General features: G+C 52.1%; 6 protein-coding genes and 1 non-coding gene across 19 annotated transcripts; 3 read left to right on the top strand and 4 right to left on the bottom strand.

Moving 5' to 3' along the window:
- Positions 1 to 7,322: 7,322 nt before the first annotated feature.
- Positions 7,323 to 16,187, bottom strand: TAT (tyrosine aminotransferase). The gene is made up of 12 exons (XM_061594197.1): positions 16,051 to 16,187; positions 14,280 to 14,516; positions 14,068 to 14,172; positions 12,803 to 12,870; positions 12,288 to 12,446; positions 11,780 to 11,918; positions 11,596 to 11,648; positions 11,183 to 11,335; positions 10,308 to 10,436; positions 8,885 to 8,968; positions 8,662 to 8,760; positions 7,323 to 8,025 (listed from the first exon to the last, which is right to left on the bottom strand). Exons 2-12 carry the CDS (start codon positions 14,512 to 14,514, stop codon positions 7,882 to 7,884), a joined length of 1,368 nt encoding a protein of 455 aa, XP_061450181.1. The 5' UTR covers positions 14,515 to 14,516; positions 16,051 to 16,187; the 3' UTR covers positions 7,323 to 7,881.
- An 11,344-nt stretch (positions 16,188 to 27,531) lies between these two features.
- Positions 27,532 to 30,574, top strand: MARVELD3 (MARVEL domain containing 3). The gene is made up of 2 exons (XM_061594301.1): positions 27,532 to 27,921; positions 29,292 to 30,574. The coding sequence occupies exons 1-2, from the start codon at positions 27,717 to 27,719 to the stop codon at positions 29,903 to 29,905; spliced, it is 819 nt and encodes a 272-aa protein (XP_061450285.1). The 5' UTR covers positions 27,532 to 27,716; the 3' UTR covers positions 29,906 to 30,574.
- Positions 30,575 to 35,067: 4,493 nt separating this feature from the next.
- Positions 35,068 to 66,770, bottom strand: AP1G1 (adaptor related protein complex 1 subunit gamma 1). Of its 2 annotated transcripts, none has more exons than XM_061593920.1 (23): positions 66,423 to 66,770; positions 53,372 to 53,575; positions 51,279 to 51,403; positions 50,484 to 50,625; positions 50,019 to 50,115; positions 48,546 to 48,622; positions 45,888 to 45,983; positions 45,626 to 45,706; positions 45,409 to 45,507; positions 45,000 to 45,055; positions 44,431 to 44,544; positions 42,476 to 42,616; positions 41,736 to 41,790; positions 40,038 to 40,160; positions 39,823 to 39,912; positions 39,564 to 39,691; positions 39,033 to 39,137; positions 37,981 to 38,122; positions 37,550 to 37,676; positions 37,308 to 37,391; positions 37,024 to 37,184; positions 36,580 to 36,678; positions 35,068 to 36,185 (listed from the first exon to the last, which is right to left on the bottom strand). In XM_061593920.1, exons 2-23 carry the CDS (start codon positions 53,573 to 53,575, stop codon positions 36,084 to 36,086), a joined length of 2,448 nt encoding a protein of 815 aa, XP_061449904.1. In that variant the 5' UTR covers positions 66,423 to 66,770; the 3' UTR covers positions 35,068 to 36,083. The 2 variants fall into 2 exon arrangements, with proteins under 2 accessions (XP_061449904.1, XP_061449905.1); XM_061593921.1 differs by lacking the exon at positions 66,423 to 66,770 and adding an exon at positions 66,032 to 66,361.
- On the bottom strand, positions 42,786 to 42,871 carry LOC133369471 (small nucleolar RNA SNORD71). The gene has a single exon (XR_009758901.1). It is a non-coding gene; the product is annotated as a small nucleolar RNA SNORD71 (small nucleolar RNA).
- A 75-nt stretch (positions 66,771 to 66,845) lies between the features above and the next one.
- ATXN1L (ataxin 1 like) lies at positions 66,846 to 73,223 on the top strand. 5 transcript variants are annotated; one of them, XM_061593926.1, is made up of 2 exons: positions 66,846 to 67,064; positions 68,515 to 73,223. In XM_061593926.1, the coding sequence occupies exon 2, from the start codon at positions 68,579 to 68,581 to the stop codon at positions 70,544 to 70,546; it is 1,968 nt and encodes a 655-aa protein (XP_061449910.1). In that variant the 5' UTR covers positions 66,846 to 67,064; positions 68,515 to 68,578; the 3' UTR covers positions 70,547 to 73,223. The 5 variants fall into 5 exon arrangements, with proteins under 5 accessions (XP_061449910.1, XP_061449911.1, XP_061449908.1 ...); XM_061593927.1 differs by lacking the exon at positions 66,846 to 67,064 and adding an exon at positions 67,088 to 67,972; XM_061593924.1 differs by lacking the exon at positions 66,846 to 67,064 and adding an exon at positions 67,088 to 68,369.
- Positions 73,224 to 74,240: 1,017 nt separating this feature from the next.
- Positions 74,241 to 79,432, bottom strand: ZNF821 (zinc finger protein 821). Of its 8 annotated transcripts, XM_061593931.1 has the most exons (8): positions 78,020 to 79,375; positions 77,848 to 77,909; positions 76,893 to 77,016; positions 76,647 to 76,787; positions 76,365 to 76,513; positions 75,795 to 75,899; positions 75,286 to 75,458; positions 74,241 to 75,038 (listed from the first exon to the last, which is right to left on the bottom strand). In XM_061593931.1, exons 4-8 carry the CDS (start codon positions 76,741 to 76,743, stop codon positions 74,375 to 74,377), a joined length of 1,188 nt encoding a protein of 395 aa, XP_061449915.1. In that variant the 5' UTR covers positions 76,744 to 76,787; positions 76,893 to 77,016; positions 77,848 to 77,909; positions 78,020 to 79,375; the 3' UTR covers positions 74,241 to 74,374. The 8 variants fall into 8 exon arrangements, with proteins under 8 accessions (XP_061449915.1, XP_061449912.1, XP_061449917.1 ...); XM_061593928.1 differs by lacking the exons at positions 76,893 to 77,016; positions 78,020 to 79,375 and adding an exon at positions 79,409 to 79,432; XM_061593933.1 differs by lacking the exons at positions 76,893 to 77,016; positions 78,020 to 79,375 and adding an exon at positions 79,409 to 79,432 and having other exon boundaries at positions 74,241 to 74,894.
- On the top strand, positions 78,760 to 87,581 carry IST1 (IST1 factor associated with ESCRT-III). The gene is made up of 10 exons (XM_061593936.1): positions 78,760 to 78,981; positions 82,916 to 83,015; positions 83,373 to 83,553; positions 83,704 to 83,791; positions 84,059 to 84,142; positions 84,577 to 84,687; positions 84,816 to 85,001; positions 85,269 to 85,361; positions 85,976 to 86,024; positions 86,606 to 87,581. Exons 2-10 carry the CDS (start codon positions 82,928 to 82,930, stop codon positions 86,803 to 86,805), a joined length of 1,080 nt encoding a protein of 359 aa, XP_061449920.1. The 5' UTR covers positions 78,760 to 78,981; positions 82,916 to 82,927; the 3' UTR covers positions 86,806 to 87,581.
- The last annotated feature ends 14,694 nt before the right edge of the window (positions 87,582 to 102,275 follow it).

The following is a 102,275-nucleotide window of genomic DNA, read 5'->3' as shown; positions in this document are numbered from 1 at the left end:
TATGGTGACCCTCTGAATAGGGTTTTCATGGTAAGCGGTATTCAGAGGGGGTTTTACCATTGCCTCTCTCTGAGGCTGAGAGGTAGTGACTGGCCCAAGGTCACCCAGTGAGCTTCATGGCTGTGTGGGGATTCGAACCCTGCTCTCCCAGGTCATAGTCCAACACTCTACTACTATGCCACACTGGGGGTTAAGTCAACTTACTTGACCATGTCTGTCTGAGTGCCCATAATGGAGGCTGTCTCTTCCCTCACCAGACCAAAACAGAACTTCCTTCTTCAGGTGCACGTTACCATAGCAAAAACAGGGCTTGAGGAGTGTTTCCTAACAGAGGCACACTGTTTCTGATCTTGGAGGCAGTGCATAGCCATCATGCCTTGAAGCCATTAGTAGCCTTATTAGCCTTATTTGCATTGCCAGGCCTCCTGATCAGAAAAGTCACAATACCTGCACCAGCCTCCAATTCCCAGAATGCCTCACCGTTAAACTGCTATAAAACTCAGATCACTGTGCAGTGTGTATGTGCCCAGACTTTGTTGTTGTGACCTGAGTTTGTCTGGGAGGAAGAGATTGTGGCTCAGTGGTAGAACTCATATAGGGATGATCCAACACATTGAGAACAGCAAATCCCCACACACGTGCACACACACACCAGGTGAAGCTGCCCTACTGCCCAAGGCTGATCAAGTTATATTAGCGCCTGAGGCAGACAATCTCCTTGCCATAACAATAAAGTGAATAACAACACCCTAAATCAGCTGGCCCCCACTAGGATGCACACCTTAACATGGTGAGGAGGTTTGAGAGTGTCAAAGAAGCTGAGAGCAATGCCATCAGGAGTCTAGACCAAGAGGCTAGACTCCTAGCAGGGGCACCCAAGGCGGAATGGTCAAAGCTGAGACACCAGACTAAAATGCATCCAAACTCAGAGGAAGGCAGTGGTGAACCACCTCTGAATACCTCTTACCACGAAAACCCTGTGAACAGCGTATCCAAAATGCTACACGAGATAGTGCTGGAAGATGAGGTCAGATAGTACTCAGTGAGCTACTGAGGAAGAACAACAGACAAGTACTAGTAGCGCTGTGACTAATGACGCAGCTGGGTCAAAGCCAAAAGGAAGCCCAGAGGCCAATGTGCACAGATGCGAAAGGAGAGTCCGGAGTTGTATGACACACACAATTGGAACATGGAATGTGAGAAGCATGAACCAAGGAAAGTTAGAAATTGTCAAGAAAGAAATGGAATGGTAAGAGAGAAGGAAAGCAAAAGCAAAAGGAGATGGAAACACGGTTAGAACCCTAAATGCAACAATACAGCGACTAGTATGTAGAGACAAAGAAAACTATTACAATAGTTATTGTATAGAATAGAATACCATGGTCTGAATGATTCTGACTTTGGTGTTCAGTGATACCTCTTTGCATTTGAGGACCTTCTCTAGTTCTCTCATAGCTGCCCTCCCCAGTCCTAGACTTCTTCTAATTTCTTGACTGTTGTCTCCATTTTGATTAATGACTGTGCTGAGGTATTGATAGTCCTTGACAAGTTCAATGTCCTCATTGTCATGGGGGCCTTAGAGCCTGGAATTTCGTGCAGCTGAAGCTGGAGTCTCTCTGTCCTAGATGGACCACTGCCCTTTCCAGAATGGGAGCACCGTCAACAAAACGGGGTGGGAAAGCTCTCTATAGTACATTTGGGGGACAGCCTTCAAAGGGCAAATCTCAGCTTGGCCGGGCCCTTGTTTGCACAAAAGAGCATTTCTATAGAGTGTGGTGTGGGTGTGAATGCATGAAAGAGAGAGGAGAGAGAGCTCTCCTGCAGGACAAGAGCACCACGGACCAGGAGCTGCATGCCTCAAGGCAAGTCACACAAGCCTTCTCAGGAGGAGGAAGGAGTGGAACCACATCCCCCAGGCCTAGGCTGAGGATTTGTTCTTAGTGAGGGAGCGGTGGACAAAATGAGCTCATGGGCTCCTTTCAGTTCTGTTACTTAGAACCATAGAATCGTAAAGTTGGAAGGGGCCTATAAGGCCATCGAGTCCAACCCCCTGCTCAGTGCAGGAATCCAAATCAAAGCATACCCGACAGGGGGCTGCCCAGCTGCCCCTTGAATGCCTCCAGTATTGCAGAGCCCACCACCTTAGGTCACGGGTTCCATTGTCACAGTTAGGAAGTTTTTCCTGATGTTCAATCAAAATCTGGCTTGACAACTAACTTCCTCATCTAACTGTGACATTTGCAAAACAGATTATCAGGCATTACAGGCTTTGTGAGCACAAAGTACAGAGAGAAATTCAATATGAACTTCTTGGATCAAATGACAGATAAAGAGGGCAGCACAAAGTTGAGGACCCAAATACAAGCAAATTGGGGAGGCGGAAAATGAAGAAAATCTTTTAATGGCTGGGGGAGGTGTCAGTAAGGCCAAGCTTCTTTGAGAAAGTGCATGGCTGATGAAAAAGCTCTCACAGCCCCTTTTTCATGATCCTAAGCACTCCCCCCTTTTTAAAATATATATTTATTTAATCATTTGTTCATATACACAACACAAAAACAATAAGAAAAGCCTCTCCCCCACCTTCCTCCCCCCCCCCAAGCCCATGTCTTTCACACCATCCGTGAGGTTCCTCCGGAGAGATACACATTTTGCACAATCCAAATATCATCCAAACATAACAATTTAAAGGCGGCAGGGATTTATTATTATCCACATCTGTGAGGTCATCGACATTGGGGGAATTGTACGGAAGAACCTAGTCAAATGTGGAGTCAGCAGTGCTCTAAACAATTTGTAAAAAATTACCAGTATACCCAGCCAGACCCCAGAGCTTTATTGGATTTCAAATTTTTAATAACTTTGCCTACTTCCTCTCCCTGTATGTCTCCATTTAAATAGGCCTTGTCCACCTCCACGAGCTTTCAGACCTTAGCCCCACCCTGATATTTCCGGATTAACTCAGTATTCCCCTTCTGTTTATAAAAGTTTTCATAAAAGTTCACCAAAATATCTCCAATTTGTTCATTATCAGCGGCCGATTGAGCAGTTCCAATTTAATGTCCTGATTACATGCTGACTCCTCTTTCTTTTAACCATAACTGCTAAGAATTAAGAACTTTTTCCTTCGAATTCATAATAATTTTATTTAGCATAAGTCATGTTAGTGATTGTCCTATCTATGTCAATTAAATTTAGCTCTATCCTTTTTTGTTCCATTTCCTGCCTGATTCTTTGTGACCCAGCGTGCTTATATTCTCCTGTGAGTTTCTCCAGTTCCCATTCCATCATGCCTTTTTGTTGCTTCTTATTCCGCTTCCAGTGACCCATTCACCCATACAAATCCCCCCTTTTACTGCCTTCATTGCTTCCCACCTTGCCTCTTCCCCCATCCCCTCTCCTACATTTTATCTAAAACAATTCTCCAAAGCCACATTCGCTCATTGGGGCATGATCTGTCACTTTGATCATGCTGATCTCCATCCCTCTCACCGCAGAGAGAAGCAGGTCTGAGGCAATCAGGACATTCAAGCGTGAGTAGAAGGTGTGACTCAATTCCTTAGAATTGAGACCAAACTTCCCTCAGACCCTCCTTGTGCAACAGGGTAAGGAATCTCTTTGTATGTGCTGGTCTGGTGATACCATTCCCCCTCCCTGCTCATCCCTGCCACCTTCTGCTGTCCACCCCTAGTCACCTAGCCTTCAAATTGTTCACACCCAAGCCTTGCAGATTTAGATTTGTGTTGTCCCCATTACAGCCTCAGTGAATCTCCTCAATTTCCCCAGCATTTTATGGAAAAAGGGCAGCTGGCCAGCATTGGGGACACAGAATGTGCCAAAAGCCATCAATTTGTTTCCATCTACAAATCCCTCCACAAATACAGGTGTCCAGGCTCCACGCTCAGCATTCCTCTTCTTGATGCCCTCAGTGGTGCCCTGCATCTTATTGCATCCCAAGGTAAAGGCTGCTCCCAGCAAGCAGTCAGTTGGGAAGGGAATGTTTGCAAGGGCAGGCTCAGGCAGATGGCCTTGGGCTGAGCTGTGCCCTCTGGCCCAGATCAGCATATGGTTCTTGAACTCTTCCCAAGATCAGGGCAGTGCCCACCTGCTGTTTACCCAGGAAATCCGTCTTGCCATCACTCTGCAAGGCAGAAGGCAGAGGAGCAGCCTGGGGAGGTGACTCTGAGAGAGACAGACCGTAAGTGCAGAAAATCAGAAATGGAGAGGCACCAGGGGATTGGACTAAGCTGTTTGGCAGGAGAAGATCCGCCTCTGTGCCAGGCAGGTAGGATGGTCCTGTGTTTGGGCTGCCCTGGCAGTTAGGAGCCCATGGTTGGGCAGAGAGGCTCACTGGAAGAAAAAAGGATAATTGTCAAACAACATTTGGGGGCTTCCTTCTTTATGTGCCCCCCAGGTCTCAGTCCCCCACCTCCTACAGCCTGGCACTCAAGAGATTTGGAGGGTTCACAGCTTATCCTGACTTCAGCTGGAGCTGACAGAGGGAGGAAGTTGGAGGTGCCTTGTCTTTTCTGACACCAGCCTCAGTTTCTCAGCTAGAGAGCCTAAACTGCCTTCCCAATTTCAGTGTAGTTAGTTGGCAGGGCCAGGTGTGATCCATTGAGTTCTGGAGTGCCCTCCTTCTATGGCATAGGAGGCTGTCTAGGGTTGCAGAAGGCTGGGTTTCACCTCCTCTGAACTGCTTGCTTTGGCCAAGAGACACCTGCTCCTTGCCAAGTAGGGTGTCTGTGATGTTCCTATATTAATGTATATATGGTAAGTGTTGGTTGTTTAGAAGATACATGGTAAGTGGAGTGAAAGAGGGGGAGTGAATGGGCAGTAGAATGCTAGATGATTGGCTGAGTGTTTAAAATGGCTGAACGTATAAAAGGAAGAGTGAGAGTGGAATCTGGGGGGAGAAGAGAAAAAGTGGGTTGTTTGGTGGGTTTGAGAGAGTGGTTTGCCAGGAGAGAGTGGAGAAGGAGGGGGGTGGAGTTCGGATTAGTATTGAGTAAAACCATATGCTTATGTGCCTTAAGAAGAAATCTTGTTAATCTTGTTAGCTTTGTTATCTTTAATAAATACTTAATTTGGTTTACCAAAGGCCTGATCCTTGGCTGGGGTTTCACAGACCAGAAGGGAGGGTAAGGTAATGACCAAGGCTGAAGGGAACTGTAACAAATGGTGGCAGCGGTGAAGAGAATAACAATACCAGTATTCAGAGTCTCTGGGAATACTAGTATTAGGACGTGACTGGTGGTTGCCTAGCAGGGGGATCTGTTGAGATCTGTGCTAGAGCGGGGAGAGAAATCATAAGAGAGAGCAGTCCGGACTGGTGGAGTCCCTGGTGGTGCCTAGAGACAGGCAGTAACCACGTGCAGGTAGGAACCTGACAGGGAGAGCCAGGGAAGGGCGTCACAGTGTCCTCATCAGTCATTACACAAAGGCCATTTAAAACCCAACTGATGGATTGACTCAGTGACTATTCCAGAGTTCTTTGAGCTGGTGTATTGGCTCAATATTTACAGCTGTCTGTAAAATATGAACGTTTGTGAGACATTGTCTTCTTTTGACAGCAGGTTCTTGGGAGGAAGGACTGGAGCTCAGTGGTGGTAGAACATATGCTATCCATGAAGAAGCTGGCCAGGTTCATCCTCCAGCAGCATCTCCAGGGAGGGCTGGAAACAGCCCTAAAGTGCAAGCCTGTTGCTGTACTGATCTCTGAATTTTATTCTCACTTTACACTGCTGTAGTAAACCACTTTCGAAATGTTTTTGGAATGAAGACTGGGATACAAGAGCCAGCGTGGTATAGTGGTTAGAGTATTTATTTATTTATTGCATTTATATACTGCCCCATAGCCGAAGCCCTCTGGGCGGTTTACAGAGTGTTGGACTAGGACTTGGGCAATCAGGGTTCAAATCCTGACTCAGCTGTAAAGCTTACTGGGAGAACTTGGGCCAGTCAAAGTCTCTGAACCTGACCTAAGATGAAGTGGGGAGGGGAAGAACAGAGTACACCACCTTGTGCTCCTTGGAGGAGAGGTGGGATATAAATGTAATAATAAACAAATAAATCCAGCATATGCCATCCGCTAATTTTGACGGCTGGTAGAATTATATTCCAGTAAGAAATAGATTTGTATATTTGTGGAAATGACTGTGTAGAGGATTTAGATCATTATTTACTACATTGCCCTTTGGGTGCCTGTCCTAGAAAGAAACTTCCATCTTATTGTCGCAATGTAACCAGTGGCCAATTCAAGATGCCGAGATCCATCTGTTATCTGATGAATGCGAGTGTGCGTATCCAGTCAAGTTGTGCTGTTTGCAACCGTTGCGAAGAAAACCAGATTAAGACTTTTGAGACAAATGTCAGCACATTGCAAAGATGAGCCTTTAATTTGAGCAAGTTAAAATTAAGAGCAACTCTAAGAAGTTTTGAGGACAATTTTAATTCTGATTTCATCGTAAGTGGAGATTATATTTAGTTATGCACTATGTTGCATATTTTATTGTATTTGCCACAGCTACAAGCAGAAAATATTTATTGTAAATGTGAAAATATCCTAAACAGAGTACGTAATCAGAGTAGTAACGTTTTGAAGATGTTTTGTTTTAATGTGTTTTAATGTTTTTGGTGCTTCTGTTTGCCGCCCTGGGCTCCTGCCGGGAGGAAGGGCAGGATATAAATCAAATAATAATAATAGTAATTGGGGGAACTGGGAAACCTGGATAGTAAACAGAGTCCAAGAAAGACTTGGAATCCTCCTGGGAATGTTGTCCACTTTCATGGCAAAAGAGCCAAATTTGCTTTGGAAACAGGAATGTAGTAAGGGGGGAGGCAGAATTACTGGCAGGGTTGATCTGGCCTGCCTCCTGTGGCTGAGAACGTCTTTGGCTGCGCTGCCACAATAGGCCAGGTAAAGCAGGGAGAGGTATCCCCCCCCTTGACCCCCACAGCCCAAAGCCAGCCTTGAGAAGGCAACAGTGAGGTTAAATGCAGTTCTCGTGGGAGGACCCTTATGCTCCCCCCCCCGCCCGACTTCTTTGCTGGATCAAGAATGTGATGACAGCAGCAGGTCTGTAGGTGTTCCATCTGAGATGGATCTCCCTGGTACTACAAGGGCTCCCATCCTGCCTGCCTTGCCCTAGCAGGAATGGAAAGGTGAGAAGCTGGTCTCACACCTGCTGAAACTGCGCTCACTCGCAGTGGCAGCTGTCCGGCTCTCTCTGGGTCTTTCCCAGGCTACAGCTTTTCTTGGTGGTGGTGGTAGAAGGGAGTTTCACACACACACAAAAGAAAGCCAGTCCTCTGCAGAAGATCACTATTTTCCATGCATTTATTCATACAAAAGGTATAATAACTTATTAACTTCAAAGAGGCAGCAGAGGAAGGGGGCCAGGGAGGGGGGACCCCGGTGTTCCTTGTGGCCTGTGCAACAAGCCCAGGGCTCAGCGCTGCCTCTGCAGAAGGACAGGTGGGCCTCCAGGCCTTCGGCTCCAGTTAGGGAGGTGGGGCAGGGCCTTTCCCATGGGCATCCCAGAGGCTCCAGCGACAGCTCATCACGCCACTGCAGAGGCTGGCAGGAGCCCCCAATGCCCAGTGCCACCCGCTGAGGTTCTTTCGCCTGCCCCTGCCCTGGGCATTGGGAGGGGGGTTCCAGCAGGGAAGGAGTGTCTCTGTGTGCATCCTCCACACTGTGGGCTGAAGAGGGACCAATTCCAGACAAGCATCATGGCAGGGGGTGGGGGGAGTCTTTGGAGGCTGCGGCACACAGGAGGGGAGCAGAGGCAGTGGGCAGGGGCCAGCCAGGCCCTGTGAGCATGATGCACTGCAGACGGAGTGGAGGCAGGTAGGCGGGCGGGCGTGGGTGTGGGGCCCTCGCTACTTGTCACATTCCAGGTCCTGGGATCCTTCGCCACCTTCATAGTGCCTCTCACAGAACTGCTGGATGCGTCGACAGGCCTCCACCATCATCTCCTCAGGCACCGTGATCACCACACGGAAGAAGTTGGGGTACTCGAAGCACTGCCGGGAGAAACAGGAGAGCCCAGCTGAGCCGGGGGCAGCCCGGGCCATGGACCACAGCACTGGTCCTGAGGAGCCCTTCCCTCCCTCCCTCCCTCGGTAGCAGCAGCAGCAGCAGCTGCCCCACAGACCAGGAAAGAGGAAGTGCCAGAGACCCCTGAGCGGCCTTCGCCTGTGCCTTGGTGCCCCCGTGGCCCCCAGACTCTGACGCTAACACAGCAGAGGGCGCCTGGGGTGGGCGCCTGGGGTGGCTTGGGGGGAAGGGGGGCTGGTAGCCCTGCTTTGCATGCAGAAGGTCCTCCTGGGGAGGGGCTGCTCTCTGCCCCAGATCTTGAAGGGCTGTTGCCAGTTAGGGCAGACCAAAGGCAGCCAGTGTGGGGCCCTCCAGGGCTAACAGTGAAGAACAAAGATGCAGCCCAGCAGCCCCTGGAGGGCACCACCTTGGCTTCCTCCGGCATAAAGGAGCCTGTCTGGACTCCGCAATGAGGCATGTCATGGTGTTCTTACACTCAGAGGGGTGGGATGAGCCCTTCCTGGCCCAAACCGACATCTGACCTTTGCTGATTCTGCTCAAAAGGGGTCACCTTTCTTCATGCACCTGCATGCCAGAGCCCTCCTGCAATGAAAGATGCTTACCGTAGCCGGCAGACAGAAGACTGACTGCTCCGCGATGAGCCTCTCTGTGAACTCCACATCATTCTCGAACTCTGGGAAGTGCTCCATCTGAATGCCCACCTGCAGCAAGGAAGGGAAGCGCTGAGTAAAAGACGGCCTGGGTGGTGTCGGCCCCTCTGGCCAGCCTCAGGTGGCACCCTTGGAGCTCTGCAAGTGCCCTCTTGGGGCAGGAAGCGCCACTCACCATGAGGTACATGGCTCCTGAAGGACGGACTGGCTGCAGCCCACAGACAGCGGAGAGGGCAGCAAAGCAGAGGTCAGCGTTGGACTGCAAGGTTCAGGACACAGAAGAATCAGGTCACACTGCAGGACTCAGCATCTCAGGGCCCCTTGCCACAGGGAACACCTGACAGGGCTGTGGCTTCTGGTTGTGAGGCAAGGCTTCAAGGGCACATTGACACCAATGGATTTAAACTCGCCCATCCCAAGAATTAACGGGGCTACAAAAAAGCAAACATCTGCCTGCCAGCAGCATCTGCACTTGTGCTACGCTCTTTTCCCAATGCTCCTGGTCTGTGCATTTCTCCCTGGCTGCCATTTCTTTCTGTGTGCCATGAATTTTGGCTCCTCACCAAACTTTTGAAACTGTTTTTGGCTCTGGTGTGTTCTGGGGGAGAATATTTTAGATTCTAGATTTCCACTTCTAGATGCACACCGAACAGGGAAGCTTTCACAAGAACCCGGAAACATAAGAAACCGTCTTATGCTGGGTCAGATCAGTGGCCTGTCTAGCTCAGTATTGTCTGCACTGACCGGCAGCAGCTCTCCAGGGATTTGGGCAGCAGCCTGTCCCACCTTATCTGGAGATGCTGCTGCTGGAACGGGCCCTCCCGCATGCACAGCAGAGGCTCTGCCACGGAGCTGGGCCCTTCCTTCCAAAAATGGTTGATTCTGTCATGTATAACAAGAGCGCACCACAGAAAAGGTGCTCTTTCCTCAGTATCTTCAAAAAAGAACTTAAACAGAGACCTCATAAATATGCAAACTGACTTAAATATAACAGCTTCACTGATCAATTAATGCCAAGCCAGATTATAGTGAACCAATTGGTTGCAAGGGTCATCCTTAGCAAAAGGCACTGGGGGGTAGTCAGTGTTCAGCCACCCACCCCCCAGCCAGTGCTGCTCCTCAGGGTAAGAAGAGTCACATGGCCCCTTCCCATCACCCAAGAGGTTGGAAAATATGAGCAAGAGGAGCTCTGTGGGGCATAGGCTCTCCCTGTCCCTTTCTCTCCCTGCCCCTTTCTAGCCAGTCTTCAGTTCCAGCTCTGCTTTTATTCATGGATTTGTTCCTTTTCTTTTATTGAAGTACACATATTACAGCACCATAGAATCACAGAACAGTAGAGTTGGAAGGGGCCAAGAAGGCCATCTAGTCCAACCCCTGCTCAATGCAGGAATCCAGCTTAAAGCATCCCCGACAGACAGTTGTCTGTCCAGCTGCCTCTTGAAGGCCTCCAGTATTGGAGAGCCCACCACCTCCCTAGGTCATTGGTTCCATTGTCCTACCACTCTAACACTTAGGAGATTTTTCCCTGATGTTGAACCGAAATCTGTCTTCCTGTAACTTGAGCCCACTCCTGGTCCTTGAAAAGAAGGGGGATGTACCTTGAGGAAGCTGAGGGTGTTGTGGTAGAACTCAGGAGATGTCCCACGGAGGATGCGGCCGAGGGCTCCCTGGACCACTGTGCAGGGCCCCAGGATCCTCTGGCTGAGCCGCAGGAGACTGTCTCTGATCTGGAAGACAGACGGGCAGAGGAGAGCTCAGTGGGAGGGCCGGCACCTGGTCCCAGAGGTGATCCAACAAGGTGAACAGCCAGGGAAGTGTTGCCTATCACCTGCTGGCACAGAGGGTGCTCTGGAGGGGCTATCTTTTGAACAGCTTGGCGGAGGGGTGTTGCCCCAGGTGGCTAAAGATGTGCTGCTCTGATTGCAGCTTTGCATTGGTTATGATATTTTGTGCTGATAGTGTAGTTTGCTCTGAGCTGGACCTGTATGTTAGGCTGTAGTTGATCTATGTTTTCTTGCTATGAAGTAAAACCTTAATCATAATAAAAAAATCCAACAGAGCAAGACAGCCCAGCCCATTCGTCAGCCACAGCAAGAGTCCTCCCGTGGTTAACGTGGCCTTCATGGTTCAAACCAAAGGCACCGCTGGGAAGGTGGGAGAAAGCAGGGCCCACCTGCAGGTGCCTCCTTGGCCTTCTCAGGAGGCAGCTGCTGTCAGAGCACGTTTGGGGGGAACAACTTGAGGAGGCTTGCCCTTGCCAGGCTTCAGGGCGGGGCGGGGTGGGGGAGCTGCTTCCTTGACATCGTAGCCTGCACAAACAGGGCCCATTGGGGCATGAAGGGCCCGTGAAGCTGGTCAGGCCTCAGAGAGCGGCTGCAAAGGGGTGGGGGGGGGATGAGCTACTTTGCTCCACCAGGTCAGCTGCTGGACCAGAAGCAGAAGGGATGGGCAGCACCAGGGTCTGCTTACTTACCTCTTTCCCAAAGATGTCCCGGCGATCGTGTATGAGAATCCAGCCCATCCTCCAGCCGGGGACCAGCCACCGTTTGGCTAGGCCTCCACAGGACAGGATGGGCACATTGGTGCTCAGCTTTGCAAGGGACTCATATTTGCAGTCTTCAAACACCTGGGGGTACAGAAGGAGCCAGGAAAGGCTTTAAAGACAGGCAGGCAGACCCGGGGGGCTTGAGTGCTGCTGGGCTGTGTGGAGCAGGGAGTGCTCTGGGTCTGGATTGGCAGCTGGCTCTGATGAGGGGGGGGCGAGCCATCTCAGGCAGACATCCTCTCCAGCTGCCCCCCTCCCGCCATGTGTCAGGTGGGAGGGGGCTCCTCCTGGGAAGAAGGGTCCTGCTTGCCCATGCTCAGGGGAATGTCCGCCTCACTCACCATCTCCGCGTAGATCTCATCGGCCAAGATGGGGATGCACTGCCTGGAGGCCACTGGGCAGGAAGAAAGACAGGAGCCCCGTCAGCCACTCAGACCAGGAGGCAACTGCAGCTCTGGCGCCAAGCAGCCCAAGGCCTGCTGCAGAAGCACACACTGACCGGAGACCAGGAGGGGGGAGGCTCACCTGCCAAGATCTTCTGCAGGTGGCTTTTGCTGAAGACGGAGCCACAGGGGTTGGACGGGTTGTTCACAATCAGGCAAGCCGTCTTGTCGTCCACCAGTGACTCCATTTGCTTCAGGTCGATTTCCCATGACTTCTCTGGCTGTGGTGAGGAAGAGGGGAGGGTGAGCAATGCCTCCTCCAGCCTGGCACCAGGAGACAGCGACTATCTGCTCACTCACATCTTGGGGCCTCCTGGGCTCAGGACGGGCCAGAGGTGCTGGGGAGGCAATAGGGGGGTACTGCCAGCTGGCCAGAACACCAGCCTCCCCGATCTTCTTGGAGAGCCCTGCCTGGTCCACAGAGCTGGAGGAGAAGCACAGTTCTCCAGACCTTGAAACCGGGTCACCAGGCAGCCCTTCTTTCTAGCTGGGCTCTGTGGGAGAGACAGGTGGAGGGCCCTGCCAGGAGGAGGGCCTGCTGTGCCGTGCCCCACCGTGGTATGCTGTGCCCCCCTCTGCCCCCAGCTCACCAAGAGGTTGTAGAACTTGACATCGATGCCCAGGGACTGAGCCAAGGTTTTGTAGAGGGAGAAGCCAGGACGCGGCACCAGGATGTTCTGCCCAGGATTGGCAAGCACCGCCAAGGCCAGCTCAATGGCCTGACTGCAGCCGCTGGTCAGGATCACATCCTGCGAAGAAGGAGAGGGTGGGGCAGGTGGCCGTGAGCCTGGGGGGCAACAAAGGCTACTTACTCTGCTTAGGGTAGGCTGGCCAACAAGGCAGGAATGACTAGCCCAGAAGAACCACAAAGGCAGAGGGAGGGGCGGGTGGGGGGGAGGATGGGGGAAGGGTCTCTTCATCAGCTCCTTCTGGAAATGCCTTCCCAGGACCCTGGGGTGGGCTGGGAGAAGGAGTGTGTGTGTGTGTGGGGGTCCCATTAGATAGGATCAGGTGGCAATACTTGCAAGGGCACGCTTAGTGGCCACCCTGGGCTCCTACTGGGAGGAAGAGCAGGATGTCAATTTAATTTAATAATAATAGTTACCTGGGCTTCCAAGGGGGCTTCTGGGCAGTTGTAGTAGCCAGCCACCACCTCCCGGCAAGACAAGTAACCTGTGTTGGGGATTGCCAGAGGAGGTGCTCTGTTAGTCTTTTGCAGCAGCAGCAAGCAGCACTCTTGTGGCACCGCAGATTGCTTGGGGAGGGAGCACTTCTCCCTTGGGGGCACCTGCTTGGCCACTGAGAGAACAGGATGTTGGACTAGACGGGCCCCTTTGCCCTGATCCAGGAGGCTCTTCTGATGTTCTTAAGGACTAGGCCAGAGGCATAGCCGATACTAGCCCTGCTCAGAGTAGATCCACAGAAGTTTTATTTATTTGTTTATTTTTATTTAATAACATTTATATACTTCTTAAATGTAGACCTGTAAGCACTTCACAAAAAACATTATCAATGAATACTTAAAAACAAATAATTAAAAACAGATTTAAAACAATTAAAACAGCTACTAACTAAAAACATTAAAACAGATCAACGTCTATGTGAACATGACTAACTTAGTTCCATTAATGTCAATGGATCTACTCGGAGTAGGGCTCCAGTAGTTACAATCCAAGCCAATTTATTATGGCATAATAAGCTTTTGTGGACAGCAGTCCACTTCATCAGATGCAAGTACATGGAAATCTATGTCATGACAAACCAGTCAGTCTTCAGGGTGCCACAAGCCTCCCTGCTGTGCTGGAGAGACAGTGAAGTGAAGGCCTTGGCCCCTTGCCGGAGAGCCAGGGTGGCATAGTGGTTAAGGTGTTGGACTGCGACCTGGGAGACCAGGGTTTGAATCCCCACACAGCCATGAAGCTCACTGGGTGACCTTGGGCCAGTCACTACCTCTCAGCTTCAGAGAGAGGCAATGGTAAAAACCCCTCTGAATACCGCTTACCATGAAAACCCTATTCAGAGGGTCACCATAAGTCCCTTCGACTTGAAGGCAGTCCATTTCATTTTTATTTTTGGCCCCTTGCCAGACCACCGCTGAGCTCCATTCTGAGGTTGGGGAGGGTCCCATTCCCATCCCATCCCCACCCCTTTGGCTCTGCCTCGTGGCTTGTGGCTGACCTGGATCTTTCACTAAGATCCCCCCGGTGCTCCTCTCTGAGTAAGTGCCTTCCCCACATAGACTTACTTGGCTCTTGCCATGGGGGCACCCTGCAGAACTGCTGCAGGAAAGAGCCTTCCTCTGCAGCCAGGAGGCCACCCTTGCCCTGTGTGCCTTCTCCATCCACCCCTCCTGCTGGACCTGGAACTTACCCACTGAGGGGGCATAGCCGTTATATCGCCCAGAATCGAGGGCCTCCTTCATCGCTTCTGTGACCTCATCATCTGTGGGGAGGTTCCCAAAGACTGTGGGGTCCCCTATGGGGAAATGAGAGGCAGGCGTGTCCGTGGTCATGGAGTTGGGGTAGCCTCAAAGCATCAGCTGGAGCCCCACCCCACCCGCTCCCTGTGGCCCCCTGGCTCACCTATGGACAGAGAAATCAGGGGCTTCTGAGGGTTGGGCTCCACCTTCATGCTGTCCACAATAGCTCGAATGGGGTTGAAGGTCCTCTTAGACATGTCAGAGGCCCTCACCGCCCAGTGGGGCTTGCGGCCTTTTCCCCGGCCCACCGAAGGGGCCTTCCCATTGAGGCTGACATGGACATCAAGGATGGAGGGCAGGGACTTCTTGCCGTTCACCTGGATCAGGTAGGAATCCATCTCTGGAAGGGAGACACAAAGAGGCAGGTTGGCCAGAGTCCTCTGGCCACTGTGCTCTCAGCCCTAAGCAGCTAGTCCACTCTCCTTTGATAGCCGGCCCTGGCAGAGCTGGCTGGAGACATGGCCACGAGCACGCAATGTCCAGGAGCCACACCAGCCACGCCTCTCCTGCGCAGGCCCCACAGCAGGCAACAGATAAAGCAGGATAGAGAAGTGGGGGGGGGAGGGAGCTGCAGGTGGGCAGGGGCCAGCCTGGGTGGATGGAGAAATGTGTTTGCACTCTAAGCCCTCCTCCCCATGGGGGTGGGGGTAACGTGAATGAAGGCACGGCTGTGGGCATGGGGGGGAGGCTGCTTGAGTTCCCTTCCAGACATAATTGTGTCGCTGTGCCTGAGAGGCAGAGGCACCATTTTGGATCCCTCCTCAGCATAATGCTGACCTACCTTGAAGGGTTGCTGTTAGGATTATTGAGAGAACATAGGTGAAGCGCTGTGAGAACTCCAAAAGGGGAGTGCAAATAAATGTCAGTTTACGCTGAAGAATCTTGTAAAGTATTTTAGGCTATTTATCTTTAAACAGTGAGACCATGAAGTCGATTTAATGTACAGAAGCAGATTAAGAGCAAAAGGAAGTAATTTTTCAAAGCCCTTTTAAGAAGCCAAAATCTGAGTCTCAGTCCCAGACAGCCGGGGGACCTCTGGCAGTGGGGGGTGGGAGGGAGTGGGGAGGGCTAATCAGTATGGACTGCCCTGCTGGGAGTGCTGGGCAAAGACCAGCCACATTGGACACAGAGGAAAAGGCAGGGAAGGGGCCCCTGCATTCACCCCCAGTGAGCGGCGCCTTTGCCCCTTTCCTCCCCCTCCCCTGGCCAAAGGGCCATCTGGGCACAGCTGGAGAGAGTGGAGGGGGCCAAGCTGCTGGGAGGTGGCCAAGGAGCCAGCAGAGCTGCAAGAGGCAGCCAGGGGGGGCAGGCAGAAGGCGGGCACTGGAGAGGCAGAGGCTGCCAAGACGCTGCCATCGCCAGCTGCAAAAGGCCAAGGAACTTCTCCGCATTGGCTGAAAAGGCAGCCCCAGTCACAGGCGACGGGGCCCTTCTCTGCCTCCCCAGATAAGGCCAGCCTGAGTCCCCCACCAGAGCCACCTCACATCCAGGCTCCCCCAGACCCATGAGCTGGCTGGCCAGCCTGGGGCCACGGTGCCACACCCTGCAGCCCCCCACTCTCTCCAGGAGCCCAAACTCAGCTCCTTCTGCAAAGCCTCCCCCTGGCCCAGGATGCCGCTAGTCCTTTGCTGCACCAGGTGCTTCCAGTGGGCCTGGTCAGGTCACACACCCCTACTCTCCAGGGTGGTTACATCCTGGTGGGGGAAGGCGCATGCCAAGAAGGGGCCCCATGTCCTGCCTCCGTCACTTTACTCTGGCCATTCACGCCGCCCTTGTTCCCAGCAGAGGAGTCCATTGCTGGCCCTCCAACCCAGAACTCTGGGGACTGGCTCAGACCCCTGCGCTGACTGGTGTCACGCCATGGAGTGCCTTACCTGAGACACCCTCAGATGGGCAGATGCGGCTGCGTGTGCTGGCAAGGTTGGGCGAGTGGACCAGAGACCTGCAGTGATGATGCAGCTGGCAGGCCACTCTCCCTGCTCTGGAGCTGCTGGATGGGAAGAGGGGAGCCTGCCTGGGACCCTTTTATGTGGGGCAGGCGGGCAGGAGCAAGACACGGCCCCCTTGCAGATCTCCAGCCAAGAACTGGGTGTCAACATGGAGGCCTTTATCCATTGGCTGACAGGGAGGGCTGCCCTCCCTCCCAGGACGCCCCCCAACACAGCTATGGTCTGGCTCCAAACATCTGGAGCAAACACTGCCTGCACGTTAACCCTTTCGGAGCCTTGCAGCTCCCCAGTCCTGCTGCAGAAGGGGGGCAGTGAAATTGGGGTAGCCACCCCCACCCCAGCCTTGGCATGTCAGGTGCGTGTGCACACACACACACCCATGCAAGTTGCAACCGTAGTGACATCCCCTGCAGAAGATTTGCCCTGTGGCAGCTAGAGAACAAGGTGTTTGCATTCACTGCCTCAGCGGTCTGAGGCTCAGTCTGCAGTCTTGGTATGTGGTGGCGCCTGATGCAACCGGCTGGGCCCCTTCCATCTTCTGGAACTCCACGTTGCAAAGCGCTAATGAGTCCCAAATGTTCCCCCCTCACGCACACGCTGGAGAAGAGGAGGTGCCCCAGTTCACACAGTGGCAACAACAGCCTTGCCACCCTCCTCCAGCCACAGGCCAGCTTGCCCCACCCCACCGCTGGAGATCAAGGATGTCTGCCTGGCTGGCAGCCCAGTCCTCTCCAGGCAGAGTGGCAGCTCTTGCACCTGGGGCCCGGGAAAGGAGGAAGAGGCCGCCTGGCACACTGGCACAGAGAGCAAGGCCGGACTGTGCCCCTGAGCAAAAGGTGCCCATCTGTTGGCAGAGTGGGCCAAGATGGGGGCCCTGGCACTGGGGGCTGCTGCCCAGCCCCCTTTCTTACAGGCCTTTTTTCTCTCCAACTGGCACTGGGAGGGTCTCCGTGCCAAGGAGCCCCCCCAGCACCAGGTCTCTGCTTTGCCAAGATCAGCACTGAGGACAGAGGATAGGGTGATTGGCAGTGCCACACTGGCACCTCTCTCACGTGGTTGATTCCTGGGCCCCACCCGGGCCACTGCTGCTGGACTCTCCCTCCAGCTCAAAGCTCCAGGCTCTGTGACCTCGTTCCCCACCACCCGCCTCCAGCATTGGGGTGCCAGGACGCTCTCCCCAGCCCTGGAGGCTTCAGCAGAGGGAGGGTGGCCTTGAGACACTCCCCCCCCATGTGCTTGGCAAGGGGTCGTGTCTTCCTCCCACCCGGATGATGCAACCCCAGTGACTCTACCTGTCACCTGGTGTGGCTGCAGGAGCCATTTGCGCAGTGACAGCTGATCGCCTTGACTTACATAAGGCTGGGGGAGGGGCTGCAGAAGACACGCTCAGCCCTTGCACACTCATTCGTCATGCACACTCAGGCCTCGCAGGTGCTGCTTGTGTGAGCACAGCCAAGAAGAAAGTGTGTGTGTCCCCCACCCCCATGAGACAGGCTGGCCTGCAGTCTCTACCCTCTCTGGGGCAGAATCTCGGGTGGGGCAGGGCAGAGCACAGGGAATGATGGCTGCGGGGTCAGTTTAGGCCAGCAGAAGGAAGATGGACGCCCAGCCCAGTGAATGCATCAGTAGCTCTTCCAGCCCTCACTCCCCTCAGCCCAGATTCCCTCAATCCGCAGAAGCAGATTCTCCGCTTTCCCCCCACACAGCCTGCTCAGCGTCACCTTCTGGCTTCCCTAGCCTTAAGGACATTCCAAGAGCCCTGGTGCTGCATTCTAGTCCAAGTCCAGAGTATCCTGGTCCCACAGTGGCCAACCCGATGCCCATTATGGGATGCTCACAAGCAGGACCTGCGTACAAGAGTGGCACTCTCCCCTCCTGCAGCTTCCAGCAACTGGTTTTTGGAAGCATCCAACCTCTGGCAGTGGAGTCAGGTTGAGCATCCACGATGCTGTCTTGAAGCAAAGCACAGCCAACCCACCCATGAACTGTGCCTCCAGCTTAGCAGGAGGCACAGGTGATGCTGTTGCCAGGGCCAAATGTAGGCAGGTGAGGGGGGCTCAGGATGCCTCCCTGGGGCTGCAAGTCTAAGGGCCTCTTTGCAAGGTGTGCAGAACTGTGCCCCAGGCCTGCCTTGGGCAATCATTCCCTGGTCAGTTTTTAACAGCCACTGCAACATCCTCAGTTGTTGTTTCTTTAGCTGCCGGGGGGCAGGAGGGGGGCCACAGATTAGTCTGCAGCTTAGGGGTTGCCTGGAGCTTCTCAGCCCCACTGGGGCCCCAGGAAAACTGCCTTGCTCCCCTGAGGGCCTTGGAGGATGACCCTCTGCCACTGGAAACAGGCACATTCCTGGGGCGACCAATGCTGGGCTTTGCATCCACCGACCCCCTTCTCTGAATGGGAGGACAGGCTCAAGGCAGCTTCCTGCTTGCAGGCCTACCAGCAGCCCTTGGGTCCTTTGCTTAACAGGAGATGCCACTTCAGAGACGGGGGGGGGGGAGGCAATGCCTCCCCACAGGTTCCAAGCAATTTCCGCTTGCCCCTCTTTGCTCCCTCCTGTGATTAGATGGTGGCTTCACTCTCTTTTAGGTGGGTTAATTCTGCTCCTCTGCCTGCCATCAAGTTGCACCAGTAAAATTGTTGTTTATGTCTTGCACCACCAAAGACCTGCACAGGGCCCCATGGAGGACAATGAACTCAGTGCCTCAATGGGCTGGGAGGACACAATGACTTGTGTTTTGGGACTCTCCACACAGCAAACAATTGTGCAATGGGAAGGGCGTGTAAAGGAAGGCAGCTGGAGCCGCCTTATCCCATTTGTGGAAAGCTCTCATTCCCCCCTCCCACCCCCCTGTGAAACCAAAGTCAATATTGGCCCATTTCATCAGAAGTGTTTGATTTGTGACTTCACATTCTCATCCTCTTGCCTGATCTGTTGCATTGCAGCCGCTGCCCTCTTCACCTCCATGGCCTTGAAGCAGACAAGTGCCAACAGACCATGACTGGCTTCAATAGGGGGGCCTTTTAGCACGCCACCTCCTTTGCAGGTGCCTTCTCGTCAGTGTAGCAAGAACAATTGTATCCCACGCAAGCAGTAAACTAAACATACTTTGTTGGCCTCACTATTTGTATAATTTCAGAAGACTGACATGGCCCCTGGAGGGGTGATGAAGCCCCTCCCAAATGCACCAGCAACATCAGTGCTCTTTGCTCTGCCCATTTGTATGTTCTTAATCTCCTCCAAAGACGGTGAGGCATCTGATCCTTCAGATCACCCTCTCATCTATTTTTAAGTATTGTAAATGAAGGAGTCTCCATGTCAGTTAAAGCTTTATGGGGGAGGGGTTGAGACAAGACTCTTCATGTCTGATTCATATTCTTTCACTAAGACTTCGAACCTAGTTTACCTCTTGGTGGCATTTTCCTTATTTGACTGATTAGAGATGAAAGAATGCACCTGCTGCAAATGAAACAAATTCACTTGTGTATGTTGTAATGTATGCCTTAATTAGCCTGGAGCACAATTTAGGGGGGGCTGGACCAAGATGGCGGCTTGACCTGATAGTTCCCTGTCTTAATTGCTCAAAGTGACCCATACGCAATACAAAATACAGTAAAATGCAGCTAAAAATAGAAGGAACCAACAGGAAATGTCTCAAGGATCTCATTCTCCTAACAAAAACTGTATATTCTAAATTATTTTAAAGCACTACCACTCAGTGAAACTTCAGGACACAAGTTCTCCAGTACGTGAAAGTGATATGGCGACTTTGGGAAAATGACAGCTAATAAGAGATTAGAGTATTGAAACTAACACAGAGCAGAAAATGGGAAGGTGCATGCAGGAGATAAAGAACAATTTGACAGAGGGTTGGAAAGTGGTATTGCTGCCCCTGGGAGGGAAGGCAGATCTTATTGGAAGATTGGAATCACTAACTGGAAAGATGGAAAAAACTTTAAAATTACGCCAAAAAATGAAAGACAGTAATAGGAAAATGGGGGGAAATGGTGACACAGAAGGTTGCTTTCTTGTGAGCTCCATGGCTGCCTCCTAATTTGCTGGCTTTATTGTTTTAAACTTTTATTGTATTGTTTATGGTTTTAGCATTTTAAAATTTTGTTTAGTATTTTGTGATTGAGTCTAAAGTTTAAAGTTTACAACCTGAGGTAAAACCGATTGGCCGCTCGTGTGCTCTAATTTGGAGTATTTCCTGTGTTTTTTTATGAGTTAACGACAAGGGAGGATTTGTTAAGTAAGTAAGTAAGTAAAGTTTATTTCCAGGGCCAAAGGCCAACGGAATACAGAATCTATACAGACCAACGTACAAGATTAAAATAGAATCTAATAAAAAACATTCTAAATAAATTACTGCTAAACACAAAACATAAGGTCACATTGATAAAATTTTGACTATGGATTTGCTCCATTGTTATCAGAGTCAAGGAATCAGGGAACTTTTAAAATTGGCCCTTAGATTTCGGGCAGCTATGGTGAACAACGAAACATTGTATGTGATCTCAGGATTAAAATCAGACATTAAAATTTTTATTTGTTCCTCAATTGAGATCGACCTGTCATAATACAACCAATTCCTAAGAAATCTAGTTCGAGGATTATGATATATTGGACAAAAGAATAATATATGGGGAAGATCTTCATCAGAAGAACCGCAGATACAAAGCCTTTGGGCATTAGGGGTATCGGAAAGCCAACCTTCTCTAACTGCATTAGGCAGCGAGAAGAAACGCAAGGCAGTAAAGGCTTGTCTTAAAGCTATGGGGAGAGAGGATAAAAGGTAAAGTGAACATTCAGAGTCAAGCTTAAAACTCCAGAACCATGGAGCAGCCTTGGAGTTGATGAGCAATAATCTATCGACTTTGTGGGAGTGATGGAAGATGACTTCTTGAAGGCGGATGGGGTTTGAGATCGAATTAAATTCCCAAGGGGAAATATGATAATTACAGATCAAATTCCCTAGATTGTTATTCCACAGTTTGGAAGCCAAAGGTTGAATAGTGCAGAGTTTTAGAAGTTTTTCATCCGGGATAGAATCAAACGGTCTCAAAAACTTCATAAGTGCAAAATGAATACGGGCAGAGATCGGGGGGAGATCAGTCTCCGAACGCATCATAGCAGCTGATGTTCCTTTTGGCAATGACAATATGCGCCTAAGGAAGTCATTTTGAGAGGATTCTAAAGTCTTTAAATTATTATTTTCCCATCCCCAAACTGTTACGCCATAGAGCATTTGAGGAATCACTTTAGCTTTAAAGATTTTCAAAATAGGAGAAATTAAATGGCCTTCTGAAGTGCGGTAGAATTTTAATAAAGCTCCTATTGTTTTAGATACCAAAGTTTTGATGTATTGTATGTGAGGTTTCCAGGATAAGGTGTCAGAAAATAGTATCCCCAAGTATTTATATGTTCGAGACTGCACAAGCTGGGTACCAGCCATCTGCCAGCGGTGGCCTTTATATCTGTTTCCAAAAACTAGGATATTTGTTTTATCATAGTTTACTTTTAAGTTTTCGTTAGTACAATAAATTTGTAAATTATTTAATAACCTTCGTAGGCCAAGAGGTGTTAAGGAAAGGAGGACCATGTTGTCGGCATAAAGTAAGACAGATACTTTCCTACTGCCAACGGATGGTGGAAAAAATTGCGGGCCAGATAGAGCAGTGATGACATTGTTCAGAAATAAATTAAAGAGAAGGGGAGCTAACAAGCAACCTTGTTTAACTCCCTTCTCAACCCTTATTGGGTCAGATAGAGCTCCTGTCCTGCTATCTCTCACCAGAGCAAAGGTATTAATATGAAGTGCTCTGATGAGATAGAGTAGACGTGGATCGATGTTCAGATCATATAACTTGGACCATAATAAATTCCTATCGATCGAATCGAAGGCTGCGGCAAGATCCACAAAAGCCGCGTATAGATGTTTAGTTGGGCCTACGATACTCTGTCTCGCTAAAAAGTATAGGGACAGACAGTGGTCAGTTGGAGAAGACCCTTTTCGGAAGCCTATTTGTTCTGGGTAAATTATCTGGTGAGTGTCAACCCAGTCATTCAGCTTATTGAGCAGAAATTTGCTGTATAGTTTAGAAGCTACATTCAATAAGCTGATGGGCCTATAGTTGGAAGGAGCTAAAGGGTCTCCTTTCTTATAGATAGGGATAATACTATTTTCCCAACCTTCTGGGATCATACCAGAGTCGTTAATACTGGTGAATAGTTGAGCGAGAAGAGGGGCCCACCACTCGGGAAATTGTCTGAAAATCTCGGGCGGTAGGAAATCCTTTCCTGGAGCTTTCCCATTTTTTAATGTATCTATTAGGGATTTTATTTCATTCGCAGTAACAGGTGGCCAGGATGGCATGTTGCCGATATTTAGCATGAAAGAATTAGTATTAATAAGTGTTTTTGCATGATAAAGATTAGAGAAGTGAGAGTACCAAACATCCAGTGGAATCTGTGCAGCATTAGAATTATTGGCAGAAGAGGTTCCAGATTTGACTATCTGCCAAAATTTACGGTCCTGGTGTTCAGAAATTGCTGAGCTTAAACGTTGCCAGCTTGATAAGGCAAACTTACCTTTTTTCTCCTTTAGGAGGCTTTTGTAAGAGGCCTTTGTCGTTTTAAAAGCCAGGTAGGTTTGCTGTGTCCTGAATTTCAGGAAAAGCGAAACAGATGACTTAAGGTTTCTTTTTGCAACTCTGCATTCCTGATCAAACCAGGATGATAAATTGGAGTTATAAGTCGGACCGTTATAATGTCAAATTAAAAGGGGTCTGAGATTAGAGAGGATGGTTTGAAAGGCTGAAAAGGGATCTTGAGAATCATCAATAACTGATTTATGCAGGAAATGAAATAGACTGCTATTAAAAAGGGAATTGCAAGTAGTAATAAGATGTTCAGACCATGGGGTTCTTTTCATTATTTTCTGACGGACCTGAGAGGAAGAAAAGGGTATAATGTTATTATTAGCAATCTTCAGCCTTAAGGAAAGTGGAAAATGATCACTCTCAACACGAAGGTCTACTGAAAATTCAATAATATCCTCAAGGAACTTATGAGACACCAAGATATAATCAATTAAGCTAGCACCATGTAATGTCCAATAGGTAAAGGAGCCTTTAGATGTATCAAATGGAGTACCATTTAGAATGACCAAAGAGTGAATTGAGGCTAATTCGATGAGCAAAGGGCCCTGGGTGTTTGACTTTTGATCTTGTAAACCGTAATTCAAAAAGATATCATGAGTTAATGGGTTATGATTAGAGGAGATAAAGTTATATGGCCAAGAGTTACCAATTCTGGCATTCAAATCTCCACAAAGGATTATTCTATCATGTGGGAATTTAGTCTCCAAATGAGATAGAACATCTTCCAACCTGGCCCATAAGTTGGAGGCATCATCGGTGTAACTTAGGTTAGGGGGAAGGTAGATATTAATACAGATCATATAATCAGACCATAGTCCTTTTAACCTTAACACCTGAATATTAAGAGGGAGAGTTGTAGAAATTAGTTCAATCGATAGATTACAGGACTTTGATACAAAAGTTGTAAGGCCCCCACTAGGGCGGCCCTTCCCCGTGGGTTTTACTGCTAAAGTAGAATAAGATAAAAAGTCTATCAAGTTCATAGTTGTTGAAGATAACGCCCACGTTTCCTGTAAGCAAATGATCGAAAAGGTATTTAGATATTCAATAAAGTCGGTTTCCTGGCGTTTATTCTCCCAACCGTTTATATTCCAGGAAAGGATGGATAACGATCAAGAGGGGCTGATTTCATCGAAAAAACAGGAGGGGACAATACACCCATTTTGAGCTAAAGGTTTTAAGGAGGTACTAACTGGGGGAACCACTAAATTTGTTACTGAGGGTTGTGACACTGTAAGATTCAATTGGGGACGAGGATTAGGAACGTTTTTAACAGAGTCATATATGGATATCTCTGGAGGATTATTGACTTCTGATTTTGAAGGAGAAGAGTCTTTAACTACAGAGATCTTGTCAGTCAACCAATGATTGGTCTTATGCTCAGGTGAGCTCTTCCTTAAGTCCAGATGCACTGGATCTAGACTCCCTAAGGTGGGTAACGAACCGGGGTTATGAGACTGCAATATTAACTCTGGCATCTGGGAAGGGTTGAGACTTTCTTTTGAGAGTTGCGTAGTGTTAATTTGCGTTGTTAACGTTCTATCCTCGATAGCTAAGATTAAAGCTCTGAGGCGGGCAACCATTTGTTCGCATTCCTTCGAATCTTGCTCATTGCATAAATCAACAAGCATCTGTTCTTCCGGTACCATAGAAGAAATCAAGGAGCTCTCAGCTACTTCATTCTTGTCTGTAGTGACTTGTGTAAGTCTTGTGGAGATTTCCATAGAATCCTGTGTCTCAATTGACCTTGAAATCAGTAACGTCTTTATATTAGTTTGCATAGAGCCTACTTCATTAGATGTAATATGAGTTAGCAATTTCAATGGAGGTACAGCATTTTCAAATAATCTAGATATCTGGATATTTTGGGGTAAAAAGGAAGATCTTTTATCATATATTAAGTTCACAATAGCAGAATTTCGGAAAGTTATTACTGCTCTGGCTTTTCTGTAGTTATGGAATAGATATTGAATAGATAGATTTGTTAAGAGAGGAGCACATAAGTAGTGCTCTGTTTTGAAGTTGTTTTATTGTTTTATTGCTGCCTTGCCGGTTTTTATTGCACTGAGTGGACGATGACGGCGAAAGATTTTAGCAGAAGTGCCTGGCATTTTTCTGGGCCCAGTGCTCTTCAACGGACCAAGGAATTTCAGAATAAAATCGCCCTATGCTGTATAGATTACACCAAAATCTTTGATTGTGTAGATCATGAAAAACTATGGAATGGTTTAAAAGAAATGGGGGTGCCACTGCATCTGATTGTCCTGATGCGCAACCTATACTCTGGACAAGAGGCTACTGTAAGGACAGAATATGGAAAAACCGATTGGTTCCCTATCAGAAAGGGTGTGGGACAGGGATGCATTTTATCATCCTATTTATTTAATCTATACACAGAACATATCATACGGAAAGCAGGATTGGACCAAGATGAAGGAGGTGTGAAAACTGGAGGGAAAAATAATAATTTAAGAAATGCAGATGATACCATACTACAAGCAGAAACCAGTAACGATTTGAAACGAATGCTGATGAAAGTTAAAGAGGAAAGCACAAAAGCAGGACTACAGCTGTACGTCAAAAAGACTAAAGTAATGACAACAGAAGATTTATGTAACTTTAAAGTTGACAATGGGGACATTGAACTTGTCAAGGATTATCAATACCTCGGTACAGTCATTAACCAAAAGGGAGACAATAGTCAAGAAATCAGAAGAAGGCTAGGACCGGGGAGGGCCGCTATGAGAGAACTAGAAAAGGTCCTCAAATGCAAAGATGTATCACTGAACACTAAAGTCAGGATCATTCAGACCATGGTATTTCTGATCTCTATGTATGGATGTGAAAGTTGGACAGTGAAAAAAGCAGATAGGAGAAAAATCAACTCATTTGAAATGTGGTGTTGGAGGAGAGCTTTGCGCATACCATGGACTGTGAAAAAGACAAATAATTGAGTGTTGGAACAAATTAAACCAGAACTATCACTAGAAGCTAAAATGATGAAACTGAGGTTATCATACTTTGGACACATAATGAGAAGACATGATTCATTAGAAAAGATAATAATGCTGGGAAAACAGAAGGGAGTAGAAAAAGAGAAAGGCCAAACAAGAGACGGATTGATTCCATAAAGGAAGCCACAGACCCGAACTTACAAGATCTGAACAGGGTGGTTCATGACAGATGCTCTTGGAGGTCACTGATTCATAGGGTCGCCATAAGTCGTAGTCGACTTGGAGGCACATAACAATAACAACAAAGCATACATTGGGACAAAGACCTAAATTTACGTATTCATACCAGGAAGTTGTTCAACAAAGGAAGGTCCCTTGCCATTTCTCCAATCAACACAAAAGGGCTCATTCTCTTCAAGAGCCCCCCTATAAATGCAGGATATCTAAGGAAGACATACTCTCATATGTAACTTATCTAAATAACATCCCTGTTTCATGGTAGAGTCATGGGGATGGCCCTGTGTTTAGAGAAGATTTATCTCTCATGTCTGTCCTTCATAATATTTTTATTCTACCCAGAAATTATTTTAGGAGCACCCAAGCTAATTATAACTTGGATAGAACCAGATATGACACAAGCAAAAGATCAAATAATCTCCCAGACTCAGGAGATGGACATGGGTTTAAGAAAAGCAGGGAGAAAATTCAAGCTCTCCACTTTAATACCCAATGTCTGCTTTGCCAACCCCCGACTGATATCATGGAATATTGCTGGGTGGCAGAGCACATGTGTATATCACGTTTAGCCAATTTCTTCTGCTGTATGATACTCTTTGTCTCCAAGAAACTTGGTTATTGGACACATCAACTTTTCTGCTGCAAGGGTTTAGTTCTTCTCTGCTACCTGCAATAAAATTTCATCAGAAAAGTAGAGCTGGGGAGGCTTGGCCACATTAATTTTGATGAAACTCAATGTTGTGGCTGAGATAATTTACCAATCCAAATCTAACTTTATATTATCGGTATTGGGGGGGACAAGCTGGGATCTTTAATTTGTCTTAATGTATATTTGCCGCCTGATAAAAATGAAGATTCAGAGTTAAAGGGGAAGCACATCAGAGCAAATCCCACCAGCTGGGTGCTTTAATCTTCAGGAAGAAAGGCTGACGCCATGACAAAGAAGCCAGCAAGCGAAGGGGACCTTCCAGCTGGCCACTGCTGCGCCTTTCTAATGCAGCATGTTACTTCCTTGTCTTGTTTACCTGCAAGAAAGGAGATGCCTTCAGCAAAGATGGTGTACCTGCAGCTGGGAATCCCTCAGGAGAACCTCTCCATTTGCAATCCCAGCTGGGAAGCAGAGGAGGAAGGTGGCAAGTGGGGGCCGCAGGAGAGCAAGACCTAGAGAAGCGACAGGGCAGGCGTCCTCCGCGGGTGCTCCTCAGCTGCTTTCTGGGGTCTGGCCCAACTGCTGTTGGCGTGAACCTCTGGGACACAGGGACTGCTAGGTCTTGGCTACTGACATAATGGGACACAGTTATAGTGCCCAGATTAATGAGTTATGTGTGTTTAAGAAAAGGCAAACAGAAGTAAATCCCTTTGCTTTGTTACTTTTGGGAACATCAGAGCGGCAATTGTTTCCGTCTATCTATGTGGAGCGTCTGAGAATAACAAAGGCACAAGAAGTAACGGTATTCTTTAAAGGGCCATAAATGGAGTCATGAGGTGGAGAGATCAAGCAACCGCTCCTAAAGGAAGCCTCCGTGTGCAGCCAGCACCAGTTGCGGAGGGAGGGCCACGCTCCGGCCCTGCTCTGCGGCTCCCCTGGCAACAGGGGGCTGGCTAGAGGGCGCACTCTGGCCGGACCCAGCCGCAGGCTCTCCTAGGCCAGGGCGGGGACTGAAATCCCAGCAGCCTCGGCCAGCTTCCTCCTGGAGGGGCGCCGCCCTCACCTGGCCCCGCTGGCTCCTGCGACGGGCCATGACGGCGGCCGGGCAGAGCCCGGAGGTGCGGCGTTGGGATCTGGCGCCGGGAGGAGGGGGGCGCTGGGGGGAGCAGCGGCCGCCCTCCCCCGCCTGGCCCACCCGAAGCGCGCTGCCCTCTGCGGGCGCACCTGCGGAGAAGCGGCGGGACGGAGGCGGCCTCCTGAACGGGCCGCTCTGCCGCGCCCTGTGCACGGCCAGAGGTGAGGGGCCGCGGGGCCGGATCCGCTGCGCTGCCGGCGGGGGGGTTGCAACGTCAAAGGCCCTCCCTGCGTGGGATGTATAAGGAGCTCTTGGGGGCGGCCGCCTGGGCTCGTGCCGTGGGCCCTTCCCCGCGACCGCTGCCAGCGGTGGCTTCGGAGCAGCGTCTGACCACACGCAGAGTGCCTCTTCCCGGAGCAGCTACGACCCACCGCCCCTTTCAGGCCTTCAGTGGAGTGTAACTCAGCCGGACACGTTATGTAGCTGCCAATTGATTATCAGTGGGTCCAATCAGGGCCCGCGCCTCTCGCATTCTGGCCTATGGGGCGCCTGGCCCTGACACGACCCTCCGATTAACAGCTAGTAGCTGAACAAGAACGCGCTGCAGGCGCCTCCAGTCGGGCCGGTGCTCTGGCCTGCCAGTCAAGGGAGCGCCGCCTCTTCGATGCCCTGGCAGTCCCAGGCCTGGGGGAGGCAGCCTGCCATTGCCCCAGGCACAGGTGGGGAGCGGCGGTCGCTAACTGCCCAACAGCAGCAAGCGGAGAGCCCCTGAGAGGGAGACCCGTCTCCCTCCAGCCGGCAAGGGTGACAGGGGCTGCTGCTCCGCGGCCCCTGCAGACGGGCAAGTGCCCCCCCCAGGGAGCCTCAGAGTCCTGCCTCGGTCATCGGAACTCCCTCAGGCCAACTGGCTGCGCAGAGGTTGGCGCTGGCCTAAAATCCGGGGGTGAAGGGGAGAGGTGTAGGCCCCGGATGAAAAGTATTTTGCTTGGGGTGGAGAGGGGGGCACAGGCACAGGCCCACCTCAGCCGTGGCCGGGGGGAGGGCAAGCAGGGAAGGAAGGACAATTGGTGCCAGTTATCCCAAAGCCCAGTGCAGTCAAGTGGGCTTAGGTTCAAGCCCACCGGCAGCCCTGCACCCAGCACCTGGGCTTGGAGCAGGGCAGGATTAAGACATGGTGAGGCCCTCCGCCATGTCAAGATCCAGAGGCCCCACCCCACAAAAAATAAAGAGGCAAGGATGGGATTCACGGAAATGAAGCCTGGTGTGGAATGGGACTCTAGGCTCACTCCCATTGCCTCCTCTGGAGGTTGGGCAACCTGTGGGTGATGCAAGTAGCCCAGCAGCCCTGGAAGGGAAGTGGGTTGGGACAAGGGTTGCAAATTTTGGTGATGGGTTTTTTGTGGAAGGTTATTTAAGCCAAAGCCATTTCAATTGTAATAAAATGTCTTTGTTGTCACTGCCATGGTTAGAGGCTCCTCCTTATGCAGGGCCCTAAGCCGTGGCTTGCTTGGCTTGCGCTGTGCCGGGAGGGTTTCCTGCTTCCAGTATGAGCGGGTGGTGGTAACTGAGCATCTGTTGCTGCTTCTTCCAGCTTGCTGCCAGCTCCTCCAGCTCCTCCTCTGTCTACTGACGCTCATCTGCAGCTCGGTCTCCTACCACTCAGCGGGCGGCTACACCGGTCTCCTCAGCCTGGGGAGCATTTACTACTACCAGTACGGAGGGGCCTACAGTGGCTTCAGCGGAGCTGACGGGGAAAAGGCACAGCGGCTGGATGCCCAGTTCCAGCAGCTCAAGGTGCCACCAGCCCAGGTGGCCATGGCAGTTGGAGGGGCGCTCATGGCCTTTGCCTGCTCCCAGATTGTGGCTGGGCTGTTCCGGGTGCCATGGCGTTGCCCAGCCTGGCTGGTGGCAGAGGCCCTTCTGGATGTGGCCATTGCAGCTGGTCTCGTGCCAGCCTTGTACTTCTACTACCACAGCCTCCACGCAGTCTACGTCTCCTCTCTGTGCAAGGAACGCGAGAGCCTCTACCACAGCAAAGGCTACAGTGGCTTTGGCTGCAGCTTGCACGGGGCAGAGATTGCCGTGGGCTTCTTTGCTGGGGCAGCCATCGTGGCCTTCTCCTTGGCTGCTGTCTTGGCTGTCCGGGGCTTCAGGACTGTCCGGATGCTCCAGGCAAAGCCGCCGTCGCAGAGCTACGAGATCTAGGCTAGCCTCCGTGCCTCAGCTGGGGAGGGAAGCCGTATATTAATCCAAGCTAAGCAGTGCGCCTTTGGATCATGGGCTGGGGTGATGAGAACCAGATGGCTTTAACAAGACCTACCTCCACGCTCTGTAAATGTTCTCCCCCGCTTCTATTTCTTCTACCTTGTGTCCATCTGGGGCAGGCTGAACTAGACTTCTCCCTGCTCACCTTTAACACAGAACGTCACCTGGAACAGCAAGAAGAGCAACTGAATGAAGGAGCAGTTGCTCCCACGCTGGCTTTCTCTCTCCCCCCCCCCTTCTCTTTTATACTGGGCCTGTTAGATTGTGACCCTTTGGACAGAGCCTTTTCTTGCCTTTTAAAATATGCCTTGGGGCAAGCTGGTGAGTGGCCATCTTTGGTATGTCATAGAACAGCTCCAGTCCTGGCCTAGATGGGCAAAGATCCAAGCCTTTCTGTCCCCCTACCTCCCATCTCCACTCTACTGGTCTAAAAATGCCAGGCAAACCCTCTTTCTCCCTCCACTCACATCACTGAGCTGATTCCTTGTTGAGGAGGTGCATTTGCCTTGAAAGGGCTTCTCCTAGATGGGCTGTGCAGACTGTTTCAATTATTTTAATTATGCAATATAGTACTTCTGTATAACAATAAAAACCACTACTTCCTAATAAGCTCCTCAGTGCATATACCACTAGCAATCTTGGATCTTGCCTTTGAGCAAGAGTTGCTGCACTTGATTGCCTTAATGTATACACAATCTCTCTCTTGCACACACATGTGCACATATGCACGCTACCTGAAGGGGCCAGAGAACAGAGAAAACTCAGTCTCTTAAAAGGAAGCCAGTCCACTTCCAGGGGGTACATTTAGCTGCCTTTCCAGAAATACACAGTAGAAATGCAATACCTTGAATACCTCAAATTCTTTGGGGTCCTATTTAACTTGGAATTGAGTACACTCTGCTTTGAAACTTTGGGGGGAAATGCCCAACGTGATCTCGAATCACAGACTTCTGTCTCTTCATACTAAAGGACAATTTTGGTGCATGTCCAAAAATGTTCCTATCCAACAAACGTTTTTCCTGTTGCCTGGCCCCCTTCCACCCCAAGAATAACATTGTATGTGTATGTACTGCCTTCAGGTCGATTCTGACTTATGGCGACCCTATGAATAGGGTTTTTTCATGAGGCTGAGAGGCAGTAACTAGCCCAAGGTCACCCAGTGAGCTTCATGGCTATGTGGGGATTCGAACCCTGGTCTCCCAGGTCAAAGTCCAACACGTTAACCACTACATCACACTGGCTCTCCTAATAACAGTAAGAGGTATTTGAGAAACCTTTGATGGAGGGATTGGGAAGCTGGGCCCTCCAGCCAGCTGTTATTCAGCCATCCTGCCTGGAGCTGATGGAAAACAGCCCACCCTCTGGGGCAGCCATTCTCTGCTGTGTGCACTTCAAGGCACAGAAAGCACAATGACTGTAAGGATTTTGTTATTCAACATATTTGCACCCTATCCCATATTCAGCTCACAACCCCTCAGGCAGGCTGGGAGCTGGACCCGCCTGTGATAAAAGTGCAGCACAGTCCATTTTTCCACACAGACTGTCTTCACGACAAGGCTGTACCTTCCACTGTGGGAAACTGAGTAAGAGAGACTTCTCAGCCTCTGCCAAAAGATCCTTTAGGGCAGGGACGAGGATCCTGGACCTTCCTGCTCTTGTTGGACTCCCAGCCAGCAATGTCTAGATAGCCACAGGCTCACTATCCCTGCTTAATGTAGTTGTCAGCCCAATTTGTACCTCTCAGGCCCCAGCCATTGTAGTCTCAGGTCTCAATTAATTTTGCTTCAGGCCCTGAGTTTGGGCCCCCAAGCAAAACCCTTCCACAAGGACATGGGTGAAGGCAGGAATGAAGAACTGGTGTTGGACTAGCTCTCACTAGCCTCAAGCAGCATAGCCAGTGATGATGGGAGTTGCAGTAAAGCAACATTTCTGGAGGGCCATAGGTTAGCCAGTCCGGCCCTTAATAAGTCACACTTCATTGCCAGTGGAGGCATCAGAGCTAGTGGTTGCCTCTTCCAAGGGGAGGAAGGAGAGGGGCACTCCACTGAAGTGGAGGTGTTAAAAGGGTTGGACTAGAACCTGGGTTCACATCTCCCACAACCACCTTAAAACTCACTGGGTGACCTTGGGCCAGTCACTCATCTCAGCCTTACCTACCTACCTGAGAGAGTTGCTCTGAGGCCAACAGGGGGGCGGGGGGGGAGAGAAGAGAGGCACCTTCTGTGCCACTTTGACTTTTCCTCCAAGGAGGTTAGATACAAAAGTGTAATAAATAAAAGGCTAAGCCTCACGCCACCCCTGAAGAATGAGCTGCTTGCTCGAAGGACAAGCCCGCCCACCCCTTGTCGGGGCCTGCCCTGCCACTGAAGTGCAGAAGCCTCTCTTTCTCAGATTTGTAGTGCCGCCGCCACCTGGCTCCTCCTATGAGGCACACAGAGCTGTTTGCTCAGGCAGGTTCAACCAACCTTGCTCGCTGCTGGGGTGCAGGAGGCAGTGAGGAGACAACTGCTGCGGACTGGCTAGACTCCTGGAGGCCGTAGGCCAGGGCTGCCCCGTTTAGCTGTTATGGGCACTACAGAGGCCCTAAAGCCCAGCCAGCAAGCCTCACGGGAGACCAGGGAACTGACTGACTCAGCAGCTGCAGAGCAGCAACCAAGCCCTTAGGGCTCTTCTTTCCCAAGCCCTCGTGACACAGGCTCCCTTCTGCTGAACCCAACAGCCTTCTCTCATTCTTCTCCCCACCCCCCTTTTCAGGGTATTTCCTCCCACCCTCCACTTACCTTTCTGATGAGTTGGCCTCTGGCCTGCAGAAACTCACACATTCCCTAGCCTTGTTAGGGATTCCCAGAGCTCTTTGGTCTTCACAACCACAGCAGAAGCAACAGAGATATCCTTGGAACCCTGTTTGGGCTGCACCAGCTCCACCACCAGCCGCCAGTGAGATTTCCATAACAAATGACGCCTGGAGATGCCCCAGTTCCAGGTAACATCACCTCCCTTGTGACAGCACCAGAGCTGGTTCTAGCCCTGCTTGCTCGCTAGGATGCACATCAGGTAAGCAGGCCTCACCAGGAGAGAGGCAGCCGGCAACACTCCTGGCAGTCCCCCAAAAGGTCCCATGCTGGACGTCAGCAGTTTAAATCAACCTTAACAGGGTCCTCAAAAAGGAGTTATATTGAATATCTTGAATTAAAAACTGATCATGATTGAATACAAATATTTTATAAAACCAGCATGAACTAACTAGTAAATCTCTATGTAACTTCAAATCAGTGCCCGTGCAGAAGGTGCCAAATGCAGTCAAACACGTTTTGACAGATGTCTTCCTATCAGTTATAAGACCACTGAAGGAATACACTACAAAGGACAACAATCTAAACACATTATGTACACGTGGCAAGTGGTCCTCAGAGGATTCTGTAATTGTAACATCAAAGGAGGTATATATGCTATACAATGCCCTTGTAATCGTATGTATACTGGTATGACAACTATAAGAATTAAAATGGTGAGCATAAAAGTTGCATTAAAAATAAAATACTACATGCTCCATGGTGAATTATTATGAGTTGTGGACATACTGTAAAGAACTTAAAATTTTGGATTCTTGAGAAGGTTACAGGAATAGGAAGACAACTGGAAACAAGACTGAAAAGAAGGGAATTATTCTGGATATGTTCTCTGAGGACTATGGTGGCCAATGGACTAAATGAAGATTTAAATTGGACTGGGCTATGGCTTTTGGAATCTCTGCTCTTTGTATGACATCATAGGAATTTGAATTGTATCGTTGCAACATATTTACTGCTTTAAAGAAAATCACTTGGCTCATATGCGGCAGTGACTCTAATGCCATTTTCTCTATGGTAAAGTGCCTCTGTTGGACTACGAAGGAGTAATGTAACCATTGAGAAATCTCAGCTGTGGGAGGTTATTTGCTGAGCGGCTGGAGAAGCAAATTTCACAGTTGCTTTTCACCTCTAGGCTTAGTAGGGAATATGCCGATATTAATCTAACTGAAAAGGTTTCGAAAACACAACAATCTGCCTGAGGACCATTTAATGTGGATGGGCATGTTTCTTACAAACATTTCCCAACATAAAACTAATGTCACCTTACAATAATTGATTTTGAGTTTCAGTGGTTCAAAACAAAGTATCATTCAGAATGAAATTACAAGGTACCATCTGTAATTCAGTAACATGAGAGCATTGGTCAGGGTCTGAGTACTTTTGCAAGGCACTGTATGCCAACAAAACTGCGGGTATTAATTGTGAAATCCTTGCTTTTTATTATTATTGCATTATATTAACATTTGATGATAAATTTATCAGCCCCCATTTATGAAAGAAAAGAAGGTAAGCGGCATTATGGCATTCTTCTTAAACAGCCGATTTAGGAAATGCAGAGGCACCTACCCTGTATAGTTAATGTCTTTGTCTTTGCCTTAGTGTATCATCAGTACAAGGCCACTGAGGAAGACATCTGTCAAAACGTGTTTGGCCACATTTTGTATCTTATCATCTATGGACATTGATCTAAAGTTATATGTAGAGATTTACTGGTTAGTTCATGCTGGTTTTGTAAAATGTTTTAAATCATGTTGGTTTTAATTCAGCGTATTCAATGTGTACCCTTAACTCTTTTTTCAGGACAGCTAGAGGATCTCCTATGTCTCCCCTTTCCGAAGTGCTTGCCCGACTCCCCTCTCCCTTCCTGCAACCCAACAGAGGCAGCTTTAGGGTTAGCAATTATTGCTCAAAGATGCAAACTCCCAAACAGGAGGGGGAAGCTTTGGCCTGCCAGATGTTTCTCCACTATGGCCACACTTGCTGAGGCTGATGGGAGTTGTAGTTCAGAAACATCTGGAGGGCCAACACTTCCCCACAAGTGCTCTGAACGGTTCTTCTCTCACTTCGCTGCTTCTGGGATCCCAGCCCACACACGCTCCAGCCCCTCAAGTCTTGGCTTCTGCCCTATAAATTGCAAATCGCCCAGGAGGTTGCTACATTTCTTGGATCCTGGCCTCCCCAAACAAAACTATGCTCCAACTCAACATCTATGTGAGGAGCTGCAAAACCAGCTACTAAAAGCAGAAAAGGTCTCATTAAACCGCATGGTCTTTATTTCAGTGCCAATATTACAGATACAACACAAACGTCCCAGGAGGAGAACTTATTCAAATGGAATCCAGGACTCTGACAGACTCAGGAAATGAAAAGGGCAGAGGGGCAAAGCAGCTTTGCAGGGGAGTCTTGAGATGAGTCTTTCTGCAGGCAAATGGTGCCTCCCCTGCCATCTTTAAGCACCTCACAACACATACTTCCTTTCAACCTGCCTACCACAGCTGACAGCCAAAGGAATTCCAAGATTGGGGGGGGGCACACGCTGAAGAGCAACTTGCTGAAGGGAGGAGAGCAGTCAGTCTCGTCCATCATGATGCTTTCTGAGAGAGAGAGAGAGGCACTGGCCAAAAAGGGCTGGGCTTAGCTGCCCACTTCCACCACCAAATTCTGCAAGCAGAACTTCTGTCCAGAACAGCAGATCCACCTGCTCACCTCCTTCTTGGACTCAAGCCACTGCCCTCAGGGTGTGCAGTCAGGTGTAAAAAAGGCCCCCCATAGCAGGGAACCCTCCCCCCCCCAATGGAGAAAGGGTCACCAGCATCCTTGGAATACGTTTCCAACATGGACTCTCGATGAAAGTGCCTGAAGATGGTAACCCGGCAAATTAAGGAGCCAAACCAAAACTCGCCTCACTCACTCACTCACCCACCCACCCATCCACCGGAGGAAAGACGACGGCAAATGGGGAGAAACAGTAGCACATGGCACAGTGCACCTCCCCTCCCCCCTTCCAAAACAAGGGGAACGTGGCGGCTTCTGTGGCAAGTGTGGCTCAGCAGCCAGAAGAGAAGAGCGAGCGAGCGAGCGTCTTTTCAAGGATATGCTTCATCAAGGTGAGCAAGGCCAGTCCTCCTGCTCCGCCGCTGCTGCTGCTGCCGCCCCCCTCATCAGCTCCCCTGGCCATGGCGCAGCGGGGAGACTTTTGGAGTCACAGTGCTCTGCCCAGTGTTCCTTCGGCCAACCAGGTGGGGTGAGGAGGGTGGGGCCAGAGCTCACTGCCAGGACTGAGTGGGGAAGTTGTTGACTTCTGCCAGATCCTGCATTGCTGAGCCCTTGTGATTATACGTCAGCTTGATCCGCATGCGGAGCTGTTGCTACAGACAGGATGAAACACGGAGAGGTGAGGGAGATCTGGGCAGGAGGGGGCACCCGCACCCCGGCTGCAGGAGAACCACCCCACTTCCTTTCAGCTGACAGGATGCCAAAAGGCACAACATTCATCCAACAGGACTGTAAAGCCAACAGCACAACCAAGGTGCTTTGTCCTTCTAGAGGCCTCCCTTCCATGTCCGTTCCCACCCATCCACCCCTCCTGTAGAACAGCAGGTGTTAGAGGCCTTCAGAACCAATGTGTGGCCTGCAACACCAAGTGCTTGGAGGTCAGGCACCCCGCCTAGTGCCTGGTGCTACTCCTTCAGCCTCCATGCTGGATGTGGCAGCAAACCCTGCCAGGCTCCATTCAGAGCAGCCGGCTGGCCACTCACTCACCTTCTGGGGATTCAAGACTTTGATGACCTGTGTGATGGTCCCTGTATTAAATGCTGGGATGACGCTGCTACTGGGAGACAGGAGCTGCAGCTGGAATGTCTGGAGGGAGGCAAACGCAAAAGAAAGAGGGCCACACTCTCACCTGCCTTCCCCACAGCTGCCGCTCCGGGAGGCAGGAGAGCTCAAGACTCAAGCTCAACTCCCAGTACGGTGGGAAAGGGATGCACGACACCCAGCCCTCTGCCCCCTTCTTGTTACAGCCAGGCACCGGGTAACATCCAAGTTGGAGGACAATGATGGCTGGTCCCAGGGGCCCATTATCCACAGTCTTGGAACCAACCCAGCAAAGCTCTGCCCTCCACTGCAGAGCCTCCATTAATGGTCCTGCCAGACAGTCACAGGAGGCCGCCAAAGCAGATGTTCCAACCCAAAGACTAACCTCACCTTTGGTACCGCAGCCTGGAAAACAAAGTCTGTCATGTCCGCCTCTGTGCTGTTGGACGCCTGTATTGTGATCACGGTGATGCTGGGGTTGGTGTTTGAGCGCTCAAAGGCAAAGTCAATCTTCAGTCCATTTTTGTTGTAGGCTGTGATTGGGGGAATGCCTGTGGGGAAGCAGCACCACTGCTCAGAGTCCTGGAGGCAGAAGTCCTCTCCAACTTGCCCTTAAACATCCTCCCCCCCCCCCCGCCCCGCAGCTCAAGCAGGGAGAGGTCCTACATTCCTACCGGCAGTTATGTCATTGAAGATGGGCTGCGAAGGAAGTCCATCCAGCAGAAACGGCGGTTGAGATATCTGTGGAGCTGGAGGGCCTATGGGAACAATGTAATGAAAGAAAAATCACGGTTAGGAAGGAAGGAAGGAAGGAAGGAAGGAAGGAAGGAAGGAAGGAAGGAAGGAAGGAAGACAAGACAATCCCTGTGTCTCTAGCAAGCCAGAGATCTCCCCCTCCCCATGCTCAACATCTCACCTGTTGGGTTAAGATCCCCCAGGAGGTCCAGCAGCTCCCCGCCAGCAGAAGCCGGCTTGTTTGGAGGGGCTGTCGGAATGACAGGAGTGATGTCGTTGCCTCCCAACAGGTCCAGCAGATCATTTGCCTGATAGGAAACCAACCAAGAAAGCCGTCTGGTCTCAAAGCCTCCCTGAGCACCAGAGAAGGATGAGCTTACGGCAGCTGGAGGGACCAGCAGGAAAGGCTGCCTTCCTCCTCCCCCCTCCTGCTGTAAACCCTGGGGTGGCCCCACACACTTGCGCGGCAGTTGGTTAGTGCTGTGTCACAAAGCAGCAGTTCCTAACGGGGCCTTTGATCCTGGCCCAAAAGCAGCAGCCACAAGCAAAGCGGCTCTCTCCTTGCAGGAGGGGAGGGAGGGTTGCAGCCACAGCCGCCCCAGCTTCTCTTGCCTGGCTGGTGGGCTGCACGCCTGATGGGGGAGGCTTGGTCTCCAGGACTGTTGGCTCCGTCTCCCCATTGGGCTGAGTGACATCTGTGGGGCCGTTGGTGGTTAGTTTCTCCATTACTGGCATTCTCTCCAGCAGGGCTGACCTGCAAGACAGCAAGGTTGTTACTTGCCAAGCAGCTCACGGGCTGGGAGGGAGATGCGCTCCTGCTCACATGGGGGCGGAGAGAAGGAAGTCCCAGCCAGTGAGTGATGCTGCTACTGGGAGACAGGAGCTGCAGCTGGAATGTCTGGAGGGAGGCAAACGCAAAAGAAAGAGGGCCACAATCCCACCTGCCTTCCCCGCAGCTGCTGCTCCGGGAGGCAGAAGGGCTCAAGACTCAAGCTCAACTCCCAGTACTGTGAGAAAGGGATGCACGACACCCAGCCCTCTGTCCCTTTCTTGTTACAGCCAGGCACCAGGTAACATCCAAGTTGGAGGACAATGATGGCTGGTCCCAGGGGCCCATTAACCACAGTCTTGGAACCAAGCCAGCCAAGAGGCATTGGAACCAACAAAGGTCTGTATTGAGCCCCATATCTCTGGTATGCAAATAGTCCCACAGAAGATGCAGTGTACTGTCTCCTACCTCAGTTTCTGTGGGTGGGGGCTGCTTCCGGCTTGACCTGGCTGGGACCTAACAGCTTGAGCCCTTGAGAGGCCATGTTCCAGAAGTGGTGGGTTGCAATCTGACACTGCACCATCTTCTGTCCTACACTCTGATGTGTGTGTGTGAGAAGGGAAGGCCTGGACCCTTGTGAACTCAAACCCTCTTGAAGTGTTTGCCAGCAGATGTTTCACACCAGGACTCAGGAACTGTCATGGCCACGTGACTCACAGCCATGTAACCCAGGAGTCAGGCCTTCAACCACGTCAGCTGTGGGAACCACGTTTAGCCCAAACGTGCATTTGGGGACCCTCCTCTCTTATGCTTGTAAGGTGGCAGTGCTGCTGTCTGTGAGACCCTGCAGGCTCCCAGCCCACCTGGCTGAAGAGCAACAGCCTCTTGCACTCACCTCATCTGATCATACTTCTGGAACAAGGCATTGTACTCCACTGCTCTCTGCTGGAGCTCCACATCCATGCTGCTACCATATATGGACACCACTTTCTTAATGCGGCTGGAGACAGAGGGAAGGAAGAGTGATGACAAGTGGCAAAGGGAGCTGCAGCCTAGCAGGGAGCAGGTGCCTCCTCCAGCCCTGCAAGTGTAGCAGCAGCAGCAGCAGCGGGTCCACCTTGGCCTCTGCCTTCAGGGTCCTTGGGCTAGTGGCAATGCCTGACCTCTGCAACACAGAAGCACAGCTTGGCTCTCCACCCACCACTTCCTTCTTCCTCAGGAAGAGGCAACATGGAAATGTACATACTGTATGTACAGGTCTGTGCTCGTACTGGGGGTGTTCAAGATCCACAAAATAGATCCCTGAAGCTCACAGCAGCAAGCAGTGGGATCCAGCCCTGTCCCACTGCTTCCAAGGAGTCCTCCGAAGACCAGGCCGCACAGTCTGTCCCCTCAAGCACACAGAGCCCCCCCCGAAAGCACTCACTTGACTGTGCAAGTGAACCGTGTGGACAGCTTCATGATGGCAGTGAGGGCATAGCCTCGTGTGACAGACGCCGTCATGTTAGAAACAAGGACACTTTCCAAAACATCAAGGACTTCCTCCTCAGTGACCTGAGTAAGTGAAGAAGCAGAGGTGAGAGGGCTGGGGCAGGAGCCGCTGGCCCAAAGCTTCTCAAGAGGCAAGAATGAACACTCCACAAACGATGCAGCAAAACCTTCCTCCCCTCTGCCAGCAGGCCTACCTGGATCGGCTCTTCCTCCTCACACTGACCAGACACCAAGAGGTCTCCATACTCTCCAATACACCAGGAAGCCACCTGCACCATGGGCTGCTAAACAGAGGAGCAGGAGGACAGGTCAACTCAGCAATGTCAGACTTTTGCCCAGAGCAGCCCAGAGGTTCACTGACACAATGCCCTCCCTCCCTCCCTCCGCCAGTGTCACTTTCAGCACTTACTTGGGAGTAGTCACCCACGATGGCTTTGTAGAGTCTCTGCACAGTGTAAGCATGCATCTCCATGCTGTTGGTAATCAGCTGGATGAGGTTGGGGACAGCATCGTCACGGACATAACTCCCTGCCTGGAAACAAGACACACACACACACACACACACACCACACACACACCACACACACCCACACACACACACACACACAGGCTTATCAGCCATCCAATAGTACTCAAATGCACGTTTCCAGACATTGCTTTGGTCTATTAGTTTATTTATATATTGCTTTTCTTAGGATCAAGATGGTTTACATAAAAATGCAGTAAGTTTTAAAGCCACAGTTAAATACACCACCACATATTTAGCAGCCAGAATTCTGCACAGCAGACCCCTCTGCCTCCCCTCCCAATCCAGCGAGCCCCCAAAAGCCCCATGAAATAGATGGACTCTTGCAGCCCTTTGCAGGGCCGTAAGGGAGGAGCTGCACTGATTTCTATACGACAACCATTCTGGAGGAAGCTGTAGCAAAGCCCCCACCCGCTTCCTGGCTGGTGATGATCCTGGTTATGTGAGGTAAAGTCAACAGAGCAAGGACTGATCAGAAGACCAAACTGGTACTGGTGTGATATAGGGAGAGAGTCAGTCTCTAAAAGAGGCTGGGCCTGAGCTACCAAAGATTTTAGAAGATCATCTTAACCTGAACCACCAACACCTTGATTTGATATCATAATGCCATTATACAAATTTATGGTGCCGCCACATTTGGAATACTGTGTACAGTTTTCGTCACCTCACCTCAAAAAAAGATATCGTAGTACTGGAAAAGGTTCAGAAAAAGGTAACCAGAATGATCAAGGGGATGGAGCAACTTCCCTTTGAGGAAATGTTGCAGCATTTGGAGCTTTTTAAGTTTAGAGAAAAGGTGAGTCAGAGGTGACATGATAGGAGTTTATAAAATTATGCACGGCATGGAGAGAATAGACAGAGAAAAGTTTTTCTCCTTCTCTTAAACACTCATAATTCATGGACATCCAACAAAGCTAAACATTGGAAGATTCAGAACAGACAAAAGAAAGTACTTCTTGACATCGCTCATAGTTAAAACTATGGAATTCACTCCCACAAGAGACAACGATGGCCAACTTGGGTGGCTTTAAAAGTGGGTTAGACAAACTCATGGTGGAAAAGGCTATCAATGGCTGCTAGATGGCCATGCTCTGTCTCCACAGTTGGAATACCAGCTGCTAGAACCACAAAAGGGGAGGGTGCTCTTGCGCGCAGGTCCTGCTTGTGGGCTTTCCAGAGGAAGCATCTGGTTGGCCGCTGTGAGAACAGGACGCTGGACTAGATGGGCTACCGGCCTGATCCAGCAGCTCTCCTTATGCTCTTACCTTGCATTGAGCCCAGACAACCCCTGTAATTGCTGCAAACCTCTCCTCTCCTACTTTCATGAGGGTTCATTCAGTAGCTGCAGCAGGCTGCACTAGTGGAAGCTCCCACATCATCTTCAAGGGTAGTCCCACGCACGGTGCATCACAGCAGTAAACCCACAAAGTTACAGAATTATGTAGAAATCCCTCTTTCCCCACCAAACATGGTCCCCTGGGAAGGTCCACTGCCTCCACTGGTGGCTGTCCGGTCTCTGGGTCCAATGCCCAGTGTATCTATTTTTGGGTGCCAGAGCATAAAGACAGGGATAGCACTTACCGTTGTTAAGACTCGCATTATTGTGTCTATGTGCCAGCGCTTAGAAGGAGCATATCTGAAAAAGCATCAGACACAAAGCTGTGAGGACAACCCTCCTTCAAATTCCCAGTGAAGCAAGTGCCCCCCTCAGCTCCCAAATCCAAGGGAGCTTCAGTCTCCCCCAAGCAGCCAAGAATTAGCCAGGTGCACAGTCAGACTTGCTCTGCCTACATCTGTGGAAAACCTACTCCCAAGATGCAAGGTGCTTGACTGCAAAGCAGGGAGGATGAAGCCAAATCCCTACATCCCACTGGGGGAGCGACAGGACCCCTGCCATCATTCAGCTCACTGGGCAGCCTCGCAGCATGGACCAGCCCGGAAATGCAAACACCCCCCCACATACAGCAAGTCACATTCCCACTGCTGTTTGGCCCAGATTGCAGGGAGCAATGGGGCAGGAGAGAAAGGGGGGGCTCTGTCAGTGCTAGAAGCAACGTGCCCCAGCAGCCTCAGTGCTGCGCTTTACACAGCTCAAGAGACCTTCCCATACAAGGTTATTGCTAGCTCAGGCTTTTGCATAAACATGGCCTTGTGGGAGAGACAGAGGGAGCAGTTGGGGGCCACTCTGTCCTGCACCACCAGCAAGGAACTCCTCCCCAGCTGTAGCGAGTGGGAGACAGCATTGGCTTCCCAAGGCTGCAGTGTGGTGCAATGGGGGAGGGGGCGTCAGGAGGGGAAGAGAACTTCTCTGGATATCTTACTTCTCTGCTGCAAGAAATATCCCCGAGGCACAGTCTGCCTTGAACTCTGGCTCACAGGAATCCAGGAAATACAGCAGCTCCTTCATCATTCCCCGGATGTTGTTCCCATTCACGAGAGCAAAGCTGAGCTCCATTGCCCGCCTGGGAAAGGGGGAGAAGGGGGTTCAGAAGCCACCGCTCTGCCGTCCTAGGCCTGAGCACCACCAGGAGTGAACACATGGACAGCACCTTTACACAGCAGCCTCCCAGCCTGCAGGGGTGGAGCTGGGACTCCCTGGAGAGGACGGCGTGACAACAGGAAGGCTACGAGTGTGCTCCGTCAGCTGCTTGAGTGTCATCACTGCGCCAGGCGCTCTGCTGATGGATCACTCTGAGGCTTCATCCTACAAGAGCACTAGCCAAGCCAGAAGGCTCCCCCACACCATGTCTCTTTGCACTCCAGAGTCCCAGCATGCAGCCTCGGGGTGACCAAGTGCAAAACAGACAAGCAGTAGGAAGGAGCAGGGCTCTGGGGGGAGGAGGAGGAAGCGGCAGCAGGAGCTCTCTCTTCTGGGTTGCCGCCCCAAACTCGTTGGTGGGATCCAGTGCCAGGCCTCCTCTGAACAGACTTACTTAAGTTAAAGGGTACGGCTAACTTTGGTCCATTAATTACAGTGGGACTACTCTGAAGGGGACTTGGCTAGCTACAACCCTTCAAAGCGAGAAAATAGTTTAGTTCAATAAAAAGGTGCGTGAGCGTGTGTGTGTGTGGAGACATGAAGCAGATGTACAGAATGCTGCATGGTGTTGAGAAAGCGGACAGTGAGATGATATTCTCCTCTCTCATAGTACTGGAACCCAAAGGAGTCATCCAATGAAGGTGGACAATGAAAGAATCAGGACAGTTGAAAGCAAGTGATTTTTCACACAGCATACAGTTAAACAACAGAATTTGGTCCCACAAGAGGCAGAGATGGCCACCAATTTGGATGGCTTTAAATTAGACAAATTCATGGAGGATAAGGCCACGATGGCTAGCTAAGGTCCTGGTTGGCCACTGTGAAAACAGGATGCTGGACTAGATCCAGCAGGGTTCTTCTCATGTTCTTCTGGCTATGTTCTGCATCTACTGCCAGAGACAGCATGCCTCCGATATCAGTTGCTAGGATTCACAAGCGAGGAGAGTGCTCCGCACTTAGGTCTTGCTTATGGGCTTCCCAAAAGAGGCTTTTGGGTGCCACTGTGAGAACAGGATGTTAGATTAGATGGGCCCCCTTTGGCCTGATCCAGCTTCAGAGCTTCTGTTATGAGAAAAAGCATAACAAGCTGGGGACCCTTCCATAGCTCCATAGGCAGAAAATGTGATTCCAGGTACCAAGTCTGACACAACTGCCGTTGAATCCTTAGTCTCAAAACATGCATCCACCACTTATGGAGCTGCATTTTAAGAAAGATGAATCTGAAAAGTGCTGCAGAATTTGAGGAGTGGGTTTTATAGCCCCCTCCCTTCAGGAATCAAACCACTTTCTTCACACCTGTTCCCCGGGCCATAATTCTTACAATCTCTGTACCCCTGCCAAGTCTTCCAAGTTCGACAGCAAGTCACATCTTACATTCCACAATAAATATTGACTTCAGAATAATTAAACACACTCACAAATTGAAACATTTGTGCAATTAGCAAATTTGCAAAATGTATTCTGGAGGGCAGAACTATCTTTTCTGCTCCAGGGGAAAAGTGGACAGAAGCTCTGTGGCTGTGAGCAGAAGTTTACTGAGCCACGTGCTTGAAGACATTATGTCCTCTGGAGATCCACATTTGGTCACACGGGTGTCCCCTGTGGGAAAGGGGGCAAATTTCTGGCTGACTGGGGGGAAAGACCGTTTAGGAGAGAGAATGAATATGAGAATGAATGGTGGGCAATCGGGCCACCTGGGTTCACAGTGGTCTTCCTGTCCTAGCCAGTCTCACTCACCGTTTGATGGAGACATCCAGATCTTTCAGGCAGTCCACAATGGTGCTTCTGTGCCGCTGTACAGCATTGTGGTCTGTCTGCACCGTCTTCAGCAAGGATGTCAAAGCTACATATCTGAGGAAAGAGTGCTGTGGCTTCAGACTATGGCAGCTGCTCTGTGTCACAGCACAGCACAAGGCTTTTGCAGGCAGCACAGCCGGGCAGCCAAAGGAGAGGGAGCTCACTGGGCAACCTGCCAGGGTAGCTGCTGGAAACCTCCAGGCAATGGATCCTAACCCTCCACACCTGTCTTAGAACTACAGAGAAGCTACGCTTTCCCCAGTGCTCCAGCAGATTTTCTCCCCATGACTCAAACAAGAGCCCCGAATCCCACGTGGCCATAGCAATACGGACACAGCCAGCAGGAAAGACTGGCTGATTCTGCTGCCACAGCCACCCTTGCCACAGCAGGAAAGCAACACTGTTGGCCACACCTCAAAGACAGCCGGTATCGCCACCAGGACCTGGAGGAAGCTGTGCCCGCTCAAATTGCAACACGTTCTCCAGCCTGGTCCCACCCTTTGACTTACCTGATATTTTTGTCATTATTGAGCAAGAACCGGCCTAAGATATTAATGGCCAACACCTAGAGAGAAGCAAGCAGACAGACACAGTCAGGAACAACTTGATACTTTTTACTCTCCAGCCAAAAAACTGGCAAAAGAGATGGGATCTAGGAGCAACCGCTATGAGCCAGGTCCCTGGATGTCCGCTGGCTTGCTTTAGCATGCTGTGGCCCTCTCCAATGGGTTGCGTCTGTGCCAGAGCCCTGAACTGCTTCTATCTGGCTCAAACACCCCTTAGAGGTCAGCCCCTGAGAATGTTTGGCTATTGCTAAAGGAACTGTGAAGGGCCAGAATGCTGTTTAGGTCACACTTCAACGGCTTTGTCCCACTCAGTGTTTCTCTCCTAGGATCCCACAAACCCAAGATTACGTACTCGCAGGCCACTCTCAGATTTGATGTCCATGATGGTTAAGACGGTTTCGTATAGAATGGCATTTCCCACATTTTTACTTGTTTCAGTGTTTGTGGCCACCTGGAACAGAAAGAGAGATAGCCAGCCTCACTCTGTAGCTTCCTCCCTCTAGGCCAAGGCACCACCCTCCTACCCCACACCCTGGTCTGACAGACTGCACCCTCCCCAACCACCTCACCTGGGCAAGGATATCATTCATTGCTTCACTTGAGTCATCATCATTTCGCCCTAGAATTCTCAGCAACCGTAGGATTCGCACCTGAAAAGGACCAAGTTCTCCTCCTGAGCTCCCAAGACCAGAGCCATCTGGGGCCATGATGTCAAGTCCCTGCAGAGTCCCTTCCACAACTGAGCCAGGAGAACGGTGGGGAGGGGGCACTCCACTCCCTGGCCAACATTCGTCTCCCCGCCCAGCAAGCACTGGGCTCCAAGGCCCTTACCTGCAGAAAGGGGTCGCTGATCCCAGAAACATCATGCTCGGGGGAATAGCCAGACATGATGAGGTTCTTCAGGATACGCACTAGCTGGGGCACAAGCTGCAAAAAACAGAGAGCTATCAGGCGCCTGGCCCTGCTGGTGTCGAGGTCCAAGGAAGAGCCTCTCCCAGAGAAGAAGGCGGCAGCCCAGCATTTACCCCTACAGAGGAGAAGAGCTCAGGGAGCGCTCTCTGTGCCAGCAGCTGCCCAGAGCTCTGCCCAACCTCACTGACCTTTCCAAGAATCACAAAGCCAAATTCCGTGGGCAATGGATGGCTGAAACTACCACCAGATGGCAAATGGCTTTTATTTGGCTCCCACAACAAACAGCATACCTCTGAATATCAGCTGCTGGAGAATAAGGGGGGGAGGGCTACCGCCCTCATGCCCTGATTGTGAGCCTCCCAATGGGCCATCCAGCTGGCCGTTGCAGGAAACAGGATATAACAGATAGGTCTTTGGTCCGACACCCCAGCCAGGCTCTTCTTCCGTCCATTCCCTTCCTGCCTCCTTCCACAGATCCTGCTGTCCAGGTATGGGGCGCCTTTGGCCCTCCAGATGTTGCTGAACCAGAACTCCCATTATCTCTGGCCAACAGACATGCCTGTGGGGGCTGATGGAAGTTCAGCAACATCTGGAGGGCCAAAGGCGCCCCACTGCTGCTGCTGTCCTTCCACGATGCTAGAGGGCTGAGCCAACCACATGGCAAGCACAGCAGCAGAGACCCCCCGCCCCTGTGGCTCACTTACGTGGCCAGGAAAAGGCAGGCGTACAGCCTAGGCACACCCTGGGCATGGGGAGGCGGCAGAGGAGCTCTGCAAGCCTAGGCTGCTAACGTAGTCCAACGGGAGGCTCTCTTTGCCACGTACAACATCCTAGTTCAGCTCTGGATTCACTAGAAGCCTCAAGCGGGCCATTCTTTGCCTATCTGTCTCCACCTTCTGTACCATCTGCTGCTTTGCAGATAAGAAGAATTGTAAAGCTTTTGGCATAGTTTTAAAACAGCTAAATAAAAAACATAAAATTCTTCCTGAAAAGGAGGAAGAGAAAATAATGAAGTGTTATACTGAAGACTGGTAATAAATAAATGGATTGTATTCAGTGCTAGTCATGCTCAGAGCAGACCCACTGAAATTAATGGACACGACTAATGCGGCCTGTTTTAAATTGGTTGACAATTTCAGCTCAGGCCAATGCAAAGAAGATCCCCCTCTCGGTGCCTTGTGGGGAGGGGGAGGGGGAGAGAGAGAGAAAAGTTCTTTGTATAATGACAGACTTCCCTGGAATAGGGCAGTTGGCAAATCTACTCATCCAGACAGACCTTTGGGAGGCCAGAGGTCTTGCTCAGTCTTCCTGCTGCCTGCCTCAATATCTCATGGCTTGTCACTTTGCTTAGCTGCCATATTGCTGAGGCTCCCCAGATCTATGATGCTTTTGCTCCAACCATGCACCAGTCACAAGAAGTGATGGCGGGACAAACAAAGGAGGGAGGAGCAGCAGCAGCAGCAGCCAGATGCAAGTGGGGAAAGAGGGGCGTAGCTCTGCCTTGAGCGGCTTCCCCCAGTATGAAGCCAGATGACACTGGACAGGGAGGGTGACTTTTCCACCTCCTGCACTCGCTCCCTTCCCCACCTCACAGCAGACTTGCATCAAGCTAATGGAAAACCCACCCCAACCAGGACAGTTACAAAAGCTCCCCCCCCCACAAGACATCACTCAAAGATACATCCAAGAAGGAGGGGGAGAGTGTAGCAGGCCTGCAAGGAAGATTCACGGTTGCCTTGGCCATTCGGTTTAATAAGGCCATGAATAAACTCAACTACAAGCACAATTAGTCAAGCTGTAATATTAGTGTGGTTAAGTGATGGACTGTAATAAACCTCAACAGGCCCCATGCACGGGGGGGGGGGGCGGAAGGAGGAGAAAAAGTGAGTGCCTCTTACCTTTTCATTCTAACCCACCAGAGCAGGATTCCAAACAGACAAAAGGGACAGAAGAGATGAAGCAGGCGTTAGGGAGAGGAGCGACAGCTCACAACATCAAGCACCTCCACTTCCACCACCAACACCAGCACGCCAAAAGGCAGGAAGGGCACCCAGGACGTAACTGTGCCTGTCTCTCCCCAGGGTGGACCAGTGCCAACATCACCTCCTGGCCGGGTCCACAGCATCTTTCCCCCTTCCGTACTGGGCAACAGCTCTCTGCTAGCAGTCCCAATACTGTGAGGCAGGCAGAGGAGGAGGCCCTTCATGGCTGCTCCTGCTTTGCCTCAGATCTCCGGGGTCCAGGTACCATTCTGCTCCCTCCCCTCAAATCACTGCCGTTTTAAGCTAGAACAGCACCAGCTGGAGTGCTCTGGCCCAAGTGCACTGGCATGCCGCTCATACCCACAGGAAGGGTGGAAACGACGGGCAGAAGGGCTTCCCAGCCAGCCACAGGGGGTCATTTCAGTCAAATGGATGTTTTGCTGAGAGAGAACACTTGCCACTCGCCTGCGATTCCAAACCATCAGCGGCCAGAGTTTAGCAACCATGGCAGTCACTCAAAGGTAGGAGCCAAGATGGCTCAAAACTCTGCCCGGAGGGGCACATGCAGCTGGGTGGCAAGTGGGCAAGGACTTACCTTTCTAAAGTGGGCTAACATGTCTGGGCTTCTCTCACACATTTCCGTGAGAAGGACCACAGAGGTGTGAAGAACGCCTGCCAGGAAAAGAGAAGGAGCCCATTCTTTATATGCCCATTGCACAGCAAAGCTTTAGGGACTCGCCACGGCTAAAGATGGGCACACGAGAGACCACGTGGCTTTAAGGCAGCACCGTAGGAGCTTCTGACTGGCTTCTTGCCCTCTGAGCCACAGCAGTTCCTGGCCAGGGTCCTTTACACACCTGCCCAAATTCAAGATATTCCTATGTATGTATGCCAGAGGGACTGCAATCCTAGGCCTAAGCAGCCACGCATTTTTACCATAAGCTGCTCTTAAAAGGGAAAGCAGCAAGGAGCTCTGTAGGCCCCAAAGGCAGCAATAAGCAGTCCCACAGCTTGTAGAAACGAAAGCAACACTCGGCGGCGAAGGAAGCCTCAGACACCTGCCTCCTCCATCCTCAGAAAGAGTGAGCCAGTACGGTGCAGTGTTTAAGAGTATTGGACTAAGACCTGGGAGAGCAGGGTTCAAATCCCCATTCAGCCAGGAAGCTTGCTGGGTGACCTTGGGCCAGTCACAGTCTCTCAGCCTAAGCTACCTCACAGGGTTGTTGCAACAATAAAAAGGAGATGGAGGAGGACCATGTACACCACCTTGAGCTCCTTGGAGGAAAGGCAGGATGCGAGTGTAATATTACTGCTGCTGCTGCTGCTACTGCCGCCGCCACCGCAGTGCATGTGAAGCACACACTGCACAGAGAGGCAGAAACAGACTCTCTCCACCACCCACGCAAAGGGCCCTTTCAGGCCTGCCACATACACTGCCGCAGGCTGGTGCTCGCCAGCTGACAACGCGTCTCCAAGGGCCAAAACAGCCGCATTGCTTATGAGGCCTGCAGCCCATCAATGCCTACTAGAACCAGCATCAGAGGGGCCATGCTGGGGAGCACAGTGTTGGGCTCTTGCCCTGCTTTTAAGCTTCGGGCTGGCTGGCCACTGTGAGAACAGGATCCTGTTCAGCCGGATCCAGCAACCAGGCTCTCCTGATATGGGATCCAGTTTCCTTCACTCTGCTGAGCAAGAGGCTATCAGCTGAGTGGAAGGTGCCCCCCCTCCGCCCTCTAGGTTCAATCCCTGCCATCTCCACACAGGACTGGGAAAGCCCCCCGGTTGGCCTAATGGTCCAACTCAGCACAAGGCGCTTTCTATGTTCCAGAAGAGGGAGCCGCTCAGAGCTCACCAGAACTGAGGTTCAGGGCACTGAACGGATGCTCACCTCCTGGCCTTGATTCACGTGCACAAAGATTTCTATGCCGTTTCAGACTTACCCCTCCTGCGTCTCTGCCAGACCCTCACATTTCTCTTCCTGCCCCTACCCTCCAGGGCACACACACACAAAAATCATAGTGCCTCAAATCCTCTCTTGCCACTTGCCACTTGCCAAAGCAGGCCTTACCATGATTCTTCTCATTCAGCAAGTTCTTTGTGGCTGGCAGGAACATTTCCATAAGCTCAGGCACCTTCCTGATGACATGAACAGCACACAGGGCTGCCTGTGGAAGAGTCAGTAAGGGGGCAAAGAGAGAGGGAGAGAGAGAGAGGTTAGTAATCCTAACTCCATCTGTAAAGGCAGCCCTCTATACACACATATACCCCTACTCCAAAAGGGGAATCCATCAGACAGAGAAACAGTGTGCTTTATTAGCATGTTATTCCAGTCCTGGGAAGTCTAACTGTGGACACAAGGACCCCACCGGCTGCCCAGACAAAAGCCTCCTGCAAAGATCTGTGCCCACAATTCCCAGTGACATTTGAGAGGAAGCAGGCCAAATTCTGTATGTGAAAGAAGGGAAGTGTTCACCAGCCTAGGGGACAACAAGCCCCCCCTTTTGGGGGGATCCTTTGTCCAATAGTTGGATACCTTTTTCCTCAAGTAAGAGTTAGAGGTTTTCAGGAGCTTCTCCACCTCCCCGGCTAGGTCACGGCACATTTCAGAAGAGCCCATACAGCCCAGGGTGCAGAGTGCCAGGCCCTGCACATACTGTGTGCTGTGATTAAGGTCACTGGAAAAGAGAGAAAGCAACAGTGCAAGGAATGGCTGGGATGAGGCACTCCCAGAGGCAAAGCAGTTGGCTGCTCCCCAAACAGAGGGAGATGGCCTCAAGCAGGCAGCAGCACACCAGACAGCCCTGGGGAGAGGAGAGGCCGGTCTGCTTCCCTAGGAGCAAAGAGCAACCAACTCAGGCTTGTCTTAGCCAACAGCAACACAGCTGAGCCCGCCCACCCACCCACCCACCCACGCCAACTCCTCTGTGGCCAAATTGCCCTCCTTGGTATGCCTTGAGGATTCAGCGGCATCCCCACTGCTCCAGCGGAGAGGGAATTCAGCCATACTGCAGATGCTCCTGCCCAGAGGCCCCAGATTCACAGCCAGGTGTCACCTGGGTCCTATTCACAGCCACCCAAAGGCCCTAAAGACCCTGGTCTAGAGGCAAACAGCAGCACAGGTAAAAATCAGCTGCAGCACAGCAGTGCATCTGAACTGCCCCAATGGCCAGCGCTCTGCAAGGCAAGCAGGCTGTCGGCAGCCTTCTCGGAGGGTGCACTCAGTCATAGCACACTGGATGTCAAGGCTCAGCCAGCATGCCCACCCAGGCAGAAAAGCTCCCTACTCCCGCCCCCTCAGAAGCTGCACGCGGAAAGAGAGAGGCCTTACTTCTTGATGCAATTGGTCATGAGAAGATGGACGTCCTGCCTCTCGTCCAGCAGCAGCATGGCGCCAAGGTAACCAATGCGCTTGTCTGTGAATTTCTGAGAGGCAATCAGCTTGAGGCACTCCAACTGCAAAAGGGGACAGAGGTGTCAGTGGGAGCGACTTTCCCCAAGGTGCCATGCTTCAACATTCCGGCATGCTGACCATGGCAACTGTGCGATTACCAGCCCTATGGCCAACTGTGAAACTGCAGAGGAGGGCAGGGGTTATCCCAGCAATTGTGAGGCGATCCCCACTTCCTCCAAAGCTCTGAGGTTGGAAAGAAGGCAGATGGATGCCTCCCCTCTAGGCATCAAGCCAGCAAGCTGCTCATCTGCCTATCCTTCAGGAGAGGCCAGCATAGACCTTCCTTGGCAGCTGCTGCTGGGCACCCCACTCCCAGCAGCAACCCAGCAAGCAGCTTTCCTGGCAGGAGCCTGGGGGTGCCGGTGCTGGCTGGAGGTGCTCAGGTCACTTCTGCCCAGCAGTACCGAAGCCAACACGCTCCCCACCTGCTTCTTCCACGGGAAAGCCTGGGATGGAGAGAGACCTGGTAACCACAATTTTTGGCTGAGCTATCAAGACGTGCAACCTAGAGTTGCGAGGGATACCGGATTAGAAAGTCATCAACATAGAGAAGGGAATGAACTGCAGGGGTGGGCTAGTGTCTGGTGTTTCTCCAATTCAACCGGTGCTGCCATGGACAACTAAGTCTATGAAGCTAGCTGAGAGCTCAGCCAAGGCCTGGCACACAGTTACTTTCATGAGGGAAAGCCCTATATACATGCTCGGATACACTACTGACATGCAATATTTGGGCTCAAACCCAAGAATGAAATTGATTCTAGAACTGAGCACTTTGGGGGCAATTAGGATCTGGAGGATTTCAAGGTCATTTAAAATCGGGGCTTGAATTTGCTTGCAAATTCTTGTTAAAAGGGAAGCCCAGTTAGCCTTTGGGCTGTAGGGGTGGTATTGGTGCAACTCTGCCCATCATTAAGGCTGGTGGGAAAAGGATGGCAGGGAGGGTCACACTCCAGCGCTACAGTATACTCACAAGCTCTGTGGCACCAGAGTGGAGCTGTCCACCACAACAGCTGCACAGGCCCTTTCTAGTCTTTATAGCTGCAGAAGGGCAATTGCAAAACTCCTTTTAAAAGGCCACTCATTTTGCTTTCCCAATCAAGCAGCACTTAGCTGAGGCAAAAATTCCAGACCAGACCTAGCAGAAACAGGCAATTGCTGGTGAAGAGGCAACTTATGCCAAGAACCTGCAGCGCACCTCCTGAGCCTTCCTGATGAGCTGAATGAATTCCCTAACATGGCATGCCAGGAAAAAAAGGCAAAGCAGCAGCAGACCTATTAATTAATTAATTGCTGTTTGATTTATATCCCGCCCTTCCTCCCAGCAGCAACCCTATTTCAGGCCTTGGGCCGGGGTGGGGGAGGAGGCAACCTGCTACCTGTCCCAGGCCTGTTCAATAAGTGGCTCAACACCTGCCTGGCTCCTATATGCAGAGCTCAATGCAGTAACTTGAGCTGGCTGAAGCACTCCCTCGATCTAGTTAAGCAGAGGAGGAGAAATCCTGATACCAAAATATCCATTTCAGCGTTGGGGGGAGGGGGGAAGTCTGGCAGACAGACGAACCCAGAGCAGAAGAATCAGCAGCTGGGAACTAAGACATTTGAACTCTCAGAAGTCTTCCTGTAAGCCTTCCAGCAAAATCAAATGTGATGAGATGAACTCCACGGTCACAAGACAGAGGAGAGCAGCTCTTGGGGGAATTCAAGAAGCAACATAGTCATTTATACCCGTGTAGAACTGTGTGGGCTGTGAAAGTATTTACTTCTCCCCTGCAAAGGATTTTCAGCTTACAATAGTACAGAGTAATAATACCCAGCAGGAGGAAGGCACCTAGAGAGCTTTCTATAGGCTGTCCTGCACTCTAAAGGCATTTTGCTAGCAAACAGGGACCGCCACTAAGCAGTCAAAGCTCGGATGTTGCAGGCAGGGCTGATGTCGCTGCCTCCGCCACGGTCAAAGGAAGAGGTCCCACCTGTCCAAAGTGTGCAGGATAGCCCAGCATGTGCATGTAGAGCAACTTGGCCACATTCCGGCAGCGGTAGGTGTTGTCCTCTTCTCGAAAAGATGACCGGATGGCAGCACACTCTTTCTGGATCATCTCCCTTTCTTCTGCCTGAGTCCGTGCTGTCCGGATGGTCCGGATCAGCTCCCGGAGTCTGATAGGGGCTGGCATCATCTAAGAAAGGCAAAGTAGAGGAGGTAAACCCCTGCAGTTAGTCTTTCATTTCTTGTTCTTGTGAACCGCCCAGAGAGCTTTGGCTATGGGGCGGTCTATAAGTTTAATGAAATAAATAAATAAATAAATAAATAAATAAATAAATTCAACCTGTACCCCTTGTAGAGTGAGGCTGGTAGGGACTCCTAGCTGGCCTTGCTTGCACTGACAGCCCTCTTTATGGTTACATCTAGAGCTGTTCTCCCAATCCAGCCATCTCAGCCATGGTCAGGGGCTCTAGAGTGTTTCAGCCTCAAAAAGTCTGTCCTCCCTAACAACTGGCATAAGCCGTTGGTAGTGAGGAAAGATCTGGCTCTGTTGCTAAAGCCTGTCATGATGCCTCAGTTGCAGCTCTGCCCCCAATGCTATAAAGCTGAATGAGTGGGGCAGAATAAGGCTGCTGGTAGCACATTCTCCTTGTAAGAGATGATACTTGTGTGGCTCTCCACCCCTCACGACAAGCCCAAGACGCTGATTTCACTTCCTGTGACAGGTCACCACTCCTCACGAGGAATCTGTGCCTAAAGCCCCATACCCTCAGCCTCCTTCTGATCTTTTTTCTCAGAGCACACTCCCCCACTCTCCAAATGAGGAAAAGTCCTAGATTAATTAGAGGCTCTTCCCCCATGACCTTCCGTGAGCCTCTGTGAGAACAAACCCAAGGCTGAAGCAAGCCAAGTTGTGCACCCACAGATGCATCTAAATTCATCAGCACCAAAGCTAGTTTTAGCTATAGGATCTAGTAAACCAAGATGCTTTCAGAAAAACACCTGACTTACAACGGAATCTTTTACTTCATTCTGGATTTGCTTTGCAACTACAGGAAACCCCAACAAGTTTCTGGCCACAAGTGTGGGTCACTCACCCTTGCCCTGGATTGTTTCTCTCCTAATCCAACTGAAATTCTCATGCACAAGTTTATATATTTTTTAGTTATGAGCAACAAGTACTATCTTGGAGGTCCAGAATATGCTGTTGAAAAATACTAATATGAACATTACTTGTAGAAGAGAGCACGGTAGTTCTGATATTGCACTGTTTCATATGCCCTGGAGTTTAAAACATATGTGTGTATTATCACAGATGCTAAATCACATCCTCTTTCATTGTTACCATGCAGTAACAATGCTTAAAGAGTGGACACCTTTTTGGACGAGTCAAATACCCAAGCCCAAGTCTGAGTCAGTCATCTGAGATTGGCACAGCTGCTCATGAGCTTGAAAGCCTCATGAATATGGTGACGGTAACTTGCACATTGCCACAACATCTCACTCTTGAGGACTTAATGTTGACATACAGCATTTCATCCAGGCAGCTCTGCCCCTTTCAGGCTCTTTTGCTTGTTAATCCTTGTGTTTCAAAGCAAGGGCACAACCTGAGTGGAACCGGTCCAAGGAGGGTGGGGTGCCATCTCCCCCACTTTCCTAGTAGGGCTGTAAACAAGCTGCTCCCACTATACTTCCAACCCAGTGGTGGACTAAAGGCTGAGCTCAGCATTCAAGTGGCACCAACCCAGCTGCCCCCCCCAGCTGTGGCCAAAACCCAGAGCCAGGGGCACAGGCAGAGCCTAGTCACTGGGTCCAAACAGTGACACTGAGGGCACCCACTAAAAACTGATGCTTTTTAAAACATCACCTGGAATAAGCTAGGTAACCCAACTTAAGGCCTATTTTAAAGGTATTTCATCAATATAAGACACGTGACAATGCTGTGGTTCTGTTTTAGTTGAACATTCAAACTGTGACTGTACGAAACAACAGATTCAGAGATTATACTTCACAGGGTTGTGCAATAAAAAACTGGCAGAAACTCATCTATATAGTCCAATACTGAGCAGTCAACATCTGTATGCTGCCTACATTTCGATTTGATGCATTTCAAGAAAGCTACAAGATGTGATTGGATGTTTACTAAGCTACACACACCACTGCAAGAACTTTCTTATTGGTTGCAAAATCCACCTGGGTCAGCCAAGCACCATTTATTTCCCAAGCCGATTTTGTAAGGGCCTCCTCATACCCAGCTTCCAGTAAGGCTACTTGAAGGAAGGCTGTGAACTAAAGGAAACAAACAGGTCACTTTCTTCTTACAGGCTAGCCTTCAAGCCACTGCTAGTCATAAAATTACAGAGCTGGGACCCCATAGATCATGTAGTACAAGCCCCTGTGAAGCCACCTAACAAAGCAAAGCCCACCATCTTCAAAGGAAGCCTGGAACCGTGGAACAAAAGCCTTGGAAGATGGTGGACTCTCCTTGGTCAGATATTTTTAAGCAAAGGCTGGGCTGGCCACCTATCAAAAATGCTGCAATCAGCAGCAGGGTGGACCAGATGGCCTCTGACGTTTCTTTCACTTAGGACAGTCTCTCTTGGAAAACTTCAGCACTTGTTTATTTTATTTTCTATAGCATTTATATTCCACCTTTCCAACCCTAAACAAAACACTACTGAACCGCTGTCACAAACACTTAAAACCAATAAAACAGCACATCAAATCCCAAAACAGGAGCAGTATATAATCAAGTGCACATAGAAAGAGAAACAAATCTGAACAACTTCAAGGAGTGTTCTCAATGCAAACGTGCCTTAAACCACACTGCTCTGAACTGCTGCCTGAAGGCAAAAAGAATGCCATTGGCTGAGTACCTGGAGCAGAGTTCCATAGACAAGGCACTTCCACGGCCCAAGCTCACATGCCCACAGGTCACAGTGTTTCAGACCTAGAGCATAGCTTCCCCTTGATAGCACCTGTAGTGAGCATTCAGGTGCCCAACCATGGGAGAGGCCATGCACAGGTTGACCCCATGGGGTTCCCAACCTCCCAGTCAGGGACTGACCAGGTCAAGCTTTGTGGATCCTTGATTCTCAGGATCAAGCTACTGTTTTCATCCCTGCAAACAGAATCCCCCTCAGCCCCTTTACCAGGTGACTTCGCATTTACCCAGCCAGCCTCATTCTGTTAACTATAAATATTTTTTGGACTTTATTTCCAAAACCAAAATGCAAAAGCAAAGGCTGTCCACAATTGCCCTCCTCCCTCCAAGAACTTCCCTTTCTGCTGATGAGAACAAGCCACTAGGAGCAACACACTTCCCTAGACTCAGCACCTCTCCCACAACATGCCACACCGGGCAAGAGGTCTGCCGTCTCCCTTCGTAGGTGGTCTGAGTGCCTGCTGCAGGCCGGCAGAGGACACAGCTTAGGCTGATCGCTCCCACCCAAGCTCTCCATATCCACCAGTCTCCAAACTGAAGACTTCCCATCAAGTTGCATATTCTTCGTTGCACAATCTATGTTTGCTACCCACCATTATTCAATCATTCATTTAAAAAAAATATTTTTTTTATAGAGAACCCAAGGTGGCTCATGGAAAAGTAACAACTTAAAGCATACCAAACATAATGAAAATAAGCAATTAAAAATGACAGGTCACATTATATCAAGTGCTCACTTAAGAACCACAACACAAACTGCAGATGATGTAAGATGCTGGTGTCTGGCATACTACAAGCTTTCTAGCCAGACTCCCAGGTCTGATCTTGTGCCACAGAGAAGCAGAATTACCTCCAGCTTCCCCAGTGCCAATCAGGGTACACCCCTCCCTGCTAGAGAGTCTTATTCCAGTCTCTTGTTTTCCTACTCACTCCTTGCCAACAATGTGAGGAAAGGAAGCTGCTGCCTTCATGATACAAGGGGATCCCAGTGAATGAAACCAAGCACAGCCCCGTCCCCTGCAATGAGCCAGGCTACTTTCATGTGGCATTTGCCAGCTTCAGTTTCTACTCTGAAGCTTTGCTAGATGAAGGAGCCCACTCCCACTTGAGAAGGCTCTCAGACTGCTTCTGGGGTCCAGGAGGTGCTCATTATCTAACTTATTATTATTATTATTTATTTATTTAAAATATTTATACCCCGCCCTTTTTCCAAAGAACCCAGGGCGGCTTACAAAAATAATCATGAGGAGTTAAAACAGTAAATATACAGAATTAAAATAGTTAAAATGAAGTAAATCAAATACAAGGTAAGAGTTAATTACAATTCAATTAAAAGCCCGTCTGAATAGGATCGTCTTCACCTTAGCACGGAAGGAAAGAAGTGAGGAACCTAATCGTACTTCACTGGGGAGGGAATTCCACAATCTGGGGGCAGCCAGCGAAAAAGCCATATTTTGTGTCTTTACAAGAGAAACTTGTGAAAAAGAAGGAGTAGAAAGTAAGGCCTCACTGGATGATCTCAGAGTCCGGGCAGGATCATAGGGGGAGATACGATCTAACAGATAACCTGGACCTAAGCCGTATAAGGCTTTATAGGTCAAAACCAGCACTTTGAATTGTGCCCGGAAACATATTGGCAGCCAGTGGAGCTGGTACAACAAAGGGGTTGTATGTTCCCTGAGCCCAGCTCCAGTTAACATTCTGCCTGCAGCTCTTTGTACCAATTTAAGTTTCCGAGCAGTCTTCAAAGGCAGCCCTACGTACAGCGCGTTACAGTAGTCTAATCGGGATGTAACTAAGGCGTGTGTCACCGTAGTCAAGTCAGACAGGTCAAGGAACGGGCACAGTTGGCGAACTAATCTTAATTGAGCAAAGGCACTCCCGGCAACAGCAGAAACCTGGGCCTCCAGGCTCAAAGCTGAGTCCAGGAGTACCCCCAAACTGCGCACCTGCGATTTCAGGGGGAGTGTAACCCCATCCAGCACAAGTTGAATCCCTATTCCCTGATCCGCCTTACGACTGACAAGGAGCACTTCTGTCTTGTCAGGATTTAATTTCAGCTTGTTCATCCCCATCCAGTCCACCACTGATACCAGGCATCGGTTTAGAACCTGGACAGCTTCCTTGGCATCGTTAGGTGGAAAAGAGGAGTAGAGTTGGGTGTCATCAGCATATTGGTGGCACCGAACCCCAAAACTCCGGATGACCTCTCCCAGCGGTTTCATGTAGATGTTAAATAACATGGGAGATAGAATTGAACCCTGAGGGACCCCATAGGTCAATGGCCAAGGGGTCGAACAGGCATCCCCCATAGCCACCTTCTGGGTTCGTCCCTCTAGGAAGGACTGAAGCCATCGTAACACCGTGCCTCCAAGTCCTATCCCAGAGAGGCGGTCCAGGAGGATACCATGGTCGATGGTATCGAAAGCTGCTGAGAGATCCAGTAAAACTAACAGGGACACACTCCCCCTGTCCAGTTCCCTACAAAGGTCATCCACCAAGGCGACCAAAGCCATCTCAGTTCCATAACCGGGCCTGAAACCAGATTGGAATGGATCTAGATAGTCTGTCTCATCCAAAAAACTCTGGAGCTGAGCGGCCACCACCCGCTCTATTATCTTGCCCAAAAAAGGAATATTGGAGACTGGGCGGTAGTTGCCTAATATTGAAGAGTCCAGGGAGGATTTTTTCAATAAAGGTCTTATCACTGGCTCCTTTAAACTAAGGGGCATTCTGCCTTGTTGTAAGGAGGCATTAATCACTTCCCTGGTCCACTCAACCAGTCCCCCTCTGGCATTTTTTATAAGCCAGGAAGGGCAAGGATCTAACATGCAGGTGGTCGGACGTGCCTCTCTGAGAATTTTGTCCACATCTTCGGGTTGAACAAGCTGGAAAGAATCCATTTTAATTAGACAAGCAGGGGCCAAAGTTACATCCACAGAGACTGTATCAATTTTAGCATCTAAGTCGGAGCGAATCTGAGCAACTTTATCTGCAAAATATCGCGCAAACTCAGAACAACGGGTTGCTGAGTGGTCAACATCAGATTCATGGGGGTCAGGGTGTAAGAGATCCCTGACCACTTGAAACAGTTCCATTGGGCGAGATCCCGCAGATGCAATGGAGGCGGAGAAGAAAGATTTCTTCTGGGCCCGCACTGCCACGGAATAGGTCTTTAGGTAGACTCTGGCCCGTGTTTGGTCAGATTCGCTCAGAGTTTTCCGCCAACGTCGCTCTAGTCTCCGTCTTTCGCGCTTCATTGCCAACAAATCCTCAGTAAACCAAGGGGAGGACTTGGCTCCAAAGCACGAAAGGGGACGCTTAGGAGCGATTGTGTCCACGGCCCTGGTCATTTCCTCATTCCAGAGGTCAACCAGGGCTTCGACAGAATCACCTGCCGAGGTGACAGGAAAATCCCCAAGAGTCATCAGAAAACCATCTGGATTCATCAGTCTCCTGGGGCGGACCATTCTAATTGGTCCCCCACCCCTGCAGAGGTTTTGAGCTCCAGTGAGTTTGAACCTAACCAGGAAGTGATCTGTCCATGACAAAGGAACTAATGCCAGCTCCTCCACACCAAGATCACCTACATCCCGTCCAATACAGAAAACAAGGTCCAAGGTATGACCAGCAGCATGCGTGGGGCTAGATATTATTTGAGACAGACCCATGGTTGTCATGGAGGCCATGAAATCCTGAGCTACTCCAGTAAGGGCAGTATCGGCATGGATATTGAAGTCACCCAACACTACAAGTCTTGGGGACTCCAGTACCAGATCCGAGACTACCCTAGTAAGCTCAGGAAGGGAGACAGTTGGGCAGTGGGGTGGGCGGTACACCAACAGAATCCCTATTCTGTCTCGAGCACCCAGCTTCAAATAAATGCATTCGAACCCTGAAGACTGTGGGAGGGGATGCCTGGTTAGGTAGATGGTATTTCGAAAAATCACTGCGACTCCACCTCCCCGTCCCCCAGGTCTAGGCTGCTGATGAACAGAGAAACCAGGAGGACAAAGCTGGGAGAGATTAACCCCCCCCAGCCTCATCCAACCAAGTCTCTGTAATGCATGCCAGGTCAGCGTGCTCATCCAGTATCAGTTCCTGAATAGCACTGGATTTACCATTCACTGACCTGGCGTTCACAAGCAGTATTTTTAGCCCGGTGGAAATGTAACCAAGGCTTTCCAGGTTATCTGAATGGGGAGACAACTTGGGGGTAACCAAAAACCTAGTAGGTTTCTCCTTAGCTCGAATGAACAATTGTCTCCCAGGACCGTATCTTCCCCGCCTCTTCAAGACACTAATGGACGCCCCCGGAACCCCCTCTCTTGATTCCTCATTTACCCATATAGAGGATTGATTCCTCTTATTTATAGGAACTATGCGCAGTCAAGGTTTGATCAATCGACCCACTAAGACGGGACATAGAAGTGCTAAGTCTGGTAAAGGAGGAGTATTATTAATCTCAAAGGATTCATCTGGGATGAGTTCAATTTGTTCTAGAACAGGGTCCAAGCAGCATACATTTGATAGGTGTACTTGTTTAAGGTCTGAAGAAGAACCTCCCGAGGTATAAACCTTTTGAGGAGAAGCATCTTCACCATTATCCAAGAGCCCTACATCAGTCCAATGAGATAGTAAATTAGACGATGCTGTCATAGTAGGGGAGATAGCTGGACAAACACTCTCACCAGGACCCTGAGGTACATTAGAAAAATTGGACTTAACATCTGCTGTAGGTATAGCGGCAGTGCCGTTACTGGTTACAGGTGGTGCCAGAATTAGTAAACGAAGATCCTTCCCCCATTTATCATTCTTCGGAGTCAGTGACTGAGATGGAGGATCTAATGGGTAAAGAGCGTCAACTACGGGATCCAATTCAATTAAGTCCCCAATAACAGCTGGTTGTAATGTTATTAATGGTCGTCGAATTATCTTACAGATACCATTAATAAGGGGTTGTGCAGGGGCTACATTTTCAAAAAATCTCATGGTTTCTATACCAAGTGATACCAAGAACCGTTTATGTTGGAATAACCATCCAGCTTTTTCATATGAGTTAAAAGACACGACAATATGAGCTGTAATCTGATTATAGTGGAGATATTCCACATAATCTATGTCCTCCAAGGAAAAGAAACCAGGCAAAACACTTTCAAGAATTCTCAAAAGGTGAATTTTTCTATCTTTTTGGGCAATATATCCCCAAGGTTTAGGGTAATTTAATAGCACTAGTTTCCGGCGATTAAGAATTAACCGCCATGGTGGAGCAGTAGTGTGCATCTAATCTGTTCAGATGTGGCATTGGTCAAAACAGAGGACCCAGGTATTTGCCGCTCAAGAATATGATGTTGCAATGAGATGGTAGTTGGTGAAGGAGAAAAAGGTAAAACAGACGGTTTACAGGCCAAAACAACTTTATCAACCTCTCTGGTATCAGCAATCATAACGTCCTCTCTAGGGAGGGGTTGTAAGACACAGTGTGTCGTCTCAATCTTCTTTGGAGAGGAGAGAGCTTCTAACGCTTTAAATAATTTAGTAAAATTCATTTTTCTATACCGCTGAAACTTCGAGTGTTTAACATTCTTGTTCAGTTTAATAGTATTGGTTTTATTTCTCCGTATAACTCCGTATAACTTCTGCTGGGACACTTTGGCACAGCTTCTCAGCCAACCACAACCCCCAGAATAGCAACTGATATGTTCCTGCTCACTGTAGGGGATTGACAGACCACCAAACCACCTCATTTGTCCACACAAAGCTTATGCTGCCCACTTCACGTCTTCTAGCCACACTTCACATTCACTCACACACACACACCATCAACCGTTCCTATTAAAGTTCCTCTGTAAAACACTGGGACACGCATCAGCATTGCTGTTTGCCATCCTGTGTGAGCGTTCTTAATTTCCTCCTTGCCTCCCTCTCCCCAAGAAGCATCTGGCAGCAAGAAGCAAGCCTTGTTTGGGTATTTCAGAAGACCAAGATAACTCACTTTTCTCTGTCAAACCCCATTCACACACACACGTAGCAGGAACTAAGTGGCTCTAGGCACAACAGAGGAAAATTTCCTTTGAGTCTGGCAGAAATACACCCAAGACCCCAAACACCAATTTTATGTTTAGATAGATAGATACGTAGATTAGATAGATAGGCAGATAGGCAGGTTGATAGAAAGAATGTTGCTTCAAAAATAATAAAAATAATAATTGGATCAAGTCTGTCCATCCTATAGCCACTCACAAACATCCTTCTGGTCTCATCGCATGTAACACAGTAGTGTGGATGCGCAAGGATTGCTTTTAATATGTCTTTTAATATCTTTAACCCTTTTTTAAAATATGTTTTTAACTTTTTTTTAATGTTTTTAACATTGTTTTGTTTTAATGTATTTTAAGGTCTTTTTATGATGTTTTAAAGTGTTTTTAGTGTTTCTGTTTGCTGCCCTGGGCTCCTGCTGCAAGGAAGGGCGGGATATAAATAAAATAATAAATAAATAAATAAGTTGCAGGATTTGAAGAACAAAGGACTGCTTTGCAAGAGTAGAATCATAGAACATTAGAGCTGGAAGTGGCCTATAAGGCCATTGAGTTCAACCCCCTGCTCAATGCAGGAATCTAGGAGTCACCTTTTAAACGGCTTCTGGAGAAGGTGGGCATTGATTGACAGGTAGCTTGTGCCAGCCAACCACAAGTCAGACAGAAGCCCCCCCCCCCAACCACAGCCAGCAAAAAATGCCTATAGGGGGCCAGCTTCCCTTCCGCATAGCTAGCCAGGAAACCAAGCAGAGAAGGGCTGGTGCAATCTTCTCCTCCCCTCAGCCCACACACTCACCTGCATGGAATTCCTGGTTGCCTATGACTACCAGGTGAATTGTTAAATGCAAGGCGGTCCTAAGGCTCATCCTGCAATGCTTATGTTGATCCCACCTCTCTTCAGGTACACTATGGAATGAGTCACAAGATAAAGCAAATATAAGAACTCATTTAAGTGTTAAGGCTCTTCACAGAACTTTCACAGTGAGGGTTTAGGATCCTGCCATACAGCAGAATGGGGCAACCTACTTCAGGCAGCATCACGGGGGTGGCGGAAGCTAGATGAAGGCAGGAAGTGGTGTCCAAATGGTGTGAGTCCTAGCCAGCGGAGAAAGGGGAAAGAAAATATTGGCTCCATTTCAGGCAGCAAGGTCTTGGGCAGCACTGTTCACACTGTAAACAGATTGTGATCCCAAGGCACAGAAACTCTCAGATGTCCAAACTGAAGAAACAACTGAGAACATGCCTTTGGTTTCAAAACACCAGGTACTAGGAAGGCCAAAGAAGAGATGGATTGATTCCATAAAGGAAGCCACAGACCTGAACTTCCAAGATCTGAACAGGGTGGTTCATGAGAGATGCTGTTGGAGATCACTGATTCAAAGGGTCGCCATAAGTCGTAGTCGACTTGGAGGCACATAACAACAACTGTTCCTACACCCAACTCAGTGTCATGAGATAGCCTGAGACATGAAAACCAACATGATCAAGTAAAGTTTTTTGACTAAAGATAGCATCCAATGCTCATCCTACTCAGAGTAGACCCAATTAAGTTAATCAGCATGGCTAACTTAGGTTCACTGATTTCAGTGGGTCTACTCTGAGTAGGGACTTAGCTAGATACTACCCTAGGTGGGGGGGGGGAGGCACAGAACTCAACTTTGCTACCTCAATGTAGATACAATCCCGAGTTAACAAGAACAATGACAGAGCCACCATATGAATGTCTCCACCATCTGATCCAGAAGATACAAAAGACTCACAAGTTACGCAACATTGAAGAGATGAGAACCATTCCTAAGTAGCTCTGTGCTTCCTAAACAGACTTTGTTAGGTGCTTTATAAAGGTTATTCCAGGAAGGACCATCCTATTGAAGCACCTTCCATGACACCAAAGGAAAAAGGAACCTCTACAGAACTGTATGTTTTGGGACAGCAGTGTACCCGCAACTTTGAAGAAAAACTGCTCAAGCTCTCCTGTTGTCAGAGAAAGCAGGTTTCCTCACTCACAGCATTAACCCCAGTTGGTAGAGATCCAGCAAAGCAATATAACCTTTACCTCCTCTTCTCCCCCTTCCCCCCCCGTAAGGCCTAACAACTGGTGTGCCTGGATTGCCTTTGCAGCCCAAAGAAAGAAGGTGCAAGGTCATGCCTTGTAATAGGTTCCCTTCCTACTCCTCACTGACGGTTTGAATCCAGGGCCCCAAATTATTACCAGAACCTAAACATGAAAGAAAACTCCCTCAGAATGAGACTTGCCAGTAAGCAGCACTTATCACAGTGGGCACGTTCCAATCGCAAAGATTACAGATGACAATAAAGTTAAGAACACTGATACAAAAACAATAACCTAATTCTTCAGAAGTAACTGCAAGTGCAGTCCCATGATGGCTAATGTGTTGGGGTGTTGTGCCACAGCCACTATGCCAAACTTTATGGGTTAGAGTTCATAGGTTGGTTGTTTAGCAGACTGTGGGTCACACAGGGTTGGCATCAGAGAACAGACAGGTAGACTATTCCCTGTGGTGGTACTAGGGTGTTACAAAACTATTAGCTATCTGAGTTCTAGAAGCTCAGAAGTGTCTCTTACCACCAGTGCTTTTAAAGTTTGGGAAGGTCTGCAGGATTTGCGAAACCGTCCCCAAACTCTTACTTTCCAACAAGACCATTATTAGTTAAGCTCCTGCACAATCATTAATCTCTACAGGCAAGCAACTCCTCTCCCAAGCATCCAGAGGGGCAAGAAGAACTGAAGTGACCTCTTCAGGTCCTCAAGTTAACGGGGAGAAAGCATTCCACTGCCCGCCTCTCTTGCGAGCAATCCCTCCCCTGCTGCCTCCTTTCTGCCTTGCTGACAAATTACAAAACCATTAGATATCTGGGTCCAAGAAGCTTAAAAGTGTCTCTCAAGCAAAATCAAGCAGTGGAAACAGTTTACCTACACTGTCTCCTCTTACCACCAATGTTTTTAATGGTGACCTTACAAAAACCAAATACAAGAAAGCAGAAGTCCTACAAACCCCAGAAAAGCAAACAACTAGAATAAGCTTCCAGGCCTGAACAGATGCACCCCTAAGTCAAACAGAAATCTGACAGACAAAGGTCAAAACCACCGGCCTGAGATAACGGGCAAACATACTCTATCAGTAAGGCTATCTAAAAGCAAATCTTCTCCTCTATCCTGCTGGAAAATGGCTTGCACAGCAGTGGGGAAGTTGCCTGGGCTGCCCTCTCACTTCCTCGTTCACAGCCTTTTGTCTCCCAAGGCCTCCTTTGCCGGGCGGCGGCGGCAGCGGGCGGCACTTCCGACCCGCGAGGCCTCCAGCCTTTTCCTAGAGGTTCCCCCCCCCCGGCCGCCGCCAGTAGGAGTGACTCTCAGCCCCGTTTCCCATGCAGAGGTTTCTCTGCCCCTCGCTCAGAGGTGCTACGAAGGGGGGACCGAGCATCTCTTCAGTCCTCCCACACAAGCCGAGGCGAGACCCCAGGGGGGCGGAGGGCTGGTCCGGGAAAGGCTGGAGACACAAGAGCTCTTTCCGAGGAGGAAGAAGTCGACGCCCGGCGGGTTTCTTGAGTCAGCCGACAACCGATACAAGAACTGACGGGGAGGCGAGAAAAACGCCGCAAACACCGAAAGGGACATCCCGGGCGAAGGAGCCCCACCTAGGCTGACCTTTGCTCGGGGCGCGATGGCGTGAAGATGGGAAGCGGACGAGAAGGACGAAGGGCCGCTCCAACACCGCCAGCAGCAGCACTGCCTCAGTCAGAGGGCGGCCGGCCTCGCCGACTACGGCGGCAGCCAGCGCGTTCCCTTCCAGCTGGCTGGCTGGCCGGCCAGCCGACCGGCGGGCGGGGCCTCCCCATCTCACGGGCCAGAAAGCGGCCAGGCCCTCGGCGGCGAAGGCTCAGCCAGTCCCGGGAGGCGGAGCGGGAGGTGGAGTCGGCCGGGCCTTCACTCGGGCAACGGCAGCGGAACCAGAACCCTACCACCGAGGTAGTAGCAGTAGTAGTAGCAGCAGCAGCGCCCTGCCTGTGGCCCTCCCCTTTCCCTGCGCGGCACTCACCGGGCCGTGTCTCTACGGCGAAGGCGGCGGCGGCAGGAGCCTGGCATCCAAAATGGCGGCGGAGCGGCCTCAGCACCGATACCGCAGGCGGAGGAATCCGGAGACCGGGACTCGCTGGCTTCCCCCCCCCCTCAGAGCACGGCGCGCCGACAGCTCGCTCCTTCCATTAACCCTGCTGGGGTCTCCATTACCAGCCACTGGTGCGTCTCGGGGCCAGGCTGATTGCGCGGTGCCCGGGGGCGCAGTAGTTGGCTCCAGAACTCGTTTCCTCCGCGGAAGCGTCTGCATCACTCGATTAGCGAGGAGACTGCGCCGTGGCAGGCAGTGATGACGTCAGACGCCTGCCTAGTCACCGCTACGGCTGCACTCGCGACATTGGTCCGGCCGGATCGTATTCGTGAACATTAAGGTTCCGTTTAGGTAGCCTGAGCGGCGAAGGTCCTGCCGTTCTCCGAGCTGCAAGAAGACGTCAGCTGGCAGGCAAGATATTCAGAGGGCTGCAGCCTTGGTGCGGAGCTCCAGCGCCCCGTGTCTTGAGCCACAGAAACATGAGGAGGCTTGCTGGCGAGTGCCTTCCTTTGAACACCCAGAGCCGCGCGATGAACCGCCTGTCCCTGGCTCCCGGCAGGACAGGGAGCCCAGGTCCGACCTCCGTCGGGTTGCTTAAAACAGTTTCCTAAAATGGGCGATATGTCCATTTCAGCTTTGGCCGCTCCTCCGGCTCTCCATTTCCGTGGCTGGTATTAAGATATTAGGGCTGCAAAGCTCAGCCAATTAATATGTTCTGGCCACTTAAGACATCTTTGGGAGTCAACCGCGGCGGCTTCGTACACTGCTTCAGCTTCCCATGAGGCTGGAAGCTGGCTGGTCGCTGGGGGAAACGAGAGGGGGAACTGTGTAAGAACTCGCCTTGCAACGAGTCGGTCTCTTGACCCACCTTTAGGCGGGGGACTCTCTTCGCACCCCCTCCCCTTGGAGATGTCGGGGATTAAATCGGGAGCCACGTGCACGTAAAGCATGCGCTGGATCCCCGATCTACGGCCCTTCCTTGCTCTGATCTAACAGACAAGCAGAGTGCTGAGGGGCAGAGACTGTGTGACTGCAGCTGTCCCGCTGTTTGCCCGCTGCACTTCGGCGGGGTCCGGACACAGTGGCTGGCTGGCTGGCCCCCTTCCTTCCCACGCACCCAAGCTTTGCCTAGACAGCGTGAAGCTCCTGTTCAGTTCCTCCTCTTCCTCCAGCTCCCGTCTACCTTTCCTTCATTTGCTGGGCATGGGTTTCATTGTGGCTGTAACCTGCGTGGCTTCCCGATTTAGGGGTTCACCTGGAATGGCCAGCTGGAGAGGAGCCCTGACTTGTCTCCTTCCCGGTTTGTTGGAAAAAACCGGGGGCCCCCGGGGGCGCTTCTTCCTGCCTCAAAACCGCGGGGCCGTCACCTTAATGATTACCATCGTCACCATCATGGCCGTGACCACAGTAAATGGGCGGAGAGAGCGCTTCGAGTGCGGTTATCTGCCGACTCAGATCTCGGCAATTCTTACAACAATCCTGTAAGGCAGGCCAGTTATGGGGGAAGGGCTGAGCCACGCCAGCCTGCCGCCCGGCCAGAGCACCACGTGAGGCGGCCTGGCGGACTAGAACTCGGGAGATGCAGGGCCGTGACGTAATGTGCTACGGTGGGGGGAACAGGGGCGTTCGTCGCTATAGTGATGCTGCCGTTGCGGAGCCAGAGCGGCTTCCTTGGCGGGTGTTATGGCAACCGCAGGAGTCTGTAGCGTCATCGTTGTGCGCATCGCGCGCGCCGTCAACGTCATGGCTTGCGGCAGTTCCGGCGCGCCGTGCGAGGAGGAGGAAGCGGCGCCGAAGGAGGGCGGGGTCAGGCCGGGCGGGGGTAGCTGAAGAGGCCGCGGGTAGCGGGATGGAGCTCAGCCGAGGAGGAGGAGGAGGGTGAGGGTGAGCGAGCGACAAAGGTCCCCGGGCGCCGGGCTGTCCCTCGGCCAAGCGGTATTATCCCGTCCCGTGGAGCCCCGTCGCGCCCTCCCCCCACTGGCCGGGCCCTCCGCTGACTCCGCGTTCTCCTCTGTCTTTGCAGGTGAGCCCCACCCCGAAGGCGGAGGAGGCCAGGCCCAGGACCGGGCGGCTTCCTAACGAGCGCCATGAGAGCGGCCCAGGAGCGGAGCCAGGAGTGCCTCCCGCCCAAGAAGCGAGACCTGCCCGTGGCTGCCAGCGGCGAAGAGACGGGTCGGGCGGCTGAGGAAGGCCCGGCGGGCGGCAGCGAGGCCTCTGCGGAGTGGGCGCGGGGGGCGGCGGCAGGCAGACAGAACCAGGCGCCTTCCCGTTACGGCGAGGCCGGTGACGGCTCCGAGGCGGTGGCGGGCCTGACGGTGGACCAGTATGGCTTGTTGTACAAAGTGGCGGTGCCTCCGGCCACCTTCTCGCCGGTGGTGAACGTGAGCCCGCTCCCTCCGGCCTTCGGCATGACCTCTCAGCTCATCCAGCACCCTGGCATCCCCTACTCGCCCGTCCATTACACTCAGCTTCCTCCGACGCCCTTGCAGTTTGTGGGATCCCACTACTCTGTACCTTATGCTGTGCCTCCTGGCTTCCTGCCCAGCCACCTCCTGCCCTCTTCAGCCAGCCTTGCGGCCTCTCACATCCCCCACTTTGTGCCCTATGCGCCTCTCCTGGCTGAAGACTCCTCGCCTTCTGCACAGGCAGCCCACAACTTTGGCAAGACCACCACAGCCTCGGTGTTGTCTTCGGGCCCTCTGCAGCCCCAAGTTGGAGGGCAGCCACCCCCGGAGGTTACGCAGGGCCGGCTTCCAGTCTATTACCAGATGTCCCGCCTGCCAGCAGGCTATTCATCCTTTGAGGCTCCGGCTGTGGCTGCTGCTGGGTCCAACCCTAAGCAACCTCTACAGGAGAGTCAGATAGATCCTGAAGTAGTCTCAGCAAACGGTGTGCAGAGATCTGCTGTGGGGGCAAAGGAAAGCGAGATTGAAGGGCGATGGCCAGGGAGTGCGGGTGCAGAGTGCAGCATGGAAGGCCCCTTCTTAACGAGCGGTCAGGTTGTGAGAACAGAGGTCTCTGTGCCATCTCAGCGGAGTACCCCAGACACGGACCTGGAGGTGCAGCGGGTGGTGGGCGTGCTTGCTTCTCAGAACTGCCCTGTTCCTTCTGCTCAGCAGAAGGATGACTTGAGCCCCCTAAACCTCTCACATCATAATCCCCCTGAGCAGAAGGCGGACTTAGCAAGGAATCCAGTGGAAGTTGCTCCTGAGAAAAGCCACGCATGGAGACTGTCAGCAAAGTCCCCTGAGGAGCAGCCCCGCCACAGACCAGTCCTCAAAGGCCTGACAGTGGCCAATGGCAGGCCAGTCCTGGGGTCCCTCCAGCTTGGGGCTCAGGATGGCCTGGAGAGTATGAGCTCTAAGGGGCCGTCTCAGACTGACTGTGCCCACCCCCAGAGCCACCTGCCCTCCCACTTCATGAAAGGTGCCATCATCCAGCTGGCCACAGGGGAGCTGAAGAGGGTGGAGGACCTGCAGACCCAGGACTTTGTGCGCAGCGCAGAGGTGAGTGGTGGCCTCAAGATTGACTCCAGTACTGTTGTGGACATCCAGGAGAGCCCATGGCAGGGTTTTGTGACACTGCATTTTGTGGTGGGGGAGCAGCAGAGCAAAGTGAGCATTGATGTGCCCCCTGAGCACCCTTTCTTTGTGTATGGACAGGGCTGGTCCTCCTGCAGCCCAGAGAGGACAGCTCGGCTCTTTTCACTCCCCTGCCACAGGTTGCAGGTGGGCGACGTTTGTATCTCCATCAGCTTACAGAGTCTGAATGGGAGGCTTGTGCTCCAAGCCGTCCCGCAAGGCAGTACCCGGGAGAGGCCTGGGCGAGGTGGACAGAGCCTCCAGGAGCTGCATAGAAGCCCCTTTGAGAAGGGTGGGGCAGGAGTGGGCTCCCCCCAGGAATCATCCCATCTTGGCCCCATTTCTCTGCATGGCTGGGCAGGTCCTGGTTTCCAAAGGTTTGGGGAGGAGCCCCGGCCACCCCTTCTCCGCCCCTCATTCATTCCCCAGGAGGTCAAATTGTCCATTGAGGGCCGTTCAAATGCAGGGAAGTGAAGCCCCAATGGTGGGTGAACTGTGTGCCATGCTGAACCAGACTCCTAGTTTGGCCACTGCGCAGATCCTCTTGGTGTCCAAGAGACACCCAGCCCTTCCCCCAGCTGTGTGCCTAAAATCATTCCACTGACAGAGGCTCCTTCCTCCACCTCCGTTAGGGAAGGTCAGAGCCTGGGCAGGGTGGGGTCAGCCAAGGGCAGACACTGAAGGGAGCCATTACTGCTGTTCTTCTGTGAGGAGCGAGGACCAGGCCTCCCTGTTCGTGCGAGCACTTTATTGGACTGTGGCTCTCTCATGGTAGGAGGGGGCTTTCAACAGGAAAGTCTGCAGGGGAGGAAGCAATTTGGCCAGGTCCCTCCTGCTGAGGCCCCAAGCTCAGCCGTTTCGCTCTGGGCATCCCAGCAGCCCCTTTCTAGGCACCGAGTCAAGGGAGCCTGGACTTCTCAAGAAATGTCTGTATGCAATTTCCTCACATGTGTTATATTGAAAGGAAATGGTTAATAGTTGTTAAACTGCAAACCTGCAAGTGTGTTACCTCCTGGCTCTGTAGCCAGGGAGGACTAAGATCCAGTATGTGGGAAGACTGCAAGTCTGCATGTAGGGCAGCTCAGGCTTCTTCAGCAGTCTCCATCCTCCTGGAATTCTCTGACTGCTTCTTCTAGAAAGGCTGTGTGCACTTCTGTTGTGGTTGCTTGTGCTATCGGAAATGCTCACAGCTAAGCCAGGTCTGAATGTTCAGGGGTAAATGCCCTGGTGTGCTGGGGATGCCTCATGTTACAGGCAGCTCCTCTGAAAAGCACAAAGCAGTTTGTGTATATGGGGTGGCTAATGTACACGTGCTCGCCCCTGCTTTTCCTTGGTCTGCTTAGGGTAAAGCATTTCCTGGTGAGAGTTTGGGGGTGTTCTGGCCACTGTAACCACCTTGAGGAAACCTAACACATTCTGTCTTTGATTATTAAAAAAGCATATGCAGGATAAAAATGAAAATTGCTCTACTTTGTGTATTGGTGACTCAGACAGAACGAAACAAGATAAAATTTGCAAGTGATTAATAATTCTTTAGCCTGACTGCAGTAGAACTGAAGAGCTACGTTGTTGCAAGGTGCTTGCTCAGCAGCCTTGCTTGTGCTGGGGCCCTGTACCCTCCGGAACTAGGCAGGGGTGAGCTCTTGTATTCCAAAACATTGCCGTGGCTGTGCATGAAGGCTATTCAGAACAGCAGCCAGGATCCTCCATCCCAAATGGGCCACCTTGGCTTGCATCCCTTTGCTGGTCTCTTGTCTACAGTGTTGCATCGAGGCTACTGCTGGTCAGCATCCCTGGCCCAAGACAGTGGCTTCTTCCCTGACTGAGCAGCCACCTCACCCACCCCAAGCTCGCACTCTATATGAATGGTGACAGACTTTGCTTTTCCCAAAGGCCCTGGCACTTTGCACTATTCTGAGACAGCTTTTGCCCCAACGCACCTGTCTTTCTTAACTTCCTCTCAGGCTCCCCAGATTGTCCTTTGTGTGCTTACTAGACTGGCACTGATTCCCATGCACATGCTGCACCAGGGAAGAGATGTCTCCTTAATGCCATTCTGGATGATCTCTTCTCTTCCCCACAGCAACATGGCAGAGCCTTAGTGGCCACAGCTGGAGTTGACCTCTTGTGGCAGCAACTGCAGCCTTCCGTGGCCACTGAGACTCAGTCTCCCTCAGTTCGGCTGGACAGTCGCATATCACTCTGGGCAAGTACTTTTGTGTCCTACTGGTTGACAGTTAGTTCAGGGGATTTCAAGTCCCACGACCAGGTTGCAAATAGAGCTGCAAATTGGGCACTGCTCCATCTGGGGCTACTAGAGCAATAAGCTATTTCTCTGTTGTGACACTACAGCGGGTCCCCTTTCCCAGCCCTAGTAAACATTTGGGAAGGGCTCCCTAATATGCAATACTGTGGAACTGGCAGCTGCCTAGCAGTTCTCTTGGCCATGCCGCGCATGGGGGCTGCTGAAGTGTAGGAAGAGGTGAACTGGGGCATTCTCTAGATACCTCTTCCACTTTGAGGGTGTCCCCTCCCTCATTGCCAGCTGTTTCTGTGACCCCGGCCTGCAAGAGCAAACAAGCCCCGCATCAGTCCAGAAATGTCCTTTGAGTCTGACCCAGTGGCTAGTTGCAGAGAAAACTCTGTATCAAAATATATGGAGGAAGGAAACAAAGCAAACAGTTAGCCCCCACACCTCGTTCTTCCCCCCCTTACATAGCACCTTAGTTTGTGGGGTGGAAGTCACCTTCCTGCATGGAGCTGGCATGGGGTGAGCATGCAGCAGCCCTACAGTGAGCAACTCTTATCTTCACTCTGTAACCAACTGCATCCCCTTATCTAAAGCCTTAGGCCTAGCCCAAACAGTTTTCTCCTACCTGATCTCTAATGAAGCATTACCCGTCTAAGGAGGATAATTATTTTGTTGTGCTTTTTTGTACCTGTTTTAAATAAATCAATTTGTACTGTATATTTGTATTTTGGGTGAGATCCTTTTTCCTGTTTTACCATATAAGTCTCTGTACACACAGATTGTATTTTTATTGTTAATGCTCTCATGAATACTGAATTTAACTTGTTGACTTATGTAAACAGTATATATACATATATCTATATCTATATATCTATATAATTATAAACCAATAGCTTTTCCTTTGCTGTGTATGTGTTTTGCTTGTCCCTTGGACCAAATCCAAGATTCAAAAGGAAACCTCCTCAAACACGTATGACATTCACTAAAGCCTCACTCAGAAAATGCAAAGGTTCTCAGAAGTTGGCCTGCTGAGGCATAGTTCTTCAGTGCGCTCCTGGAAAAGCTTGAAAGGGGAAGGAGAGAAACAGTGCCCACTTTCCCATGACAGCACAATGTGCTCTGGATTTCCCATAGGAGAATTTCACAGTGGCACACTTAGCTCTGTTTCATTGTGCAGAAAGTCACAGGTTCCTCCTATGTAAGACTGCAGAGGGAGGATAGCTGGGAAAGAAGAGGCCAGGCTCAGCCAACAGAAGGGTGCTAACTTCTCACTAGGGCTGCCCAGTCTCTCCCCTTTCACCAACAGGCAAGCTGGGTGAGGAGAGAGAGTAGACACCTGGCCAAGAAAAGAAATGCACCTTGGCCAGTCCTTATTTTATTTAGCTTATTCAGTCTGCTCTTCACCATATGGGCCTGACCGAGGAAATGCCTCCATCCATCCCCTCTAGAAAATGAAAAGTCAAGAAAAAGAAGCAGCGCAATAAGATTCTGGCTTCCCCACCCTGCAGAGTGGCCCTGTGCTCAAAAGGATGTCTTCATCTCCCTGGCCTGTACACCCGAGCCTCCAGGTGGTCTTGCTGGGTTCAGTCTAGCCTCCACCACCTCAATATGCCTGGTGCCAGGATTAAGCTTGACACAGCCCAGTGGGTAGCTCTGAGGGCCCAGGCCTCATGCCCTTTCCTTCCTCAGGACTGCACCTTCCCCTCCTGGTATCCACAGAAGGGCTCATCATGATGCCGTAAAACCTACTGCACTTCAAAGCTCTAGCTGAGCTTGGCCCAGCAAGAAAGCAAGCTGGGTGAGATGGCAGCAGTTGGGGGGGGGGGGAGGCAAGCTTAGGTCTGCACTCATACCAGAAGCATCGGCCCCTTCTAGGTGCTGCAATGAATTGGCCAAGCCCACAAGGAAGAGACAGGATGCGTACAGTTAATTTATTTTCCCTGTTTCCGTTCACAGGCAGCGTGCCCCACCCTTTGTCACTGGTCACACTCCCCTACCATGCTTCATTGGCAGGGCAGCAGAGCCCCAGCAGCAACAGCCGCTTTCCCGCCTCAGCGCAGGGCACTGGGACTCGCCTCCTCAAAGGCCATCTTGCCAAGCAGTTGCCCCTCGAGCTCTAGGCCGCCCACCGGCAGCGGGAAGAAGTTCATCTCAGCGGCTAGCGCAGCCATGGCAGAAGAGTCCTGGCCAAACTGAGCCCGCAGCATCATGTCCATTTTCTCCAGGCGGCGCTTCAGCCTCTTGGCTTCGCGCTCCCGGATGAGGCGAGCCTGCCGCTTCTCAGGGGTCTCATTGGCCCGCTTGAGACGCATGGCTTCGCGGTCCCGCTGCAGGCGGCGTGCGCGCTGCTCATCTGTCTCCTGCATACGCTGCAGGCGTTTGGCCTCACGGTCCCGCATGCGCCTCACTTCACGCTCCTCTGGCGTCTCGTTGTCTCGGCGACTCTTCTTGGCTGTGCGCTCTCGCTCCAGGCGCTGCAGCCGCACCTCCAGGGGCTCATTCTGCCGTCGCAGGGCCCACTTGCGAACACCTGGGGCTTGAGCTTCCAGAAGCTTGCGGTAAGTCACGCAGCTGTTGCACACAAGGAGGATGCCAGCGGGATACACCGTGGGACTGAGAGCAGCAGCAGCACCTGCTTTTTCTCCGGCACCAGAAGAAGCCTCGGGGAGAGGAATGGGCAGGGCATCCCCACACAGCACTTCTGACACCTTCTCACTTTGAAGGCCAAAGAGCAAGAATGGCAGGTGGGAGGCACAGATCTCAGAGACTATTGTGCGGCCTTAGCCCCCCAACTGTACGTAGCGTATGAATGCTGGGCTTACCTGTTCCAGCTAGCTACAGGATCCACCAGGGGCAACTGCCTCCATTAAATCTCTAAACAACCCCCCCATCCCACCCCAGGCTTCCCAGAGCAGCTTGGAGCAAGTCACACACCCCCGAGCCACAGGTACCCACTGCTCACCTGTTGAAAGTGGCATGACTGGTGAAGCGGGCCCCACACACCGCACAGTTGGACAGCTGGTCCTCGGAGTGGATGAGCAGGTGCCTGCCCAAGGAGCCCGGCGAGCTGAGTGTGCGGCCACAGACAGGACACAGGTAGCTCTTGGCGCTGACCACAGCTGCCGCTGCCGTGTGCTGCAAACGAGGCCGGGCTGTGAGGCAAGGGCTCCGGCTCCGCTGCCCTGTCCCCCTCTCAGCTGTCCCTATGAGGGCTGGCCAGGGCCAAGCCATGGAAGAGCTGCCTCTTCTGTTAGGGAAAAAGGAGAGAGACCCGCAAGGCCTACCCTGGGATGTGGTGCAAACCCACAGGGGTGATGGGGGACACTGCATCCTGCACCAAGGCCCCATGCCCACACCCACACCCTTTCCCCATCCAGTCCAGGATTAGTAATTTCAGCCTGGAGAGAAAGGAGGCGCCAAGGCAGGGAGGGTCTCACCGTGCATGATATTCTCAGAGTTCCCTGCAAATACCTGATACACATGGGTGACAAGCTGTTCCCTGCTTCCGCACTCCAGCTGGCAGAGGGGACATTGGGAGAGCCCCATCAGGGCATCTGGGCTGGCATTCAAACCCACCTGGAAGCAAGGAGAAGCAGGCTAACGAAAGAGCAGGGGACAAGACTTATGCCCAATCCCCACTGCTGCTGTGCCAGACCCTTTAAGGCCACACTGGGGAATTCTGTGCAACATGAGCGCAGCCCTGCTTCATCAGACAGAGGGCCTATCCTCTTTCCCAGAGTGGTCAACCAAATACACGCAGAGCCAGATGACAAGAGCTCTCCGCCCGCCCAGCAAGTAGCATTGAGAAGTAACTCCCATGCCAGAAGGCCCAGATCCGATGTCTTGAGCCTGCTGTAGCAGTCACCTGGACACAGCAACAACCCGGCCTTTGAAAAAGACATCCCAGAGCGGCCTACGCTGCCCCCTTTCTCTCTGCTAGCACCATCCAGCTCTCCCTTCCTCTGGGAAACCACAGCCCTAGATCTACAGTAACTGGGTGCTTCTGCTTTATTATGTCTATGGCCAATAAGATGAACTTGCCTCGTGGTCTCGAGTCACCTGTTGGCTGCTGCCCAGCTGCTCAGGAGGCTCCAGTTCCTTTTTCACTGCCACCGCCATTGTTCCATCATCCTCGGAAGCATGGGAGGAGACCTCATCCTGTGTGGTCTCCCCCTCCCCATCACTATCACCTGGAAGAGAGGGGAACAGCTCTAGGCCTCTGCCACAGAGCAGGCCTACAAGGTGCCACAGCAGCACGCAGACTGTTGGGTTCTCCCAGGTGCCCCAGAGCCACTGTCCCATACCACAACGAGCAAAACTCACAGCTGCTGGAGTCCTTCTCTGGTGGCAGCAGCAGCAGTGGCTGGTGTGTCAGTGGTGCCTGAGCTCCAAGCAGCCCAGGGAAGCCCCTTCTCATCATGGCCTGTCGTGTGTGTTCTTCTAACCCAGCAAAGACTTGCTCCCCTGGAAGCACAATGGGGGAGGGAGAGGAAACATCAGACTGTGGCCCTTCCCAATTCCAGGTATTCCTTGCCCCCTCCTCAGATGCCCAGCGATGGTCTCCCCTACCTGAAGATGGCCCAGAATGGGACTAATGCCTGGGGTCCATTCCCCAAAACAGCTTCCCCCAAACCCTTCCTGCAAAGCAACGGTGGCCTGACCAATCCGCCCTTCGCATCCTTTCCAGCATGATCTGGAAATACAAATGTCTTCAGCAGCATGAAGCACGCAGGGAAGGCTCTTGCATGCCCCTGGCTCTGCCCTAGTACTTGCACACCCACCCAAGGTTCTCGGAGAGCTGCTGCTGGGGTAAGGCTGTGACACACGCGCGGAAGACGCATTTCCAGGCTGCAATGTGGGCAACAGGGAACCTACCTACCCTCCAAGCCATATTAGCAAGGGAGGGTAGTTCTGGGACTCTGCTGGTTGATGGTTAGCTTTCAATTACTCTACTTCAGTTCTTCCCTGAGGGTTGTCTTCTGTTTACCTGGACAAAAAGGGAGTTGCCTTACAAGTGCCAGCCTTTTGGGTTCTTGCTATTTCCCTTCTGATCCTGAAGCTAATGCAGTGCCTAGAAGCACCCTGTTTCTGGCAGTGCTAACGTGAGCAGCCACCCAGTCCTGGCTGGAACAGAGGTGCTGCCTGCCCTTTTGCAGCAGCTGCTGAGGTAGCAGAGGTGGCAGCCCTGAGAGTCAGGCTGCCACTGGACTAGTAGAAAGGGCCCGGGGTCCCATGAAGTGGGGAGGGGGCTCTGCTATCCAGGATATTGATGAAGGCCTCCCAACTCAGCCAAGGGGCCTGTTGGTTTGCAGAAAGGCTGACAGCGGCTCCAGGGGCACCTCTGCCTCTGGGCACTGAACCCCCCACCTTGCCCAAAAGGCAAGAGATGATCTGAAGGCGCAGCCAGGGCTGGAGATGAAGCACCCCTCCCAGCAATTTTCCGATTAGGATTCCCAAAGGTGCCTCACCGGAGGAGAGTGGGTAAGGCTGGAAACGGCAACAGCCCCCCTTCCCCATTACTCACAGTGAACTTTATTGGGGGTGGTCTGTTTCCGACGGGACATGGTTCCCCCCCAGGGGGCGCACCTGCGGAGAGAAGAGCCCCGTCATCACGCGGAGAATGGCAAGGGGGTGGGGGCGAGGGAAAAGCCCCCCCCCGCCGGACGGAAGGAGGCTGCCGCAGCCTCGGCCCTTACCTGGCTCTGTCGCCCCGTCCGGGCTCACCTAGCAGCGCGGAGGGAGGGAAACAAAGGGTCGCCCGGGCGGGCGGACGGACAGACGGAAGGAAGATGGCGGCGCGACGGGAGCGCCCGGCTCGTGCACGGCGGGACCGACAGACAAGCAGCGAGGCAGACGGGGGCGCGCCGCGCTGGAGCTCCCTCCCTCCCTCCCACCGGAGCGCGCCGCCCGCCCCGCCTGCCTTGCAGCGAGGGCGCCGGCGGGGACACCGCTGTCCCCCGGTCCTCTCCGCAGGCAGTCAGTCGGGAAGGGGCCGCGTAGCCATCAGGCCGGTCCCTCCGGGGGCTTCGCACCCCGAGCCCAGCGAAGCGTCGTCACGCGCGAGGCCGCCCCTCCTCTTGCCGGAGGGGTACCCCCGCCCCGCCTCTCCTCAAGGCACAAGCCGGGCGCCGTGAGAGAGGCCCCCGCCGAGCACTGCGGGGGCCGCGGCCATTCAGAGCAGCGCCCCAGGCGAGGAGGAGCCCCCTCACCCGGGGAGAAGCTGCGCGGGGGGAGGAGCCTCCGCCGCCCCTCAGCGCGCGATGCCGGTACTCTTCAAGGCCGGAACCTTCCAGCCGCACCCGGCGATTGCAGGGGGATCTCAATGGCCGTGACTCCCGCTTTAGGAAGTTCGTCTTTTATTGCAGTCCCTCTTGCTCTGCGGCAAGAAAAATCCCTCCGCCCGAAAAGTAGTTCCATACAAGCACACAGCGCCCCCTGTGCCGCTACGCCCCGTCCCGGACAAGCCGCGTCGCTCGCAGCGGGATCTTCCGGGAGGCAGCGGCGCGGCTGCTAACGCGCTTCTAGGCCGGCCGGCGAGAGCGGGCAGAGCGAGGAGGCATATCCCTCTGTCTGAAGTACCGAGGAGGAACCCGCGACGCCTGACACGCCACCTTCGCTGCCCGCCCGGAAGGAACTGCCGCCGCCGCCGCCGCCCTCGGTGAGCCCGCCCGGAGGCCCAGACCCCCCCTTCCTTCCTTTCTTCCTTCCTTTCTTCCTTCCTTTCTTTCGGCGTTGGGTCTCCTTGGCCGCAGGAAAGGTCTGGCCGCCGCCCCTCTCCGAGGCGGACTCGAGGCCTTTGTTCTCTCGTTGCGGCGGCGGCACGGAGCGGGACCCCCGGGTGGCGGGGAGGGAATCCTCTGAAGCTGCCGGCCCTTCCCCGAGGAAGGTCCGGCGAAGGCTCCGTGGGCCCCCTGGCGTGTCAGAACGAGTCCCCCTCCCGGCTCGCCTGCCAAAGGGCTCCTCTTTCGGCCCTTCCGTTAGCGCCGGGAAGCCGCCAGCCCGGGGCTGCTGTCCAGGGTGCGGGACGGCGCCACCCTGGCCGGTTTGGAGAAGGTTTGGAGAAGGGAAATGGCCGCCTTGCCTACCTTTGAAACATCGGCCGGCTTCCCCGCGGTCCTGCCCCTCTTGCAGCGAACCCGCCCCCAACTAGAGGGACGAAGGGGGGCGGGGGATTTGCGCCCTACCAGAGATGAAGGGTCGCCGGACAGTGGCCGTAGTCGCCTCTTCCAGTGCTGGAAATCGCGTCGGCGGGGTCGACGTTGTCTTCCAGGGACAGGCTTCTGGGATGGAAACCCATTAGAGAGATCTGAGATTGGGAGTTGCCGCTTCTTGCCTCGGGGGCTATCGTAGTAATATACGAAAAGACAAAACGAGGAATTTGTTGCTGACACAGACGGAAAAAGAAACGGAAGGAAATTTCTTTTTATTTAAACCAATCTATAGCAGATTGGTAGCGGGGAGCACGTATGGCGCATGTGTAGCTCCTATGCAGGGTGAGAAAGTTGCCAGATGCCTTCAGAGTGAGAGTCTGCGACTGGCAGAAGGCTAGACCTCCGGGGGGGGGGGGAACTTGCTGTGCCCTGTGTAGAAGATATTTAGTGGGTCTGACGGTTGCCAATTCTCTTAGAGGCCTTCAGGGATAATTGGTTCTGGTAGGTTTTGTTGGTGGGTTCTTATTGGGTCCATATCAGGTGTTTAGGAGGAGTCTTACTAAGGAGGGACATGGATGATGCCACCCCAGTTTCAGTGATCATGGATAGAGGACAATATAGCCATGGGGAGGTGGTGAGCTACCACGGAAGACAAAGGCAAGGCTATCTATGCCCTGTTCTTCACTCCCACTCCTCCCATGGACGCGTTCCTCATTGTACATCTACTGTGCCTACTGGCCTTTGTGTGTCATTAACACCAGATCGGTACACAATAAGACCGCATTCATCTATTATTTGATCATGGTTGAGAGTGTCAATTTGGTATGAATTACCAAGATCTGGGTGGGTGAGCTGGAAGGAGTTGATCTGACCCAGCTTTACCCACCTGGATCCTTGGTGCAACATCAGCACAGCCTGCAGGGACAGGAGAGAGGGGTTGCTGTCATCTACAGAACTTCCATGTCTGTCACTGGGAAACCACTCTGTCTTGGAACTGGCTGTGAGGGCCTGTACCTAGTGGGCCAAGGAGACAGTAAACTAGGGTTGCTGTTGGAGTACCATTCACTCTGCTACCCAGCAGCTTCTCTGACCGAGCTGGTGGAGGCCGCTTCGGCTGTGGTATTGAAGGAGCCCAGAATGATAGTCCTGGGTGATTTCAATGTCCATACTGAGGCTGCCTCTAGTGTTCTGGCTCAGGCCTTCGTGGCCTCCATGAAGACTACGGGGCTGTCTCAAGTTGTCACCAGCCCAACTCATAGGGCAGGGCACACCCTCGACTTGGTTTTTGCTCCAGATGGAGGAGGTGGTGGTCTGGAGATAGGGGGGTTGGATGTCACCCTGTTGTGGTGGTCAGACCACTTCCTGGTGAAGGTTAGGCTTACTGTTCCAGTCCTCCCCTGCAAGGGTGATGGACATACTAAGATGATCTAACAGAATCCCCTAGATTCCTGAAAGCCCTGGGGGAGTTCCCAGTAGATAGAGCAGGTGACCCTGTTGAAGCCCTTGTCACACTGTGGAACAGCGAGGTGCATCAGGCTCTTAACACAGTTGCCCCGGAGAGTCCTGTCAGGTTTGCACCTTGGTACACCAATGAACTAAGGGTAATTAAACAGGCTGGACAATAGCTAGAGCACAACTGGTGAAAGACTTGCTGTGAGGCTGATCGGGCACAAGTAAAACATCATAACTGTGCCAACTCTATGGTGGTGAGGGCAGCGAAGAAGGCCCACTTCTCTGCCACCATCACATTCTCAAGTAGCCATCCAGTGGAGCTTTTCCATATAGTAAGAGATCTGTTGACATCAATTCCAGGAAATGGAGTTTTAGACTCTTCGGAGGCCCACTATGAATTGTTCACAAGGTACTTTGAGGTTAAAGTTGGTTGCCTCTGTAGCAATCTTCATTCCACATCCAGTGTAGTCCCCAGTGAGGTGTGCAGTGCAACTTCTGCTGCAACTTCTTGGGATAAGTTTCAGTTGATGTGGCCTGATGACATGGACAAGATGCTTGTGACAATGCGGCCAGCAACGTGTCCTCTCGACCCTTGCCATTCTTGGCTTATTAAAGCTTGCCGAGGGGGTTTGACTGAGTGGATCCAGGATGTGATCAACACACTGTTGCAGGAGGGAGTGTTTCCAGCTGTCCTGAGAGAGGCAGTGATCAGACCACTCCTGAAAAAGACCATCCTGGACCCACTGGTTAGTGACAACTACCACTCGGTCACAAATACCCTCTTTTTAGGGAAGTTGATTGAGAGGGTTGTGGCGCAGCAATTGCAAGTACTCTTGGATGAAACAGATTCTTGACCCATTTCAATCTGGGATCAGGCCTGGTTATCGGACTGCATTGGCCTTGGTGCCCTGATGGATGACCTTTATCGGGAGAAGGACAGGAGGAGTGCGACCCTGTTATGCTTATTTGATCTCTCGGCGGCTTTTGATACTGTTGACCATGGTATTCTTCTGAACCAACTTAGTGCAATGTACTCTTTTACAGTGGTTCCGATCCTATCTCCAAGGTTTTCAGAGAATAGCATTGAGTGATTGTTTTTCGGCCCCCTGGCAGTTGTGCTGTGAGGTGCTGCAGGGTACCGTCTTGTCCCTCATGCTGTTTAGCATCTATATGAAGCCCTTGATAGCGGTCATCAGGAGATTTGGGGCAAAGTGTCAGCAGTACGCTCATGATATGTGGTCTGTTTATAACATCTGAATCAGGAGAGGCTGTGCAAGCCCTGGACTGGTGCCTGGACTTGGTGGTGGGCTGGATGAGAGTCAGTAAACTGAGTCTGAATCCTAGCAAGATGGAGGCACTATGGGTTGATGATTCCCAACTTCGGATAATTGATTGGTTGCCTGCTTTGTATGTGGTTGTACTCCCTCTGAAAGAGCAGGTCCAGTCTGGGGGTGTTCCTGGATCCATCTTTGTCGCTATAGCACACACTTGGTCACGGGCTGCCTTCCCCATACAAACCTACACAGGTCCTGAGATCAACATCTGAAGCCCCTCATGTTGTGTCCCTACAGGAGACATGTAGAGGGTGGAAACGAGAGAACCGACCTTTTCTGTGGGTTGTGGAATGGTCTTCCTCCGAGGGAATCCACATGGCATAGATGTTCTTTTTACAGTGCCAGGCAAACATGTTTTTGTTCTCCTGGGCATTTGGACAGCACTGATGGTCAAGGGTTTTGTGGCTACTGGTGGCCATCCTGTGCGTAGGAGGTGGATATTGTGCTGTGTTAAATCCTTGTGGTTTTTTATATTTGTGTTGTTTATTGGATTTTTAACGTAATTTGTTACTGCAAATAGCTCTGGATATGTGAAGTGATATATACATATAACAAACTACTCTAACCAATAAAATATATGTGCATGGAAAGCTTCCAGGTGCCTTCCTTGAACATGCATGAGAGATTTTCTCTTGTCTTTCTCGTGTTTTTGCAGGAATTCTACACCATGTTGGGCTCTGGGTTCAAGGCTGAACGCTTGCGAGTCAACCTGCGTCTTGTGATCAATCGCCTCAAACTGTTAGAGAAAAAGAAAAGTGAGCTGACTTCCCCATCTAGTTCTGTGCCCCCATCACCAGAGCAGCAGTTCAGGACGGTGATGGTGCTCTACCACATTATGTGCAGAGATTCTGAATTTACGGCCTGCATGTGTTGGGGTGTAAGGGTGCAGCCTTCAAAGGGGCCGGCAAGGTGCTGAGAAAAGTTAGTGGGCATGGCTAAGCTAGGTTCATTAATTTCAGTGGGCCTACTCTGAGCAGTTGGAAACAAGCCGGGGGCCCTCTTGCACGAGCCCCTCTCCTTGCGTACACCCTCCCCCTGGGGCACAGGAGCAGGGTTAGAGCAAGGTTGGTGGGCCTTCTCTTGCTACTCCATGATGTGCCCTTGTCTTGCAGCTGAGCTAGCCCAGAAGGCACGAAAGGAAATTGCTGATTACCTGTCTGCTGGCAAGGATGAGCGGGCTCGCATCCGTGTGGAGCATATCATCCGGGAAGACTACCTGGTGGAGGCCATGGAGATCCTAGAGCTCTACTGCGACTTGCTGCTGGCACGCTTTGGCCTCATCCAGTCTATGAAGTAAGCTCTTGTCCTTGTGCGTTCCTTCCCCCCAGGGGGCTGCTTTCTCTGTGGGTGGGCCTTCTTTGCCTGCGTCTGCTGCTGTTGGGACGCCCACAGAGCTCCAGAGCACCCTGGCGCTCGGCCTTACATGGCTTTGTGTCTCTGTAGGGAGCTGGACTCTGGTCTGGCAGAAGCCGTCTCCACCCTCATCTGGGCAGCCCCCCGACTGCAGTCGGAGGTGGCTGAGCTGAAAATGGTGAGTAGCGCCAGCTGTTTCTTGGCAGAGCTGTGGCTCCTTTGCACACTCTGCTTGCTGCCCAACCTGCCTGGATGGGGCGGGGCAGCTGCTGCCAGGTCTGTTTGATTGCCTCTGGTCTGCACGGGACACTCAGCAGGGAACTTAGGCTGGCTCCTGTCCCCAAGCCTGGACCTTCTGCCCAGGGGATGACACCTCTCCCGCGTTGGACAGAGGGAAAGCCAGTGGGGTCTGGCCTGCGTTGAGTGTGTACTGTTCCCATACCAGGTTGCTGACCAGCTGTGTGCCAAGTACAGCAAAGAGTATGGCAAGCTGTGCCGGAGCAACCAGATTGGGACCGTTAACGACAGGGTGAGAGGAGCTGAAGCATGTTGGGGGGCAGGCGGGGACGTCAGGCTGTGGATGGCTGCCAGCCACAACAGCTGTGTTCAGAGGCAGCATACCCTGAAAGCCAGTCCCTGGGAATCACAAATGGGGAGAGTGCTTGTGGGCATCCCATAACGGGCATTTGGTTGGCCACTGAGAACAAGGGACTGGCCTGGGCTGGCTGGGCTTCCTGTGGCCTGATCCAGCCTCAGGGCTCTTCTTATTGGAGGAAGCGGTGTCAGTGCTTCGGATCATGACTTGTCTGCAGGGGGAGGCCTTGTCTGTGGCAAAGCACACGGTAGGACTAGAAATGTCACGTTTTGCCTGCGTTGGGTGTCTCCTGGCTGCCAGTCCTTGATCTGCCCAGCTCAATGAAGGGAGGCAGCAAAGGGTTGACTCTTCCCCTCCCTGCCTTGTAGCTGATGCACAAGCTGAGCGTGGAGGCGCCTCCCAAAATCCTGGTGGAGAGGTACCTGATTGAGATTGCAAAGAACTACAATGTGCCCTACGAGCCGGACTCTGTAGTCATGGTGAGTGTGTTAGAGGGTGGGTGGAGAGAGGCTTCCCCATGGTGGTGGCTGGGAGGTGGTTCCATCCTCCTTTTCTGTCTTAGCAGACCCCTTGCCCATTTGTGACGTGAGTCTCTCCCCCTGCCCAGGCGGAGGCTCCCGCAGGTGTGGAAGCAGACCTGATTGATGTGGGATTCATGGATGATGCAAAGAAAGGGGGGCGTGGTGGCGGCGGTGGCGGTTTCATGGCTCCAGTGGCTGGTCCTGATGGAGTTGTGCCCATGCCCATGCCCTCTCCAGCTCCTCCTTTCTCCTACCCACTTCCAAAGGGACCAGTAAGTCCTGTGTCTTGTGTCAGATGGGGGGGGCTCTCCAGTGGAGTTGGGCTGGGGGGTGGCATTGGGAGGCGGAGAGAGAAGAGAGCAATCTACTGTGGCAAATGGGCATCTGAGCCCACCCACTGTCTGCTGTGGGGCAGAGATTCCCATCAGCCTCTCCGCCAGTGTAGCTTTCCAGGGAGGAGTCGCTCATCTGATTCTGCCCTGAGGAGGGGACACTGGCCTGTCTCAAGGGCTTCTGACTTGGCCGTGTTTTCCCTGCAGGAGAACTTTAACGGGCTGCCTGTGGGCACCTACCAGCCGTTCACCGGTCTCCATCCCCCTCAGATTCCAGCAACACCTCCAACATATGAGTCTGTAAGTGCTGCTCCCAGAAGAGCAAGGCTGAGTTTCTGGGAAGGGGATCCTCCTCGCTGCTGCTGCTGCTGCTGCTGCTGCTATCACTCTACTGGGGCCGTTGCATGAGGGCTGCCAGTCAGGTGCTGGGCATTGGCAGGCCTCTGAGGAAGCATGCCCAGGGCTGTCTATTGCTGATTGAGGAGTTGCCATCGGTCCTCCTTGCCCCACACCTTCTCTTTTGCTTAGAGCAATAGGGAGTTCCGTTTGTAGCAGTCTCTGGAGGGGAAAAGGGTCCAGCTGCCCCAGTGACGGCTCCTCTTCCTGCATCTATTTCCCACGGTTTTGAAATATTTTCCTGGCAAAAATGTGTGTCCTCTGCCGAGACGGGACAAAGGAACAGTTGGTTGCTGGTGCTCAGGAGAACAGCCCCCACTTGCTTCCTGTGATATAGAATTGGGGAGGGGGAGCAGTCCTACCCCACAAAGGGGCAATAGCCAGAGGTTGTGTGCCGATGCACATGGCTTTGCTGGTTACTGAATGTTGTGGTTATTGGCTATAGTTCTTGGGTGGAGTGGGGTAGGGAGAGATTCTGTAAGGGGGCTCCCTGTGAAGCCAACTTGTGTCTGTTTCAGATCGATGACATCAGTGCTGACAAGGAATTGCCATCCTCGCAGGTAGCTGGTGAGTGCAGGGAAGGACTGGAAGCCACCTGATGCCAGAAGCTCTGGAGCCAGCCGGGGGGGGGGGGGTCCCAAAGAAGCGCTGCTGCTGCTGCTACTTGTGTTTTTCTTTGCCCCCATCCACCTATGTGTCAGTGCTGGGTTGCTGCTGCAGTTGCCCTCGGAAGAGGCAGATCTGGGGGGTGAGGGCACCAGGACTCCCCAGCAGAGCTTTGACTCCTGTGAAGTGCAGCCCATACCTTTGGCTGTGGGAGCAGTGCCAGGTGCCCAAGCAGCCCCCTTTGACCGTGGTCCCCTGCAGCTCCTCGTAGGGGCTCCAGGGCTCAGCTGTTGCACAGCGAGATGAGGGGTACTCCTGTGAGCCATAGCCACTCTCGCCTCCTGCTCCCAGCCAGGATTTTCACGCAAGAGCAGACTCTATGCCTGAGGCCTGGTGTCCCATCAGCCGCTGCAGGAAGGAGGCAGGTGGTCCTGCCACACCTGGTCCCTCCACCCCCCCCCCAATGCTTGTTAGCCACGGCAGCTCTTTTCGCTGCCGTGGGCCTGTCCCTGCTTGTATCAGCCTGCTGTTGTCTGCCGCAGGTCCTGGCCCAAAGCCACAGCCCAGGGGGCGGCCTCCGGCTCCAGTGTCTAGTTCGGGGGATACCTTTGTGCTGCCAGAGTTGCCATCTGTGCCAGACACGCTGCCCGCTGCTTCTGCTGGCACCAGCACTTCTGCCTCAGAAGACATCGACTTTGACGATCTCTCCCGGCGGTTTGAGGAGCTGAAGAAGAAAACCTAGGGGCGCCTGGGCGGGGGGCAGACAGGCCTGGGTTGCTGCGGCCCCTCCCCACAGCACCGCTGGAGTGCGCTTTCCTCTTCCTTCTCTCCTTAACACCAAATGCCGCTCTGCTTTTCTGATGTTCAGCTCCAGGAGGGGGGACTGCACAGCCTCTTTGAACCCGGAGCCTCCAGGCGCTTTGCTCTGCCCTCTCTAGTGGGGCATTGGAGGGGAAAGGGGGTGGTAGGGACACTAGCTGAAGAGTCCAGGCAACTTAGTTGGACAGAAGCCCCCCACCCCCTTCCGGGCATGTGCTGCTGTGGAGGCTGGGGCCACGTTGTTTTGCTTGCTGCATTCTCAGGGAGCCCTCTGGGGCCATTATGACTTTGCTGTGGGGCACAAGAGGGGGCAAGTCTGCCCTGACCCCCCTCTGGGCTCAGCAGCTGGCAAAGAAGCAGGCATCTGTGAGGGATCCCAGCTCTGCCTTAAGGTGGCTCTCCAGGGTCCACGGTAGCTCACTCTCAGGCTAGGTTCAGGGCCATCGCTCGCCTTCTGCTGTCGCTTCTGGGTCTCCAGCCTCTTACTTTGCCTGCAGGGCAAAGCCATCCGTTGTGGTGGCGGCGGTGGCAGCACACCCAGCAATTCTTCCTGCTGCTGTTCTGGAGCAGTAGCAGGAGGCGACCTCAGCTCTCCCGTTAACACCTCTGTATGTCACTATTTCACTTGGCTTTTCTGGGACAATTTAATGGGTTTGTACCTTCTCTATCAGTTCTAAATAAAGTTGAGGATTAGCCTTGGTTGGGTCCATCTCAGGCAGAGCATAATCCCTCTCTTGGCTGACTGGAGGGTGGGAGGGAAGCAGCTGGAGGACTGGTGTGTTCATAGTGGGGAGAGGCCCCTGCTGCAGCCCCTGCCACTACCCGTCTCTGGTGCAGGGCTGAGTAGCTGCCCATGCGGCTGACCTGATGGTTCACAACATTCTTACCATGGAGACAGTTGGCCATTCCCTCAGAAAAACAGGCAAAGATGTGGTCCAACTGTTTATTGAGGAAAGAGGAAATGTTGCCTGAAAGGGGAATGCAGTGCAAATATGTGTGGCCTTTGCGCGGGGCCCCCCGCTGAGCTGTGTCTCAGAACAAGGCTTGTTGGCATGCTTCACTCTCCTGAGGATCTTCAGTGCAGCCCACAACTGAGTTCCACAGAAGACTCTCTGAGGCCCCCCTTGAGACGCCGTTCCTGCTTCTCACCTGGCACTGCAGGCTGCCTGTTCTGCTGGGCGAGTGGGGGAGCTGCCCTGGCTTCTCTGCAGTGTCAGGAGAGGGTCCTCTCAGCAGGCTTGAATCAAGCCATCTCTTGACAAATCGGCCCTTGCAGGGTTTATGCTGACCATTACAGGTTGATGGGGGGCTGGTGAGTGCCATCCCCCCATGTCCCCTCTCTGTAGGATTGGGGAAGGCCCTTCTGGTTAGGACCTGGGATCCTTGCATCTTAAGAATTTTGGGTATCTTTAAAGAGAGGCAGGATTTGAGCTCTTCCTCTGGGCAAACAGAGCCCTTCGGTTGAGGAAGGGGCGAGGCGAGAGTTGATTTTTCCTGTAACCCTTTTCTCGCCCCTTCCTGTGGTGTGACCTTTGAGAACAGTCATTCCTCTATGCAACTTAACAGACCACCTTTGTCCTGTAAGTTCTTCAACTGGAAATGAGGGATGTGCAATCTAGAGTTCCACATTTGTTGTCTCCTCAGAGGTTAAGCCCTAGAATAGGTGAGAGTTCTTATGGGATATTAAATTGTTTTGGTTTCCAAGGTCTCACTGGCATGGAATAGACACCTGGATATCTGGGACTGGCTATAAATGAGAACAGTCGTACTTTGCCTCTTGGGGAGGGGGGGGAAGAAGAAGGGGGAGGAAGCAGCTTCTGTTGTTCAGGGACTTGATTCTACTTTGGGCTGGAGATCAGTAGCTTCGTTTTGCTCTTGAAACTGCGGGGGAAGAGGGGTAGGTGAGCAGCTGCCTGTTCAGGCAGGGCTTTCTGGACAGTCAGAAGGATCAAGGGGATGGAGCAACTCCTCTCTGAAGAAAGATTGCAACATTTGGGGCTGTTCAGTTTAGAGAAAAGGCAAGTAAGAGGGGACATTCTATAAGTGCAGGCAATTATGCATGGCATGGAGAACGTGGATAGGGAAAAGTTTTTCTCCCTCTCATAACACTAGAATTAACACACCCAATTAAGCTGAACGTTGGAAGATTCAGGACAGACACTTCTGGGCATAGTTAAACTATGGAATTGGCCACCACAAGAGGCAGTGATGGCCACCAACTTGGATGCCTTAAAACAGGGATAGACAAATTCATGGAGGATAAGGCTATGAATGGCTACTAGCCATGATGGTTACGTTCTGCTTCCTTGTTCAGAGGTAGTATGTTTCCAGATGCCAGAAACTGCAGGAGAGGAGGGTGCTCTTGGGCTCAGGTCCTGCCTTCAGGCTTCCTGAAAGAGGCCTCTGGTTGGCCACTGAGAATAGCATGGTAGACAAGATGGGGCCCCGCTGTGCAGTAGCTCTTGCATTCTGCCTTGTATACCCCTAACAACGGTAACTCAGGGGTGCCAGTAAGAATGGAAATGTAGCCTGAAGAGATGCTATTGAGTCAAGACCATGTGGAAAAGCTCATGGGTAGCTTCCCCACCCCAAGCACAAAAAAGTAGGAGAAGCTTTGTACATATCTTTGAGCCAGCCAGCTGCACTTTGTTGTTTTTAAAGACAGCGGGTACAAGAGTGATGCTTAGAAAAGGTGCCGCTTCACAGGTGCTCTTGGGGAGAGGGGGAATTGTGGTGCTTCAGTCTTGTGGCTCCTTTGGGACAGCTGCTGGGGGGGGGATCTCGTTGCTTGATTCCAAACAAGATGGAGATCTTAAGTTGAATGAGCTGCATCATGGATTCCTCTTTGCTGGCCTGTTTTGAGGAGGGAGATGTCCTGTGTGAACTCTGATCCTGAAGACAGGCTGCAGCATAGAAGCAGCTCTCCACAAGAAGGTGCTGCTGAGCTTCTGGCTGGTGATGTACACTTACCTGGGCAGCCTTCATCTCCCGACTGAAGATTGTTAGAAGGGCAGAGACAAACAGGTTGATGATCACAAACACCATGGAGAGGACACTGGTGGCAATCAGTACAGCACCCAGCACAGGGTCCAGAGTAATGACCTAAGCACAGAAAGCATAGCAATGGCTCCTGTGTCTGCATGTGCATAGCAGAGAGCCACACAGCTTTGCAGAGCACAGGGATGCCTGGTGTTTGGGGCCCAGGGAGCTGGTGTTCTTTGGAGTGTATACAGTTGTGCATGGCGTGGAGAAAGGCAGAACAAAGTTTTCCTCCTTTTCTCCTAATGCTAGAAGTTGTGGGCATCCAGTGAAGTTGAATGTTGGAAGATTCAGGACAGACAAAAGAAAGGACTTTGCACCGTACGTAGTTAAACTATGGAATTCACTTCCAGAGGAGGCAGTGATGGCCACCAACTTGGATGGCTTTAAGAAGGGATTAGACAAATACATGGAGGATAAGGCCATCAGTGGCTACTAGCCACAATGGCTATGTTCTATCTCCATAGGTGGAGGCAGTATGCTTCTAATACCAACTTTTGGAAATGACGGGAGGGGAGAGTTCTCTTTGCGCTCAGATCCTGCTTCTGGGCTTCCCATGAGCATCTGCTGGGCCACCGTGTGAACAGACCACTGTGTCCACAGTGGCCTAGATGGGTCACTGGCCTGATCCAGCAGGCTGCTCTTAGGAAGTCCAAGCAGGACTCTGGGGGCCGAGCTGGTAGCTCTGGGCTGGGGCTGGCTATTACTGCTGCTGCTGCTGTTACCTCTTTTCCCTCGAAAGGGCAGCCTAGGGGTGTTCCTGGCTGTCCTCTGAAGTGCGGCATGTCACGGGGCACTCACCTCTTGGTAATCAAAGATCCCAATCAGGAGCCCTACGATGGTCACTGCTGAGTCAAAGAAGGTCTTGTAGTCAGCAATGCTCCATCCAAACATGAGGTTGCACTGATGATTGACCAGAGAGCAAAGGAGTAAGGGAGGACATGGTCACAGAGCATCTGCGGGATCATGGCATGCCTCTTCCCTCCCCCCCTTGTTGGTTCCTCCGCAGCTGGCAGGCCTCTTACCGCAATGGAATAACCCACAAGAAGCACCAGAAGCGTGAGCAGGAAGCCCAAGACCTCATCCCAGGCTTTTTGCAGAGTCTGTGTGATGAGGTGCATTCTGGGATTCAGGTGCAGGAGATTCCACAACTTGATGGTTGTCAGGGCCACCAGAAAGGCAATCAGGTATGTAAGAGCAGATTCGACTTCCACAGTCTCATAGAAGCTGATGAACCTGCCAGAGGGGTGGAGGAGGAATTCTGCTGTTGGGGGAAAAGCCTCCTCAGCTGGGGAGCGGCTGGCTTGAGCTCCGGGTCTGCCCTTGCAGGAAGGGGGAGAGGGAGGTTGTGGCCTCTCACCTGGTGCGGTCTTGGCGGTGCTGCTTCAGAATGCTTTGTGCCAGGAGCCCCCTCTTCACATAAAGGCCAACAGCAGCCACACTGATGAGGACGGCGCTCGCGTCCAGCAGGTTTCCTTTGCTGCCAAAGTACTTCCACCGCTGCTGCTTCAGCTGCTGGCCCTGTGCACCCCAGGAAAAAAGCAGGCTTGGCCCAGGCAGCTGCATGTTGGGGTACAGCAGGGGACGGGGGCAAGTGGGCAGGGTGGTGGTTGTGTGTCCTCTCTGGGGAGAACAGCAGACTCCACACACCACCACCATCATCTAATGAGGGGTGTGTGAACCTGTGACACATCAGACGTTTCTGGACTCCAGCTCTCAGTAGTAGCTCCAGGCAGCATGGCCAATTGTCGGGGATGATGGGAGGGAGTCCAGCAACATCTCGAGGGCCTCCACAGGTTCCCTCTCCTTTGCGGGCAGCCTCCCCAAAGCTGGTGCTCTTGGGATATTGTGGGCTGCAACTCCCATCAGCCCTGCCCAGAGTGGCTGTGCTGCTCTGTGTTGGGGGGAGTTGGAGTGCAGTAGGCAGCCTTGAGCCCCCACCCCACTGAGCCCCACCTGAACCAGGATGTAGTATATGACAAGCAGGAGGAAGGTGATCTGGGCACAGGCCAACTGGAGGAGGACATCGCTGTCAGGATAGAGGTGGACAATCTGCAGCTCAGATTTGCTGAACAAGGCCCCTGCCACAGAAAGAGGATGGGGTCATGCGTGGCTGATGTGGGGCTGGCGCCTCAGGGAGCAGGGAAAGGGCTGCTACAGGGGACTGGGATGGACCCCTTTCTCTTTGTGCCCCAGCAGCCTCAGGACAGCCATCATGCCCAAGACCCATAGCGGGGGATGGAGGAGGTGACTGTCTCCTGAGCCCTCTTGCCTATCGGGCTGGTCTCCAGGATCAGGGTGACTGTGCAGAAGAGGTTGACATTCGCATTGTAGATGACAAATTCCACAAAGACTGCCTGTGTGCTTCTGTCCAGCCAGTTGTTCCGCCTCAGATAGCGAAGGACGCTGGAGAAGGAGCAGAAGAAAGTTGACCAGTGGTGTGTCAGAAAGAGGCAGACGGGCTTGCCGTGGTGCCGGATCTTGGTGTGCGGGGGGGGGGGGAGAGAGAAGGAGAGAGAAGCACAGCTGTAGATTGCTGATATTTATTCTTCTCCTGCTGAACTTTAGCCCGATTCTGACCCCCAAAGGCCCTCCTGTGAAACTCCAGCCTGGGAGGCCACAGAGGAAGAGTCGACCAACTGCTATTAGCCATGAGAGCAGAGGGGGACCGGGAGGGCCTGGGGAGGAGTGCCTGCTGGCCAGCAACATCGGGGGGGGGTATTATTTACCAATGGCACCAGAAAAAATGTCTAAGTAGGGGGGTGCTTCCTCCCCCACCCCCCTCTGGCTCTGCCATTATTGCCTTTACTTTTCTTGCAGGTGGCTTGTAACCATCTGCCAGCCACTGTAGTAAACAGGCTGGTCCACGTCACGGGTGTACAAAGGGTGGGATATACATTTAATAAATAAATAATACATAAGGTAGGCCAGGGGAGGCATTCCCAAGCTTCATCCAACCCCACACCACCTCCTCTGCCTTTCCTCTGAGCCTGTAGCTTTCATTGCTTCATTGACTCCCACACAGATCCGGGGGGGGGGGAGGAAGACTTCCCAGAAAGAGCAGGCTAAGCTTCCAGAACCTGCTGCCTCTTCCACAGCACCCTCAGGGCATGTACCTCCTAGCGTAGCTGGCGTTTCTGCCAAGGTTTGCCAGGTAGCCACTTCCTGGGTAGAGGGCAAACTTCCCCCAGATGGGGTGCTCTTGCAGGTTACGTTCACTCTGGTGCACCCAGGCGCTCGCCTGTCCTCTCTTGTCGGTGCCACGAGGCCCCCAGGTGGCCATGGAACCCACCATTCCCTCCAGGCTGGCAGCACTGGGCTCCCCTTGGAACACGAGAGACAGCCCCGGCTTGGGTGGGACTGCCGCGGCCCTGATCTGCCGCAGCCGTGCACTGCCCACCAGGAAAGAATTCCCATCCATAGCCAAACCTAGGGAGGGAAGCGGGATGTGCTGCTTCGGTGCCCATCTTGGTTGCAAACACACAGAGGCAAAATGCTCTGGGCCTTCATGGGCACCTTCCTCTGAAGAACCAGATGCCTCCCACCACATGTCCAGCAGCTTGGGGAGACTCTGGTATGGAGGGGGGGGCATCTTCAGGCCAGAGGGCTGGGCCTTTAAGGCTCAAGTTCTCCACCAGGGTAGAGTGGCGGTAGTCTGGAGACAGAGGCACAGAAGGCCCCAGTTTGCTCCCAACTTTTGCTGGAGGAAGCTGCTCACTTGGAGCCATCCATGGTCCAAATCCTTTTGATCATCAGCCTAGCCTTTGGCCTGCGACTTTCTCTGTGGGATCTGGTGTTGGACCAGAACGTGATGCTCCCTGGCTCCACTCACCTTCAGAATCACTATAGAGACCAGGCAGCAGAATCTGCCTGGCCCATCTGTACAACTGTTCTAGAGTGTGGACATTCTCCAGCTGGGATGTGAAGGTCTTCTGGAGGGCATTGTTAAGGTAGAACTCATTGGGGTCCCTTTCAGTGTAGCTGAGGACCATGAGCACGGTCAGGAATACAAGCTGCACTGGGGACCAGAAAAGAGAGGTGGGGAGGGAGGTTGAAGCAGTTTGTCCTGCTGGATTCTGCATCCCTGTGGCCAGAGAACTTGGGGGAAATAGCCTCACAAGAAGTCAAATTAGCATCCCTACTAGGCCTAATCAGCTCTTCAGGTGGGCAAGTTTCCCCGATGGTGGTCTAAAGCTTGCCAATTATGCCAGAAGATCTGTCTTCAGCAGAATATGCATCCACTGTATACATTGTGTTTTAGAAGCAAGAGATGCGGAATCTATCCAATGAATGTCCACACCATGATCCAACTTCACAACTGGATTAAAATGCTTCAGGGTGGGGGCTGCTGCTAAAAGCTGACAGCTCAGCAGAAGGGCCTGCCCACCAGAGAGCAAAAGAGGCCTTCTCTCACCTCCCACCTGTAAGTTTAGTACCTGAATCCACCTTGGCTTGCATTGATGCAAAACTGGAATGGAAAGGGAGGATCATGGTAGAGACGGGAGGGGGGATTCTTCCGACTGATCGGATTCTTCCTGGCAAGCTCTAATGGTCCTAGTTTAACCCCAAAAGCCCAAATGAGCCTGTGAGGTTGCGTGAGCCTCCCTGCCCCCAACAGCCAATGCAGGAGGCAGAGGAGGAGTGGCAGGCTGCTTCAGGGGTCCCCAGCAACCCCCACTTTGAGTAACGCTTGCTTGGATCCGGGTTTCTTTTCTGCTCTGCAAGAGCGAAAGAGGAGGAGAGGCTCCAAGGGAAAGGGTTCAGGCCTGGGTTCAGGCCCTGATGGCATGTCCTGGTAGGGTTGAAAGACTCCTGGCTGAAACCCTGAAGAGTCACCTCCAGTCAGCGTAGACACTACTAAGCTAGATGGAGCAATAGCCTGACTTGGTATAAGGCAGTCTCCCAAGTCTCTGAAGGTGCTCATCAGGGTTGCAGCTGGAAGCGCTCGATGCCTTACACCCACCACCAGGACCATCCTGACCTCAGGCTTGCCAAAGATGCGCTTCTCACTTGCTTCAGCACTGAGATGCTTAGAAGTGTGAGCACTGACAATATTGCTACCATGCCATTAGGGGCAGGGAGTGTCTGTCCACCCACGCCCACACCCAGGCACTTGCACCCAGCCTCACCTGCAATCTCTCGGGCCAAGGAGTACAGCTTCTTTTCTTTCCAGGCTCGGTCCTTTGGTCGTGTCATTGGCGTGAGGCCTGGAGGCCTGTAGGTGGGGTCAGCCCAGCCTCTGGCCCCAGGAGCTGCAGGGTGCAGGCACCTTTCTGGAGAGGAGGGAAGCTGGGCTCAGTTTCAGCTGGAGGAAAGAGGCACCTTGGGCCAGTGGAGCTCAGGCCAATGGCTGTCTTGCAGCAAGACCCCATGGAGGACTGCAGATGTGGGGTAGCTGGGTTTGGGGGTGTGCATTACCTATGATGAGGCCCAGTGCCCGACAGACCTGCTGTTCCTGCCCCTGGTCCTGCCACGCCTCCCTTTTGCGCAGCAGGGAGAAGACAAATGTCAGGGCCAGCACCTGGGAAGGAGGAGGGAGAGCCATTGGGGGTGTCAAGAGGACAGGACCTTGGGGCAGGCATCCAGGGCCCCTCAGCAAAATGAGCAGGAGGGCCACCACCAAAAGTGGAATGAGGTCAGTGAAGTAACACTCTTTACAGGGGGGAGAGAAGGGGGACATAGAACCAGTGAGTCCAGAGTTGGAAACTGCCCCACTGTGTCATTGGCAGGGCCTGAGGAGCTAGATCCTTGCCGTCCTCTGACTGGGCTGTGTGGCTACAGAACCACAGCATGCCAAGAAGACGCTAGTAGAGATGGGGGGAGGCTGGCCCTGGCTGTGGGGAGGTGTGGGGGGAGGCTAATTGCACCATAGAGGGGTCCCAGCGTACCTTCAGTGGCTGCACTATGAGGATGTTTTGCAGCACCGAGAGCAGGATGGAAATGGCCCAGCGCCCAGCTTGGTCCCTGCTCATTTCTAGGCTGTACAGCACTGTGAAAAAGGCCGAAGACAGGCTGATGCTCCCCACAATGAGCCAGCAGAGAAAGCCAAATCTCCTTGGGAGGCAGCGGAAGAAGGGGGGCCCCTCCTCGGCAGGGTCTTCAAATGGAAAACTGCTCTGCCAGCCCCTGACCCTGCTGGGGCTGGAAACAAAATGGCACCTCAGACCTTGGGGCATCGGCAGCAGGAGGGCAGCATCCCACGGGCTAAGCATCTTCCAGACAACCTGGCCCTTTTAAAGCCATCCCAACAAGAGGGTGGAAGGGCCAGCAGGAGCAGGGAATAAGGGGGGATGTGAGCTGTTAAGCCCCCCTCAAATGCAAAGGGACTCCTGGTGAGGACTAGAGAGAGGGCTTTTTCAATTGTGGCCCCCACCCTGTGGAACTCCCTCCCAAATGTTCTCCGCATGCCCCTTCTATGATGAGTTTCCACCGGGCCTTGAAGACCTGGCTCTTCAGGCAGGCTTTTGGAGTGGCCTAGATTATATCTTCATCGTTTTTAGATTTTCAATGTCTAGGTATTATATGCCTATGTTGTACGTCACCCAGAGTGGCTGGACAGCCAGCCAGATGGGTGACTAATAAATTCTATAAATAAATAAATAAAATAAATAAACTATAAAACTTGCCTCCATGTGCACTGCTGTAAATTCCACTCTGCATTTAAAAACTGAAACTAGTTTTTATCTGGATTTAAAATTGAACCAAAAGCTGCATTTTTAACTTGGACTAAGGCCTATGCTTACAATTTATTTATACATTTTACTAATTAACCTAAAACCGAGCCTAGAGTGAGCTTGAGCAAAAAGGCCAGTGGCCCAGGCTGTTAGTTTTAGGATGATTTTTCAACTCACTAGTTCTGCACTCTGGAATTATATTTAGTCTCTCTCCAGAGATTTGGTTTACCAGTCTGGTTGCGGTTTAGAAGGTAAGGCTTTGTGACAACTCCCTAAGAGATGTATTTAAAGGAGTGAAGCAAGAAATGCACTCTTTGGCTGAGGCTTTTATCTTCTTGAGCCACGACTTCATCTAGCAAATTTTAAGGGTGGTCACACATATCCTCCTCTAGAGAGGATCGCCCTTTATTCTGATGGGTAGTCACAAGGCTGTCCTCTGCTTGAATGAGTGCAAATCCAGTTTAAAGATTAAGACCCTAAGAAGGAAAAGCAGGTGGGGGGGCATCTTGAAGTTGCTGATCCACAGGTAGCACCTGGACAGCAAACAGGGAAGACCCCCAGGACACCAGATTGCAGTCTTCAGATGTCCTGGATTTCTGTTTCAATTATAGTAATTATTTCTAAATTGCGTCTATATCTATATATCAGCTTATGCAAATTTGACACCCCTTCCTCTTTTTTTCCTTTGGTAATACATAAGCAGCCTCTCTGCCAGTTTTCCATCTCATTTGATTTCTGACTCCTGTCCTTTGTACATATTCGAAGTAGTAAGTAATTAAGAAAAAGACTGTCATGGAGTGGGGCAGGGATGTGGGAGCACTGGCTCCCTTCAGGTCTGAAGCCCCTTGAGGCTTGTAGGTCTTTGGGCCCTGATGGGGTCAGTGGAGGGGAACTTCCAGGTACCCGCTGGGTTCATCAGGGCTGGGCCAAGGCTGCTGCTCCAATTGCTGCTGGATTCTCCGTAGTTGGTCCACTGCATGCAGATGGTCCTGGGGGTTAGGAAGGTCACCCCAATCCAGACTACAGAGTTGAGCCCCCAAGTCATTCACCACATGGCATAGGTAGCTGTGGAGACTGCAGGATCTCTCTGGAAAGAGGTACAAAGGGGTGTCACTCCCACCCTCCGGGTCCTCTGTTCCCCTCGTCTTTCCACTTTTGCTCAGTTCCCCAAAAGCACCAGGGGCTGCACAGAGGGGAGATGCCCCCCCTCTCTATCCTGTGCCAGAGAGGGGCAGAGGCACTGGCCTTCCACCCCTAGGCAAGCACCTATTACCCTGAAGGGGAGCCTCTGGGTCCTTCTGGTGCTGGAGGTAGGAGTAGAGGAGGTCACACAGGCCAGCCACAAGCTCTGGCACTTGCTCCAAAGTCCTGGGGAGTCTGTCTGTGTCTCTGCGCTGGCAGAGACAATTCTTGTAGAGGAAGCCCAGGGTCTCCGTCAGCTTCTGCAAAGGAAAGAGCATGAGAAGACAGAAGAGTAGCCCACAGGGCTGGTGCTGGAAGGCTGGCCAGGACCTCTTGTTTCTCTCCCACAGATTGTCCTTGGGAGCTCTGTCCATTCCAGGGTATCTTGCTTGGGGGAAGCCATGCCAGTTTGCAGGGACCCCAAGGAAGGTCTGGATGCTCTCTACAACAAAAGTCACCCAAAGGAGTCAATTTCTGCACCCTAGAGAAGAAGGTAGGCATTAAATCTGCATTTAAGGTCTGACTGGACACAGTTCAAATTGTACTGTTTGTAAATTGATTGAATTTAGGATGTTTTGGTTAGGGGAAGCTTTGTCAGGTGAGTGGAAGGGTGGGGAGAGGGAGCATGCCCTGCATTTCAGCAGGCAGAGGGACCTCTATCAGGTTTTCATTCCTGACTGGCAGCTAGCCTGGTCCGCGTTCACAGCAGCTGCGATGGCTGGAGCCTCTTGCACCCAAGGGGAGGGAGGAGGCTCTGTGGTCATGGCGTGCTACTGGACGGGGGGGGCGTCCTGGGGTTCCGCTTCACGGAAAGGAGGTTGCGGCTTGCACTGTGTCCAGAGGCAAACTGGAGGGGCTGGGGGGTCTCACCTGCTTGGCATGTGTGATGGGGGTCACCTGCGTAGGGGGCATCGCAGTGTGCAAGAGTTCGGTGCTGGCAGGAGGAGGCTTCAGGGGCTGGGGGTGGACCAGCTGGAAGATGCGGCTGATCAACAGGTGCAGAGGCAGCAGGAAGGCGGCTGTTTCCACACTCACCACCAGTTCATGCCAAGTCACCACAAAGGGCCCTGCCAAGAGTGTCCACAGAAGTATTTCTTGGGGGGGGCTATGTATTGTTACTATAGCTCATTGGCCACCCACTCCACCCACCGTTGCTTTTAGAATTCTGGAAGGAGGGCCAAAGGGAAAGGTGCTGGACTGCGGCGGGGCCATCCTTCCATGCCAAGGACTCAGGGGTCCCGAGAATGGCATGCAGTTCCCTTCGTGAAGCTTGCCCTGCCTGCACCATACATGCATGCTGGAGCCATGGGGGGGCAGCAGCAGGAGAAATGGGGGACTCCCCATCCCTGGAGGCCTCTTTAGGGCTCTGCTTTGGGGGCCCATGACAGGCGGTGCGAAGCCGGCCTCTTCCCTGCCCCGGGGATGGTGGCCAGTGCCCCCCCCCAAGTTCCTTCCGCATCCTAGGGAAGGAGCTTCATACACACCGGACTCTGGGCTGTGCCCATCCGCCATGGGCTCCTTTTTCCAGAACATGATGTTGATGAGCAGGGTGCAGAGGAGGAGGGCCAGGCAGCAAGACAGCCTCTGCAGGCGGGTGAAGGGGCTCCAGGCTGAGCAGGTCACCACCGAGAGCCACAGGTGCTCCTGGGTCAGCTTCTCCACCAGCCCTGCCCAGAAGAGGTGCCTGGGGGGGGGGAGAGAGAGGATGAATGGGGGCGTGCCAGAGAGGCTCAAGACCAGAAGAAGGGTGGGACACACAACCTTTCCAGTTGTGCCTAATTTCTGAATGGAGAGATGCAGGGGCTGAAGATTGCCTGGGAGCCACACTGCACCCTCTGACCTGGAAGGCACAGCCAGATGAAAGAGAGCAAGGCCCTCCCTATGTAATCAGAGGAACCCTCTTCACTACTGTATCACACGGTTCGTGCCTGAGCTTTGTCATTCTGAAAAGGTTCTGGGGCTAAAGCCTGCTTCTCCCTGTGTTTTATTTATGATGTTTACACAATAGCACTTTTTCACCCAACTGTTCTCAGCATAATTCACATGAAGCGCTGCCAGTTGATGTTGGAAGTGGGGCAAGAGCAACTCCTGTTTTGTACTTTTGTCTATGTTCCAGAGGGAAGATAGAGCTAGGATCCTCCGGATGGACAGGCTTTGTTTACCTTTACCTGTGATGCTCTGGCTGACTTCCTTCTGTCTCTAGACTGTGACGTCTTTAGGGAGGCTTACCTGCCCCTCCTCCTTCCGCCCTTTCCACTCCTTTCTTCTCTGACTGTCCAGGAGAGGGGAGACATACCTTTGTCTCTGCTCTCTCCAAGCATGGGGCTAACTCCTACACCTGGGCATTGTGCCTCCAACTTAGTTAGTTAGTTAGAACTAGGTTTGCCTTTTCTATCTACAATGTGTTTCTATAAATAAAATAGCTTTTCTTGTTTTACTAAGTCCTAAGTCTCAGTGATGCTGGTGCAGGGTAAAAGCCTGCTTTCTTAGGCAAATGCACGCACACGCTGGCACACTCGCATTTCAACATCTGCTGTTACTCTGCTGCTGTGGTGTTGCTTTAAACGAAATTAAGCACACAAATTACACACAGCCAACAGTTGGCATCCTCTAGCATGGCACCTGTTGGGTGGACTAGGGGCAGAAATATGTTTGGGGCACAGACACTGCCGAGTTGCCACAAAATGTCCCTGGCAGGAAGGGAAGGACTCATAGTTACCCAAAGGAAAGGAGTTCCCCCTCGGAGGCGGCCACAAAGACCTTATCCAGCTGGCCATCATCCACGTCAGCCGCCAGCCAGCAGCCACAGAGGAAGTGCCACTTCTTCTTGGCACACAGGTCACAGACAACCAACCGGCTCACAAACCTGCATAAGACTCAGGTGAGTTCCTTGCCCTGATGTGGGCGCCATACCATGCAGTCATGGGGTGCCCACTAGCTGCAGCCAAGGCATCTGTCCCCACTCCCCCATCGCTCAAAGGCTGCAGGCCGAAGGAAGGTGTGGGGCTCCCTTCCTTGTGCCCTGGTTAGCTTGCAGGCCACGGTGAGCTGCATGGGGCTTCCCTCAATCACAGAACTTTGCTCTGATTTATGTTATTAATAAAACATTATTTGAGAAGGACCAGAGATGGAAAGGTGTTCCCTGATGTGCCCTGTTAAGTTTGGGGGCTCAGACAAAAGGTGGGGGGTAATGCAGCAGTTGGCACTGTCCAGTGGCCTGTGGAGCCAAAGCTGGCCTTAGGCATGGTGAGCATGAACCTCAGGTGGTGCACCAGGAAGGCACACCGCAGTTGCCTGCTTGCCTTTTTCATCTGCCTGGAGCGTCCAGCTGTTTTGCAAGCACAGTTTTACCACAATTGGACTGGGATCTCATGTGTTCCTTCAGTGCATGGACTTGAAGGGAGGGATATTTGGGGGGGCTGGGAATTCTCTCTGTGCCCTGGTCTTGGTCCTGGCGACCTCGAGGCTCAGGGGGGCTAGGTATGCCAGCTGCAGTGCTCTCATGCCTGCTGCAGGCTGCTAGCAACGGGAAATGGCTGTCTTTGCCTGACACCTCAGCTGCAGTCTCCCTCCCCATGGTTGGTCTTAGCCCTCCCTCAGACTTACCAGCTGGGGTTGGGTCCGGCGTTGTTGTGCCAGAGGCGGATGGCATGCAGGTTGCCCAGGGGCTTCTGCGTGGTGAGGAGGAAGGCATCCATTCCGCCTTGCTCAAGGCAGGGTCCCTGTGGGTGCTGCAGCACGTGGGCCTCGCTCCGGCCCTCGGCCCCATAGAGGGTCAGGATGACCTCAAGCCAGAGAGCAGAGTTAGTCGAGGGGGGGAGAGAAGGGCCAAGCAGGTGGGGGTTGTGGACCATTTCCTTTCTGCTATTCCTTGCCCAAGCATCAACCCCAGAGGCCTTTGAATGCAGATGAGGCCCCCCACCCCACTTCTGAGACTGATGGGGAGAGATTAGCCAGGCTCGGCCAAAACTCTGTGGGCAAATGCCTCAGGGTGGGGTGGGTGCTTGCTTGTGCCATCGCAACAGGGCAAAGTGGACCTGCTGCAGGAAAGCAAGAGTCTCCTCTACCTTAGCGGAAGTGCTTGCCCCTCGGCGGTAGCCTGTGAAGACTTGCACCAAGTATGGAAAGCAGGCACCAGCCACGTTATCTGCCAGAATTGTGACCTTCACCTGGAGGGAAGAGCCACGTGGGTGAGGTCCCAGCATGCCCAGCAACACTGCCCCAAAGAGGCAGGCTGGCCTTTTGACAGTCCAGGGAGCACCAACAGATGGTGACTCAAAATGTCTTCTCCCATGACCTGTTTGTATGTCCACCCCAAAGCTTCAAGTCCATCACTGCTCATTTCAGGGCCAAGAGGGGGCACCTCTGGCTGTGGGCTGCCAATGGCCAGAACCCCACACATCCAGGCGCATGCTGTCTGTCTCCCCCACTTTCTCCAAGGCCTGCCTGTGCGTCGCTTGCCTCACCTTCCCCACATCCTCTCTCTGCTTCCACCAAG

Source organism: Rhineura floridana, chromosome 13 (assembly GCF_030035675.1).
Source record: "Rhineura floridana isolate rRhiFlo1 chromosome 13, rRhiFlo1.hap2, whole genome shotgun sequence".
NCBI classification, from domain to species: domain Eukaryota; kingdom Metazoa; phylum Chordata; class Lepidosauria; order Squamata; family Rhineuridae; genus Rhineura; species Rhineura floridana.
The sequence above is the reverse complement of the archived record's forward strand: the minus strand, read 5'-3'. Positions and strand labels throughout refer to the sequence as shown.

Coding starts and splice junctions, on each gene's coding strand:
- AP1G1 (XM_061593920.1), bottom strand. CDS start 53,575: ATGATGCCAGCCCCTATCAGACTCCGGGAGCTGATCCGGACCATCCGG. Junction 39,913..40,037: donor TCGTGGGTGACTACTCCCAA/GTAAGTGCTGAA, acceptor TCCTCTGTTTAG/CAGCCCATGGTGCAGGTGGC. Junction 36,679..37,023: donor TCCAGGCTGCGGTACCAAAG/GTGAGGTTAGTC, acceptor GCCTCCCTCCAG/ACATTCCAGCTGCAGCTCCT.
- ATXN1L (XM_061593926.1), top strand. CDS start 68,579: ATGAGAGCGGCCCAGGAGCGGAGCCAGGAGTGCCTCCCGCCCAAGAAG.
- TAT (XM_061594197.1), bottom strand. CDS start 14,514: ATGGATTCCTACCTGATCCAGGTGAACGGCAAGAAGTCCCTGCCCTCC. Junction 11,649..11,779: donor CCTGCAGAAGATCTTGGCAG/GTGAGCCTCCCC, acceptor CTTCCTGCCCAG/TGGCCTCCAGGCAGTGCATC. Junction 10,437..11,182: donor GGGACATCTTTGGGAAAGAG/GTAAGTAAGCAG, acceptor TCTGTCTTCCAG/ATCAGAGACAGTCTCCTGCG.
- IST1 (XM_061593936.1), top strand. CDS start 82,928: ATGTTGGGCTCTGGGTTCAAGGCTGAACGCTTGCGAGTCAACCTGCGT. Junction 84,688..84,815: donor AGCCGGACTCTGTAGTCATG/GTGAGTGTGTTA, acceptor CCCCCTGCCCAG/GCGGAGGCTCCCGCAGGTGT. Junction 85,002..85,268: donor ACCCACTTCCAAAGGGACCA/GTAAGTCCTGTG, acceptor TTTTCCCTGCAG/GAGAACTTTAACGGGCTGCC.
- ZNF821 (XM_061593928.1), bottom strand. Junction 76,788..77,847: donor CACCCCCAATAAAGTTCACT/GTGAGTAATGGG, acceptor TTGTGCTTCCAG/GGGAGCAAGTCTTTGCTGGG. Junction 75,039..75,285: donor AGTCATGCCACTTTCAACAG/GTGAGCAGTGGG, acceptor TGGCCTTCAAAG/TGAGAAGGTGTCAGAAGTGC.
- MARVELD3 (XM_061594301.1), top strand. CDS start 27,717: ATGACGGCGGCCGGGCAGAGCCCGGAGGTGCGGCGTTGGGATCTGGCG. Junction 27,922..29,291: donor CGCCCTGTGCACGGCCAGAG/GTGAGGGGCCGC, acceptor TGCTTCTTCCAG/CTTGCTGCCAGCTCCTCCAG.